Consider the following 107,256-nt stretch of genomic DNA (forward strand, 5'->3'; position numbering starts at 1 on the left):
TTAACTTGGATTTGTGAAAATTTCATTATAAAAAGCTGTTTGGTCAACTTGATTTTTATGAATGCGCAAATGTTTAGTGCTTTTATAGTATAGATGAAATCTCTGGATTTCACCCCATACGCATAAATCTACAAATTCACATTTTTATTGTAAAAAGATGAATCTTTAGATTTCATGAATCCATAGATTTTCACAACCAAACAGATATAAATCTCGCATTTATGAATCCATAGATTTAAAATCTCTAGGTTCATGTAACCAACCAGGCCTAAACGTTCATTGTAATTAATGAAACATTTATTGGAATAAACAATGGGAGGAAATAAATGCTTCTTTTTTTCTTACCATTTTTGTTTTTCAGTAAAAATGCAATAAATATACTATATCCGACAAGTGGAGATGCATTTGCTTACCATTTTAGTTTTGGTATATATAATGGATGTGATTGGCTACTATTTTTTTTTTTTCTATGTGAATAGAATCTAAAGGGTACTTTTGAAAATACAGAAACCTAGGAGGGTATTTAAAAACCCAATTGGATTGAATTATTCCATTCCATTGGATGCCAGTAAGAATTGTAGAAACATTCGGCTATCCAAGTAGCAGCAAGTTCTTTTTTGTTTTGTTCTTTTAATATTTCTTGAGATTTTCCCTACGCTATAAAAGAAAAGTTTTTCGTTCAAAAATTTCATTAATTAAAAGTTTCCATGCAGAAAGATGCAGGTATTAATTATAAAAGAAATTAACGCAGACTTATACCTATAAATCACCACAAGACAGAGACTGCAAAACCATTGAAGTTTCAAATCCTTGTTCATGCATGATGGCATTACGAGTGGTCACAGTCATAGCTCTGTTAGTCTGTTCTTGTATCATTCTGAGTTATAATGGAGTCTACGGAGGAAGAACCGCCGAAGAAGAAGAAGATCTTGAATTGGAGAGACAACTCAAACAACTAAACAAGCCTGCCGTCAAGACTATCAAGGTAAAAACCACTCACCGATGGATTCAACATGTTAAATTATTCAAACCCCACTATATATACTTCACCATGGAATGATAAACTTGGTAGAATTTTGATTGTTGATTTGTATGACTTTTAATTTGCAGACTAAACATGGAGAAATCTATGACTGTGTTGATTTCTACAAACAACCAGCATTTGACAACCCATTACTCAAGAACCATATACCCAAGGTTGGTATATCATATATGAAATATGAACTGCTAGCTATATATCGTCACCTTCTCTTGTTGACATGATGGTTTTTGAATCAAAATTGCAGATGAGTTCTTCGATTCTTAGAGAAACTCCTAAAGAAGCTTCATCATTAGGTTTAAAACATCTTGGACTCCCTGGTGGGGGTTGTCCCTTAGGAACAGTTCCTATCAGGAGGACTACAAAGGAAGATCTAAAAAGGTGGAAGCTCTACTCAAACTCTTCTGGAGATTTTCATCAGTTCTCTACTAAGGTTCCCCCTACACATGTGAGTCTTTTTGTCTTCCCTAATCTCTTCCCAGATCGATCATCTAAAATATTAAAGATCCATGCATGGTGTTCGATTGGTATTCATTAAAATGCCATATTCAGGTTGCAGGCTTTGCATTGAAAGATGAAAATTTGAAGTACCATGGAGGTTCAACTTTGATTTCCCTACACAATCCATCACTCTACTCCCCTAATCAATACAGTGGAGCCCTGCTGTGGGCTCAAGGAGGACAAGAGCAGATACAAGTCGGATGGCATGTCAGTTTTATATTTCCTGATTGCTTATCTTTCTATGATGTCTAATATTGATTTATCTCACCAGAAGAAGAAAAAAAATGTTGATTTATGAACTTATGCATTCTTATCGATAATCTAAGCTTCTTCAGAAATAATTGATATGAGATATACATCTGTAACTTGAGTTGCAGTTGTTTGGCAAATCCAGCATCTAAACTGTGAAAATTTATTAATTTTCATCTACAGGTGAATCCCAAGTTATATGGTGACAACAAGACCCATTTTTTTGGGTATTGGACTGTAAGTCAAGCCAGTTTGCCTTAGTTATGATTCTGATTTTTTTTTCCTTTCCCTTTTTTTATTTATTTATTTTTTTTTTATCAAATATACTTACCTAAATACAAATGTATGTTTTTCAATGATATATACAGAAAGATAACTCTAAGGCAACTGGCTGCTTCAATGCCTTGTGCAGCGGTTTTGTCCAGGTTGACCGTACTTTAGCCCTTGGTCAAGTTATAGATCCGACTTCTGTCTATGGTGGTGACATATATGTAGTGAATACCCTTTTATTCCAGGTGAATGGAAATTTGCTTTCTCTAATTTGGTCAAGAGTTTGAATCCTTTCGAGGTCAAGGGTAAAGTCTTGCTTTATATTTAAATTATATTTAAAGTTACCGATGATGATGCATTCAAAACGGTCGTAACCTGGCCTAAGCATACCTCAGTTCCTCCCTTCCTACCCAAAAAAATAGAAAACATTTTTATCTTTTGTTGCCAAGTGACTAATTCTTTGTTGCATGTCTTCTTTACTTCTACTATAGCAACGTAACGATGGTAGGTGGTGGGTAGCTGCTGGAACGGAAACAGCTGATATTGGGTATTGGCCAAAAGAATTGTTCAGCAGCATAAGAGAATCTGCCCCCGTAGTTGGCTGGAGAGGAGAGGTTTATGCTCCCCAAGGTGAACGAACTCCTCCAATGGGGACTGGAGATTACAAGATCTGTTGTGGGCGTACTGAACCTGATCCCCAAAAAACTGCATATTTCCGAGCTATCCGAGTTTATGGAGATGATTATATAGGCAGAGGTCCCAACGATGCTAGTCTTCAATATGTAACAGATGGTGACAAGCACTATTTTGCACGCGATTTTCCTTACATTGATGACTGGTATAGGCATAGTATCTTCTATGCGGGTTCATAATCAGTACTATAGTATTCTATATTATTATTATTATTGTGAGTTTTACATGCATATCCTTGTCAATCATATCAGTCGACTTCTAATAAAGTAAAATTATTAAACAAAATGTTCTATCTTATGGTTTCTCTTAAATATCCCCATTAATACAAAAAAATCAACATCTAAGTGGTGGTGGTAGTAGATGCACTTGCAGTCCCATGCATGTTTTATAAGAACTGTAGCTAGTGCAATATGATGGTATACGTACCAAAAATGCTAAGAAATCTTAACATCGAATTACGGCCTTAATATTGTACAAGATGGTATAGAGATAAGTGCCGCTCTAGCTAGGAGAGCAATGGAACTATATCAGCTATGCATATGCAACTACTCGACAATTAATATCGTCATCTGCAATTGCACAAACTTTGGTGCTTCTTTTCTCTCCTTACTCAAGGTACATGCGGAGACCATCCCCAGTAGTTAAGCCCTCAAATATGACTTGCATTTATTCCAATTATCTTCAAACCCTAGAAACAAAGATGAATGAAAGATTGGGAAAGATGAAAATATTAATTTGATTTCCTTTTTCCTTATTTATTATCATAAATGTTGGAAAATGTCATGTCAGCATTTGCCACATCAGCCTCAATTGATTTTTATGACAACAAACATGAATTACTAATGGCTATATTGAGTTGTGTTGTTTTAATTCAAGATGAGAATAAGTGGACCAACTCCAAGTCAAAGCCATATGCTTATGCTAAAGTCAAGCCCAAGTCAAGATCATTCCAAGATAGACATGAAGTCTAAGTTAAGATGACCATGCCAAGATGGACATGAAGATGATCATGAAGAATGGAGTACGAGAAGACTCAAGAACTTCAATGATCAAGACTTAGATAAAGTTAGGACTTAGGACACCTCCATATGCACTCTCATGTAATTGTATGTACATGTGCATATCATGTCACTAAACTGACCTAGGACATAGTAGGAAGGTGTATGAGGCTTAGGATTGACCAAAAAGACAAAAAACCCAAGCCAAACCCAAGTCCCATACTTGACTTGCTATAGACGGACGATCGTCTGAACCAGACGGACGTCCGTATAGTTTCCGTCAGGTCACAGAAAGTCAGCCGAAATTCCGTCTGGCTTGCTGAAGCGAGACGGACGTCCGTATGGTTTAACTAAGCCTCCAATAGCTAGTTTTTAACGGATACTTCTCAAATGGACGACCGTCTGAATTGAAAAGTGGACTTAAAATGTGTCCGTTTTCTATCCGTTGGCGATTGGGTTTAAGCACTCAAAGGTGCTCTATTTAAGCCCAATTCACCCCTTTTGAAAGGATTGAACCTCACTCTTGATCAATTACTCCCCAAGTGATTTTAAGCTCTCAAATCATAAGCAAGCTATATTGTGTTTTGCCTCTCACCCTTTCCCAACCTTGAAGAAACATACCAAGGTGTTTACTAAGCTTGTGGAAGCCAAGCTTGAGGTGATTGAGGCATTGGTAGTGCATGCATTTCATATATTGAGCATACAACTCTCATTGCATCACATTTACACAAGAGGTAAAGTGTCACACCTCTTGTAAGGTAACATCTTTCCTTTGAAATTGTTTCAATTCTAGTCTAGGTAGATTAGAATTGGTTGTGGGTGCTCTTCCCCGTTAACAAAGATTAATTGGGCGTTTTTTCCCATTAACAAAGATTGATTGGGTGCTCTTGCCCTACTTGGTAAACAAATATTGTAAAGGGTAATCTTGCCCCGTAACAAATATTATTGTAAGGGTTTGATCTCTACCATTGTATTGAAAGATAATCATTAGTGGAATACTCTCTTGAGACCAAGAGAGGAGTGGATGTAGGCTTGTATAGTCGAACCACTATAAATCATGTGTTGTGGCTGTTTGTTATTGTTTAATTCATTTGAATTTTCAATTTACATTGTATTTCCGCACAAATTGCAAAATTTTGACAATCCACTAGTTGCAACCGATTCACCCCCTCTAGATTGCACCAACAATAAATAACATAAAGGTAGAGTATTTGCAATGAAGGCATTGAGAAATGTGGCATCAAAATTATAAACAAATAAAAATTATTTAATTGTGAAGCTACGTCCTCATTTGGTCAAAACTAGATATCATTGGGTACATATGCAAAAGTGCAAATTTCTTTTGGGACAAATCTCCATAAAGTTTTTGCTCAGGGCACAGTTAAGAGAAACCCTAAAAGAAAAGCTTGAAAGTTTCACGACTCAAGATTATACCCAAACGGGGTAATGAACAAGTGGGTAACCCGTGGTGATTGCGTGGTGGGAGTCGTGTAGATGACACTCATCTTTTTGTGTGTGGGTTTCCAAAGTAATAGCTGAATTCTTGAGGGCCACATAACAACAAGGTACCATTAGTAGGTCATTGTTGGTGTTTCCAAAGTGACGACCAAAATTGAGGGGCATACATTAGTTCATTAGGGTTAAAGCGAGGCGCTAGCTAGCCAAAGCGATTGGCCAAATCCATTAGGGGTGGTTAATTTCCTAATAGAGTATATGTGATAAATCGGTAAGGTTGAAGGAGTAGCTTTTTTTCCCTAAATTAATGCAGGTTGGTTGTGGTTGTAAGTTTAGGATGAAAAGATGGGAGAAAGGTGAAGTCCGTGACTCATATCTATTAGTTAAGGGCATTTCAGGGTTTAAAAAAATATATTTAAGATCAAAGTAATGCTTAATTGAATTAATGGAAAAGAGGGATTTGTCACCTTTGCCAGGTAATTAGGAGGGGTTGTAATTGTCATTATTCAACTAAGAAGGGATCTAAGTATCATATGGTCAACTAAAAGGGAAGGTAAATTATATTTATCCTCAAGAAAATAATAAAAATCTTCTTGGAATGGGTTCCAAATTAAAAGTTGAAAAAATAGAGAGTGAATTTTTGGGCCATTTTTTAAAGAAACTTTTCAAGTAATTAACATTGAAAGGACGCCTTCAAACAATTTTTTTGGAGATTTTGCTCTCTTGCACTTGTCTTCTCTAGACCAAGCTTACCTTCTTTGGTTTTTTTGATTATGGGCGTTTGGTGTAATGAGCAACAAGTTTAAGTTTTTTTTTTTTTTTTATCAAAGAAAAGAAATAGCATTACTAATTAAGTAAAAAAACATAAATCCTCAATTTTTACGAGGCTTAGGTCAGTTCTGAAGTTTGAACTATAACTTCTAATAAGTCTACTAGCCAATATGTTCGGGGAATTAAGAAGATTTGGGGACTTATAATTACAAAATTCTGCATGACCTAATTTAAATTTTATTTCTATCATATCAGATAGTAGGTAGATGGGCCAGTGATGTTTAGGAGGGTCATGGAAAAGATGGGTTGCCTTTTCCTCATTTAGCCACACTTCTTGGATATGATCTGAGTCTTGCATTCCTTCCTTCATCGCCCTCACTGGTTCTTCAAGAGAGTTGCTCCCTCTTCAGGTACCGTGTCTTTGTCATCATAATTTTGCCTTGTTCCATAATCCCTACGCTCCATCCCGCTGTATCTAGTGATTTGTTATATACCCTAGGAAATCATTGCCCAATTGTATTAAGGATCTTTGGGCTAGGTGTTCCGTTCGCAATCCAAGCAAATTCTTTTGGTTCATTCACATGAGATGAAAATGTGCCCAGTAGTCTCTGCCTTATCGCTGCACAATTCACAAATATCCTGCATTTCCATCCATTGAGAAATTGTAGCTCTAACTGGTAGCCTTGCATTCAGTAAACGCCAAAAGAATGTTTTGAGTTTAGGGTGTAATTGCAACTTCCAGAACATTTTCCACCAATTGGTGAACTCGTTTGGCATTGTTTCATGCTTTTGTTTTGTCAACGCCTTTCCAACCAATTCAGCAAAGAATTCACCACTGGTGGAGATTAAAGATATCCAAGAGTCCTCTGACAAATTGAGATTAAAATACAAAAGTGGGAAAAACGGAAGGATGAAGTTTGAGAGATACTCCCTGTTTGTTGAGATGTATTGTGACATTCGGGCAACTATAGTGTCGTGCAACCAAATGTTAGAGTGGGGATACATTTCACTTACACTCTTTGCCTCAAGGAGCCAGGGGTCGTACCAGAAGGAGGTATGGATACCATCTCCTACTTGTCAGCTAATCATTTTCTTAAGGTCAGGAGTGATACTATGGATACTCTGCCATGGCCAAAAGCCACTTTTGACTTTCACCTTGGGATTGAACATACTTAACTTGGGAAAGTATTTGGCTTTCATGGTGGTAGCCCAGAGGGATGTCGGTTCGTTCAGAAGTTTCCAACCTTGCTTTAGGAGTAAAGCTTTGTTGATATCCTCCATTTTTTTGAAACCCAGTCTCCCTAGATGTTTTGGCGTAGAACACTTATCCCAAGAGATTAGGGTCAGGAGCTTATTCTTTGTCGGGTTGCCTAACCAAAATATTTGACATAGGGAGTCAATTTGTTTGCATATTGCTTTTGGGAACTGAAAGCATTGCACGTGGTAGAGGGAGAGGGGTTATAGGATTGATTTTATGAGGACTTCCCTTACACCAAAGGAGAAGGTGGAAGCTTTCCATGATGCAAAACGCTAGCAAATTTTGGTTAGGATGAACTTGAGGTTCTTTGTTTTGGATCTTCCAACGAATAAGTTTGTTCCTAGGTAAAGGGCCTCTTTTTTCATTTCTGATATTCTGTCGATGTTGGGATTTTTGTTCATAAGCAACAAGTTGCTGATCAGAAATAACTTGTTGTTTCTACCTACCCCCAACACCCACACACCCCCCCCCCTCACAAACCCCAAAAAAAAACAGGTTCTTGATCTCTTACCAGAACCATGCACCCCAGCTTGACTTTATCCTTAGTAGACTTTTGGTGGTCAATTATCCAGGGAATCTAGTTTTAAGTCCTTCAAGGATGATTTGTTGTTATATAATTTAATAATTTAACAATGTAGGTGTTACATAGCTCTAAGATCGTAAGATGAAAAAATGTGTCTGTTGTTGACTTATGTACATATGGTTAATCTATAAATTCTCTTTTTATGAAAAAAATATATAATAATAGTGAAGCATTTGTTGTAACTAATGAAGCATTTATTGGAATAAATAAAGGGAGGCAATAAAAAAATTTCCATTTTCAAATTTTCAATATAAATGCAATCAATTTTGGAATTAATGAAGCACTTATTGGAACTAATGAAGCAATAATTTTTTAAATTAATAAGGGCCTATTTAGTTACATGAGTCTAGAGATTTCAAATATCTAGAAATTTTAAATCTATAGATTTCAAATCTATGATCATAATTCATAAAATTAACTGTTTGGTTAACTTGAATTTGTGGAAATTTCATTATGAAAAGCTATTTGGTCAACCTGATTTTTATGAATGCGCAAATGTTTAGTGCTTTTATAGTATAGATGAAATCTCTGGATTTCACCCCATACGCATAAATTTACAGATTCACATTTTTATTGTAAAAAGATAAATCTCTATATTTCATGAATCCATAGATTTTCACAACCAAACAGATATAAATCTCACATTCATGAATACATAGATTTTTCATAGATTTAAAGTCTCTAGATTCATATAACATAGCACGCCTAAACGTTGATTGTAACTAATGAAGCATTTATTGGAATAAACAATGGGAGGAAATAAATGCTTCTTTTTTTCCATTTTTGTTTTTCAGTAAAAATGCAATAAATATTCCACTCCATTGGATGCCAGTACGTAAGAATTGTAGAAACATTCGGTTATCCAAGTAGCAGCAAGTTCTTTTTTGTTTTGTTCTTTTAATATTCCTTGAGATTTTCCCTACGCTATAAAAGAAAAGTTTTTCGTTCAAAAACTTCATTAATTAAAAGTTTCCATGCAGAAAGATGCAGGTATTAATTATAAAAGAAATTAACGCAGACTTATAACTATAAATCACCACAAGACAGAGACTGCAAAACCATTGAAGTTTCAAATCCTTGTTCATGCATGATGGCATTACGAGTGGTCACAGTCATAGCTCTGTTAGTCTGTTCTTGTATCATTCTGAGTTATAATGGAGTCTACGGAGGAAGAACCGCCGAAGAAGAAGAAGATCTTGAATTGGAGAGACAACTCAAACAACTAAACAAGCCTGCCGTCAAGACTATCAAGGTAAAAACCACTCACCGATGGATTCAACATGTTAAATTATTCAAACCCCACTATATATACTTCACCATGGAATGATAAACTTGGTAGAATTTTGATTGTTGATTTGTATGACTTTTAATTTGCAGACTAAACATGGAGAAATCTATGACTGTGTTGATTTCTACAAACAACCAGCATTTGACAACCCATTACTCAAGAACCATATACCCAAGGTTGGTATATCATATATGAAATATGAACTGCTAGCTATATATCGTCACCGTCTCTTGTTGACATGATGGTTTTTGAATCAAAATTGCAGATGAGTTCTTCGATTCTTAGAGAAACTCCTAAAGAAGCTTCATCATTAGGTTTAAAACATCTTGGACTCCCTGGTGGGGGTTGTCCCTTAGGAACAGTTCCTATCAGGAGGACTACAAAGGAAGATCTAAAAAGGTGGAAGCTCTACTCAAACTCTTCTGGAGATTTTCATCAGTTCTCTACTAAGGTTCCCCCTACACATGTGAGTCTTTTTGTCTTCCCTAATCTCTTCCCAGATCGATCATCTAAAATATTAAAGATCCATGCATGGTGTTCGATTGGTATTCATTAAAATGCCATATTCAGATTGCAGGCTTTGCATTGAAAGATGAAAATTTGAAGTACCATGGAGGTTCAACTTTTATTTCCCTACACAATCCATCACTCTACTCCCCTAATCAATACAGTGGAGCCCTGCTGTGGGCTCAAGGAGGACAAGAGCAGATACAAGTCGGATGGCATGTCAGTATTATATTTCCTGATTGCGTATCTTTCTATGATGTCTAATATTGATTTATCTCACCAGAAGAAGAAAAAAAAATGTTGATTTATGAACTTATGCATTCTTATCGATAATCTAAGCTTCTTCAGAAATAATTGATATGAGATATACATCTGTAACTTGAGTTGCAGTTGTTTGGCAAATCCAGCATCTAAACTGTGAAAATTTATTAATTTTCATCTACAGGTGAATCCCAAGTTATATGGTGACAACAAGACCCATTTTTTTGGGTATTGGACTGTAAGTCAAGCCAGTTTGCCTTAATTATGATTCTGATTTTTTTCGCCCTTTCCCTTTTTTTATTTATTTATTTTTTTTTTTTTATCAAATATACTTACCTAAATACAAATGTATGTTTTTCAATGATATATACAGAAAGATAACTCTAAGGCAACTGGCTGCTTCAATGCCTTGTGCAGCGGTTTTGTCCAGGTTGACCGTACTTTAGCCCTTGGTCAAGTTATAGATCCGACTTCTGTCTATGGTGGTGACGTATATGTAGTGAATACCCTTTTATTCCAGGTGAATGGAAATTTGCTTTCTCTAATTTGGTCAAGAGTTTGAATCCTTTCGAGGTCAAGGGAAAAGTCTTGCTTTATATTTAAATTATATTTAAAGTTACCGATGATGATGCATTCAAAACGGTCGTAACCTGGCCTAAGCATACCTCAGTTCCTCCCTTCCTACCCAAAAGAAAATAGAAAACATTTTTATCTTTTGTTTCCAAGTGACTAATTCTTTGTTGCATGTCTTCTTTACTTCTACTATAGCAACGTAACGATGGTAGGTGGTGGATAGCTGCTGGAACGGAAACAACTGATATTGGGTATTGGCCAAAAGAATTGTTCAGCAGCATAAGAGAATCTGCCCCCGTAGTTGGCTGGAGAGGAGAGGTTTATGCTCCCCAAGGTGAACGAACTCCTCCAATGGGGACTGGAGATTACAAGATCTGTTGTGGGCGTACTGAACCTGATCTCCAAAAAACTGCATATTTCCGAGCTATCCGAGTTTATGGAGATGATTATATAGGCAGAGGTCCCAACGATGCTAGTCTTCAATATGTAACAGATGGTGACAAGCACTATTTTGCACGCGATTTTCCTTACATTAATGACTGGTATAGGCATAGTATCTTCTATGCGGGTTTGAGTCCATGATCAATACTATAGGATACTATAGTATTATTATTGTGAGTTTTACATGCATATCCTTGTCAATCATATCAGTCGACTTCTAATAAAGTAAAATTATTAAACAAAATGTTCTATCTTATGGTTTCTCTTAAATATCCCCATTAATGCAAAAAAATCAACATCTAAGTGGTGGTGGTAGTAGATGCACTTGCAGTCCCATGCATGTTTTATAAGAACTGTAGCTAGTGCAATATGATGGTATACGTACCAAAAATGCTAAGAAATCTTAACATCGAATTACGGCCTTAATATTGTACAAGATGGTATAGAGATAAGTGCCGCTCTAGCTAGGAGAGCAATGGAACTATATCAGCTATGCATATGCAACTACTCGACAATTAATATCGTCATCTGCAATTGCACAAACTTTGGTGCTTCTTTTCTCTCTTTACTCAAGGTACATGCGGAGACCATCCCCAGTAGTTAAGCCCTCAAATATGACTTGCATTTATTCCAATTATCTTCAAACCCTAGAAACAAAGATGAATGAAAGATTGGGAAAGATGAAAATATTAATTTGATTTCCTTTTTCCTTACTTATTATTATAAATGTAGGAAAATGTCATGTCAGCATTTGCCACATCAGCCTCAATTGGTTTTTATGACAACAAACATGAATTACTAATGGCTATATTGAGTTGTGTTGTTTTAATTCAAGATGAGAATAAGTGGACCAACTCCAAGTCAAAGCCATATGCTTATGCTAAAGTCAAGCCCAAGTCAAGATCATTCCAAGATAGACATGAAGATGATCATGAAGAATGGAGTACGAGAAGACTCAAGAACTTCAATGATCAAGACTTAGATAAAGTTAGGACTTAGGACACCTCCATATGCACTCTCATGTAATTGTATGTACATGTGCATATCATGTCACTAAACTGACCTAGGACATAGTAGGAAGGTGTATGAGGCTTAGGATTGACCAAAAAGACAAAAAAAACCCAAGCCAAACCCAAGTCCCATACTTGACTTGCTATAGACGGACGATCGTTTGAACCAGACGGACGTCCGTATGGTTTAACTAAGCCTCCAATAGCTAGTTTTTAACGGATACTTCTCAAATGGACGGCCGTCTGAATTGAAAAGTGGACTTAAAGGTGTCCGTTTTCCATCCGTTGGCGATTGGGTTTAAGCACTCAAAGGTGCTCTATTTAAGCCCAATTCACCCCTTTTGAAAGGATTGAACCTCACGCTTGATCAATTACTCCCCAAGTGATTTTAAGCTCTCAAATCATAAGCAAGCTATATTGTGTTTTGCCTCTCACCCTCTCCCAACCTTGAAGAAACATACCAAGGTGTTTACTAAGCTTGTGGAAGCCAAGCTTGAGGTGATTGAGGCGTTGGTGGTGCATGCATTTCATATATTGAGCATACAACTCTCATTGCATCACATTTACACAAGAGGTAAAGTGTCACACCTCTTGTAAGGTAACATCTTTCCTTTGAAATTGTTTCAATTCTAGTCTAGGTAGATTAGAATTGGTTGTGGGTGCTCTTCCCCGTTAACAAAGATTAATTGGGCGTTTTTGCCAGTTAACAAAGATTTATTGGGTGCTCTTGCCCTACTTGGTAAACAAATATTGTAAAGGGTAATCTTGCCCCGTAACAAATATTATTGTAAGGGTTTGATCTCTACCATTGTATTGAAAGATAATCATTAGTGGAATACTCTCTTGAGACCAAGAGAGGAGTGGATGTAGGCTTGTATAGTCGAACCACTATAAATCATGTGTTGTGGCTGTTTGTTATTATTTAATTCATTTGAATTTTCAATTTACATTGTATTTCCGCACAAATTGCAAAATTTTGACAATCCACTAGTTGCAACCGATTCACCCCCTCTAGATTGCACCAACAATAAATAACATAAAGGTAGAGTATTTGCAATGAAGGCATTGAGAAATGTGGCATCAAAATTATAAACAAATAAAAATTATTTAATTGTGAAACTACGTCCTCATTTGGTCAAAACTAGATATCATTGGGTACATATGCAAAAGTGCAAATTTCTTTTGGGACAAATCTCCATAAAGTTTTTGCTCAGGGCACACTTAAGAGAAACCCTAAAAGAAAAGCTTGAAAGTTTCACGACTCAAGATTATACCCAAACGGGGTAATGAACAAGTGGGTAACCCGTGGTGATTGCGTGGTGGGAGTCGTGTAGATGACACTCATCTTTTTGTGTGTGGGTTTCCAAAGTAATAGCTGAATTCTTGAGGGCCACATAACAACAAGGTACCATTAGTAGGTCGTTGTTGGTGTTTCCAAAGTGACGACCAAAACTAAGGGGCATACATTAGTTCATTAGGGTTAAAGCGAGGCGCTAGCTAGCCAAAGCGATTGGCCAAATCCATTAGGGGTGGTTAATTTCCTAATAGAGTATATGTGATAAATCGGTAAGGTTGAAGGAGTAGCTTTTTTTTCCCTAAATTAATGCAGGTTGGTTGTGGTTGTAAGTTTAGGATGAAAAGATGGGAGAAAGGTGAAGTCCGTGACTCATATCTATTAGTTAAGGGCATTTCAGGGTTTAAAAAAATATATTTAAGATCAAAGTAATGCTTAATTGAATTAATGGAAAAGAGGGATTTGTCACCTTTGCCAAGTAATTAAGAGGGGTTGTAATTGTCATTATTCAACTAAGAAGGGATCTAAGTATCATATGGTCAACTAAAAGGGAAGGTAAATTATATTTATCCTCAAGAAAATAATAAAAATCTTCTTGGAATGGGTTCCAAATTAAAAGTTGAAAAAATAGAGAGTGAATTTTTGGGCCATTTTTTAAAGAAACTTTTCAAGTAATTAACATTGAAAGGATGCCTTCAAACAATTTTTTTTGGAGATTTTGCTCTCTTGCACTTGTTTTGTCTAGACCAAGCTTACCTTCTTTGGTTTTTTTGATTATGGGCGTTTGGTGTAATGAGCAACAAGTTTAAGTTTTTTTTTTTTTTTTTTTTATTTTTTATTTTTTTTTTTATCAAAGAAAAGAAATAGCATTACTAATTAAGTAAAAAAACATAAATCCTCAATTTGTACGAGGCTTAGGTCAGTTCTGAAGTTTGAACTATAACTGCTAATAAGTCTACTAGCCAATATGTTCGGGGAATTAAGAAGAGTTGGGGACTTATAATTACAAAATTCTGCATGACCTAATTTAAATTTTATTTCTATCATATCAGTTAGTAGGTAGATGGGCCAGTGATGTTTAGGAGGGTCATGGAAAAGATGGGTTGCCTTTTCCTCATTTAGCCACACTTCTTGGATATGATCTGAGTCTTGCATTCCTTCCTTCATCGCCCTCACTGGTGCTTCAAGAGAGTTGCTCCTCTTCAAGTACCCTGTCTTTGTCATCATAATTTTGCCTTGTTCCATAATCCCTACGCTCCATCCCGCTGTATCTAGTGATTTGTTATATACCCTAGGAAATCATTGCACAATTGTATTAAGGATCTTTGGGCTAGGTGTTCCATTCGCAATCCAAGCAAATTCTTTTGGTTCATTCACATGAGATGAAAATGTGCCCAGTAGTCTCTGCCTTATCGCTGCACAATTCACAAATATCCTGCATTTCCATCCATTGAGAAATTGTAGCTCTAACTGGTAGCCTTGCATTCAGTAAACGCCAAAAGAATGTTTTGAGTTTAGGGTGTAATTGCAACTTCCAGAACATTTTCCACCAATTGGTGAACTCGTTTGGCATTGTTTCATGCTTTTGTTTTGTCAACGCCTTTCCAACCAATTCAGCAAAGAATTCACCACTGGTGGAGATTCAAGATATCCAAGAGTCCTCTGACAAATTGAGATTAAAATACAAAAGTGGAAAAAACGGAAGGATGAAGTTTGAGAGATACTCCCTGTTTGTTGAGATGTATTGTGACATCGGGCAACTATAGTGTCATGCAACCAAATGTTAGAGTGGGGATACATTTCACTTACACTCTTTGCCTCAAGGAGCCAGGGGTCGTACCAGAAGGAGGTATGGATACCATCTCCTACTTGTCAGCTAATCATTTTCTTAAGGTCAGGAGTGATACTATGGATACTCTGCCATGGCCAAAAGCCACTTTTGACTTTCACCTTGGGATTGAACATACTTAACTTGGGAAAGTATTTGGCTTTCATGGTGGTAGCCCAGAGGGATGTCGGTTCGTTCAGAAGTTTCCAACCTTGCTTTAGGATTAAAGCTTTGTTGATATCCTCCATTTTTTTGAAACCCAGTCCCCCTAGATGTTTTGGCGTAGAACACTTATCCCAAGAGATTAGGGTCAGGAGCTTATTCTTTGTCGGATTGCCTAACCAAAGTATTTGACATAGGGAGTCAATTTGTTTGCATATTGCTTTTGGGAATTGAAAGCATTGCACGTGGTAGAGGGAGAGGGGTTATAGGATTGATTTTATGAGGACTTCCCTTACACCAAAGGAGAAGGTGGAAGCTTTCCATGATGCAAAACGCTAGCAAATTTTGGTTAGGATGAACTTGAGGTTCTTTGTTTTGGTTCTTCCAACGAATAAGTTTGTTCCTAGGTAAAGGGCCTCTTTTTTCATTTATGATATTCTGTCGATGTTGGGATTTTTGTTCATAAGCAACAAGTTGCTGATCAGAAATAACTTGTTGTTTCTACCTACCCCCAACACCCCACACCCCCCTCAGTAACTCCCCACAAAAACTAATCCAACCAACAAAAACAAGCTTCTTGATCTCTTCGAGAACCATGCACCCCACTTCGACTTTATCCTTAGTAGACTTTTGGTGGTCAATTATCCAGGGAATCTAGTTTTAAGCCCTTCAAGGATGATTTGTTGTTATATAATTTAATAATTTAATAATGTAGGTGTTACATAGCTCTAAGATCGTAAGATGAAAAAATGTGTTTGTTGTTGACTTATGTACATATGGTTAATCTATAAATTCTCTTTTTATGAAAAGAAATATATAATAATAGTGAAGCATTTGTTGTAACTAATGAAGCATTTATTGGAATAAATAAAGGGAGGCAATAAAAAAATTTCCATTTTCAAATTTTCAATATAAATGCAATCAATTTTGGAATTAATGAAGCACTTATTGGAACTAATGAAGCAATAATTTTTTAAATTAATAAGGGCCTATTTAGTTACATGAGTCTAGAGATTTCAAATATCTAGAAATTTTAAATCTATAGATTTCAAATCTATGATCATAATTCATAAAATTAACTGTTTGGTTAACTTGAATTTGTGGAAATTTCATTATGAAAAGCTATTTGGTCAACTTGATTTTTATGAATGCGCAAATGTTTAGTGCTTTTATAGTATAGATGAAATCTCTGGATTTCACCCCATACGCATAAATTTACAGATTCACATTTTTATTGTAAAAAGATGAATCTCTATATTTCATGAATCCAGAGATTTTCACAACCAAACAGATATAAATCTCACATTCATGAATACATAGATTTTTCATAGATTTAAAATGTCTAGATTCATATAACATAGCACGCCTAAACGTTGATTGTAACTAATGAAGCATTTATTGGAATAAACAATGGGAGGAAATAAATGCTTCTTTTTTTCCATTTTTGTTTTTCGGTAAAAATGCAATAAATATTCCACTCCATTGGATGCCGGTACGTAAGAATTGTAGAAACATTCAGCTATCCAAGTAGCAGCAAGTTCTTTTTTGTTTTGTTCTTTTAATATTTCTTGAGATTTTCCCTACGCTATAAAAGAAAAGTTTTTCGTTCAAAAACTTCATTTATTAAAAGTTTCCATGCAGAAAGATGCAGGTATTAATTATAAAAGAAATTAACGCAGACTTATAACTATAAATCACCACAAGACAGAGACTGCAAAACCATTGAAGTTTCAAATCCTTGTTCATGCATGATGGCATTACGAGTGGTCACAATCATAGCCTTGTTAGTCTGTTCTTGTATCATTCTGAGTTATAATGGAGTCTACGGAGGAAGAACCGCCGAAGAAGAAGAAGATCTTGAATTGGAGAGACAACTCAAACAACTAAACAAGCCTGCCGTCAAGACTATCAAGGTAAAAACCACTCACCGATGGATTCAACATGTTAAATTATTCAAACCCCACTATATATACTTCACCATGGAATGATCAACTTGGTAGAATTTTGATTGTTGATTTGTATGACTTTTAATTTGCAGACTAAACATGGAGAAATCTATGACTGTGTTGATTTCTACAAACAACCAGCATTTGACAACCCATTACTCAAGAACCATATACCCAAGGTTGGTATATCATATATGAAATATGAACTGCTAGCTATATATCGTCACCTTCTCTTGTTGACATGATGGTTTTTGAATCAAAATTGCAGATGAGTTCTTCGATTCTTAGAGAAACTCCTAAAGAAGCTTCATCATTAGGTTTAAAACATCTTGGACTCCCTGGTGGGGGTTGTCCCTTAGGAACAGTTCCTATCAGGAGGACTACAAAGGAAGATCTAAAAAGGTGGAAGCTCTACTCAAACTCTTCTGGAGATTTTCATCAGTTCTCTACTAAGGTTCCCCCTACACATGTGAGTCTTTTTGTCTTCCCTAATCTCTTCCCAGATCGATCATCTAAAATATTAAAGATCCATGCATGGTGTTCGATTGGTATTCATTAAAATGCCATATTCAGATTGCAGGCTTTGCATTGAAAGATGAAAATTTGAAGTACCATGGAGGTTCAACTTTGATTTCCCTACACAATCCATCACTCTACTCCCCTAATCAATACAGTGGAGCCCTGCTGTGGGCTCAAGGAGGACAAGAGCAGATACAAGTCGGATGGCATGTCAGTTTTATATTTCCTGATTGCTTATCTTTCTATGATGTCTAATATTGATTTATCTCACCAGAAGAAGAAAAAAAATGTTGATTTATGAACTTATGCATTCTTATCGATAATCTAAGCTTCTTCAGAAATAATTGATATGAGATATACATCTGTAACTTGAGTTGCAGTTGTTTGGCAAATCCAGCATCTAAACTGTGAAAATTTATTAATTTTCATCTACAGGTGAATCCCAAGTTATATGGTGACAACAAGACCCATTTTTTTGGGTATTGGACTGTAAGTCAAGCCAGTTTGCCTTAGTTATGATTCTGATTTTTTTTTCCTTTCCCTTTTTTTTCTGTCTTTCTTTTTTCTTTCCAAATACTATTACCTAAATACAAATGTATGTTTTGCAATGATATATACAGAAAGATAACTCTAAGGCAACTGGCTGCTTCAATGCCTTATGCAGCGGTTTTGTCCAGGTTGACCGTATTTTAGCCCTTGGTCAAGTTATAGATCCGACTTCTGTCTATGGTGGTGACGTATATTCAGTGCCTACCCTTTTATTCCAGGTGAATGGAAAATCTGCTTTTTCTAATTTGGTCAAGAGTTTGAATCCTTTCGGTGGGCAAAGTCTTGCTTTATATTTAAATTATATTTAAAGTTACCGATGATGATGCATTCAAAACGGTCATAACCTGGCCTGAGCATACCTCAGTTCCTCCCTTCCCACCCAAAAAAAATAGAAAAAAATATTTATCTATTGTTGCCAAGTGACTAATTCTTTGTTGCATGTCTTCTTTACTTCTACTATAGCAACGTAACGATGGTAGGTGGTGGGTAGCTGCTGGAACGGAAACAACTGATATTGGGTATTGGCCAAAAGAATTGTTCAGCAGCATAAGAGAATCTGCCCCCGTAGTTGGCTGGAGAGGAGAGGTTTATGCTCCCCAAGGTGAACGAACTCCTCCAATGGGGACTGGAGATTACAAGATCTGTTGTGGGCGTACTGAACCTGATCTCCAAAAAACTGCATATTTCCGAGCTATCCGAGTTTATGGAGATGATTATATAGGCAGAGGTCCCAACGATGCTAGTCTTCAATATGTAACAGATGGTGACAAGCACTATTTTGCACGCGATTTTCCTTACATTGATGACTGGTATAGGCATAGTATCTTCTATGCGGGTTTGAGTCCATGATCAATACTATAGGATACTATAGTATTATTATTGTGAGTTTTACATGCATATCCTTGTCAATCATATCAGTCGACTTCTAATAAAGTAAAATTAATAAACAAAATGTTCTATCTTATGGTTTCTCTTAAATATCCCCATTAATACAAAAAAATCAACATCTAAGTGGTGGTGGTAGTAGATGCACTTGCAGTCCCATGCATGTTTTATAAGAACTGTAGCTAGTGCAATATGATGGTATACGTACCAAAAATGCTAAGAAATCTTAACATCGAATTACGGCATTAATATTGTACAAGAGTGCTATAGAAATAAGTGCCGATCTAGCTAGGAGAGCAATGGAACTTGCTAAAAACAAGCACTAGGATATCAGCTATGCATATGCAACTACTCAATTAATATCTTCATCCTTTGGTGCTTCTGTTCTCTCTTTACTTAAGGTACATGCAGAGACCATCCCAGTATTTAAGCCCTCAAATATGACTTTATTCCAATTGTCTTCAAACCCTAGAAATGGAGATCAATCAAAGGGAATATTCATTTGATTCTCATTTTTCTTATTTATTATTTTAAATAATATAAAGGTTGAGTGTTTGAAATGAAGGCATTGAGGATTGTGGTCACGCAAAATTGTAAACAAATAAAAGTGATTTAATTTTGAAGGTACATCCTCACTTAGTCAAACTCATATAGCATGCTACAAATGTAAAAGGTGCAAAAAAAAAAAAAATCTGGGCGAATTTTATGAGGTTCTTGCTTAAGTTCCAGGTTAAGAAAAAGCTTGAAAGTTTCACAATGTCACAATCCTACTCAAACGGGATTATGAACAAGTGGGTAACCCGTAGTGATTGTGAGGTAGTGATTATGTATAAGACACTTGTCTTGTTTGTTCATGGGTTTTTAAAGTGATAGCCAAATTCGTGAGGGCCATATGACAACAAGAAGGCACCGTTAACCGAATTTTGTCAATGTTTCCAAAGCATGACTAATTGTGGCGGCGTCGGGGGTTAAAGAAAATCCGCCATGGCCAAATCCATGGGAGTTGGTTCCCTGATTTGTAGTTTGATAGGGTTGCATCACTCTCTTTCCCCCGTTCCGATTGGGGTGTGGTTGTAAGTTTAAGATGAAAAGATGTGTTAAATGGAAATTTCCTCACCCACATCTATGCAGTGGCTTTGTCCAGGTTTACCTTAATATAGCCTTTGATCGATCTAGCTTTTAATGCTCGTAACTTGGGCAAACTTTAGTTCCAAATAATAACAAAATGTATTTTTACAGTGACTAATTCTTTGTTGCATGTCTTCTTTATTACCACTATGTCAAATCTGCAAGAGAAAATACAATTGATATTGGATATTAGTTTAACTCAAAAAAAATATTGGATATTACCCAAATGAATTATTTAGCAGCACAAAAAAAATTGCCCGTGTGGTTGACTGGTTGGTTGGAGAGAAAAGGTTTATGATCCGCAAGGTGAGCGAGCTCCTCCAATAGGAATGGAGTCTATAAGGAATGTTGTGGGGGTACTAAACCAAATAACCAAAGAACTGCATTTTTCAAGCTGTCTGAGTTTATAGAGAATGTTATGTGGTTAAAGGTCCAAATGATGCTAGTCTTCAATATGACAAGCATTATTTGTTATGCAATTTTCTGTTAAAACAAACCCCACAAAATAGTGAATCGAAAAAGGAACAAAAAACGAAAGCAAACGGAGATTTAACATGATTCACATACCGATGTGGTATGTTTCGTCCACGAGTGAAGAAGAGGAATTTTTCCACTATGTAGAAGAAGAATAGAAAGAAATCTCACAACCAATCATCAAGAACTGTGTTATAAGAACTCTCACTCAAAACCCTAATTGAAAATCTCAAATCTCTCAATAATGTGGTAGGCGAACATAAGATACATACCTATCGGCTCCAATCAAGTAAACGGGTTGACCAATCGGGCCGGATCGGGCCGGATCGTACCGAACCATTAGGGCTCCGCCCCCGCACCCCATCCTCAAATTGAGATTAGTGGTGGACTTTGAGCTAGGGCCAATCTGCTTCCACCACAAATCTCTACAAATTGGTCCACCAAAATATGTCTATGTGGGCCCATCTTCCAAATAAGGCACAAGAATTCAAATCAAAACATAACACTTTCCTTAAATTGATGAACCTTTTAAGCATAGTTTCTTTTATGAGGGTTAATAAAGTAAAGTTTTTTTTTTTTTTTTTTTTTTTGGTACAAAGGGACTTTATTAAACCGATGGATGGGAATATTAATTTGCAGAGTCAAACCCACAACCTCTTCACTAAGAGGTGTTGGTTTCAACCACTAGAACAGCTATGCATTAGTTAATAAAATAAACTTATAAAGTAAATGTTCTACCTCGTGATCTCAAATAAAATATCTCCAATAAAGAAAATCCACATTTTCTAACCATGGTACAATCTTCCCTTTTCTTATTGAAGTATTTCTTACGGGTGCGCTTGTAATTGAATTTTTTTAAGGGTAATGAATGTAATTGACTTCAAGCTTATCCCAATTCCTTGGCCAGTCCCAAGCCCAGCTTAATCTTAGGCATGGGCCTCGGATATCTTACCCCTGGATAAGCCCATGGGCCAAAATCCATGTTCAAGGCTTAGGGAGCCAAGGTTTGGATCTGCGCCGGCTTGAGCTTGAATGGCACCCGTGAGTGGGGTACCCGAATTCAAACGGAACACGACCGTATTATCGAGAAATGCTTAAGAAGTAAGGCAGGTAAGATGCTTGTAGAAATGCCTAGCTATCCACAACTATGGAGAAAGGTCGATCGATTGCTTAGAAATAGACAAGCATCTACCCAAAGGTCATTGCTTTTTCTCAACCAAGCGAGTAAGTGGGTATCCTTTTACGACTCTCGCTGTCGCTGTTCATTTCAAAATTGCTTCAATTATGTGCATGTAATGTGCATAACTGTCAAACAAGATTTCAAGTCTATTGAACTCAAAATTTCAGAAATTTAATGACTATTAAATTTTAATGGTAGAGATCGAAATCTCTACCGAAATATTTGAGCGCAAGAGTCAAAACTAAATCAAGTCCTGCCCCCGTTTAATGGTAGAGATTGGTTTCAACTTCTTCACCTTCTTCTGCTGCTGCTGTAGGGATCCAAAGTCATTAATGGTAGAGATTGGTTTCTTCTTCTTCGCCTTCTTCTGCTGCTGTTTCCATTCATTTATTAATATAAAACAAACAAATCCCTATTTATGAGAACATCACATCATAACTTACCGGAGAAAAAGCAGAAGATGACAACGAAGGGAGAAATACCACGAAGTTTCCTCTGACACCGACAACAATTCATCTCACGGCCATCCCTTCACGAATGCCACGTCGTGTGCAATTTCCAAGGCATCGCATTTTTAGAACCCACGTGTCGCGTTGTAGGGGCACAAGAGGTCGGAAATTTTAATCCATAGGGGTAAAAATGTAAAAAGAAATAAATCCCGAATTTCGGGGTGATTAATTTCCACTAATACCCTCTATAAATTTCCAAAAACCATTAGACGAGAAGCTTTAATCTAACTATTACACGTCACCTGCTTGAAGACGTGGCAATGCGCTGGCTGCAGTCAAAAGGTCATCACTAATAATTGGTCACCACTTGGACGGGGAATTATCCGACCGGATATTCTTTGCGGCTGTTGGAATATTGGAATATTCTTTCATCCTTGGTTCAGTTTTTACTAAATACAACGGAATTCTTAAATGGCGTGCAAAAATAGTGGGTTGACGGAAAGCTCCTTGCTAATCACATATATTCACGTAAATGCCACTCGCTTCCTGACTCTTATACCCCTATAACTAAACTCATTTGTTAGAGACTTAAGACTTAAGAGTATTATCGAAACATATCTTACGCCACCACCTTTCTTAATTATTATTTTTGTCGGCAAGTGGAGAGTACGTAGAGATTAACAGGTGGGACCCAACACAACATGTTGGATAGTGGATCCAGAGAAAGTTGGATCCGACTCCTCTCCAATTCCTTCACGTATCACAATATTCTCACGTAAGGTTGAGTCGAAATGTCTATTCTATCCTTATTAGGAATCCTATAAAGAATGGAAGTTTCCTTTTCTAGTGCAAAGGAATGAAGGATAAGGGAGTTGGGACGACGTGGAAGATGTTAACGTAAAGATTCTATATCAATAAGGAGAAGCGATGTAGAAATGTTTATGAATGAGATCATTCCAAATCACTTTTTATCTGGAAAAGCAAAAGTATTTTTTATAGTTTATCATTCTGACAGGGGAATGTTAATATTTATCAACCACATATATATTCTATGTGTTCTCCACTTCAACCTATAAATAATGTTTTAACCATTACATACACAATCAAAACAAATTTAACCCTAGTTCACCTTCATGTGAGGTATGTCCAGCATTAGATTTTTCACTATATTATTCTCAAACAATTATTGTAGATATTATGTTACAAGTGGATATATATACGCTTACAAACTTTGAGTCCCAAAGAAACGTGGGTCCTCCACAGGCTCCGGATGCACTGTAACTGCACCTCTAGGATAGCTTCTGCAAACCCCTACTCATGCCCATTGATAACCGAATGTAAAATATGAGTTATACCCAACAAAAGTTCAATAATGCACTAGAAAAAGAAAAAATAGTTTTATAGTGGATACCCTTTTTCTTCCATTTATAGCCATATTTTCTAATAGCTTTAGTTGATGATGTAATCAGTGATTCATGGTTTATAATCCCTCTTTAAACTTTGTGGACCCTAACCTTTACCCTAAAATTAAAAATAAAATAAAATAAAAGGCCTAACCACCACCGAACGTCACAGGTGGACTCCACATTTGAAAATGCGTTTCCTCTATATTACGTCAATACGTTTAGCCGCGTGTAACGTCCACTTTCCAAGTTGGAAGAAACTAGTATGTCAAAAATTAGTGGAAAGGGGTTACTTTCGTCAAGTTGAGCACTTCCATGGCAATAATGTAAATAATGTTAGGTATATTTAGGAGAGAATTCGCGGAGGGTATTTTAGTAATTTATACTCTTCAAAGTGTGGAAATTGGAATCTGTCATCTGTGTGGATGCTTCTCAACTCTAAGATTTTATATAAAGAATGGACAGTTGGTGTAGGTGCACCGTGCATGGATCGGGTAGAACGCGGAAGCGGAAGAAGAAGAAGAAAGGAATCGTTCGTTCGTTAGTTAGCCAACTCAGTTACTGAACTAGCAGCAGAGCAGAGAGAGCTAGAGGAAGAAAGAGATAATCTAGCGGATTTTCAGGCTTTGACCGAGCAAGGTGTGTAGTTTTATCTGATTTTGATTGTCGCTTTAAAAATGTCTAAATTTTGGAAATGGATTTCTGAAAATTCATGGTTTCCATGTTCAAACTTCCTCAGGGACTTTGTGATTATCCTATACTAAACTTGTTGAATGTGATTTTTAAATAGTGTTTCTCGAAACTAATGGTGGTTCATCGTTGCTTGAACTCTGCTTCAGTTTATTGTCGGTGGATTCTCCCTGTTCATTGAAATGTTTAATCAATGAATACAGAGGATGAAACTCCTTTGTTGGAGTTGTTGTTCTGTTCTTTCTAAAGTTTCCTACGTCTCTTGAGTTGAAGTTACTTTTTTGTTTTATTCTTTCCATCAGTTGGTGTTTGTAAAAGCACCACCACTTTACATTCTGCTCAGACTCTGAAGGGCTATCAGAGTAGCAGATGGAGCCAATTGGTTGAGTGGAACTGTGAGGTTGTTTCTTTCATTGTTCATATCGATCTAGGATACAGAGGAAATTAATAATAAGTCATGGATTAGTCAATTCCATGCTAAGCCATTTAGTTGTTCAGAATCATGTTTCGATCAGTTCTCCGAGTTTAAAGTATACAGTCTGAAACCTTTTGGATTTTCTGACAAGTATCAATACTGAATTGCTCATGCTCTGCTATTTCTGGATTTCAGGTGGAGCAATTGATTCTATAAAGGAAGACAATTACCATCCTCTATACAGTTTCTATAGAAAGATTTCAAAGATGGGTTCTCTAGGGGAAACAATACCTGAACCAACTTGTACTAAACCTCCTGGAATTAGGTTCTTGGAGTACATAAAGAACTCTGCTGTATCATTCAGGACCTATCAGACAATTGTTCTAGTTGTGACATTTTTTGCATACGCTAGCTATCACGCAACGCGAAAGACCACAAGCATCGTTAAGAGTGCTCTTGACCCTAAAACATCCCAACCAAACTTAAACTTCTCACCATGGCCGGTGAACTACTTCCTAAGATCATCTGAGAACAAAGCAGTCTCAAATGTTCTCAATGGTGGTTGGGCACCTTTCAATGGATCAGATGGCCCTGCTATGCTGGGGGAACTGGATGTGGCTTTCCTTGCGGTTTATTCGTTGGGAATGTATTTTGCTGGACACTTGGGGGATCGGTTGGATTTGAGGATTTTCTTGACAGTAGGAATGGTTGGGACTGGGTTGTTTACCTCACTCTTTGGGTTTGGGTATTGGTTTAATATCCATTATTTCTACTACTACTTGGTAGTGCAGATGCTTGCAGGTCTTTTCCAGGCAACTGGATGGCCTTCAGTGGTTGCAGTAGTTGGGAATTGGTTTGGGAAGAAGAAGCGTGGGTTGATTATGGGTATTTGGAATGCCCACACTTCTGTTGGAAACATAACAGGATCTCTGGTTGCTTCAGCTTTATTGAAGTATGGTTGGGGTTGGTGCTTTGCTGTTCCTGGTCTTCTCATCTCTTTTGCTGGGGTGGTGGTGTTTCTGTTGTTGCCGGTTAGTCCAGCTTCTGTGGGAGCTGATAAAGAAGATGATGAAAAGCAATCACTGAAGAAAAATACTGGAGTGACAGAACCTTTATTAGGATCAGATTCAGGGATGGTTAAGGACAAACCTGTTGGGTTCATAGAAGCATGGAAAATTCCTGGTGTTGCTCCTTTTGCACTTTGCCTCTTCTTCTCCAAGCTGGTGGCATATACATTTCTCTATTGGCTCCCATTCTACATTACACACACAGGTACCGGTCTCTTTCATTTTACTCCTTACTTCACAGGAGATGAATTGAGCTGAAAACATTTTATGCATCAACCAATTTAGAACTGCAGCTACTGTGGGTATCTGTTGTTTAGTCTCGTATAAGAGGAGAAAACTGGGTTTTCTTACTGATTTTGATATGTTCTCATCCTGCAGAAATCGACGGTAAGTATTTATCCGATGAAACGGCAGGGAGCCTATCTACAATGTTTGATGTTGGAGGGATAGTTGGTGGTGTTCTTGCTGGATACATTTCAGATCACCTGGATGCTAGAGCCATTACAGCAGCAAGCTTCATGTACTGTGCAATCCCAGCACTTTACTTTTACCGGAGCTATGGATATGTTTCATTGTCTGTGAACGTTGCCCTCATGTTCATCACTGGCATGCTTGTTAATGGCCCCTATGCCCTTATTACAACAGCAGTATCTGCTGACTTGGGTACACACAGCTCATTGAATGGGAACTCACGAGCATTGGCAACAGTTACTGCTATCATAGATGGAACAGGTTCTGTGGGAGCTGCAATTGGACCCTTGCTTACTGGCTACATTGCTGCAAGGAGTTGGACTGCCGTATTCACGATGCTGATGATGGCAGCTCTGGTGGCAGGGCTTCTTCTAACAAGGCTAGTGGTGGCTGAAGTGGCTGCAAAGATCAGGTTTTCAGGGTCACAAGATGACACACAGTCAAGATCTGAAGCTAGAGCGGCTGAAGTGTGATGTCTTAGTAAGGGTAAGGGTTGAAGAGGGTGTTTCTGTTGTTGTTCCTGATACCATCCAGAATTGTAGATATGGTGATTGCCCCTGATGATGACTTGGTTTGAGGGATGGAACAACAATGACATGTTGCAGTACTCAAAAGAGTAGCATAGGTCCTGCGACCTGTGTCTCTCACACACAGCTCCTCGTGCTTGTTCCCCTTCTTGATGAAGATTGACATGGGAGGAGGGTTGGATCCTTGTATGTACAAATTTACATTTCCTCTCTTAAGTTCATCAACCAGTTTGGCATTCAAAGAAGTGGCTCCTTTTGCAAGAATTGGTCTCATCTCCTCTTAGTTGGGCTTGGAAAATCTGCATCTTTGAGGCAGGTAAAAACAAGGGCATTGTTGTGGTCTACATTAGCAGTAATGGGCAGGAATAGCATGAACCAGTGAGTGGAATCACCACCAAAGGTTGGTTCAGTTGGCAATGATCAGCATTTGACAGTGAAAAGGTATAAGTGCTTGGCCTTTCCTGGCAGAATATGTAATAGTTCTTGCTTGAAATATATATATATATAATAATCCGCTAGCTGTAGGAGAAAAAAAATTATTAACCGTCCCAAACCTCTTCTTCCCCAAAAGAGAAAAATCCCATGTTTTTCTTCTGTCTCGATTGTTTTGATGTTCTTGTGCACTCTTGCTGGTCTGTTTTGTTCTAACAGGTGCTATTTGATCCGACTTGGAACCTAAAAATTATTAACTATTTATTTATATCATTAATATTTATCTATTCATTTTATATTATCAGTACTTCATATGTTTACGATATTAACAACATTTGATTATTCATCTAAAATAGAAAGACTGTATGATTGTTAAATTTCACTCTGATATTTTTATTTTTTTTGGGTAATAAATAAAGAGTTTTATTGATGACGTACTTCAGGGGTGGATGTGCAGTGCTCTAATAACCATTACTACTCCGTCCGGCATGATATCGAGAGCGTTCCGAGTTAGAAAATCAGCTACATGATTAGACTTCTTAGGAATGTAAATGGGCTTGAAGCCTATTAGCTTTGTGGATAAGAATTTGTAAAATAAACAGTTTCGATTTGGTGCGAATTGGATTTCTGTTGGCTAACATTTTGGATTGGGGTTGGGACGGTTTTGAAACTAATATTGTTATTCACTTTTAATAATAATTTTTGAGCAGAAGAAAATAAAAATCATTTGAAGTGAAAGATATTTTGATGGAAATTGGTGTAAGGTAAACTTGAAATTTATTAGAGAATTGAAGCTCAAAATTGATAACTAAGATTTCTGAAGAAATAAAAAAATCTTAACAGGCTCAAATTTCTAAAACCTCTTCAAAACTATATTTTACTAGAATTAACGGGCTAACAGGTCACACACGGGCTAGCTTGAACTAGCCCAAATACAGCCCATTAAGATTTTGTTTGGGCTAGTTCGAGCTATAACAAGCCAGTTTGGTTAAATTTTAGTCTGAGTTGCAAATTGACACCCATAGCTATAGCTCTTCCTTTCTTTTCATTATGAGTAGTCTTGGGATCTAGAAAGTGTGATTCCACATAGTTTGATATGGTAGGGCCACAGATTTGAGTAGTACCTCTCTTCCAGCTCTTCCAGCATGAGTTAGTAACTTCTTGGACTATCCCTGGTACTTCTTATTAACTTAGTCATTAAGGGAATGGAATAAGTCCACCTTTGACACCCCAAATTCTATTGGCAAGTTAAGAGATTTTGTATGTCTTCTGATTTTCAGCTTGCGCAATTCCGCTGACCTGTGTTTAGCAGCTAGAAGACTTGAAATCCCTTTTAAGCATATAAGAAATAGAGGTGGAGATAGAGAATCCCCTTGCCATAGACCTCTCTGAAGAATGAATGAGAACCTTTCAGCTCCATTTATAAGAACTGGAGTGTCTAATAGTGGATAGTGTATTGAGGTTCAGATCCACAAATCGCATCCCAAAACCCAATTTTGTGAGAATGGCTGCAACAAACCTCCACTCAACCTATCATAAACTCTTTTCATGTCTAACTTGAGAGCTAATAGAACTTTCTTCCCTTTCTTCTTCCTCCTTGTGTAGTTGAAAGCTTCATGTGCTTTGTAGTATGCTTCTTCCTCCTCCACTCCACTCTAACTCAAATCCATTACATTTGAAAATAGAATGTATCACTGTTTTAATAGAGAAACGTTTACCATGGAGTGCAATGGTCATGTCATTTTGGAAACCAGAAGGAACCATTGGGGGTTCCAAAAATGAAAGTGCAGAGGTGTTTTAGTGTACTCTGGGAAACCCAGAGATGTTTTAGCATACCTTGAGAAACCCTAAGAACCGAGTATAGCCTACATTAATAATGGGTTGGCAATTGGAAGGTCTCACTCGATTTGAGGCACACCCTGCGTTATTTGTACCAGATGTTGGAAATATTCTTCATGTAACAGTAAATTGTAGTCTTGGGTGACACAGTTTATCCTGTCAAGTGCCCCATGGAAGCATTCCAACAACTATAACGTCAAATAACTAAAGCCTTCAGCAAGAAGATCCAGGTGACAAACCCGGCAGGCTTCTGAGCAGAAACAGCTAAAAGGTCGGAGGAGGCTAACAAGAAACAGAGACAACCATGTCCAACAAAACCGAGGCAAGTATACCTGTATTCCTAGCTGAAAAATCTGATGCAGAAAAGAAGTTGATACTAAAGAGGAATTTACCGCAAAAGATTGATCACAGTGATCCACAACAAATTCTGCGGAGGATGGGGTTTCCTTCCTGCAGCAGTAAGGTTGCAACTACAACCTTGACGTGTGTCTTGACCTTTAAAGAGATTGATTATGCAATGGACAAGTTAAGCAATAAGCATAAAAAAATGCAAAATTTCTACAGCATCAGTATAATGAGGATGATGGATGACAAATTCATGAAGTTCACTGCTCCCATAACCCCATTAGTACATTGAGTTGGAAAGCCTAGCATACCTGTTCCCAGTGTGTGCCTCAGGGTAATTCAGGCCTTGTTTATGTCTACATTCAATACACTGTGGCCTCTTATCCATCCCAACAATGGCACATCTGTGACCATTCAAAATTTCTGACGGCAGAAAAGACAGCAGATAGGAACTTATAACACAGGCTTGATGCTGCGAATGGAGCCCCAGATCCAAGTCCATGACTTCATTAGAAAATAAAGTCACTTAGCTGAACACACTTGTCCCCCTGTGGATGCTTCCTAATAATATATGCACTATCTTCTACATTTGCACTCAGACAATTCATCCTGTGCCTGAACCCATTGACATCAGAACAACTGGAGTAGTTAGTTTATATTTCAGAAAAGAAAATAAATACAGGTGGCCTGCAATTTAAAAAGACAAAGAAATACATCCGGCTTACCAAGTGAAGTGATCCTCACAGCAGATGGAACCCCAAATGATTGACAGTCCAGAAACCTTCCTGCAATCAACACAAAAGTTTGAAAGTTATAAGGTGATAGGAACCTGCTAATCCAATACTAAGAAATAAGAATTACAGCAAGAAACTACAAGAAAACACTGGTTCAGTGGCACCATCACCCCCCACAGACTGCCCAAACCTTACACAAAGTATCTGATAACCTTTCCTAACACCTTTCCCCCTTTTATAACCACCACACAATAGTTGGTCATGATATCTCCTCCATGTGTACCCTCCCAGGGTCTTAACAGAAGGACAGAGGATATTGCCCAACTCATAGAAAGCCACATAATATGTTTACAAAGCTCAGTGTTAGGAAAGATAAGGATAAAGTACGCAAGTAAAAAGATAACATGTGACCTCTCCATGTTTACTCCAATTTTCGTCTCAAGTTCCCAATAACCATCTCCTATGGTATTTTATCAAAGCCCCGGAAGTTCATGCATAGGTTTCAGAAAAAAAATTGACTTCTGTATTAGGATACAATTTGGGGTTCTTTTTCAGTTAGATAAGCAACTTAGTTGGATGGCACAAACAGTGAATTTGAATGGAATATTTTCTCCCACAGATGAAACAGCAGACCCTGTGGATCTTTGGCCAACTACTGATTTCTCCTCTTCAGTTCTTTCTTTCATCTCCCTTCTTCAGGAGTGACCCACCCCATCCCCCTCTTTTCTCTATTATTGATATTCAGAATATCATCACCATGGTCTGTTCTAGTGGTAGTTGCAGCCATTGGAATCAATCTCCCTCTGTTTCTTTCACCTTGATATTTGATGTCTTGGCACTTATACCAGGGGGAGAGAGACTGAAGTTTGGTGTCAAATGCTAGTATGCATTGAGAAATCCAAATGAGACTCAGACCAGGTTCCCTATCTTCTGCCAGGTATGGTTTAGATAGATAATTATATTTCATCACTTGTTCTGGGCATCTTCAGCTTTACTCCAACAGGACTGGGAATTAGTGATCATGTAAAGAGTTCTCTCAGTTGACAGAGTCCTGTTTATCACATAACCAATTTATTCAATCAGGAGACCAACTTTTGATTTTCTTTCGGGTGAATTGATATTCCACATAGGATAGCTGTTCCTTTATAAACTAAAAAGCCCCACACAAAAAAAAAAGAAAAAAGAAAAAAGAGTACTACTGTTTTGGACTTAAATCCTTGAGAGTTGTCCTCTGTACTCTCCTACCCTAGGTTCTGTCTTCTTATCCAAAGGGTGTTCTGAACTTTCCAGAAGATCAAAGAATTGTTATAAACTCAATGAGTTTTTCTTTTTTTTTCATCTGTAATGGAGCCAAAAGAGAACCTAAATTAAGGTTTTATAACCAGGGTTGCATTAGAATTGGTATTTTTGGACATTTCTTCACTAATAAAACCTACAGAGAGAGAGAGAGAGAGAGAGAGAGAGAGAGAGAGAGAGTACAAACATCCCCTCCGGCTGATGCCTTGAATAAAGCATGAAAGCAGGTACATGGGTGGGGTCTTCAAAACATGCAACATGTTCCATGAGCCCAGTAGGAGAAGTATTTCAACATTTCCAAGTGACCTTTTCCTAGAAATAGTTTTCACAAACACCATTTACTGACATTCAAGAGTTCTATTAATTGGAGGTAATTAGGAACAAATATCTTCACATACATGTTTACTAGTGTCCAGGCAAATGAAAGAAGATATGAAAATTTTGCCGAAGCTTCAGAAAACAAGAATAATTGATGTCCCTGAGGCTCAAATAAGGCACTTTCTGTTTTTTTCAAGGAAATGGTTATAAGTGATTATCCTTTCTTTTCTTCAATGCAGACTCGTTTATCAGAGTTATCGTTTTCCCGTCTGTGTATGCTTTTGGGGGGCAGTGGGGGTAGTGAAGGCAGCAGATCTGAGCATGTCTGTGTAATGGCCTCTACAGGCTGAGCCCAATGAGATCACAGAAGCAGCACCCCATAGTTTGCTCATGGGTATTCCACATGTTAGGAAGGACAAAATGTGTCAAAAGGAGAAAAAGTGAGAGGGCAATGCATCCAGGCTATGTGTACAACCTTTTCCCCTCCTGAGAGAAGAAAAGAGAAGTAGAGAATTATATATTGCCAGCTCAAATAATCAGTGTCTTTTCTTTCAAGGGAACAGTTATTCGTGATCTTCCATAATCAAGTAGTTTTTTCCCTTTGTTTTAAATAAGCAGAGAGAGAGGCAAACAAATAAGAAGAAAGACAACTTATTGCAGTATCTGAAGTTCTCCAATGAGGAGCCTTCCAAACAACAAAATATAATAATACATACCAATAAAATCAGAAAGAAACAGAGATTACATACCATGTGGCAGTATACATGTCATAGAACTTGTCAAATGCTTTATCAAAGCAGTAGTGACAAACTAAAAGATCTTTGATGTCAATTACATTGCATGTTGATTTACAGCATTTTACCTGCATAAGATTGATGTTGTTAAATGTGCAAGCAGAAACGAGTAAATGCCATATTATTAATAGTAAAACACAATCTAAATGTCAAAAGCAAAACTCCAAGTCCTCTGTAGTTACTTTATTATTGTCAGGAAGGCAGCATGACAAGATCAGGAAATGGGCCATCATGTCCTGATAAGAAACCAAAACTACCCTGTACAAGGGCCACCCAGGGTATCCAAAATTACATGCTGATTTATCATAACCAAGTAACGATGAACATGGATCATCATATCCTCATGAAAAGAAAAAGCTACTGTACAAGGAGCACCCAGGAAACCCAAAAATTACATGTAGATTTATCATAAAAAAAAGTCATGAACAAAAGGGGGGGGGAACAGATTGAAAACGCAAAAGCAATAAAAAAAGACACAGAAATTTAGGATGATACTCTAGGCTTCCAGAATATTCAAAGCCTGTTTGTTTGTAATAGTAATTCTTGAGTACTGTCAACCAGCATGCTTGAGGATATTAAACAGAAATTTAGGGCAGTACTCTAGATCAGGTTGAAACTCCGCCAGCATTTTGCTACCAGTCCCAAGCCCGGGTAAAGGAGGAGGGTTGGTGCATCATTTCAGCAGCCAACACCATAAAAAAATCTAGCCAAATCCTTTTTCATTCTAGATCAGATTGGAGACTGATCAGCAGTCTGATGGGGTGAAGATTAATTGTTTGAAAAAGGTTTCTTTCCAAAGCAAGATGTATAATCAAGGTTTCTTGTGCATGGGTTTTGCTAGCTTGATAATTTCTATTTTTAAGTGGATATAATTATGACATTTTCCTTCATATAGATATAACGTTTAAAATGGATTGTTTCTGGAAGAACCTAGGTTGTAACCGATAGAAATTATGAATAAAGAACAAAATTAGATCTACATCAAAGTTGATTTAGACAAAACTCAAAGTCTGGTTCAGTGTGCAACCACTGATGCAGTAAGGTGAGAAGCCTAGGAAAGGGTGAGAAGTCCTAAGGAGAGAGGCTCAATCCAAAACTAACTATCTTCTTTATCTTTAATTTATTTCTGGTTTTCTAATTGATTTCTGAATGCAGGCAATGGGAGTTGCTAATTGAATACATTAAACAGACATGAGGATTTGCTATCTTGACAAATTTCTATTGCCAAACCTGCAACCATTATAAACTTCCCTGTGTTTAATCAGTTGCAGGCCTGAGATAACAGCAGTCCTATAGAATTGGTTCCTAGTTGACTGGCATCTACATTATTCACACTCATTAAAGTTAAATATTAAATAAATAAATAAAAACTTTTTTTTAATAGGCCGCAAGAAAATTTGGATTTATGACCTCTTGATTATGAGGAGTTGGTCACCGCCAATTGAGCCACCCCCTTGGGGTCAAGACATGAATCTATTTAGCTATCTTCTAATTCAAACAGTTTACTACTAATCCCATGCATTAGTTTTATCACCATTTTAGGGGCTTATAAATTAAGCTCATTACAAAGAAAACTGTTGGTTCGTTCAATTCAATTAGGAGTTTTGGTTCATGTAATTTTCTATGTCTTGTTGCCCAAGGGTATTTATGTAATAATGCTCTTTTACCTTCATTATAAATAAAGGACCTGGGATCACACTGATCAACTCAAGCCATTCTACCACAGTTGATTTTCTCAACATGGTGTTAGAGCAAAAAATCAATTAGGGAACAAGAGGAAAGGTAAAAAATACAGAAAAAAGAAGTTTGATTCTCAGAAACAAAGGAACAAGAACCAGAAACGAAGGGAACAAGAAGCTCGCCTCTCGCTGACACTGCATCCAGAAACCCCTCTGCAACTCCATTGAACCTGCAACCATACCTGAAACCTTCGCTTGCAACCATCGCCACCATAAAATCATTGCAAGAAGCCCATCGCCTGCTACCTTTTTTTATCTATTACCTGCAACCTAAACCTAAAACACCAGAATATAACCCATCGCCCCACCTGCACTTTTCATTCCTTTTTTTACCCGTCGAAGGAAGAAGAAAGGGAATACAACCCTCTGAACCGAACCAGAAAAAGACCCAAATGAACCAGACCCAACCTGGATCAATATCAATCAAACCCACTAGAAAACTTAAACCCGACCCAAAAAATTAAAAACCAGAACCTGCATCTTCTGTCCTAAAAAAAATAAAAATTGATGTTGTTCCTTATACTATGAATCTTATGAATCCCTAAGGTCAAGCTATTCAATTCTGCGACGTTTCACTTGTTTCGAAAGGGTGAAGACTGAAGAACAACATAAAGTTTTTTTGAAAACATGGCAAACACCAATGGTACTACTACTCCCACTGGCTCCGAACATTATCCGACTTTTCCTCTTCTTTATATAAAATTTAATGGAACAAATTATTTAATTTGATCTCAATCTGCATGCCTGACTATTGCCGGAGGAGGATTTGTTGGACATTACGGCCACCACTATCAAGCCTACCACCACAGGTGTTTCTCAAGATAAATGGATCTCGAATGACTCTTTTACTTTGTCGTTCCCCTTGAATTCCATGAATCCAAAGATTGTCCGTGGATACCTATTACTTGATACTGCAGCCCAGATCTGGAAGGCTACTACATAACATATAGATAGTTGGGGAATGATACACATGTTTATGAGCTACAAAAAAAGTTTCATGAAACTACCCAAAAGGAACTGACTGTGCCTCAATATTTGCGATCTCTTTGATAGGAGTTGGATCGTTATGGAGATTATTAACCCACTAATCCGGATGATGTGGCTACTTATAGGAAGCACGTTGATAAGATTCGGGTATATAACTTCTAGGCTAGTTTGAATGTGGAATATGATCAGATCAGGGTACAAGTATTGAGTCATTCTCCATTTCCTACACTAAAACAATCTTATGCCCTTGTTCAGTGTAAGAAAAGCCATCAATTAGCCACGCTTCATGAACCTATTGTGGAGAAATGAGCCCTATAGTTTGTTAGCACCAAATATGGTTCGACTAAGGAGATTGTCAAGTGTGAGCACTATCACAAGCCATATCATACCAAGGCTAACTATTAGAAGTTCCATGGAAAGCCTACTAATTTTAAGCAGAAAATGGCACAAAGAAGTGGAAAATCGAAGACTAATCTTTCTGAAACTGTTCCCACAACACCCTCAGCAGACATTGGTTTTTCATAAGAAGAATTAGCTACTCTGGAACATATTCTACAATCTTCTACAATTGGTGCAGCCTCTACTACTACTTCCCCCACTACCCATATCAACTTTTACCTTGCTACTTTAGGTAAAACCCATCTTTGTCTTTGCTCTTTGGATCATTGATACAGGAGCCACATATCATATGATAGGTTCATCCTCTTTTTCTAACATTATTCTTCAACTTTCAAGAAAGATAAAGTTCAAATTGTTGATGGCTCTTATTCTTCCATTGCTGGAAAAAAGACCCTTCAACATACTCCATCACTTTCTTTGTCCAAAGTTTTGTATGTTCCTTCTCTTCTAACTTACTTTTTATCAGTAGTCTTACACATGACTTGAATAGTAAAGTGACATTTTTTCCATCCTGCTGTGTCTTTTAGGATTTGGTAACGGCAGAGGAGATTGGACGTGGTAAACTGGACAACGGACTTTATGTGCTAGAGCTTGTATAACATACATAGGTTTTACCCGAAGTAGCAAGGTAAAAGTTGGTATGGGTAGTGGGAGAAGTAGTAGTAAAGGTTGCACCAATTGTAGAAGACTATAGAATATGTTGCAAAATAGCTAATTCCTCCTATGAAAAACTAATGTCTCAAAGGGTATTGTGGGGAACAGTCTCAGAAAAATTAGCCTTCGGTTTTCCCCTTCTTTGTGCCCTTTTCTGCTTCAAATTAGCAGGCTTCCCATGGAGCTTCCAACAGTTGGCCTTGGTATGATATGGCCTATGGCAATGCTCACACTTGACAATCTCCTTAGTCGAATCAAATTTGGCGTTAATAGATTGTAGGGCTGATTTCTCCACAATAGGTTCATGAAGCATGGCTAATTGACGGCTTTCCTCACACTGAACAAGGGCATAAGATTGTTTTAGCGTAGGAAAGGGAGAACGACTCAATACTTGTATCCTGATCTAATCATACTCCACATTCAAACTAGCCAAGAAGTCATATACTCAAATCTTATCAACGTGCTCATATAAGCAACCACATCATCCAAATTAGTGTGGTGATAATCCCCATAATGATCCAACTCTTGCCAAAGAGATCATAACTCAGCATAATATTGGGCCACAGTTAGTTCGTTTTGAGTAGTCTCATCAAGCTTCTTCCGTAGCTCATAAACATGTGCATCATTTCCCAACTAGCCATATGGTCTCTGTTGTTGCCTTCCAAATTTGGGCTATTGTAGCAAACAATAAATATCCTCGGGCAATATTTGGATTTATGAAATTTAGAAGAAATGATATGATGAGAAAGTCATTCGAAATCCACTTATCCTAAGAAGTGCTGACAGTTGTAGGTTTGACTATAGTGCCTGAAATGTGGCCAATAAGTACTCTTCCAGCAATAGCCAAGTATGCAGATTGAGACCAAATCAAATAATTGTTCCCATCGAATCTTACCGAAAGAGGAGGAAGAGTAGGATAATGCTCGGAGCCACTGGGAGCAGTAGTACCATCGGTGGTTGCCATGTTCTTAAAAAACTATCTGTTGTTCTTCAATCTTCACCCTTTTGAAACAACTGAAATGTCGCAAAATTGAAAAGCCTGACTACCCAAATAAGTCTAAGGACTCATAGGTTCCTTATAAATAAATTTAGGAATTCATAAGATAAGGAACAGGATTTTTTTTTTCTTTTGGTGGGGAGGTGGTCTAAGGCAAAAAACATAAACTGGTGAGCTAATATACTATTACACTTCATCCAAAAAAATATGTTATTACAAGTTAGAAGAAGGGCTTATAAGGCAAAAAACCAAAAGGCTTCATAGAACATAATTGGTTCAGGTTTGGTTCGGTTCAATAGGTTTGTTTTTGGGTTTTGGTTTAATGGTTTTCTGGTTTTGATTTAACTTTGGTACAGGTTCAAGTTTGTTTTGCTTTCTTCTTCCTTCGGCAGGTGGTGGTGGTCCTGGCGATAAGGAGAAGATGGAGGAGGCAATGGTGGTTTTTGGTTGCAAGCGAAGGGTTTTCAAGCTAATAAGGTGGAATGGTTAATCGATGGCTAAAAAAAGGTTGCAGGTTCTGTGAATGAGGTAGTAGATGGTGGTTAGGGCAGGCGTTTCAAGTCTGTGAATGAGTGTTGTGAATGAGATCTAAGTCAATGGTGCAGGAGTTGGCGATAGGTATTTCAGATCTAAGCGATGGGGTTTTAGGTCTGAGAGGAGTTGCTAGGTAGCGATGGGGTTTGTGGTGGCGTAGTTGTAGCGGCGGCAATGGTGGATGCAGAATCGAGAGAGAATGAGAACCTTTTTTCTTCCCCTTTTTTCTTTTTCTTCCGTAATTAATCTTTGGCTTTGATGCCATGTAGAGACAATAGATTATGGTAGAATGGCTTGAATAGATCAATGTGATCCCAAGCCCTTTATTTATAATGAAGTGAAAAGAGCACTACTACATAAATACCCTTACTTCGACAACAAGCAATAGCAAATTACATAAACCAAACTCCTAATAGAACTTAACTAACCAACAGTGGAAATGTTGGGGTGTAAAGTAGTTGATACCCCTACTGAAGCTAAAGCTAAACTTAAGGAGAAGGAGGGAGAACTAGTGGACAAAGGAAGATATCAAAGGCTGGTAAGGAAGTTTATTTACTCGTCCCACACCAAGCCAGACATTGCTTATGCCGTGGAGATTGTGAGCCAATTTATGCATAATCCATATTCAGGTCATATGAAAGTTGTTACCAGAATACAGTAATATTTGAAGAGAACTCCTGGAAAAGGAATACTTTTGTCACCCACTAATATTCTAAGGGTAAAAGCATACACTAATGCAGATTGGGTTGGGTCTCCTGACAGGAAGTCAATTTAGGTTATTATACCTTTGTTGGAGGTAATTTAGTTACTTGGAGGAGTAAGAAATAGAATGCGGTAACTTTATCTAGTACAGAAGCTAAATATAAAGCTATAATTCGTGGAGTTTGTGAGCAACTATGGTTGAAAGGTCTACTAAAAGATATTGGAGTTCAAGTTTCAAACCCTATGATGTTGTATTGTGACAATATGGATGTCAATAGTAATGCCAATAATCATGTGCAACATTATCAAACTAAGCACATTGAAATTGATCAATTTTTTGTCAAAGGAAAGCTGGAGCAAGGGCTGATCTGCATGCCTTTTGCGAGGTCTGGAGACCAAGTGGCTAATAATTTCACTAAGGGTTTGAAAGAAGGAGATTTTCCAATTGTAGGCAAGTTGGGCATGACTAACATCTATGCCTCAACTTAAGGGGGAGTGTTTGTCAATTCAGTTCTATTAGCAATCAATTTTATTAGGAGTTTGGTTCATGTAATTTTATATTTCTTGTTACTCAAGGGTATTTATGTAATAGTGCTCTTTTTCCTTCATTATAAATAAAGGGTTGGGATCACACTAATCAATTCAAGCCATCCTACCACAATCAATTTTCTCAACAAAAACCAATAGAATAAAGGCCTACCACAAGCACCTTGTGGGTCCCCAAAGCTTGTGCATAAGCCTACATACAATATTAATGTCCAATATTAATGCATCACCTGATTTGCTGCAATAGTAAGTATTGACATAGAAGATGAGCCCCACCTCATCCCCACTTTAAGTGGCAAGTAGCAAACCAATTGGCCTCACAATAGGAAACATGTCTGATTTTCCTGCAGTGGTAACTATTGACATAGAAGATGAGCTCCACCTCACCCCCACTCCAGGTGGTAGGTTTCAAACCAATGGCCCTCAAACGTACGTGTGTGTGTGTGTGCACATGAAGTTCTACAGAAATTATCAACAGCATAGACTGCCAGTGCATTTACAGAGGAAAAAAAAGTAAATTTGGTTCTCACCAAACGGTTAAGCTTGTAAGAGTAATATTGTTGATGAGAAGGCTGTAATGAGATATGCCTATTCAGATGACCTGCACTGGAAAGAACAACATATTCAGCACATTGTCCCACCAATTTACTGGAAATAAGTAATTAGATCAGAGATAATAAAACTCAATTGTAGAGAGTCAGTGAAATATATTATCTTGCTATTAATTCCAACCCCTTCCAAAACACACTCAGACTCTGATATACTCTCCTAAATTTTTCTCTCTTCAGCAAGCACTCAGGAAAAAAAACACTTCTTTGTCAATTGGTTACACTGGAAATTCTCTGCAATAAACATGATCAGAAAACATTAATGGTTTCTCCTCTGCCCTCCGAAAAATCTATTCAGAAAACAATCTCTCAATGCTTTCTAAGAACTGGCATGGCAAATCTCAACCTTGATACCCAAAGTTGTATTATGTGATTTTCTTGAATCTTACTTTTGTCTAATGAGCATGTGCAATAAGTAACAAACAAGGTGCATTTATAATAACAGATAAACAACTAATTACATCATCTGGAGCAAAGCACAAGAACTCAATGCACCCAACGTGCTCCCTAAATATAATTCACCATTCTAGTCTGACAAATTGCTTCCAACTTTACTCGATCATCTCCCATGAACAATGCACATCCACTCTTGGTTGAAATTAAAATGATACCCCAAAATTCATCTAAATACTGGAAACTTTTTGAAAAATCTAGCAAAAATTCACCAAAACCTAAATAACACAAAATATCAAGAAGTAACAAAATTCTTGAATTTTACAATTTATAAATCTCGTCTAGATGAATTAAAACTGAGTAACTCCACTAAAAGGACCCCAAGATCATGCCATGTGGTGGAGAGACAGAGTGCTAGGGTTAGTTATGGGGTATTAAGCAGGGGGAATTAAGAGGAGAGGTGATCGAATGTTATGTGAGTGATTTTTGGGCAGCCGTAGGCTGAGGGGAACAGTGAGGTGTTGGGGGTGACTGGCACCATTAAAACCAGCATTATCTTATTATTTCTTCTATTTTGTCATTGAATTTCATAGAGGATTTGAAGGTTCTTATCAAATTGGTATCAAAGCAATGACGATCTCAGGGAGGAGTTATGGCACTGTCTTGGTTTTCTAGTGGAGGAAGACCGCAGGAATGGTTGATTTAAGTCAATTTTTTTCTGCTGGAAACACCAGATTGAGCAAGAACATTGGCTCACAGTAGCTCTCAAACATTTGGAAGCTGATGCGCTAGATTGGGTCTACGGGAGATGCTAGCCAAAGCTAGATTGGGCGAGCTTCACACAGGCCTTAAATTTTGATTTTGGAGATGGGAGTGACAAAAAATCCATCTCAGCTTCGGACAACCGTAGTGTTGTGGTTGAGACAAGCGTAGGTGAAGTCGATTCGAAGGTGCACGTTGAAAAATGGCATGTATTAGCTGTAAACAAGGCCGCAAGAAAGCATTGATAGGAGGGTGGAGTGCTGCCGGCAACAGAAGTTGCGCTTCACCGAATGTGGAGGAGAAAGAAGACGAGAGGTTCGAGTGAGGGTACCTAACGGACTAGAGCGGAAGTGCAGTATCCTGCAGTTAAATCGAGATGCGGTGAAGAGAAGAGGCATAGAAGGAGGTCAGGAGCAATCGTCAGAAAGCTTCAACGGCGGTGAGGGTTGCAGCTCGTCGAACAAGGAGAAGAGAGTTTGAAGGGGGTTTTTTGTTCGAACCGCCTCTCAATTGGTTCGCTGGTTTGATTCGAGCTCTAAATACCAAAGACCACTTAAGCCCAGGCGAACCAAATGCAAAGACTGGACCGCCAAATTCCCTAAGAAACCCCCTTGGGCCCACCCCATTCCATTAGCCCCAAGCCCATCCGATTTCATTAACCCAAATCTCCAATTCATTTTTCTTAGCCCATAGTTTTAAGTGGTTAGGCTTCACCGATTTAAAAGCAACACTACGGGCCTGGTCCACTCTATTAACCATAAGTCCAACCCATTTCTTTTACCCCATATCAAGCCAATAACTTTCAACCCATGGGTTTAAGTATTTGGACCTCACCCCTTCAAAACATCTATCATGGGCCTAGCCCATTTCGTTACCCCAAAAGCCACTTCTTCTCATTATTACTTTGGGCCCAAATAACTCAAACAAACCAGGGCTCAACCCAAGGACTAGTTCGAACCAAAGACTCACCAACCAGCGGTCCGACGGAGCCAAAAAAAGGGAAGTTGTCATCTTCAACCTCACACAATCTAGACAATGGAGGAGGAGGCTGCAGTTGAGCTGAGTGTTGTTCTCGTTGCCAGCGCCAAAAGCAAAGCAATCGAGTGCAATGCTCCTGGATGTGATGCGATTTCCCGCAGATATTTAACAGAACTATTTCCGTCTCAAGTGCGAAAGATTGCATGCAAGTTTTGTGCCGTAATAGCAAAGGGATTGCTTATGGGCCAGGCAAGGAAGAATTAGATGCCTCTCACTCAATCGATTCTTTTCCCAGAGTACCAAAATGTTGTGATAGTTGTGCTTGCAGGACCATCGACATTCCTCGAGCAGCTGCTTTGAGGCTCACAGAGCTGACGGAAGGGCCAACAAGGATTGTGAACCCAATGCTTGATGAAATCATCAACCCTACTTTTGCTCTTGGGTTAACTGCTTCTCATCCTGCACCTAGGAATCTGTTGAACGATGAAGACCAGAAGTTTTTTAATTGCCTCAGCTCATTAGCGGTAGGCAGCGTTGCAGCGGTGAAATCGGGGCTCACAATTCTCTTTATTTTCAATCCAAAACCCAATTTGACGATAAGTGCCTCCTTCCAAGTGTACTAGACCCTTGTGCAACTTTAGAACTTGGGAGTGAATTGTTCTCTAATTCTCTGGTTGCACAGTACGCAGGGGAGTGCGTAGCATGGCCTGCATTTGATCACTTCCTCTGCACATCTAAAGAAAATGGCAGCTATCTGTTGAAAGCCCTTCATACATATATTGATGCACAACTCATTACAGTAGGTGTTGTGATCTGTAAGGGGCCTGTCGTTCTTGGTTGAACCTAGCTCCTATGGCTATTCATGGCGTGTTCTTTCCATCAGCTGAAGCTTCCAAGCTTTTTCTCTATATGGACTATTTCGAATTATTTGGACTTGGGATCTTTGGGCTGCCAAGGAGGGCTCGTCAAGATGTTGAACTAGCATGGTTATGTGGCAAGCATGTGAAGATCAGGTTTCAAATTTTCCTTCACCTTGAGGACAAGGTGAATTTCAAGGGGTAGGTAGCGATAGGACCCCAAGATCATGCCATATGGCGGAGAGAGGGAGCGCTGGGGTTAGTTGTGGGGTAATAAATAGGAAGAATTGAGAGGAGAGGTGATCGAATGTTATGTGAGTGATGTTTGGGCAGCCGTAGGCTGAGGGGCACTGTGAAGCATTGGGGGTGATGGGCACCATTAAAGCCAGCATTATCTTGTTAATTCTTCTGTTTGGTCATTGAATTTCATAGAGGATTTGAAGGTTCTTATCACCCACTGGCCACTGAGACAAAATGCATATCATTACAACTGTAAATAAAAACAGAAAAACCGTCAAACAGAAAAAATGAATCCTGAATTGGATCAGTGCTTGTACCTGTCACAAAGTACTGTACTACAATCAAGGCACATTGCCAGACTTGATGTGATACAGCAGTCATTGCATTTTACATTTGTTGATTTCCTCCCTATTTGTTGACATCTGCATATAAAGAGAGAGTACATGCATCATAACACCTCTATATTCAGTGAAAGAAGGAAAGTAAGATAATTGCAGTTACATTGGTCTCAAGAGTCTTAAGTCCCGGATCCTTTTCAAGATTATAGAGCAAATTTTGAAGATCAAGATGGGGAGAAGCAATGAAGATGAGTTTTCATTTTAAGCAAGGAGAATTGGAAAGAGTAAGCGTCATCTGATTCAGTATGCATCTGGAAGAGGCAGCAAGATCTACTTGCCAAATAAATAACTTCAGGTGATTAATTTATCATCATATGAATTTCAATTTTTTGCATTATTTGAAATCTGTGGCACAATGTCCAAGGAGGGGGAAATTTTGGATTTGAAACCCCCTTTTATTTACACTTTAAGCAAGTATGCTGCTTAATAAAAAAAATTGGGGTGAATAGAATGCTTAACAATTATTAAATTTGGGGTAAGGCTGCGCAGGAAAACTGCCCCTTCCCACGGACTCTACATGTGCAGAAACCTTTGGCCCCAGGTTTGCCCTTCTATTAAATTTGGTACACTTCTTGTTTAATATTTTTGAATTGTTCATGACTTTCTATTTTAGGTTGATTACCATACTATGATTGTTGCTTTGTCATAAAGGATGCTTACTAATTACTATAGAAAGTTTCCTATTATTCAGTTGTGATGACCAGAGCTTCGCAATAAAGTAGAAGGGCATGGTAACACACAAATTTTGACGTTAGATAAAAACCTATACCTATATGAGCATGTGGTTTGTGTTGAACGAGCCATAAGTCATGATGAAGCAAGTGGCAACCAAGGTAGTGAAGCCCAACTGCAGGCCACAGGTAGTGAAACCTCTTCCTTTTCTCTGTCATAACAGTTCCAGCAAAATTTCAGTAGCTAGAGTTCTTACAATGTGCATCTTCCTGTTATTAAGCTATATATTCTGTGTGTTTCCTTACTTCCTAACACTGTTATTGACCGATATATTCTATTAGCTTTCTAAGCTTTGTTCTGTGTCTGTTGATTACCACCGGATAGCAACATAGTCTAGACTACACTCACCAGATTCTGAAATTCTGAACATTAACTTTGGCTGAATTTAAACTATGTTGGCTCCTCACATCTAATTGTATTCTACCAGAAAAGAATACTCATCAAATGGTAGAATTATCAGTTTGATCATTCTGCAATCAAAATCATCACAGTTATATCAGTTCTTGACTTGACAATTTGCTGATTTCTATACGTTCTAATTTCTATCCCCACAGGTTATTTGCTGATTTCTATACATTCTGATTTGCATCCACACAAGTTTTCTGCCGACTATTAACTCTCTTTTATATTTCTATTCTGCCACATAACCACACCCACAGGTCCTCTGGAATATATTACTTTCATCCCAATCAAGTTTCTGGTTTGCAAGTTCTGTTCATTCTTAAAGTGTCAATTGTGTATTAGATTCACTGAGATTCTCGTTTATACTCTCTAGTAGGTCTCTAGAGTTGGTTCTTTCCCCAGCCTAGCTTCCCTCATCAAATCCTTTTTGTGATCCACATAGACATATCTATCCATGAATGGGAGCATATCCTATTCTGATGCTATGGCCTGGTAATAACCTGAACAGTGATTGCTGCAAATAGATCTCCATCTGCCAGTAGTAGGCAGCTAGAAGCCCAAGCCACATCTTTTAATGGAATTAACAAACTACTAAGGAACCGAAATAAGATAGGCAACACTAATAAGTATTAACAGATATGATGAGTATTTTAATCAACGGAAAAAATACATGAGAACACTACACAATTTCAGAAGAAATACTTTCAAAGAAAAAACTCTTGACATATACAATTTACTCTAAGATATGGAACTAGATAATTTTTGCAAAGACAAGAATATAAGATAAAAATTTCAGTTGAAAAATGCAACATGTATTAAGATTCTACATACCTTCTGTAGAGAGCGAGAAGATCTCTGGGTATAGAAATTGATTTGTGGCCCCCATCCGGCAACTATGTTGAATGAGGAAAAGTGAACAATCAATACTAAGATATGATGGGGAAAAAACGAAAACATAAAAAAGGCAATTGTTCTAACAGTTAGGCGCTATCTAAATAATGTGAAACAAGACGTAACAACCTGTCTGCTTGTTGGAGTTAATAGTGATTCAGGAGAACATGTTTTCACCAAACAATCTTCTGGAAGGTGGCCGGGTTTCTGACATTTCCAACTAATGGCAAATAAAAACCAAGATAAAAATGAGTGTTGCCCCATACTGTCATTCATAAGCATATAAAAATTATGCCTCTATATTTTGACATACATGTATATATACCTACATGTTTAGACTTTGTATTTAAGCCCGTTGAGCACATCTACTCATGAAGGCATGATTGAACGTGAAAAAAGCATGCGCTTCTAGTGTTTCGCTAAACCCGATGGTCAGAATCCCCCCAAAGTGTGAAAGTAACATAAAATCAGAAGGGGGGAGAAAGGATAGTATACTGATATAATAACACCATCTAGCCAGTCAACGAATTGGGGAGTGCAAAGTATGGTAGGGAAAATGATCCACAAACATGATTTGAGAAAGATACTAATATTACACATTCAAATCAAACAGCAAGTCACCCACAATAACAGATCAAATCACAATTAAGAAACATCAGTGACAAATAAAAAATAAATGAAAATGGTTTGAGAATGCAATATAGTACCATTCATATGCACACAAAATGGATCTCTTTTTGGTCCATCGATTTTGTTCATAATCCCAAGCATCCTCAAACTCAAGCATCGGAAATGCACCTTCTGGTCTAGGTGAACAGACAAGAGCACCCTGGTTGTTATTGACTTCCTGCAGTATAATGCAAAAGTAGCATTTAATCATGAGGTGCAAGGACTAGCAGGTTCAATCAAGTGAAAGTGAAGCGGGGGAACATTGAGTCGAAGATATAACAAGAAAAGCACCTGACGGAGGTCAAGATTTTGAGATTTTAGTAGTTCAGCTTTGCAATCAATACTACAGATATCATCACCACTCTGTATCAGAGAGAAAAGAACAATTCAACCGTGAAGCAAGATTTCAACATCAAACGGAAAAGAAGAAAACAAAGACAGACATAAAAGTCCACATATCATACCTCATCACATATATACTCTCCATATTTTCCACATATAACACAAACAGGTTCACCCGGGACTGGAAACCGTTGCTCATCTCTCCCCTTAACTCGATCATTTAAATTATCTGAAGGAGTAGTGATGTTAAAAAGATGATTCAGGAATGAATTGATCCAATATTAAATGAAACTACCCAGCCTACGAATAAAAACAATGAAGTTACATATTTAAATACATATATCAAAATAATCTCCCCCCCCCCCCTTAACATTTTGATATTTCACATTCATTATGTGTGGTCCCAGTTCGCAAGTGACATATTCCTAGTTCACTGCTGGCTGAATCTAGGTGGTTCCAATTTACTGATTCGTTCCATTCTTCTATTTGGAGACTTCGGTTTCCAGAGAACTAGTTATCAAGACTTCAAGCCTTCAAGGTACTAAGGCAAAGGGTACTTTCAGACGATAATTTGGACAATTCAGATAGGTTAAAACTTGAGCTATAACGGGGGGGGGGGGGGGGACCAATCCAGCACTCAAAACTTTGTATTGTAAGGATTGGAAACTAAATCTTCTACTAATCCTCCTAATGGGATCTTAAGAGATAATGACTGTGTATCAAAACCTTCTACCAAACTTTAATTCTATGACTTATAATATTGGCAGCCACCATGATGCTAAAATCAGCAGCCTGTATAAACCTATCTTCTTAAAGATTCTCCAGTACTCATCAAAAAACCTCCAAAAGATTATCACATTACAAATAATTCTCTAGTACTAATTTACATACAGATCCTCACCAAATTCTAGCTACCTACTATGATCAAGGAATTCCATGCATATTCTGGGTTAGTGACAGTCCTAGATGAAAACTTGAAGCTTTCAAGAGCATTAGGTCTCTTAATAGTCATTTCCCAAGTGTCGCAGATAGAGCCCTAGCAACATCTAGAAGTTAATCTATATCCATGGTTCAAGGAAAAGAAAGTGGATTGCTCAAACAGGCCAATTTGAATTCAAATAGGCTGAAACCATCCACATTCTTCGCCTTCTTTTAGGATTCAGGCGATTCTGGTTGATTCCAGGCCAATAATGGCTTGATCAGAATTGGCTGAGAAGGTGGATCCCATAGCTGATTCTGCTTACTCAAGCCATGTTTGCATTCATAACGAACTAAAAACTCCATTTGTAAAATCACTGGCACTCAAAACTGCGACCATATCATTGCTCAACTAGCAGTCAGTTATCAATCATTGCCACCTATATATCCAACATTCTGGGGCCACTTACTACAGAAACTACATTTTGTTTGCACCAATAGCACTCAATTCCCAATTAATAAATGTCAGACTTCCCATCTCAGATCATAATTACAGTTTCTAAATCACCTAAAGCTGGCCCCAAGTTCTCAAATTGAGATAACTACCACATCAATTTATCTAATAAACCCTAAAGCCTATCTTGGAATTATTTCATTGCCCAATGGAGCCATACACCATAGCTTCTGCACCAGTTGATATCAGTCTATCAGAATTCCTGTTTCTTCATCATCACTTGTGTTTCAAGTGAAAGTACCACTACCCACACACTCATGCAACAAAATTGTCCTTTCAACCAAAGTTAGTAACATATTAAAGAGACAATGCTTAGACCATGATATGCAAATAAATAAAAGCATGAATACATTCCATAATTTCAAAGGTAGCAAAAGACAGAGTGATCCAAATCCAGTTGAAAGAAGAACAAGCCAAGAGACAATAAGAGGATGGATCCCTGAAACATACTCGAATTTAATGTGTCCTGTTTCTCTTCATGTTCTACCGAAGACGTACTGTTGTCACCTGATTTTCATGTAAGGTAAAAAAAATCAGTATGCTGCTCAAATTGTACAACTGAGGAAACTCACAGACCAATGTGAAAACTTTAAAGAGTCTGCATTATTTTAAATTTTTACCTAAAAGGATGTCACTGCAGACTGTCAAAACAACTAGGCAGGCTGAGAAGCAAATTCTAGATGGTAATCCACAGTGTTTTGTCACAAGCATTCACAAACAAATATACAAAGTTTATGACAATGTTTTCCTTCATAAGATTAGAATAAAGAAGCAAAGCTCGGATGTTAAGAAATATCAAACCAAGTTGCCCCTTGGTTAGGATTTGCAAGGTATGCTTTATCAACCAAGCAAGGCAAATTAATTCAAAGCATGTTCAAGAGGTTTACCCTTTACATCAAAACTCTTTTCAGATTTGTTAGAAAAGAAGGCTACCAAACACAAGGGAGTCAAACCTATTAGCTCAGTCTGACTTACCAATCAAACAATTTAAGATCTTCATAAAACTATATTTGTTTCCTAGGTTTTAGATATTATCATTCATTACGACTTTGTAAGACTTCCAAACCGTGTAATCTGGTAATATGAACCACAACTAATATTCTGATCATTTCAAAACTTTACTTTGATCTAAACAAATTCCCAGTAGTTCACCAAATGTTAATATATTGTAGGTGCAATGACAGTAGCGAATGACAAATAGAGAAAGAGATCATTTGAACAACAGCCATTAACTAGATCTAAACAGAAATTGGCTGAAAAGATGAACGACTACATGGGTTTGAATTACCCACTTTCGTACTGCACCAGAGGCACGTAACTGGAACTCGAACTTCCCTGCCAATGGATGAAAACAAGAAGTCGATAAATTAAAGCTTGCAGAAACCCACCACACAAAAAATCAACGCATAAAAACAAAACATCGAAAGACAAATAAATAAAAAGGGGTGTTTATGGTAACTACAAGAACATCTGCAGTCAATTCCTGGTAACCTTGTGACGACCTAGCTTCTTTCCTACATGTGGCCAAAAAAAAAAATTCTGTTAACAGGGAAAATCACTTCTGCTTTCCGGCCGCCGCCGTTTAGTTGAATGAGTTACGAAACTGCAAAAGATTAACTTGCCTTCTTTGCTCTATATAAGCCTGGTGGGAAAGAGTTCCTTCGTTCTCTTCTTGTTGCCTTTCCTCACTGAGATTCGGCTTTCGTCTTCGATCCGGACCCCGTTTACGACTCAACTTTTTCTCATGGTCGGGGATTTGTTCTTCGACAAGAGGAGCGTTTCCAGTCGCGGCGTTGTATGCTGAAAAATAATTAAATCACAGATTTCAAGCAAAAATAGAAAGCAGGAGTAAGATTGAGAAATCGAATGGAAATTCGGATTAATACCTCTGAGATTCTGAAGAACAGAAGAGAGTTCAAAATCTTTGTTGTAAGTGTAGGAAGGATTCTTATAGAAATTCGTCCTCGTAGTCATTCTCCTCGCTCTCCCTTCTGGTCTTCCTCCCTTTAACGATCGGTGGCGGGAAGCAGTCGATATAGGTGGAGCCCCAACACACTACTTTGATTTCAATTGCTTTGAGAATTCAATTCAATTTTCTGGACGGTAAAAAATCGCGGTTTCAGTTATCTGCCTAGACGTAATTACCACGAGTAAACATATTAATGACGATGAGCGTACTTTTCCTAAGCTATTAATACTTCTACTGGCTTTGCTATTCTGCCCAGCCCGGCTACGGAAGCCTATGAGGAGTAAAACATTAAAAAGATGCTGATTCGGGCATGGTATAATATATTTAATGATTCAAAAACAAAAATAATAATCAGTGGTGAGTTAGGCTCTTTTTGGTATCAATTATCATTCTCTATTATGCCTATTTAAAATAAATAAGTACAAGAATTCATTATTGGTCAAGAATGCAAATGGTTTGGTGAATTTAGAAAAAATAAAATGAAAATAAGTTTGGGCAAAATAAAAATTGTTAAAAATGATAGAAACAAGTGATAAGAAGGAAAACCAAAAAGTATGGTTGTTATAAAGAAGTGATTGACTATTTTACCCATCTCTTATAGCTTAGTAAACTTATCAAATGAGATATGAATTCTCATAATCCATAATGGCAGTTCATTTGGGTTTTGGATTAGGGGCGGTGCCCAATTCGGACATTTCATTTTCAATATTAAAAAAGCATCAGTACCAAAAACAAAAATAATAGATGATAAAACTAATAAAACTAGGCCACGGACCGGATTCGACTCGGATACACCAATCTCCAAATCCGGCAAAAATTTAGAGAAGCGATTATTATTGATTGATAATTGTCACTTTTTTACATTTTTTATTATAAATTTATAAAATATATGATTATCATCTATTTTTTTAAAAAAAAATGTTAAATACTTTACTCTATACGGATAAAGCAATTATCTGAATCCGGATTTAGTTGTTTAACGGATGGATACGGATATTTTCCGGTAAGAAAATTTTCAAATATAGATATCCTTAAACGAATGCGAATTCGAAAGTGGATTTCGGCTATCCATTTACAAGTCTAGATAAAACCATTCCATTTCGACAAAAGACCCACACCCGAATTCCATAGCTTTGGGTCCGCTATTTCGATCACGATTTTCCTACCCCCATAGGTGGGTCCGCTATCTTGATCACGATTTTCCTACCACCATAGGGAAATAAAAGGTCCTTCCCCATCCCTTTTGAGCCGGTTGTGGGTGAGGAGGGATTTGAACCCCCGATACCGTGGTTCGTAGCCACATGCTTTAATCCTTTGAATTACAAGCCCCACCTCATCTCCATTGGATTTGTTCCCGGGAGTACCTCAAAAAGGAACCTCTCCTGAGCCATTTCAGGTTAAGAAGATGTGAACATACCTTTCTTATAGAGAGAAAAGCACAGTATGAGGTGTGTAAGTGGGAGAGATCCAGAATTCTCCAAAGGTTTTTGAATAGGACGACCTTTTCGTTTTTCATTTTTTTCTTAGATCAAACTATAGAGTTAGATTTCGATATCAACCATCCATTTTGCTTTTTACTCACTTGCGAAACGGATGGTCAATATTTTGATCTCAACCATAAGCAATAGGTGATGTGTAGCATTTAAGTTCAACACTAAAAATCGCCAGTTTTGAAAACATTAACTTTCTTTTCTTCTTTTTCAGCTGAATGGAAATACATGCTTGAGCAACCCGGGGGGTCAGCTCCATCTATGTAAATTTCCTGGGTCACATGCTGAGGTTGCAACTTCAATTTTAATCGCCTCAGTAACCCACCACCCTCTACAACCTAAGTTGCCGGCGGCCTTATAATCTCCCAAGGCATTAACTAAGCTTCATTTTGGCTTGCTTACGCATACCTGGACTACATCCTCAAAAAGGTAGTTGCATGTTATTTAAACATAAAGTGAAGATTTGCTCCTGACCTAGGGGATTTGAACCCTTGACATTATATTATGAGGCAATGGTTTTATCAACTGAGCAACCCCAAATGCCACCCCCAAATATTAATGCCAATAGCGAGTACAGATCAGGCCAACAAAATGTCTCCTCATTGAGTCATTGGAGCAAAACCTGCCTTACCACATAGCTCCATGAAGGAAATTGATTTGAAACAGAAATATAGAAGTAATCAGGTACTAAAATCAAATCACAGGGAGGGGTAGACAACGATATGATAGTTCTTAAAAATATGGATAATAACAATCAAGGTGGTTCTCTTTTCAATCTTCGGCTTAGTGCCATAGAATATGAACATCACGACATCCCTAGTTTTCAACCAGGAGGTGTCGCTTTAATCATGCCTGATGCAAATCAAGGCAACTTGCATGTTGAAGGCCCATGAGTATCACACTCCAATTCATGAAATCTCACATTAACAAGTGTTTTTCTGCAAATTTCCACATGTTTGGCATGGAGACAAACATTTCCTCATCACATTGAAGAGTTTCGGATTCAATAACTCATTTTTGTAATACAATTGTCTTTTCCAGGTAAACGGGATCATCAGTGCTCTTTGACAGAGAAAGGAGAAGTTGATAAGCACAATTTAAAACTTCCGATCCTACATCAGTACCTTAGCATCAGTTGCTCAGTGAATTTGCATTACAAACTAAACAATTGACAAGTACAAAGAAAGCATGTCTAATCTTCTAGATTGAAATGACATCTAAAACCACAGCATACATACTCTTAATCTTGTTCAGCATCTTCAATATCTTCATCCTCCGGTACACCACGAAGATAGAGAACATTGTTGCATCTGCAAGCACAAGACAGGAAAGAAAATAACTCATCTACGTGCCTGAAGCAGTGAAGCTAAGATCTAATCAACAATAACATCAAAGATAATGGCACGGTCCTGCAGGGATCACCGTAAATTAGGTGATACCACATCTCGCATCATTCATAGACCTTAAATAGGTATTAGCCGTGACTGTTAACTGATGGGTCCATGATTGGGAATTGTTTGAAGGGGGGAGAAAAAGAACTAGGAACCAACTTAGACCAGTCAAGAGCAAATTGTTGAGATAATCCTTTCCAGTCAGAAATTTCCTATCTAGAAGACACTAACTATTCTAAAATGCTCAGCGCCACCATGTAATGAAAAAGGCTTCTTCTTGTTGTTATTACCTGATCAGAATCTCTCCCAGATTTCCTGTGAACTGCCCATCAATAAATTCTTCAGTGTTTGCCAGCTGCAGAAAACAATCCATTTAATGATAGTGACAATCAATATGTTCAAACGACCATCATCTATTTGTCATGAAATGAAGAAGAAATTGGAAAAATATCAGTAAGAAGACAGTAGAACACTCTCCAGATGCTGTATTCAACAAACTAGGCATACTCTCCAAGAGCAACCCAGAAGGAATTGCTTGTGTCAGATTTAAGAAAAGGGCAGGATGTAAATCAGCTTTTTTATTTAGCTTGCATGGTTCTAGTGTCAGAACTACCACTGGATTTAACAAAGGAAAGGGAAGGAAGGGGGGGGGGGGGATGTTGTAAATCGGCTTTTTTGTTTTGTTTGCATGGTTTGATACCAATAAATATGATGGATTAACTACCAATGGTCAAACAAAATTGACTAAATATGAGTGTATTATGAATCTGGAAGCCACCAGTATGATGGGTAAGTGGAGCTAACCAATAAGGCTTATGATAAGATGCAAAGAAAGGAATCTCATAAGGTTCATGCATGAATGTGTTGAACTAAATCTTGGAACTTAAATTGATACCTGTAAGTTCATATATGAATCCACTGAGACAAGATATCCTGAAATAATTTTTTTTACAAAAAATAGAAACAAAATTAGGGAACACAAGAAACAGTGAAATAATCAACATGCTAGATACAGGTAAAAATAGGGACGATAATTCAGTATCAGGTACTACTCTCAAATTATAGAAACCCAGGACACGATATACAGAACAAGTATCTCACTCAATATGCAAACAACACTTACTGTACCTATTTTTTACGTCAAGTATCCTATTTCCAAAATTACTCTGACAGATTATGTGAACAGTCTGATAGACTAAACTTAGTTGAATATTTCATTTGCATTGGAAACTAACTGTATAGACATATATAGGCTAGCACTCCCAAGGTATCAAGCATAATAGATATGACAAAGAAAAAGTTGAAATTGTATGCCACTCAGTTTGACACTTCGATACAATACTCTTGAAGCATATCTAAAAATAGTTTGGGTTATCCAGTTGCAGAAGAAACTACAGATCCATGGTTTATGAATCAGTACATGTTCTCCTGGATTGACCAAATCTATATCAAGTCAGCAGTGCCATTCTGATTCCCACTGGCATTGGGACAATCGCAACCTGGCTAATATTTTCTTCATTTCCAACAAGATCAGCCATATGTCAAATTGGGAGACCCAGATCAGATTTGGCTCCAGATTGGCTGATAGGTGTTTCGTCTCAGAGTCTCAACCCTTAGAAGCTTGCATGCAGCACCAGCGAGCATCACGTGCAAAGATGGAAAATATATTCAGCATAGTTCATCTATTGGCCATATGTCAGATTGGGAGACCCGGATCAGATTTGACTCCAGATTGGCTGACAGGTGTTTCGTCTCAGTCTCAACCCTTAGAAGCTTGCATGCAGCACCAGCAAGCATCACGTGCAAAGATGGAAAATATATTCAGCATAGCTCATCTACAGGGTCATTCAAGATAACCCCAACATGGAGAAAAGAATCTTCTTGACAGAGAGAGAAAAGCTCCCACATAAGGCCCTCATTTTTACCCAAATAATTCATGCTCACAGCAAAGTCTACACATCAGCACATGCTTCAGTAAATTTTGCTCCAAGTTTGACAGTACTGTTTAAAAGGGAAACAGATTCCTCTTCAATCTAGGTCTTGCACGATATTTTTAATCTTTTCAGACAAAAACCAATACAACCATGGGTGATTATCTCTTTAGGAATAATAGAGAAGTAATTCATAACACAACTAAGAACAAAGTACCTTTATATTCCATTCCCCACTTAAGCTTCACAATGACAGGCTTTCCAGTCAGATTGTTCAGGAAAGGTTTTGGGTTAACTGGTACAGTCTGCAAACCAGATAACACACAAAATTAAAAAAAGAATGAATTACCAATAAATAGCAAGTCATTGCCCAAGAGAAACAAATAATCCAGCTATACTTTTTCTGAACCTATATATTTATACCAAAAGCATACTTTGACCCCAGATGTAGAGATATATTTACATGGTTCAAGAGATGTATGACAATTGCATCTTGCTATATGGCTTCCCTGAGCTCCCTCTCAACTTGCATTACTATGAGTTAATTTCACCTTACACATTTTACTTCATACTTCCATCTACTTTTCTCAGGGAATCACAATTGCCCCCATTAACATAACAACTGAATGCACGAATATCTCAACATGAAATCTTATATATATTGTTCAAGGCAACAATGTGGAGCTTATAAGACAGACAATTACAGAAATCAAATCCAGAAAATCTTTTGTTCCAACAGGAATAATGATGAACCTTAACAAACAAGGTCGCTTTTCTTGCTTCTTCGTTTGCTTAGATCTTCAAAGTTCAAACGAGTCAGGATACTGGATGATCCACACCAATGGAAAGGTTATAGACCAAATGACAGGTCTATTGCCTGACCAGCGACACAACATCAAACAAATAGTCTATAGAAGTACAATATTCAGACGCAATAAACCTAACTTCATAAACTCTTAGATTAAGAACTCCACAAACTAATTGCTTAAATGGGTCGGGACGTAAGGGGAAGAAGTCTGTAATTTCGCAGTACCGTGAAGTTCGAGTTTAGAAGACGCCAATAATTGAAATTACAAGGCAATAAACCTTCATAAGCGAAACTGGAAGCAAACTGAATAGTATTGTTAGAAGGACTTCGGAAGTACTCACCGCCATTTAGGTTGAAGCGGCTGGTTCGGATGACGGACACCAGGGAAATGGATCGACAGAGCAAGCAAAGTTCTGCCAAAGAGTGCAGAGAAGAAGGCGAGCTTCAACTTCAGTATTGTGGGTGGAGGCGTAGCCGCGTAGGGCATTCATTTTCGTTAAGCGCGAAAACATACGGAACACTGTACAATGGCAGAAACACCCCTTACTTTTCGAGTTGAATGACGAAATTAGCCTCATACAAGTTCAAAGGTAAGATGAGCACCACCTGCTCGTGTACTTCACCATACATCTACGCTCAGATACACTTTGACCGAAATGACCAGAGTAGCTTCAGTGCTGCGCTATTAAGGAGTAGTTTTGGGCGAACACGAGTGGTCGACGAGGTCAAAACCTCAACCACTTGTTTTGTATATATATATATATTTTGTTAAAAAAAATGTGACAACAAGTGGTCGGGATTTTGACTTCGACCGCTCATTTCAATCCTCACCATTGGCTGCAGCCGTGAACTGAATCAATTCACCTATATTTCACGTGTTTGGATGCAAATCAAGCCACAAGGATCTTGGTGCTTTTAAACAAGACAATTATTGCGAGGACGAAAGAGATAAAATGGGGTTGTTGGGTGTCATATTTGGCTTCTCTCCTACAAAAGAATTCCCCCAATGAATTATAAGATTCAACCACATATAACATTCTGATTCAATGGTTAGGTAAATCAATCGAGTGACCATAGATTTGAATATTATATGCGGCCAAACCCTATAACATATTGGACACTCATTAAGAGAGCGCTTACAAGGAGAGGATCCAAACTCGGCCAACCTGAGCAAAGAATACCTGGATTTATGCCAAAAAAGGAAAATGGGGGGGGGGGGGGGGGGGGGAAGACATTCGCTGCATCATATTTGGGAAGGAGACAGTAGGCTGCACCCTTATATAGAGAACTACTTCTCAAAAGCAAAGTATTGTGTCTGCAAAACCTAGAGGATTCTTTTGAAGTTATTCATTTCTTGTGTGCAACTTACAGGAAAAGTTCCTCACCAAGTACAGTATAAGTCATTGTCATGTTCACTGTTATCTTCTCTCCTCTTATGAAATATCTTTATCCTCCCTACTAAAAAGCAGGAAATAATTTTTTCATCTCCCAAATTCCACTTGCTCAAGGAGTCAATCAACCAATTTACTAACAGATAAAAAAGACATGTTCACAAAATTGAAACCCAAGACACTTTATCATATTCCAAAAATAATCATAGTGCTGCAAACACAATGCTGGCCATTTAGATATTTCTTGTAACAATTTGGTTTTTTTGTTTATATGTTCCAACCATCAACAAATACACAAACAGTTACACTAATAAGGTCACAGTGAAGGCCTGAAATAATGTATTGGAGAGGTACGCAAACATTGGATGGTGGAGCATTTAGTTGCTGGTACTGTTTCAGGAGCCTTCTGTCTTGTTCATTTTTGCTGCCTTTAGTGGAAGCCATGCTTTGATCCTACATCTTTGGTCAGTCCCTTTAAAACTTTGCAGTGGTCAGTATGATTTACAACCAATCATCATACTGGTTATCATCATTCAGAATATTGTTTTTACCATTTCCCCTGCTCGCAGACAGTTCAACATCAGTAGCTCCAAGATGCATAGTGAAGAAGATAACTGCAAAGATGATGTTTATGTAGAGACATTTTGCATCCGAGAGGCTGCTGTCAGTGTATGGAGAGTCCCCTAGCTTTACTGTAACAGGCAACATAGGAAGTCTACCCATGCCACCAAAAATCTATTCTCAGACTTCTGTACGAGTACATATGCAAATTGTCACCTCATGATGACCAAATCATTTCAGCTTGATGCCATACCTTCAGTGGAACAGGTTAACTTCATATCTTGTTCTCCTGCAACCAAATATACCAAGGCCCAAATGCAACAGAAACATCCCAAATATTGAATGTGAATCCGACTGGCAGGTGAAGTTATACCTGAGCAGTTGTATTCACATATTGAAGAAGGAAAGAAATTGATGAAATACAAGTAGAAGAATGGCTGCAGAGTAATAGAATCATTATAGTGGGGGGAAGAAGGAAGCAGACAACTTATCTCTTACAGGTTCTCAACGAACCTACAGTCACAAGGTTTCAGTACAGCAGAAGCTTTTGAGAGTGGTTTAGTTGCTTCACTATATTCCAAACCCCCCCCCCCCTCTAAAATGGCTAACCTTTGTGATTCTCATAAGCATCGTGGTTGCACTTCCTAAGGTCAACCTTACCGCAATAAGATACTTATTGCATAACAGAGGTGAAGACTGACAGAAAGAGAAGTTTGGTGTCAAAGGAAACTTGACAAACAACTGAATGGCAGCAGATGTGGCTAGGGGTTGATCTTTTTGATCAATGGCTAGATAAGGGCCTTCAGAAAATGCATTTTAAAGGAAATCATCCATATGAGATGATAGCAGGAATGGCTGATGTTGGAAAAGTTGTGTAATGGAATCTGGGATTAGCAGCAATAGTGGTTGAGGAAAGAGAGTTCACACAATCAACTGGCCCATCAAGCTATTAGCCGCAACCACCATAGGATCATAAAAACGATTTTACAGTAATATGATAGCAACACCAATGAAAAATAACAGATTGATCAACAGGTTCTCTATAACGTGATAATTAAAGGTGCTTGTGCTACTAAGTACTAACCTACCATGTGTTTATCCATGAAATGCTTCTGTAAAGCTGTTAAAGAAAGTGGAGTTATTAGGAAGGCAGCCAATCTCATTGAGAAGATTCTCTTCCAGGTCAAGTTCCTGATCAAATTGCAAATGTTAATTGATGTCCGCTGACAAAGAAGAAGAATACTCAATTTCTCGTCCCCCTCATGTCCAATAATGTCTAATCCTGTTCAGCTGATCTGTGTCTATCAATTTAGCGGAAATGAGTCCAGGACTTTGAAAACAGAAGGTTAATGTTCAGGGGAACAACATGCCAATATTTGTAGTAGTGTCACTTTTATGCAAATAATTTATAATTTTATACTTTTCATATTCTTCAGCTTTAAGGGCTGCTCCATCAAGATCCTCAATAATGTCAAAGGTTCCAAATGTCCAATACACTCATGACTAGGGGTCTGTGCTGAGTAAGAAAACATAATTGGGAGACCCAACCATCGAATTAAGTTTTGTGCAAATCAAAATTTAACAAATCTGTTATGAGAGATTAGAAGGACTACCCAATAGGACAAAATCACAATGACCCCAATTCAGAGAACAATAATGCACAAATAGGGAAGATCTATAGCTAAAGAACAAACAAGCAGATGACATTACAAACTGATAGAAGGCTGGTCTGTACCTGCCATACTTGTGGCTAAAATATAATAAAATTAAAAATTAAAAAAAATTAAAAAAAACAACAACAACAGTTAGATTGAGAGTAAAGAAGGTGGAGAAAGAAAGGCAGAGACTTTAGATCATTTGTTTTTTAATTGTAGCTTTTTTGCCTCAGTGTGTTACTATCTCACGTCAAAATAGTTTCGGACGAGGTTTGATGAGGCTTGTTGTTGAACTAGAGGGAGGAGGTAAATTGGTTGGTGGACCACTATCGGGTTGACAACTTGGCTGCTTCCATTCGGTGGTTTAGTTAACTGTGTGGCATACAAGGTTTGGATGGAGCACAATACTCATATGTTCAACTGAAGTGCTGCTCCTCAATTAGTGTGGTTTGCCAAGAGCTTATGATGTTTAGGGTTGGTTTTCAAATAAGGTGCTGGAGGTTGATGACACCGATTCGAACCAGTATAACATTTCCAAACAAAATGCTGAAGTTTAGGAGCAATGGGCAACTTACCAAAAATAGGCTTGATTCATTGTTGGATTGGCAGGAATATCTTATGAACACAGAGGGTAAAAACTGCTTTTAAATTGAATGAAACTGGAGAAATTAAAACTTGCAGAATATGGAGTAACTGAATTAAACTAATGAAAATGGATATTATAACAGCAGAATAGATGCACAACATTTGAGCTTTGGATTACCTTGGATTATAACCCACACACGTAATATGTAAGATGTTGAAACCAAGGCAAAGATGGAGAAAATAAAGTGGGAAGCAGGGAAGTGATTAGGGGTAGGCTTCACCAAACCCAACCAAGGCCCAATCACCAAGGGTTTGCTGCTGAATCACCACAACATAATGCATCTCACAAAGACAACAGTAGAGGAATAGCCAAAACCATGGCAATTGTATTTATGATACATTAATATTTGTATCAATTGAAATTAATAATATATCCATGCTCACTACTACCCATGCCATGGTATCTTGTATTTATAATATAAAGTCAATCCTGATACAGCAGCTACTCATTCTGTTATTGGGATTAAGAATCTACACCTTTCACAAATAAGTTATCCTTAATGACCTTCTACAACCATTCAAATGGATCTCGTATTATATTCTTGCAGAATAAGAAATAATTTTAATCTCCAAGTACCTAATTTTTCAATAGCTTAACTGCAAAGCTAGGAGTTATAAGTACTCCTATTAAAGGTGCTTTTCATTCTGTTGTTCAATCAAGAACCTGGAGCTAGTTCACAAATAAACTGACCTTCTACAATCATTCCATTGGACCTCCTGTCATTTTATTTTCTTCTTGCAGAATGACACCAGCAAAACTGACCATCATCCAGTTTTTCAGAAGGGCTGTGCATCTAAGATTAGCTACTTATCTTGTTTTGGTTGCTCATAATCATCATGCTGGAAAAGTGAATTATAGAGTTTACTGTTAGCAGTCTTTTGACTCTTTTCTGGATTGACATACTCACATACCACAAGAATCAGTAGAGCAAAGTGGAGTGCTCAACTAATCTGAAAGCAGTATAAATGAGGCTATTCATTAGCAAAGTGGAGTGCTTAACTAATCTGAAAGCAGTATAAATGAGGCTATTCATTTTTTCTAAAGGTCACAATGTTGAAACTTTAAAGGTCCATATTTTATCTTTGTGGGAGCAGTGTAAATGCAGCTATCCATATTTTTTTTTCTATTATTGTTTTTTTTTGTTTCCGGTGGTAATGTTAAGTCAAAGCCCTGTTCCAACTTGATTGATGTTGCAGGATCCTTAGTTTATGGAAGCAATGTAGGTGAGGCTATTCATATTTTTCCAGATCAGAATCAGAATTCTATGTTCTCAGGTTTGAGTCATTTTCAATTTTATTTGAACGGGGTGATTTTAGATCAATCCCAGGTTCCCTTTTGACACATCGACTGCAACAAGATGAATCTTCAGAAGCTTTGCTTTTCAAGTCACCAGAAGAAGTAACGCGTGCAAATTGAAGCCATAATTTTTATTAGGATTTAGGAGACGCAAAGATGATATTAAAAAAATACTTTTCCCTTTGCATAAAGTTCATCACAACAAACATTGGATTAACACAACATAAAGCGCAAGAAGGACGAAACAGTAAGGACTAGTTTTATTTCCTGTAACAATCTGACCACAAATCCCACGAAGCAGCTCTTATCATCGCCTGTATCGCAACGTCAACATATATTCACTAGTTTTCCCCTTTCTGGAGTACCCAGAGATAAAAAAAAATAGAGATTAAATCCCCAAATCGAAAGTGAATGAAGAAGAAGTCGAGGAAACCTGATAAATCTATTGCAGCTAAACATCATCGTCGTCTCTCTTCTTGGGTTTCCGATAGTTTTCTTCGATGTGCTTCATGAACAAGAGCCCGGTGTCAGCGAGTTTCTTAATGTTGGGAACGTTGTAGTTCTGGGCAACATAGACTCCGAACACAGTCCCCGTCATGAAAGAGAATGTACTCTTTATTATTCCCATCTCCAAACTGCCTTTCTGTAACTGATCGATTAAAGGAAAGTCTATACGACAAAATATATATTTGGGCTAAGAACTGCGGACGAACGATTGTTGAATCTCGCTTTATATCCTTCGAAGATCAAAGCCAATTCAAAATCAAGGAGAGCGGGTTTCAGATAAAAAACAAAAGGGAAGGTTACATTCATACAGGTCAATCTCGTGTTCTCCACGCTTGCTTGGAGGGAAGGGAAGTTTAACACTAACCCCTTCTCCAAGCCTCATTTGCTTGGAACTTTGCCTGTAATTAGTTTTGACGATTGGTTGTTGTCCAAGGCTCCAAGCATGAATATTGGAAACTTTTGGCGTGGTTTTTCGGATCCATAAGAACCCATGCCTGCCCGTGTTTAGTATCCATTAGGTTGGAGTGGCCCTATTTTTTTTTTTTATATATCTTTTTTGGTAATCAAGCTTTCATAGACAGGGGGAGGATTGGAAACTAAATAAATACTCATAATCCAATCAGAGGAACATGGCCAATAATTCAGGCCATGAAACCGAGTAGGCCTTCTGTGCTAGATGATCTGCAGCACAGTTAGATATCCTAGGAACGTAATTGAACCTAAAGCCCAAGAACTTAGTACTTATGAATTTGATGTCTTTTCTAGAAACATAATTGAACCTAAAGCGCAAGAACTTACTACTTATGAATTTGATGTCTTCTATCACAGTTAAAATAAAGGTGGGGTAGCACAACTCAGGATAAATAGCTCACTTGTAATTGGAAATTTGTTTCTACCTCCACGTACTCAAAGCCATTCACTATAGCTTCTAACATCCTTGCACGCATAGCCCTGGCTTCCCCTTCAATCACATATGAAAATGATTTGGGAATGGATGTTGCCACTAATGATTTTCTTTCCCAATCTCTAATGATGATCCCTATACCACCTTTTCTTGTTTTCTGTTGCGAGGATGCATCAGTGTTCACCTTAATAAAAGGGTGATCTGGTTTATTCCATTCCATCTCATTACTAACTGCAGGCATAATACTTTGATTTTCCTTTTTGGTTGGTAGCCAAAATTCAGAGTGAGCATTTAATGCCATGTGCATAACCTTAGTTGGTGTCTTCAAATTTTCACCAACTACTCTTGAGTTCCAAGCTTTCCACAAGGACCATAGGATAAAGGATATCATATTCTTTACTTTTTTCGCCTTTCTTCTTCTCTAGGGTTTGTATGTCTGCCCAAGCCTTCATCCAATCAGCTATAGTAGATAATTTTTTATGAGAGCTTTCCCATGTCATTGGACTCCCAAGGCACACCACTTTAGGGCCTGTTTGGTTAAGCGAATCCAGAGATTTCAAATCTCGGATTCACAAATGAGAGATTTTTAGTTTGGTTGTGTGAACCCTAGATTCATGAAATCTAATCTAGAGATCACTTTTTACACTAAAAACGTGAATCGGTTTAGGGTAGGGTGAAACCGGAGATTTCACCCATACTATCAAAGCGTAAAGTTTGAACCGTAATTCAATAAATATTTTTTAGGATAAATCTAGAAATTTCATTCCAAAATTCAAACTAACCAACGTTATTTTTGAACCTGACTCTGGTTTGGTCCGGGATTTGAAATCTCTATTTTGCCTCCTCGTCCCGGGCCCTTAGCAAATTTACAATGAAAGAGAGCGTGAGTGATGGTTTCTTCCTCCATTTCACAAGCCTCGCAAAGCTAATCCACTTTCACGCCCCTCTTGTTTAGCTCCATTGAGGTGGCCAAACTGTCATTACATGCTCTCCACAATAAATTTTTCACTTTGGGAAGTGTTTTGCATTGCCATATATCCATCCAATTTGATGAGATCGTTCCGTCCCAGTTGTGCCCTTTAGATGTCGAAGGAGTTCTTTTTTCCTCTTTTTCTTAGCTTCTTTCAAGTAACTTGTAGACCAATTTAACTGAGAATCTACCATCAGTACTTGCACCCCAAACTTGGATGTCTTGGGTATGAAAGAGAGCTAGTGGTATTCTTAGTATTGCTTCAGCCTCGTGTGTAAGAAATACATCTTTATCTTTTCTTCTAACCATGTTCGGCTATGGGGATGAATGATGTCCGCTACCACATCAATGTCACATTCCTCTAGTTTAGGAGAAGTAACTCTAAAATTTTCTAATCCCGGAACTCATTGTGCATTTCATATGTTCACTTGTAAGCTGGTGCCCACCTTTCATATTAGTCCTTGTTCTAAAACCTCCATTCCTTCCAAAATACTTTTCCATGCCCATGAGGGGTTGTTTCTTGAGTTTGCTTCAAGAAATGAACAATGAGGAAAATAAATATATTTAAAAAACTTGGGAGTGGCCCTCTATTAAGGCTATATTGGTTAAAATGGGTTTTCCATCCTATTGGGTAGAACTTGTTACAAAGTGTACTAACTCAATTTCTTATACCCTTTCCATGAATGGGGCTAAGAGGAAATCTTTTACTTTAAATATGGGTATCGGGAAGTAGGGTCCATTATCCCCGTTTATATTCATTGTATGTGCACGAGCTCTCACTTCTATCATATCAAAGGTCGAGAGGGATCATTAACAGAATAGCGTTTGAGCTAAATCCAAGACCCCCCCCCCCTATAACTCATCTATTATTTGCAGATGCCTGTCTCATTTTTTTTCAAAGGTTAACTTGAACCAGGTGAACAAGTTGAAGGATTGTGTAAAGGTGTACTACAAAGTGACTGGACAGCCTATCAACTTTCAAAAACATCAATCACTTTTAGCCCTAACACTCTTAGAAGATTCCGGGCTCTAATTTCAAGGGTGTTGAAGATTCCCCTAGGACAAGGTTCCTCCAAATATCTTGGTCTACCATGTGAAATTGGTGTGTCTAAAGCTCAGGTATTCAAAGAGATAATTGAAAGAACTTGCAATAAAACAAAAGGATGGAAGAATAGTTTACTTTCTATGGAAGGTAAAATTGTGTTAGTGAAATCAGCGGTGATTGCAATGTCTTCATATGCGGCAACCAAATTTTGTTTTAGCTCAATCACACCATGAAGAAATAAGGAAAGTTATGGATAAATGCATTTGGGGTCAAAAAGAGAAGGATAAGAAGATTCATTGGATTTCGTGGTCAAGATTATACAAATCCAAAGAGAAAGGGGGCATTGGAGTTAAGGACCCAACCCTACATAATTAGGTCTTATTAAATAAGGTGGCATGGAGATTATAGAGTGAGCCCAATTCTTTATGGACATGATTTCTCAAGGCTATCTACCTCCCAAATTGTGATTATTTGGAGGCAAAATGTGGTAATTTTTCATCATGGGCATGGAAAAAGCGTATTAATTGGTAAAAATGTGTTAAAACTTAAAAGCAAGGGGTAGAAGTGTAGAACATCGGCAAAATTTTTCGTTTTGTCCTCTGGCGATACCATTGAAATGGCAAATTAAGTAAAGTGCGGAACATCAGCAAAATTCACCGTTTTGCCCTCTGGCGATGCCATCAGAATGGCAAATTTTGTTCACCAACTCACCAATTTAATGTAATGACACTTTTACCCAAAAACCCTCTCTACCACTTTATCTATCAATCATGTCCAATCTGTCTGCTCAGCTTCCAATAAATAGAGTTTTATTTGTTTTTGTCTTTCTAGTTTCTACCATGTTATCTATCAACCACGTCCAATCTGTCTACTCAAATTTCAACAAATAGATTTTTTTTTCTTTCTTTTTCTTTGAATAATAAGAATAAGTTAATAACCATGCTCAAGCTCAACTTTGAAATAAACAAAGTATTTCAAATTTGGTAAAGCTGAAGGATTACCATCACTCTATTTGACAGCAAACCCGCAAGACTCGAACTTGAGGAGATGGAGGAAAATTGCTAAAAACTCCCCAAAAGATCAATAAATGACTACTGATGCAGGACAAAAGAACATAAGCGATTGGACCTAAGTATGATCGGAAGTAGATTGTGGATTTGAATCATCTTGGAGCATCTAGATTAAAGGTGCAACTGTGCAAGCAGTGGATATGTGTTTTTTTTTTTTTTTTTTTATAAATGCTGATGAAGTGATGCAACTAAAGATTCACGATTCCAATAAGAGAAAGAACCAGTGTGATCACTGGAGAGAGAAGTTCCAGAGAAGAGAGTGAAAATAACCTGAGATTCTGCAAAGTTTAGGTGACTTTCGCCATTACTTCGCCGATTTGCCAGAAAATCGATTTTCCGGCGACCTTGAGCAGATATCATTTTCACCCCTTTTTTATTTCACTACTCACCAAACCTATAGAAATATGGCAAATTTCGATGATATGTTTTACCATGGTTAGAAGAGGACTTGATTTGGAAGGTTAAAATAGGAAATGAAGTTGACATTAGGGATCATAAATAGATCCCCTCTCTCCAGAGTTTTAAGATTGCAAGCGCTAAGCCACTTAGTTGCAACTTTCGGGTGGTGGAGGACTTAATTGACACCATTTCAAGGAAGTGGAAGTGGAAGACTGAAGTGCTTGAGGCCTTGTTTGAAAGAAGGGAAGTGTATGCTATTATGAGGATACCAATTTCTTTGAACCCAAGAGAGGAGGATAAGGTAGTGTGGGGTGGATAAAAAAATGGCTTATTTAGCAACAAATCAACATATCACTTACAAGCAAATGAAAGGGGTAACTGAATGGCCCAAAATCCATCTACATCTTGGGGGCATAAGTGGGAGGAGGTATTAGAGTTTGTGTGGAAGACTATATGGTTTTGTAAGACCTTACCAAAGATTCACAACTTCCTATGGAGGACTTGTGCCAAAGGGGTGGCAACTGGAGAAGGTCTAATGAAGAGACAAGTGAGGACAGATTATTCATGTAGAAAGTGTGCAATGGAGGTTGAAACAGCATGTCATGTTCTATTTAACTACTCATTTGTGAAAACAACATGGTTTGGGTGCAATTTGGACTTTCTAATTGAGAGAGAACCTAATACTTCATTGCAAGAGATCACTGAAAGCAGGGCGGACCTACTAAGGGGCCAGGGGGGCCATGGTCCCCCGGATTTTAATTTTTTTTTACTATTTCATTAGGTTTTTCATTTTTTACATTAATTTCCTTCATTGTTCCAGCTTTTTTCTCTTCTCACATGTGAAATATCACTATTTGCCCCCCTTCAAAATTTGAAAACAAATTTTAAAGGTAAAATAATGGGTATAAATGTCATCCCTATTTAAAAAAATAAATCATCAATCCTTATTTATTCTCCCCTATCTTCTCTCTCACATCTTTTCTTCCTATTTATTCTCCTTCTATAAACGTGGGTTAAGGGAAATTTTTTTAAAAAAAAATTTATTATTAAATATTCAAAATGCCATTTCTAATGAAAATTAACTCCTCAATTCCTATTAATTATCTCATATCTCATATTTTTTTCTTATTTATTCTCTTCGGGTTTTTTCTTTTTATTTATTCTATAAGTGCGGATTAAGTAAAATTTGGAAAAAAATATTCTACACAATTAGGTTCTTTTTCTCTTTTTCAATTTATTTATTTTTTCTCTTTTACTTATTTTTTATGTTATTCTTTATTTGATTTTATATTTTTTTTGTTTTTGTATTTCTTTTGCAATTTTTATTATTTGATTTTATATTGTAAATAAAATGTCTATAATTGTAAGATAACTAACTACCATTCGTTTGCATCTCTTACCTAAATTTGTTTGAAATTTTTTAGGGTTAAAGTCACGTGTATTTTTTTAACTGATACTTTAATTTACCTATATTTTGTTGAAAAAAATACCATTATTAATAGTTTACATATTTTTGTCAAATATATGTGGGCCTCACAAAATATATGTAGGCGTATTTCTTAATATAATAAAATAATTCATAGTTTGGACTATAATGGGTCTTATAAGGGCCCACACAATATGTGTGGCGAAAAAACATTGGTGCTTCCCCAATCTGAACTTTTATTATTTGCCCCCTCCACTATTGAATCCTGGATCCACCCTTGATTGAAAGGTGGGGGAAGATGAAATTCACTTCCAAAGCTATAGGCACAGAGGTGTTGGCAAAATGCGCAATTGTCTACTGGGCATTATGGCTAGCTAGAAGTGATACGATGTTCAATGGCAATGGTCCGTCTGTAGCGGAGGAAGTGATGAAGAGTTCAAAATCTTTTGCGGAATTATGGGAAGCAAAAGGTCATATGGCGGATGAACAAAAAGAGTCTCAGAGATTACAAGCAAAAGTGGGTGAGTTGAGATTAACTAGAGATGAAATTCTGTTGGTTTGTGAGCGTGGTGTTGCCAATGGGGACAAAAAAATGATTGGGTGCTATAGATCGTAATGCTAATGGATCAATGCCTTTTGCTACCTCAATATTGGCGGAGTTCAAAGATGTATTGTGTGGGGAGGCAATGGTTGTCAAAGAGAAGCTGCTATGGGCTAGAGAAAATGGCTATAGGAAGATACTAGTACAAATAGATTCAATGGGACTAGTTCATGTAGTGGAAGGAGAAGACTCTGTTCCCTTTTTTTTTGAGGTTGAGACTGTTTCTTAAAACATCTATGCTCTTATGGTAGAATTTGTGAACGGTAAAATGAAATACATTTATAGGTAAGGGATTCTATTTCTTATGACATCAAACCTAAGTTTGGCCTGGTCTGTTACTACCAAGACGATTTGGCTGTTTTTTGCCGACTGAATTCGTGAATTATGTTCTCTTGAATCCGGGTGCTTTGCTTGTTTATCTCAATGAATTCAGTTTATGCAAAAAACTTATATAAATATCAAAATAAATTATTATATGAAAGGGGAAAATAATTTAAATAATAATAATAAAGTAAAAGGCTTGTTTTAATCGTGGGCCCCAGCAGCATCTGGAAATAGTTTATTTTCTTGTTTGCCCCCACTGTCGCCGGCGTAGACTACACCATTCCTGCAGGAAATGGTTTAGATGTGTGGGGGTATTTCCGTCTGAAAATAACAAAGTTTGGAACTCCTGGCGGGAATTAACCGTCGGCCCTGAAAAAAAGTGTGCACACAATCTATGGATCGGATCGGCCAGGAATAGAGAGAAACCTCGTTAATAACGATCTTTACCGCATCGTTTCTATTGCCCTCAACATGACGTTTCGTATATTTCTTTCCGTGACAATAGGAATCAGAATCATTTTCTTCGCTGAATTGAAGAAGATGCTGCCAATTGCTTTTCATCCTCAAGCATAAAGCTAGAAGATAAAAGATGATGATCTCTTCTTATGTCGAAATCGATCGGTTCAAACTCAGTTGTCTCTCACTCCCTTCGAGTTCCCCATGCCAGTACGTTCTCTCTTCGAAGACAGTAGCAGTCAGTCGATACAGCTCGAGACTGAAACTGAAACTGTTATTGACATGGGATGAATCCGGATCCCTCGTTCGTGTTCCTCGGAAACGGAGGTTTGCTGTTGCGCGAGCTGCGCCTAATCAGATCGACGAAGAAGCGATAAGATTATCTCCGGTGAGTTTCTTTATGTTGTTTAGTGTTGGACTCAGCTTTCATTGAGTTCTTTAAACTCTCTTGTAATCTGCTCACGAGTGGAAACGCTGAAATGGGTTTTATGGTTTAGGAAGTCGACAAATGCCCTAATTCGGAGAAGATAGAAGTAGAAAACGCTGGGATGGATCGCAATGACGATTTAGCTTCTGAGCGTCAACAGAAAGTGAGCCAGTTGAAGAAAAGGATTGTCTCTGGGATTGGGCTTGGAGTATCTGTCGCTGGGATCGTCTTAGCTGGGGGGTGGGTTTTCACTATTGCTCTTGCTGCTGCTGTCTTTGTGGGTTCACGTGAGTATTTTGAACTGGTCAGAAGTCGCGGAATTGCCCAGGGGATGACACCTCCTCCCCGATATGTATCTCGGGGTTGCTCCTTTTTCTGCGCTCTCATGCCTATATTGACACTGTAAGTTCTCAAGCCTTTAGCTCTATTTGTACATTCTTTGCTGCTTATTGCCACAATGATATAATGAAGAAGTTGTTAAGGGCTTTTGTCTCCATTTCTAGTAATATCTTCCTCGCTGCAACTACAATGACGTAAGAGGAAGTGAGGAACTCACAGTAACGCTCTCTTTTTGTCTGTGTCCCCTATAAACCACCCTCCCTCCTCCTTTTTGGCTGCTTGTCAGACCAATTGATATATGTTAGCAATTGTGTTCTGGAGAGCGGTTATACTTATGGTTGATCTTCAGCAATGCTTAGTAAGCAGGACTGAGGTGTTATAAGTTTAGTGGGTAGAGAAGAACAAGGTGTCAGACTAGAATTTAGTAATTTTCCTGGGGAATAAGGCATGGATCATTCGGGTTTAATACAATATGATTTTCAGTTATATAGCTGGGGTCAGGCTTAGTCGCATTCGGTTGAGTGGACTTGACTTTCAATATTTCTGGACTCTGGAGGCACTAAGTTATGCTTACTATTTAAAAATTATGAAAGCGGGTGGTAATTTCATCAAATACTAATACACTCAAATGACAAAAAATTGTCTGTTGATTACACGTTTTTATTGTTCCATGGAATAAGTTATTGTCCAAGGAAGGAAATTCTAGATTAAAAAAGTCTACATTGAACAAACTACAGCAACTGGTGTTCAAGTTGAGACAAATTGCTGTTGACATCTGATCCTAGCAAGCCGTGCAGTGCTTAGTAACTACAGAGACCGTTACACCAGTGTCCAGTCAACTGTGGATTGACTAGATATTGAAATGCTAACTCAATTTAAGATGCTGAGATTTTTTTCTTCTTTCCTTTAGTGATAAATAAAGAAGACTTTATTGGAGGAAAAAGTAGCTACAAGAGATAGAGAGAAAGTGCCATGTCAAAAAGTAATACTCAATATCTTCCCTTTTTTGTTCCGCTTCTTGTTTCCTATCACTGTTGGATGAAGCAAATTTGAATGGCAAAACTATAGATTTTTTTCTTCTTCTTTTTTAAATTAGAAAAAGATACAAAGATTTCAAAAGTAAATCTCCATATTTATTCTTTTTATTGGGCTAAACAGCTTACCATAAATCTTTCTATTCCTCAAGTATGATTCAGAGATTATTTATATCCATCCTTCATGCCTGAGACATCCATCCTTTGGGGTAAGGTACCTGCATGGCTGCGTGCACACTGTGAAGCATTTCAGATTCACTTATAAATAATGCAGACTGGTCTAACCTTGTAGCAAGTACCAGTCCCAGATAAGAGGATTTCATTACTCAAAAGTAATCAACTTTATAAGAAACTTCATATTTGATTAACTGATGATGCACTACTAGGAGTATCTTCAAGTAACCTTTTAAAGAAATGATAGAATAACCTAACAACTCAAAGCTTACTTGATATTGGATGGCATAATAGAGTTTAAAAAATAATAATAATAAAAAGGAACCTCCATAAGGCTTTTGACTCGGTGAGATGGGATTCCATCAAAATTATCATGTTAAAGATGGGCATTTGATTCTTGATGTTGAAGTATTAAATTTTTTTCTTTATGATTAACTAGGTTGTTTCACACATGCATAAGTTTTGAGTTTCATGGACATCCATTTCTTCCATTACTTTTCCAAGAAGTGAAATGGAATTTTATTTGTTTGTTTTGTATTGATTAGCTTTCCCAATAAATGGTCAGGTACTTTGGTCAAATAGATGTTTCTGTGGCCTCAGCTGCTTTTGTTGTTGCGATGGCATTGCTTTTACAGAGAGGAAACCCTCGTTTTGCTCAGTTGAGTAGTGCCATGTTTGGGTTATTCTATTGTGGTTATCTTCCATGTTTCTGGGTTAAGCTTCGGTGTGCTTTAGCAATTCCATTATCAAATAGCGGTAAGTCCTCTGCATCATCTGTTATTGTCTACAGTTATTATGTAAACTCAAATTGCCATCTGTTGTTTTGTGTGATCTTGGTGAAGTATTGACTGTTGTAGGTTTACAGAGTTTAATATTTTAACTGCAAACTATAATGTCGTTGGAAAGTGAACTTTTCGTATTTACTTCTGTTTCTGCTAATTATTCCATCCCCCTCTTATTGTTTCTTTTGATAAATCACTGAAATTTAATTGGATAAAGAATAGTGAAGTGAACAAAGTCAGGGGGAAAAATTCCTGCCAAGTAATGGAGACAACATCTTATTTACCAAAAAGGGGTCGTACACAGCTCACAAGGTTCCCATGTTTAGCAGGGTCTGGGAATGGTCAAACACATGCAGGCTTACCTGTTTGTAGGACTTAATTCCATGATCAAGCAAGCAAGTGAGCACTTCACCCACGCATTTACCACAATCTTCACAACAACTTAATTTACCACTAAGCTCAAGAAGTACCTTTATTCAGTTTTAATGAACTTAATGAACACAGTTAAGCAGTTTTATCTGTTTTATACAAATATGAGAGTAACCAGACTTGAATGGTGGACCAGGATTCTTGTAAATGGAACCGTATTATTTCTCTTGATGATTTATTCGTTATTGTTAATTAGGAATTAGTGAATTTTTTTACCTTCCTGTAGTCTACTGTCTTCAATACTCAGGAGAGTGATTTCTTGAGTTGCTTCCTTTTTCTTTTCTTATCTGTGTTTGATAACTAGGACCTAATTGTATTTTCAAAAAGTAAATAATATTTAGTATAACGATTTCAGTTTAAGATTTGCAGTGTTAGTCCAAGAAAAAGTCTAATTCGGATTAACAAAGTAGGGGCAAGAATTGGGCTACTTATGGCAAATCCAAGCAGATTTTTCCTGATTATTTATATCCCTGTACCCCCAAGGTTGTCAGTATGTGTTAGGCATCTGCTTTACATGCTTGACACACTTTTTCTATAACCTAATCCAGTTCTGTTTGGGTCAAAGTTTAGATTACCTTGTCTCTGTTTATTTGCTTTATATTCTAGTGGGATTTGCTTGTGCATTTACTAAAGTTTGGTTCTCAACCAGTATATGTTTAGCAGGAATAGGAACTTCATGGCCTACTTTTCTTGGTGGTCGAGCACATTGGACTGTGGGTCTTGTGGCAACCTTGATTTCTATCAGCAGCATAATTGCCGCAGATACCTATGCTTTTTTAGGTGGAAAGGTATAGCATCTTCAACATTGACCAATGCATGAGCCCTATATATTACTTAATTTTCTTGGTAAAAGAATGCAGACATATAGAATATTCTACTGCATTCCCTTTTTCTCTTAAATAACCTGATGCTCTTACATTTCTTGTCTCGGTTTATGTATGACAAGCGCCATACACTTAATCAGTGGCTGATCAGTTTGCAACATTCCATACTGGTTACACATGGATGATTCATATTGATAAATAAAACTCTAAAATCAACAGTCTCTTCCCTTTATTGTCATAAGAAACTTCTTACCCCTTTGTTAAAAAATGTGCTTTGTAGTGGATGAAGTTTTTTATTAATGCTTTTACTTTGACCTCTGCTTATTAGAGGCTCCTAACTCTTGTCTCCGCCAAGCTCTCTTATGATACTTCTTTTCAGCATACTAGCTATGCAAAAAGAAAAATCTTCTTTTGGTAAAGGCACTTCTGAACAGTCACATTAGTTGAGATAAGTCCTATTATTGTTGTTGTTGTGTACTTCTGAACATTCACATGCTTAGGTTCAGAGGATTAGGACCCACTATTGATTAAAGAGCTTCTCACTATTCCCTGGTCATATAGTTGTTAACTGTCTAGTCAGTATCTTAGTTTTATGACTCTTCAGATCCTCAGGAATTAGGATACACTGTTGATTGAAGGGTCCTATGCTGCAGAGTCGTGGTTGAACTGACCTGAACCAAGAAACCCAAACCAAGATGAATCTTGTCTCGACCTTGTTCTGCTTCAGTAGGATATCTAGAACTCACTTTATTTGGGAAAGATATCTTTTTTTCTTTTCTTTCTTTCCCCCCTGGGAGAGCTATTAGACATGTAGGGAAATCTCCAGTCTGAGTTTTATGGAGTTTCTATTTCTGTTAGTTTATGCTTTAGGAAGTGGTTCAGAGTCTTTCTTTTTGGTTTTTATAGATAGGCATGCAATCCAATACGTAGGACAGCTGACTGAGAATGAGATAGTGAGCCATTAGAATATTTGGGAAGATGCTTGCTTGGCTGGTGTGACCGCTTCCCCATCTGTCTTTCCTCTTTCCTCTCTTGCTGTGCAAGATTCTCTATCATTCCTTTCAATATCCCTGGTTGACTTGGATCCTTTTTCCCTAATTTCAGGTCTGATCTCATTGTACTTATTTTTTTTGTCAATAATCATCTTCTACTTCTCTGTTGGATTTCTTTTGCAAACCAAGATTTGACTCTTTTCTAGTGCAATAGTTCTAGCCCAACAGTATTTGGTTGATCTCCTATATTTCTAATATTTCACCTTGAAAGTTGGGCCTCAATACCTATCCTTGGGTGACCTGATCCATGAAGTTTGGTAGCAAAATTTACGTACCTTGTGAGAATTGGCTTGAGTTGCAGAACTGATTCCCTTCTACAAATGCAATTTTTAGGAAGTCTTTCTTGATTTCAGATGTTCTGTTTAATTCTTGACTGGGTATTATAGGTCCTCGGGTTAGCAACTTATCCTTAGAGTTTTGACTTGATTGAAGCCTCCATGCATATGTTCCTTCTCCTAAGCCCCAAGCATGAACGGTTTCACGCTAGTCGGTTTGTTCCATCACAAGGTTGAAGAAGACATGTTCTTCCAATTTCTCATATAAGGAAAAATTTGTTCTAATTTCCAAAAAGCTCCAATCTCTCAGAACTTGTTTCCATTTATTCTGTTCTATTTTACATCGAAAATTGCACTCTCCTGTTGAGGATTGATTCCTGATTTGTCCCCCCGCTATATTATGTTACTCTTTAGGGCTTGACTTGTCCCAGGATAATTGCAATCACTTTCAAATTTCAAATTTTTATTGTTTTTGTGGTCCACAGCTATCCCAAATAATGGTTTCTAAATCTGTCTTTACAAGTTCTGCTAGTTTTTTACCTATCAGTAACATGAGGTCCAACTATTGTACTATTAAACTATTTTGAGTTAACAAAGCACCACTATTGGTTTAGTTGTGTGGTATGAATTGGGTTTGATCTGATTCCTTGATTGGGAGGTTCTTGTGATGTTTACCCGGTGGTTTTGTAAGCCTTCCAATTCTGCATTGGTTTTATGTTGCTGTTAGAGTGGATCCTCTCATTCAGGTACTTTTTGAAATTTTAGGGAATTGTCAAACCATGGGATAAGTTTCTCTTTGGATATGATGATCCTTGTTACTGCTTTTAAAGCATGCATGTGGAAAATTTGGGTATTTTGACTTGTTCTACTTCAAACTTTTTTATAATTCTGATTGGGCTATTGAGGAATTAAAAAGAACATTTGACAATTCTGGAGAAGAGAAGTGTTGAAGAAGCTTTCCCAGTTGACCATAAATTTGAATAAGCTTTGGTGAACCAGAATTTGAACCACTGGGTTATGTTTGGATGAAAATTGAACCAAACTGACAAAACCAAAACTGCAAGGGCTGCTATAATGATACACCAGCAGCATTAAGCTCTATGATATTGACTTTAAGGAATTAGTTCTAAAAGTGTGGCTGCCAGACTTTGATTCTAAGAGAAACTTTACCCTATGCAGACATTTGGTCGGACACCACTTACTGATATTAGTCCTAAGAAGACATGGGAAGGAGCTATTGCAGGCTTAGGTGGTTGTATAGCCACTGTACTCATATTATCAAAAATTTTGCACTGGCCTACATCGTTATTGAGGTACTATTGACTTTTTCCTTGCATGATTGCATTTTGATTCTTGTCTTCTGTAGACTACATGATTAACATCAGAAAGTTTATACTGGATTCACTTTTGGTTTCTTGGAATCGCCATGTGCATGTAGTTTTGAGTTCACTAAGGCTCTTTTTGGTATCAATTCTCATCTTTATTATGCCTATTTAAAAGAAATAAGTACAAGAATTCATTATTGGTCAACAATGAAAAATGGTTTGGTGAATCTTGTCGAAAATAAATTATGAAATGAAAAATAAGTTTGGTGTCAAAATAAAAAATTGTTAGAAAATAATAGTGAACAAGTGAGAAAAGAGGGAAAAAGTATGGTTGTTATAAAAGAATGTGTATTAACTATTTTACCCTCATTTTAACTATAAAACTTTAAGTAAACTTACACATAAATGAAGATAATGAAATTTTCATCATAATTCATAATGGACAAAAAGTTCATTATGGGTTTTGGATTTTTTCTACTATTTTAAATAAAAATAAAACTGAGAATAGATGCCAAACAATTTAAAATAATGAAAAGTTCTCATAATTGAGAATGATAATTGATACCAAAAAGAGCCTAAGTCATAAGTAATATTCCACTGTAACTAGCTTAACTGAATAGTTAGCACACCTGAAGTTGATTGAATTGTCATTGTGTAATTTTAGAAATGATTTCTGTTCTATATCTAGGGTTAGGGAGCACAGCAGTATTACGGACATCTTATTGGTAAAAACGATAATTTTTTTTTTTTGGATGAATAAATAATTATATTAAAGACAACAAGCAATACAAAGCCACAGACAAAGTAGCACAAAGCACTCAAGCAGGGGAGGTAAAAGATGAGCGGAGATCCCAGAAACTAACAATTAACCTATTTTTGGGGGAGTCCGCCACAGGGGGATGGGGGATAGACAACAATCTGGAAGATACATCAAAGCACATGGCGTTCCAAATCAGCTCAAGAGAACGAGATTTGGAGGTCCATCTTCTAATGTTACGCTCCCACCAAAGATGATGGATGGTGGCACCGAAGACTAGCCTGCCGAGTTGATCGCAAATAGAGTGTCCAGCAAAGTTCCTCAAGATCCATGACCAATCCCTAGCAAACCCAAGAGATCGACGAGCGCGAGGCCAAATGGAGGAGAGGGCTCTGTCCCAAATGGAACGGGAAGGGGGCAGGAGAAGAAAATGTGCTCAATGTCCTCAGAGGCAATCCAACAAAGGGAACATGTAGGGTTAGTGGGAATATGGCGGCTAATGAGAAAAGATTGGGTAGGGAGGGCAAGATTGAGAGCCCTCCAAAGGGTGAGTGCATGGCGGGGAATGTGACCTTTAAACCAAACCAACCTGGACCAGGGAACAGGGGTGTGATGGGATCGAAGGAGGTTCCAGGCAGAGGCCGTGGTGAATGATTTGGTGGAGAGAAGGGGACCAAATAGTGAGGTCCGAGGGATGGCTGGAGATAGGTGGAAGGGCACTCCAAACGAGAGAGAGGCAGGGATGAGGGAGCGGGATCCACGAACCGTTGGAGATGAAACTATCCAGGGTGCAAGTCTTGGGGATACGGGTCTCGTAGGCAGCACGGGGACCCAGGAGGGTATAGAGAACGCCCATCGGATGCCAGGGGTCTAGCCAAAAGAGGGTGGAAGATCCACTAGAGATCTGGATAGAAATAGCAGAGAGAGTGCGGGGGCGGAGGAGAAGGATTTTCCTCCAAATCCAGGACGGGTTAGGGGGCAAGAAACCGTCCAAAAAGAGTCCTGTTTGAGGAGGTAGGAGTAGACCCAAGAAACCCAAATCGAGTCATGCTTCGAAACTATCTTCCAAATGAGCTTCAGAAGACAGGCCAAATTGACATCAAGAATTTGACGGATCCCCAGACCACCCTCAGACTTGGGACGACAGACAAAGTCCCAAGAGATGGGGTGGAGGAAACGAGAGGATTCTTGGCCTTTCCAGAGGAAGGCACAGAACAGAGATTCCAAGGAATGGATGACGGATTTGGGGATTGAGAAGATACCACTCCAATACAGATAAGACGATTGGAGGACAGATTGAATGAGCACGACTCGACCTGCAAAGGATAAAAGCTTGCCTTTCCAGAGTTGAAGTCTTTTCCTTATATGGTCGAGCATTGGGGAGCAGTGGTGGCGGGTGAGCCGACCAGGGATGAGGGGAAGACCAAGATAGGTCACAGGGAAAGAGCCAGGGCTAAACCCTGAGAGTTGCAGGAGGGAGCTACGAATGGTATCCGAGACTCCAGAGAGAGAGAGTAGATTTGCTAAGATTGACACGGAGGGCAGAGAGGACTTCAAAGGAGTTGAGGGAAGAGACAATGGTGGAGATAGATTGGTGGTCAGCCTTGGAGAAGATCATGAGATCGTTTGCAAAGGCAAGATGGGAAAGGTTGGAGGATCTGCACTTAGGGATGGGAGAGATAAGGTGCTGGTCCGTGTTGGATTGAAGGATACGGGAGAGAACCTCAAGAGCAAGGCAAGAAAGATAGGGGGAGAGGGGACAACCTTGGCGAATTCCCACTCTCGAAGGGAAGTAACCAGCAGGGGACCCATTTGTGATGATGGAGAAGTGGGGGGTAGATATACAAGTCTCGATCCAATGAACAAATGACAAAGGGAATCTCATAGTGGAAAGAACCTCGCTAATGAAATCCTAGCGGATGGAATCAAAAGCTTTGTGAAGATCAACTTTCATGAGAGCAGCCGCGGAGTGAGACAATCTTTCAAATCCTCGGACAATTTCCGCACAAAGGAGAATGTTGTCCGAAATGCACCGCCCCAAAATGAAAGCGGATTGATTAGTGCTAACAAGAGAGGGGATAATCTTCTTAATCCGGTTAGCAAGAATCTTGGAAATGAATTTGTAAATGACATTACAAAGGGAAATGGGTTGGAAATCAGAGAGGGAGGAGGCACCTGGCTTTTTGGGGATGAGGCAGATGAATGTTTGGTTAATGGAGGAGAGCTGAGAGGGATTGAAGAAAAAACTGCGAATGGCAAGGACAAGATCATCAGGGCTAGGGGCACGGTTGGCTTTATGAGAGCGAATGGCAATGATGATTTCCTCCGAGGAAGGGATGGATCGAAGGAAGTCCTGATCTGAAGGCGAGACAAATTTATTAATCAGAGAGGGAGGGAGGGAAGGACGGGCGGGGAGAGAGGGAGGGGAAAGGAGATTGGAGAAGGAGACAACCTCATTCCTGATGCTGGGGGAGGTCGAGATCCAGGTCCCACTACTAGAGAGGAGATAGGGAATGGAATTGAAATTCATACGACCTTTAAGAGAGCGATGGAAATAGGCTGTGTTGGCATCCCCAAGGTCGAGCCATTTGATTCTCGCTTTCTGCCGGAGGAAGCTTTCCTCTTGGGAGGAGAGGGCAAAAAGGGAAGAGGATAGCTCCCTCTCTTCATCAGCGAGAGAAGAGTCGAAGGGATTCCCCTGGAGGAGACATTGGACCCTAGAAAGATTAGATCAGCAAGCGGAGACTTGAGAGGAGATATTACCAAAAGTGGAGGAGTTCCAGGAACGCAGGGCAAGCTTGGTGTATTTTTAAGCTTACGGGCTAAAGCAATGAGAGGGAGGGAATTGCAATGCACTGGAATGCTATAGGCCTCAGTGACCATGGGAAGAAAAGAAGGGCTGGAGGTCCACATGTCAAAGAATTTGAAGGGCTTGGGGCCAGAGGAGAGAGGGTCAAGGAGATGAAGAATGCAAGGGGAGTGGTCAGAGAGGCCGGGAGAGGAGAAGTTTGCATGGGAAGCCGGAAAGGAGGAGAGCGAGGACTCATTAACCAGAAAGCGGTCAAGCTTGGAAGCAATCCGGGCACCTCCGATCCGCTTGTTCTGCCAAGTTAGGAGATGGCCAAACCATCGCAGATCGAAGAGGCCCGAGTCCTCAAGACAGGAATTGAACTCCTCTAAAGCTACCGGGTCCAGGGCGGAGCCCTCCACCTTCTCATGAGAATAATGGACAATGTTAAAATTGCCACCAATCCCCCAGGGGGCCCCTCCCAAAGAAGAGGCAATGGAACGGATATCCGCCCAAAGAGGAGAACGCTCAAGAGGCATGTTGAAGCCGTAGATGATGGTGAGGAAGAGGGGAGGGGAAGCGGGAGAGGAGAGCTGGAGGTGCATGAATTGAGGGGACGAGGAGATGAGGGAGACTTGGGCAAACAAGGGGGGCGATGGGCTTGGTTTTTAGCGCTGGAAGTAAGGGAATGGTTCGTGGTATTTAAGTGTTTATGGGTTGAGGGATGGGCTGGGCCAGAAGGTATCGGGTGTTTAGAAGTGGTTATATGGTTATGAGGGTGCAATGGGCTTAGTGGAGGCCCAATAGGGAATGGGTTGACAAGAGGGATGGTTGGGTTAAAAGGATTGGAGATTGCAACGTCATCATTAAATAGGGCAAGGGGCAGCTTTAGGGGAGAAGACTTATCTCGGGAAAGCGACGTTGCAACCGAGGAGGAATGGGGGAGGCAGAGGTTCGGCTTTGCAGGGGTTTGCAGCGGTAAACCAGGCTAGCTTTACCAGGATCAGAGTTACTTTGCCATTTCGATGATCCAAGAGCTGAGCAGTCATCGTCAGTACCACAGATGTGATTTGATGAATCTTCGAGCAAAGCGGCGACAATAGGGGCATCGTAGGTCACCTGAGATGCCGGATTTTCAAGAGCCAGAGAGGTCAGAGAAGCAGGCCCCAAGGATGATCGGTTTTTTTCTTTCCCTTTTCTTTCTTTTTTCGATTTCTCCGATAGGTCTTCATCACCGACGGCAACTCCATCGATTCAGAAGAAGGGGCAACAACCACCGATAACTTTTCAAGGCGATCAATCAGAGGGGGCAGAGATCGATTGCAGGGAACATCCATCTTGTCTTCGATATGCAGAGACTTTTGGGTGTTGACTGCAGGAGCGACAGTTTGTTGAAGCGGCATAGGCAGAATTCCTTGAGCCCGTTGAGGATCTGGCAGAATTCCTTGAGTCGATTTTTCCACATTGGCCGAAGAGTTGATATTAGAGAACCCAGAATTGCAAGCTGATTCTACATGACCGAAAGAAGCACAAGCATCACATCTATCGGGGATCCAATCATAAGCAATAATTTTTTATAATTCAGACCGTTGTCATCTTCAATGATAATATGAGGGGGGAGGGGCTTGGAAGCGGAGATTTCAACACAGATTCTAGCGTAAGAGAGGCGCTCCAATCTTGAAGTTTTCAGATCCGAGCGTAAGGGGCGACCAATGGCAGAACCGATTCTGCTGAGGCAGTCTTGATTCCAGAAATCCAAGGGAAGACTAGGGAGGTTAAGCCACAGGGGAATAGTGTTGAAGTCGACCCTGGATAGAGGCTTGGAGGGCTCCCAAGGCTTGATAAAAAAGGGAGACTTGCCTACGAACCATGGCAAACCTTCAACAGCTTTGGATTTGCAAGCAGGAGAGGCAAGCTTAAAAAGGAAAGTGTTGGCGTCGATCAAGTAAGTATCCAGAGATCCCTGAGCATTCCATTGCTTAGACAAAGAGGCTTTGATAATGCCCATGGGAGGGCAGGGGCCTAGTAATTGACCTAGCACAGCAAGATTCCAGAATCGAATACTATCAACAGTGGCGGAGCACGGACAGTGGACCAAGGGTGCGGAGTCAGGAGAGGGAGAGGGAGGAATGAACGATAGGTTGCAGTCAGCGGTGGGAAGAGAAGGAAATGGAGATTGGGAGGAAGGGAACAGGGAATTCCAAGGTTTAGGAGTGGGTTCAGGGATGGATGGGAGAGCATTTTCAAGAAGAGGGGGGGGTTTGCAGTGAGGGGATGCAGAGGCGTGATGGATGAAGGGATGGGGATGACGGTGGTGGAGGCAGGCGAAGTGACAGGGAGGGGTAGGAGGGGTGGGACGGCGGTTGCGGAAGGGGTCAACGGAAGGTCACCGGAAGGGGAGGGGGAGGTCATCGGAAGGGGAAGGGGTCATCGGCCAAAATTTTGGACCATTTCTCGATTTGTGCGTGTCATCCTTGCGCAGGGGCCATGCTAATCTTCTCTGTATCGTTTTTATCGGATGTCTCCGAAGAGACTAAAATTGTAAAAAAGATAATTATTGTAACTAAAATTGTTGGTTTCACACAGATAGCTGAATTCAATTCAAATCTGTCATCACCTCTAGACTTAATCACTAACCAGATTTCCTGTCTTGCGAAAGATGCATTTGAAAGAAATATTCGGAGTGGAGTTGATGAACCCCACTGGCTCGCTGTCTCATGTATAACATCAAGAAATGGACAATTAAATTTGTTGCACCAAGACAAGAAATTATATTTTGACATTGCTTAGAAGGCAGAGAAGTGGACAATTAAATTTGTTGCACCAAGGCAAGAAATAATATTTTGACATTGCTCAGAAGGCAGAATATTGAGCACTTTATATTGTCACTCTGATATTGTCTGAAAATTACTGGGTTTGTAGTACCTTTAAAGAAGGGGGGTGGGCGCTGGGAATACCAGTTACTTAGTGGTGGGGATAAAAAGAAGTATTTGACATGTATTAGCCACTTACAAAAAATTAAAATAATGGTAGGAGAAGAAAGAAAGAACAAACAACAGGATGGTGGTTGCTTGTTGCAGGTGAACATTGACAGGATTCAAAGGTGAGAGTATACAACAACTACTATACAGCCTTATCCCAACTAAATAAGTCGGCTACATGAATCCTTTCAAAGCAAAGTAGGGAAAACCTTATAGATATTTGATCCACACAAAGAGAAATGGGCAAATCAAACAAGAAGAGAGGGAAATGGAAAATGAAAAAATGATAGTTAGAAGAAGAAATTTCAGCTGCTTCATGTTGACGATGTGGATCCTTGCCCTCCAATAGCCCTCTATCTGAAGTCATACTTGGCACAAGACCCAGCTATGCATCTTGACAACTTCATGTATGGTAACTTTGGGCCTGCCTGTAGCATTTTTAGCTCCTTTAATTATAACCAGATAACTTGTATGGGTGTTTCTCTAGTGTTCATTGCAAGGCCCAAACCACCTCAGATGACATTTTCAGAGCTTGTTGTTGATTGGAACAACTCCAATGTCAGCTCTAATATTCATTCCTCACTTTAAACTTACTAGCTTGTTGCGCATCCAGTTAGAGAAGAAGATGGGTGGTCTAGGTCAGGTGAACAATGTTTGTTAGTGGAGAACCAAGAGGAGGAAGGAGAAGAAGAAAATGAGAGGGAGTTTGTGGATGTGTCATTTTCTCTTATTCAAATATTTGATTAATCTTGAGAACTACGAGGACTTCCATAGCTCATAAGATGTATTTAAATAGAAAAAAGAAACCACAACTTCACTTGACTCATATTAGACATGTGATGGAAATACCCCTAATACATAAATTCTGCTACTCCTGACACTTCCATCTTAGCATCATCATCATCTCTGGAACATGTGACTTTGGGACATGGCACTTCTTAACTGCCCATTGTTCTAGTCCTGTCCCATACATCATAGCAGGTCGGACAACAGTTCTATAGAACTTACCTTTAAGCTTTAAAGGAATGTGTGTCTCACACAGCACTTTGCTCACGCATCTCCACTGCATCCATCCTATTTTAATTCCTTGTCACCCATTGTCATCTATATTCCCTTCTTTGTTAATGATAGCCCCTAGATATCTGAAATAGTCAACCATTTATAACTCCCCCTTCAATTTTCACCATGTCATTGTCCATCATCATGTGACTGAAGTTATTATCATAGACTTTGTCATTGATCCACTAATCTTAAAGCCACTTGTTTCTAAGGTCGACCTCCATATCTCTAACTTATTGTTAATCCCTCATTTTGTCTTATCCACCAAAATGATATCATTGGCAAAAAATACACGATGCTCCTTCTTGCCCACTTTTTACCTTGTTTCCTCCTATGGGACATCTTTCTTACATAAGCTTGCAACTTTAGAAACCCCTATGATCCATAACTCCATTGGAAAACTCACCTCACATTGGACTTGAGGGCAACATTTCAGGCTCTCCGCTTCCTCAATGTAGCACGCTTGCCTGCTCAGCAGCGCGTATTTGTCCACCCCTCACCTAGCTTTCTACTTTCCAACAGACCTATTCAGTTGCATCTTGTGGATGCACGTCAACCATCACCAGCTGCCCCCTTATTGGACATATCAACTAGTGGTGGCTCTCCGCTTACACCTTCCCCTAGCACACCCACTCTTATTATCATGTTAGATGTTTTCACCAAAGCCATTAGACATGATGATGCCACTGTGCTTGGTGTTGGATAAATTGCAGTAGATCTGCTGGTGGGCAGGGTGGTGATACTTCTATTGCTGCTATTATAGAGCGATTATACAGAAAGAGGCGACCCCAGGTGGGTTGAATTCTAGCCTTTTAGCACAGAGATTGTTGACCAACAGAGGATCTGGATTCTGAAATGAATAGACTACTCTATCACAAAGCCTTGTCTTTGTATAGAGGGCTAAAAATCCAGTTACCGTGTTGGTTTGTAACTTAAAAGATTACAAATAGATACGCCCTTGTTGTCAGTTGTCACCTAGTGGTGAAGTGAGAACTTCTATCCTTATTGTGATTGTCCCATGTTTTATTCCAGAAGTTATTTTAGCTGGGTAAGAAAAGGATTTTCTAAATGATTTGGAAGTGTATCATCATTACATTGTCTTCAAGAGTTGTCATTGTCAGTGTATAGTGACAGGATTTGCCCTCATTGAATATGGTAGTGTGTTATACTAAACAAGCATAGTAAATGTGAACCAAATTCTAGGGTTTAGAATGTTGAATTTAGAGTTGGAAGAGAGGGGGTATGGTGCTGCCGCAGGGAAGAAGAAGGGGTGAGGCAGCTTGCATGGGCTAGGGAAGGAGAAGGGGACTGGAAAGGGGTGGGGATGTGTTGTACTTACATGGGAATGGAGTTGGACTGCATAGTTGAAGATGATGGCTGTAGTCGAAGGACTGCAGAAAATCACTCCTGAAATTACCCCAGGCCTCCTTTAAGAAACCCATAACTCCTCTATTTGGCCATTACAAACACAGGGAACAGAGGTGCTATTTATAGCCTCTAAAAGAAACAAACTTAAGTCTCAGACTAGGAAACCCACTTGACTTCAAATTAACACTCTAATTCTAAGTGTGATTCTGACTTAATTAAAGACTCTGACATAAACAAGAACTCTGTCATATCTTACTCTAGAAAGATCTGATTTGAAATCTAAGAGTAGATATGGAGTCCTAACTAGAAGTAGACTGAAATTAGGGGATTCCAACTCAACCTAGGAACGACACTTAGACATAATAAATCGCAAAATAGTGACTCAAATAAGAAAATGAAAATAGCTCTAGGGTCCTAATAACTAACTGGACTCAATGGGACCCTGATCCATGGCTCCACGAAATTTGCAAAAATGACCAAAATACCCCTGGATCAATTAGGACCTGCAGGGTTTGGGGAAGTAACCCTAGGCCCTATGCAACCCTTGGAAATAGTTCACATCAAATTTTACGACAACTTCTTCGCCTATCTTGGTTAACACAAGCTTTTCCCATGTACATCATTGTATTGCACTAGAAGTTGCCTATAACAAACACTTACTTTTTTGGTAGAAGCCTATTACAAACACGCAACCCACATATATGGTCATGTATATGTGTTGAGTTTTTATAGATGCCATATTAGGCACTCATTTAGGCACCAACATGTGTTCATGTACTTGAGACATAGCTTTTGACCAAGGCAAAATATTCTAGTATGGCTGATTAATTCAACTTGGTTCAACTTTTGGCTTATCGCCATTTCATGGTGAGGTACAACTATTAGTTTTTTTCATATTATCTACATGTTATATTTTTTTAATCTATCACATATTCTTTTATGGTTGCCTCACTTTTCTATTTAACTTAGTATATAGAATGCTCATAAACTTAGCTTCATCGTTCTTATTTCCTCGGGGCGGGTGTTCCCTTGGGGTACCATCTGGGTGACTACCATTGCTGCAGCTCTTGAATTCTTAGTTTCATGAGATCTCCACTTTGGTGATCTATTTGACTCACATGTGTTAAATGTACTTGTTACATAGGTTTTTGACTAAGGCAGAATTTTCTAATATAGCTGATTGATTCACCTTGCTTCAACTTTTGGTTCATCACCATTTCATTTTGCCAAGTATTACTACTTTCTAGCTTTGCAAATATATATATATATATATATATATATATATATATATTATATATATATATATATATATATATATATATATATATATATATATATATTTTATTTGTTATGGTATGTTCCTGGACTTACCCATCATGCTTTGGGTGTATCATCTGGATGACTGCCAGCGTGGCTGCTTTTGGATTCTTGAATTTCATGGGATCTCTCTTTGGTGATCTTCTTGAGTCAATGATTAAACGTGATGCTGGTGTCAAGGACTCTGGGTCCCTCATTCCCGGACATGGTAAGCATTCAGGCCCAAAGTTGAAATGTCTAAGTAGACATGCTAACCAAAAGCTCTTTTTTTTTTTTTTTTTTTTTTTTTTTATTATAGCTATGTGTTTTGTGTTGGTGTTTCACTTTTCTTTTCATAATTGGTGGCAGTTCGAGTGATAAATTAATAATGCCATTACTTGGATGTGCTTTATAAACAGAGATTAAAGTATCATTCTTATTTAAATATGTTGCAATAGATTATTTTTTCCAATTATATTCTAAGGTCAACTTGTTTTTTAAGCAAAAACACTCAAAATCAATGCTCAGATCTCATTACATAGCACCCCCACCCCTTATGCCTCTAGTCAGCACAAACCTGCCAAAATGTGCATTATTTTGCTGGTAGCTGACAATTGTTGTTGCACATGACCAAAGTTTTTGGTTTAATTTTCTGTTTTATTGTTTTTGACACACTTGGCAATCATACTGGGTCCTCTTTTTATGTCAACATTTTTTCTCAATGGTAGGCATATTCTGTATGCAACCTCGGGGTCAAAAGCCCCAATTTTCAGTGTCCAGCTCCTTATATGTAGGTAACAAGTGACAAGGTATAACTGGAATAGAAACTTAGAAGTGGAGGTCTTTTCTGATGTTATAATTAGGAAGAGATAACATAAAACAATCTGTGAAATTAGCAGGATTTTGAGTAATTTTGGAATAGTCTATGTGCAAAGATAACATACCTCCTGATCAAATCGAATCAAGGACAAGCTCCCTGATTGTGATTGAGAGAGCTCTACAGTGATCCAATTCCTTCAGGTGCAGCTTCCTAACCCCTAGCATTCTTAAATTAAAGTACTGAGAATCCACAATTACAGGAGAAAAAACAGTGTTTTAATACCAAGTCTGTATTTGACGGAAGTATAAGAACCAACTTCTTGTTTTTGTTTGGTTCTCACAACCTTCTTGGGTTTGGATTGTCCCCGTGGTTCTTATACCCAACTCAAGAAGTACAGCAGGTAGCAGGAAGCATGAACATATATCAATAATGGAAAATGCTGAGAGAACTGAAGAAGAGGGAAATGAAAAGGGTAGGGAATAAGGAAGACTCAAGAGTTACCGAGGATGAAGGGAAGGCCATGGCCAGCAATCTCACATCATCGGTGAAGATAATCACGCCCGATCTTTTTCATTTAAATCAATCAATTCTCTGATTTCCTTCAGCAGTACATGTAAATATTATCAATAATTCCTTGTGTATTAAGAAGAACCAAACTCAAAAAGGTACCTTCCCAAGTAGAGAATGATTCGTATTAAGGATGCTCCGTATTAACTCCTACCTAATCAATGCAACATAATAAAGTAAAGCAAAAGATTGTTTTTATATAATCAATCAGGTGCATTTGACCTAAACATTGGGTTGGGCTGGTTGCGTCCCCTCTTGGTTTCCAAAGTGGGTCATTGCAGTCCAGCCATTCTAATGCAGCTGCATTAATTTTGGTCCATAAAGCATAGCAGGTCTTATTTATCTTTTGAAACTTCTGTTCTCTTACTCCAAACTTTGCTGCTGCCTATACAATTGGTATATTTAATTGGGCATTGGGAATGGACAAAGGCTTCTCATCTTATTGTATTTTGGCTGTTTTTCTGTTTAGTTTTTATTTTTCATTTTCCTTTCCTCCTTAAGAAGGAACTTTTTTGAAGAGGAACAGAGGATTTAAAAGACAATGATGTAGCCTTGGATTGAAGTAGTGGCAGATCTAAGTAGAATGGTTCCACAGCCAGATCTAGGAGCTAGGATTTTAATCACCTGGCAGCCAATAGAAGCCCTCCTCTACATTGAACCACCAGGCAAAAATCAAACACAACAGCTCTCCGCTAGAAGAAACCTCTCAAGAAAAATGCTCATAAAAATGAGATAAGCTGGATTAGTTTATTCTTCTCACATTGTGGCATGTAAGTAGATGGCTTAGCAGCCCCTACAACAGGAGTCCTCCAACCAATAGGATAAGCTTAGACTTAAACAGAACTCTGACTGACGACTTGACTAACTGAAATAAAACAAACTAGAGTCTAATTAAACCAGTGAAAAACCTATTTCACCTTCACTTAAAGTGGACCAGCTAATTCTAATAATTCCTTTGATAAGTGGCAACATGACCTCTAAACAGAACTTACTAATTAAATAAATTTAAATCTTGTACCTACTTGGTATACAGGTTTTATGCCCAAAGGGAGGCCCAAGCCAATGTGCATTGTTCTCTGAGTGTAGGACATAAAAATGCAACCTCATGGTTTGCTTGAAGAAATGGGTATAGTCCACCACAATTGACATGTACATTGCATCATCAACATATTGAAAGCAACCTATCATAGGATATGGATCACTAAAATGTGAAGAAACCCACTCATCAACTGTGATACAGGTCATGTGATGCAACTAATAGCATGTATGACTGGTAGGAATGGTAAGAGAAGGTGTTGTCATTCACGAAAGATAATCCACTATGTCCCTTTGAGTAGGAGCCACACTCAATTACCAAAATTTTCCGAGATGTTGAATCAATATAGTAACATCTCTGAAATTTGATGCAAATGTGGTATTTCTGTCGTTTGAATTGTATTTCGTTTCAGCCACTGAAATACTTAACAAATTTTGTTGAGTTTTTGAACTATGCCCATATCTTTGTTTCATTCTAGTGACAATGGCTAAGAGTTTTGCTACATTCATGAATTTTTTTTCTTTTCCCCCCCCCCCCCCACTTTTTTTTTTTGGGGGGGGGTGGGGTGGAGGGTTGCAGGGGCCATTATTTTTAAATTGTGATCTCCATCTTGATTATATTGAAACTAATTTTTGTTAATTGCTCTGTAATCATTCACTCAATCAAAGAGAGTTACAGTGTTTATGTGTAATTTAGAGATGATGCATATATGCAGGTGGAATACTTGACAGGGTGGACAGCTACATTTTCACTGGTGCACTTTCATACTCTTTTGTCAAAACATTCCTCCCACTTTATGGAGTTTGAATCTTAAGATCTCATCAAAGCCACATGAAAGATAAGAAGGGTGGGAGGAGAGATTCTTTATTCTTGCATTTCTGGAAAAGCTGCTTTGGAACAGTAGGCACATATGCAGAGTTGGGGAACATGGGATCAAGGTATGTTCATCATATCAACACAGACATCTGGGTTTAGGGTAGTATATTCACTAGATTAGGCAATTTCTTAGTGAAACCTGTTCAGGACAACTGGAGTCACCTCTTGCACTATTCTTGCATGTGAGATGGTCAATACTTGGATAGAAGGTACCTCTTGCTGTGAATCTGAGCAAAGAAGAAATGGGATTCGTCAACATGGATGAGTCTGTCTAGGGTAAACTTGCTTCTTGGGGCAATATATATTTATGAAAAGATTTTCTATTCAGCTGTCAAAATTTAGTTGTATCCCTCGGTATATATCAGTTGTTCTGCACAAGACATTAAGAGCGTTAATTCTGTAATTGGCCGTTTGGCACAATGTGGCAAAGAATAGATTCATTCTGTCTAGGAGAATGTGGTGTGAATTTGCCCATTTTTCAGACCTCATTCCATGCTAGATTGCTTAATCCGGGTCTTTAACAGTAAATCAGCCTCGGTTTCTCATTTAACAGTACCCCCATGAACCTTCTATATCAGGGTTCCAAAAGCGAAGTGAGTATTCTTATGATACAAACGAGGATTGGGTGCCTGACAAATTTCATGTATCAGATTCAATGCTCTAATCCAGAAGGCGCCAGTAAAAATCATAGCGTTGAAAAGAACACTAGATAAGAATAATGTAATTTGATAAAACAAATGTGTAGAAAAAATAATTGCATAAGAAATCATTATTACTTGACATGCATATGTGAATGTGGTATATACACATCATCATCATCACATTTTGAGCTTTCTAGTTGTTTCACTTAGACAATTTGATACGTCGGTTAGGTTCCTTCCATGCGGCAATTTACTGAGCCTGAAAATTTGTGAAGACGCTGCCCACATCACCAGATTGAATTCAAAAGGAAACTCAATGTTATTGTATACACTCTTGTAGCATTAAAAACAAAAGTTAGGTACTGAAGCAAATAGAAATCCAAGCTAAAGAAGAGCAATGTACAGATTCATGCTTAATCAACCCTATGCAACACCAAAAGCAACAAATACTTGGCCTTTGATAGTTAAGAAGATCTCTAATCCTCCTGCAAAAGATATCCACAAACTAAAATGGTGTAAACAACAGATGATATGTAAGATGAGATATATGCCGACTACAAGATATGACTTTTGCCATTCATACTACGCGCGCAGAATTCCAAAAAGAAGGATGTGTTATTTTGGATTTGGTTAAATTTATTTAGCCCATACGAACCTATGGTTCAAGCAAGGTTTAAGTTAGGTTTAGCTTGATTCCAATGGTTGCATGAACCATGGACTTAGAATCATTGAGTTTTGTTTTGTAATGGTTCAATTCTATAAGCACAAAAATTAGGCATAGTGTAATAGATATAGTTGCCAAGTCATTACCAACTTTGAATCTCTCTTGTCATGACTCCTCATGCGATAGTGTATATCCCATCTCCAGCTCCATATTCCCTTCATGTATGTTAGGAACCCAAAATTCAAGGGATGGAAATGTTACTGCTGAACTTCTAGTTTGATTAAATTGATTAAGACTTGATTGGAAATTAATTGACAATGCTGGAAATTGAAAGATAAAGACACAGAACTCGTAATGATAGGGGCGAGTCTTCCCACCCCAAGAGAAACCTAACTGCCCAACTCTTCACTCAATTCTCCTATAGCCCCCCACACCTACTCTCCTCTTCCCCTTAATTAGAATTGCTCTCCTGCCCCAACCATTTCCCCACTCAGCCAACCAGCTGCCCCCACGTGTCCTCACTTCAAACTCATGCTTTCCAAAAAGCCCATTTTGCCCTTTTTTAATGTGGAAGATCAGACTATGCTGCAACCACAGAGCATACTTTGAAAAAACCCTGCTCTGATACCAATGTTGGCACTTATGCGACCTAGGTGACAAAGTACCTGTCAGCACAGCTACAAAAGTTGAAATTATGCTACACAAGAATGAAATGCTTACAGATACTACATGAAGATAGAGACAACATGCAGCAAATAAAAACCCACTATAGAAATATTGTCCTTGTTAATTTTTAGCAGCCTGGCATGCAATTTCTTTTCCCAATTACCCCTAAGGAATTTTCCTTTTCTGATGTGGAAGATCAGACTATGCTGCAACCACAAAGCATATATCGGAAAAACCCTGCTTTGATACCAATGTCGACACTTATGCGACCTATGTGACGAAGTACCTGTCAGCACAGCTACAAAAGTTGAAATTATGATACACAAGAATGACATGCTTACAGATACTACATGAAGATAGAGACAACATACTGCAAATAAAAACCAGCTATAGAAATATTGTCCTGGTTAATTTTTAGCAGTCTGGCATGCAATTTCTTTTCGCAATTACCCCTAAAGAATTTTCCTTTTCTGATGTGGAAGATCAGACTATGCTGCAACCACAGAGCATACATAGAAAAAATCCTGCTCTGATACTAGTGTCGGATAATTGATACCCACCCAATAGGGCAATTAGCAAATAAAGATAACACAAAATTTACGTGGAAAACCCTTTGGCAGTAGGTTAGACATTTTCTGTTCTCAACTATTATTTATCAAAACAATTCTTTTCTTATAGGTTAAGAAAAGAACTTAGATAGCCTAAAAAAGGAATTTACATAGTGAAGAGGAAATTTCAGTCAAATGCTTTTCAAAATCTCGGACATCCTCTTTGCCAAATTGAGTCAACAACTGATAGAGGTGTTCAGCCTCAAACAACGGTTCATCCTCCTTACTGATCATAAGTCATAACCAGACCTTTTTCCCTTTTGCTACTAAAGAAGTTACTACATGGATAATAAGATGGATATAATGTTTTGTAGTGTAGATGATTGCCCAACCAAACACCTAAATAAGAACATGATAAAAAAGAAAGAAAAGAAAATGACAGAATTGCATGATGACATGCTCTTCTGTGATAAACTTGATATCAATAGCACCATTGGTACCCAAGAAGGAAAAGGCCAGGTCCCTAAAACTTAACAGCAACAAATTATCACAAAAAATTGTGTGAAATAGAAATTTAGGGAATGAGTGGAACTAGTAAAATGAGCTATGCTATTGTTGTTATTTATTATTTATGTAGATGTTCTCATATAATTATTAAGATAAGGTTGGACAGGAAACTCGTCGACAAGAAGCCTTAGGTAGTAGGTTAGACCTTTTATGTTCTCAACTATTATTTATTAAAACAATTCTTTTCTTATAGGTTAAGAAAAGAACTTAGATAGCCTAAAGAAGGAATTTACATAGTGAATAAGAAATTTCAGTCAAATGCTTTTCAAAATCCCGGGCATCTCTTTGCCAAAATGAAGGGCTTATGATGAAGGTAGAGGAATCCAAAATTCCCTTATTTACGTCTTGGTTACATTCACATGTGCCTAAATTGAAAAATATACAGTATCTACAAAAGTTCCTTTGATTTATTATAAAGATTTATGCTTGATGAGACTTCTACTAATTTTGTAGCGATAAATTTTATTATTTGATTTGTTCTTATGAAATTTTTTGATTTGTTAATTAGAAGAAAATCAGGTACTAATTGGGTTGCCTTCTTTTTTGAAAATTAACTCTCTATTCAATATGATAAATTCAATGATTGAATTGCACTCTGCTGCTTACCCCCCACCCACCCCTTTTTAACCTTTTCTTGAAGAAAATTTACATTTTGGTCAGAAATTATTATTGAGTTCATTTTCCTCTTCTTTCCTTCCCCTACTTTTTTTGTCTTTCTTTTTTCTACATTCACCTTCAGCTCCTGTGCTTTTACATCCAGATATATTTTCCAGTCATTTTTAGGTTAGTCAAAAGAAGAACTTCTAATCTCTTCTCAGGAGTTACAGTTGTGGTGGTGGGTTTCTATTTTGACTGTCAGGGCCGTTAGGCGTCAAGATGGACCCGACCTTACATGTTTCACTTTTCTAGAACCTCTTTCCAGTAGGGAATTTTTTTCTTTTCTTTTCTTTTGTCTTATTTTTAAAACCAAATTTGCAAGTTGCAACGCAGAAAGGGAATGCAGCACTGAAGTTGAACCCTTTGTAATAACCGTATGATCAACAGCTCATCTTTCTAGACTCACCAATTATCCACCCAAAAGCTTATTTAGAGAACCTAGTTCAACCTACTGCCAATCTTTCTCCTTGATCTTAGTAAGCTTTATGACTTTTCAGAAGTTTCTTCCTTTCAGTTGATATATTCGTTGCCCATTTTTTAATCTGGAAAATGTTTCCCTTTTCTCTTTTTTCCTGCTTGGATATCCAATGCCGTCTATCTTTTCCATTAATAACCCAAAGTTATATATGCAGATTTGAAGGCTTCAAGTCCCCATGAATAATCACAGAGCTAGCACACATGATCACGTGAGTCCTCATACACAGACACAGAGCTAATCAATACTTTCCCAGATTATTTCAGCCTTGAAGCTTAGATTTGAGTGGAATAATAAACCTTTTGGGTGTAATAAGATTTCAGAGATTCTATCTGCTGTAGTGAATAGGAAAATCTCAGGGATAAGTTTGAGATATGTTCTGATTCTTCATTCTTATTGGATGAATTGTCATTACTCAATAATAATTGCAGGGGCTTTCGTCAGAAGAGATATTCATTACAAAATAATTCAAAAAGCAGCAAAGAAAGTCTTCAATTATATAGTGTGGTTAGAATATCAAACCAATAACTTGTGTGTCATAAAAGAACTAAATATGGTACGTTCAAGGGTTCCTTCTAAACTTCACTGTATGGCGCAAACTTGGCATTACATGGTTAGAACTTGAAATCGTCAAAGTTTACTCCAAATTAACCAGTGATTGCTCAAATTCTTATTCGAAGGGTAGGTAAAATTTCCAAATTGTCATAATATGGAGACGACTGCTTCCATTCAATTTCAGCTTGAGTCATATTCGTAGTATCAATGTGAATGCTTTCCTGGTTCTCTAATACATGGACTAACTCATATTATTGGCAGCAAATAGTGAAATGTTAAAGGTGCATGCTGCATTGTTTGAAGTTTATTCAGAAGCATTGGATGCATTTTTGCTGGTCTTACTGCCTAGCGGGGATGAAAAAAACAGGTTCAATCAGCTAGTATTGACTTGAATATCTCCAAGAAAGACCAGCTTACCAATGCGTTTCTTTTTCTACATGGATGGGTTCAAGATTTATAATCATAAACTGGGAATGGCTAGGTGGGCTTCTGAGCTTATTCCTACTGCGTAGTTGTAGTTAATAATGGGTCACCAAGCTTGAAGTGAAGCATTTCTCAAAGCTTAGTTGCCCAGAAGTAACAAACAATATGGTCGGCAGCATGTCAAAGCAGGCAAACTAAACCATATGCATCGCTAATGTGAGACACAGAAAGAAAGAGAGAGAGAGAGAGAGAGAGGAAAAGTAGAAAAAGGGTTACTCCTTTCTCCTATCTCATCAACTCTTTAAGGTAGCTAGTCATGGCTCATAACATCAACACTTCGCACCACTGGACTAAAGGTCTTCTTTTTTCACTTAGCGATAAACCGAAAGAAAAAGATAAATACAGAAAGGGGACCCCAATGATTTTCACAAGGCAGCAACCATACAAAATATTAAAGCTTCAAACAAACGGATGCAAAACCCTCAAAAACCACTCCTGGATTTGTCTCCTTTCTAATTTCTCGCTCTAGCTTGCTGTCCCTCAATATAAAATAAGTGGTGACATTAGCATCAATGAAAGCTACTTAGACTTGGGAAAGAGAACTATCAAGACAAGAACAAACAGAAGCCAATCCAAGTTTGGAGATTTTTATTGAAAAAAGAAGTGAAAAAACTGATCGAGACATGAGTAATACTGATGGGTTTGAGTTTGACCTGATGTGATTACGTGGTGATAAAACCTTGAAAAGATTAGATAAGAGAGAAATAAAAAGGGCAGAAAATCCTGATTGGAAAGCTACCTAGTCCTCCAAATCAGGTCGCCGTGGAGCCAAACCTCCACTAGGTAACAACTATGGTCCAGAGATGAAAAGGGGTACTACAAGACAAACCAGAAGACCAAATGAGAAAAATGAGATTATAGCAAGGACCACATGAGACATACACAAAAACAAAGACAAGGAGAGAAAAAGAGAGAAACTTGAGCTTGAAGGGAGAAAAGTAAGGGTGGGTGTATTGGGGGCCTACCTTCAACGGCTTTTGACATGCATGAGTGCTTACTTTGTGTTTTGGTATAAAAGATAAAAATGTGTGGGAAGGAAGAATGCGTTGTTTAAACGCCTTATATAAGAAAATAGAGAAATGAGGAAAAACAACCCTAGGAAGGAAACTAGAACAAAAGGATTGGGAGATAAATGGTGGGCAAAGCATCTGTAAAAGAAAAGGAAGCAAAAGTTTATGTGATGACAACCCCTAACTTTTCTTGCACACGCACACCCCTTCTCTGTTATTATTATTATTATTATTATTGTTGTTTTCACTTTAGCCATTGCTGCTTTGCAAGATCACATGGTTTGTCTCTACTTTAGCTTTGGTTTGATCTTCGTTTTATTTTCTCCATTTACCTTTCTGCAACAAAATATATACTGGTGACCGTGGTTATATGGTTCCAACCATGTCACTTGGAAGGTTCAATCTCTGTGTTCTAAGTTCTAACAAGCCTATAATGGATTGACATGTTAATATATATTCCTCCACACATGTCTTTAACTGAATATTTATTCGAGGGAGATCCTGTTGAATCAAGTCTTAACATACTTAAAATTTGGACAAATTTCACATGAGTGAATAAATTTTGTTGAATGGTTAAGCAACTTAAATTTTGGGATGCATGGGAGAATTGCTGTGCAAGTAGGCATGACAGTACAGGGTGACCCACACTATGCCTGACCTTCATGTTGGAATAGGGAGAAAAGTTCTCTGGGTCATGTTTCATGAAGGCATCAAATGTTGTTCTAAACGAATCCCCACTCCTTGGAGGCTTCTTGATGACAAAAGCACAGACCCATTTCCTTAGTGAAAAGGTGTTAATCGTTACACTTTACATACAAGCAGTGTTGGTTTCAGAACTTGAAAAGAAAAGAGGGTGACTATGGGTTTTCTATACCTAGAATATGGTCGATCATTTGGTACTCTAGCTCTTTCTAGTATTGGAATCTCCTTTCACATACTGAGGTGACTAAAGGTAGTAATTGCAGGCTCAACTAAGTATTCCATGTTGTTGCATGGGGTGTGTGTGTGATAAAGGAACCATTAAACATGGTTCTCGGCTAACCAATTGATCTTTACTCTTCAGAGATTTCAAACTCCTGATAAAAACTCGGCTGGAAACTCACAGAATCCACTTTTGACTCAGCACTACTTGATTCCTGAGTCTTGTTAACCAAAATGAAGAGATCATCATATATAATAGTAGCTTTGTATGGTCTCCATATTTCATATATAAAATTTCCAACTGGATGGTTCCTAGCTTCTTTCACTCTCAGCCGATTATATATAATGGTATGGAGATTGGATCATGGCTGGACCAGATTGCATTCAGGTCGGCTCAAAAAGAGTCCAGCTTGGGCACTTGAGGGTGACAAAGTTGACAATTTCAGCTTTTCAAAGCCAAAAATGAATGTTTTGATTTTTTGTGGAGCCAGCTCTAATGAGTCCAAGTTTTATCATGAGAGTCTCTTCTCAGTCAAATCCGTAACCTTGATGCACTAAACCACTTGAGCACAAGTGGAGCTTCATCTACTTGTTGAGAAGATTGCCATGACAAATCCTTCTAGCAGTACTTGAGCCCCATAAATATATAGAAAATGACCTCTCATTTGCCTTTACAAACACATTTATGGATGAGAAAATTCTCTTTGTTCCAACACCAGTTATAGCCTTTGCTCCTTATGAACTGAAAGAAAGCTTCTTTCTCACTCTTTGGTCTTTTACTACATAAAGGGATTCATTTTTTAAAAGAAGACCTGACAAGATATTTTCTTCCAAGAACCTTCATGGTTGATTTTATCTTTTGAGTCCCTTTACAGTACTCCCTATGGATATGCATCTGATTTAGCTGGTGGGATTCTCTCAACCAGAGAAAAAGAAAGATCAAAGCTGATTAGTTCGGCAGTGTTCAAGTGACATTGCTTCTTTTGTTAAAAGTCACTTTTTACATGGATTTAAATGGTTAAGTGGAGAAGGAATTTGGAAGTTGGTTTAAATCCACAAAGGTCCTGTTTGGATGGTCAGGACTGAAACAATTAGCTTCTCAAGTTGGATACTTAAAAGGTAAAAATTAATTTTTTGTTCTCAAGTTAGAAGCAAACCACTTGTGCAAAAAACGGTTCTTGTTCACGATATCGGACCGATACCGATATGGATCAAATAGGCTCATGTAAAATCTTCACAACCCAAATCATTCCCAACCATTGGATGTAATTAAGGATCCATGTAGCCAACCAAGCCTGTGAAAGCGAGAAAGTTTTCTTTTACCAAAACAGGTAAGGCATACATTTACATGGTTCAGCTGAAGACTATATTGTCCATGTTGAGCTATGTGATGGTTTACTATGAAGAAGATGCAGAAACAGTTTATAAAGCTCTCAAACAGATAAGATATTCATTTATAATTCCCATGACCAGCTCTTAACAGTTTACATGTAGATGATAAAACTAGTCTCCAGATTCTGATTTGATCAAATTGCTTTTGATGTCTGCTGAATAAATTCATATATGGTGACCTGAGAAGACCTTGAACGCAATGGAACACTGTAAAGACGTTTGTTTTGTCTAAAATCAGGTTTGGAATCCCACATAGGATGCCATAGAAGGAAAAGAACCTTCTCTAAGCCTTTGTTGGCCACTGGTATGAAAAGATTGAAACCTTCTCATTGAGACAATGACCCTTCTTCTCCCTCAAGTTTTATATTCATGGCTGAGATTCTTTCCACACATTGTTGTTGGTGCAATGGCATTATCACCATCTCTAGTACGGAAATTTATTTCTCCAATAGAGAGGCAGCTATCATAAGGTGAAAGAATTCGGATCTTTTCCGTCCTACATTGCCTTCTATCCTCTGTGTCCGGTCTTTACGATGCGTCGACATATAAAGCTTCAACTATTGGATGGAAAGGCTTAAACAGAATCAATTCGTTTTCAAAAGGTGTGATTCCTCTCCATCCGAAGGTTGAAATTTTACCCAACCATGCATCACTCATCAAACAGGTGGACGCACAGAGCGGAGGGCAACATGGGACACATAGGATCTGGATCCTGATATGAAAATGGAAAGAAGATTCTTATTTTTCACATTGGAAAGCAGTGAATTCCATCCTTCCATCTGTGTTAGAATCGTGGTTGTAACTGTTGTCACCTCACCAGCTAGAACAGTAGAACAAATGGAGAGCGTTCTTCACGATAGCAATGGAAACAACGTTCTAATCCGGAGCAGCCATTCATAATCGAGACACGAGAGCATAAGAGACTCAGACTTTCAGGACATAGCCCTCAAAGATTTCTAAGTTTAGAAATCAGAATCTAAAAATGGAATCGTAAGAAAACAATCAACTATTGCAAAGGAGGTAAGAGAAACTACTGGAAGACAAATATATTACCCAAAACAAACAAAGCTGAAACAACTGAAATGAAAGATGAGAATCAAATAGGGTTGATTTCTGAATAAGAAAGAATCCAACATGTCAGACAGGTGTGATTCTAGTCTTCCATTACAAACCCTTGCTTCAGAGTGTGTCCCTAACATACAGATCTTAGTCATCAAGTGCACTTCTTACATTTACTCTTACAGTCCATCTTTAAGGTTTCAATGTAAACTTGTCTCTTGTATCTTGCGTTCCTTAATTACTTTAGAGACCAAACATCACTATGATCGCCAAAACAAACCTTAAACCTTCGTATAAGAAAAAAAAACAAACCTTAAACAGGAGAAATGTCAGACTGAGCTTGAATTGAGCTTGAATCACCTCCTCCACTGCTCTCTTCAATGCTTTTTCATCACATATATTTAAGTATTAATAAAATAATTTAAAATCAATTTTTGTTTTTTCTAAGAACTCTAAGAGCATATATAGGTGTTCCTCCAAGGAGAAGTGATGGGACACTAGAACCACGGCCCGCAGGGCTGGTCCACCACCACCAGACACCAGTGCTTGCCTGAGACTTGCAGGTATTACATAAGTGTACGTCACATCCTGCAGCCATCGTACAAGTGGTCCAACCTGATCACGAATTAACATTTTTGTGGGTAACCACCACCTTCACCACCCCCACCGGCCACCGACCACCCACTCGGGGGTCACCTATGTATACGGATTAGGTTGAGTCATTTAGACAAGGAGGTTAAGACCTGCCGGGTAGATTTGGGTGGGGGAACGGGGAAGGGTCATCTGTTGTCATTATCTACTCCCACTGCCCCAAAAACGATGACCAGAAGCAGCAGCAGCAGCAGCAGCAGGACCACTGACCACCCTAGACCATCTCACCCAACCCAAGCTCGCTCCCAGATATTCACATTTCACCATGTGTCTCTCAGCCATCTCCTTCCAAATTTGATTTGATGGTTCAATTGTATCAGCCTTACAGAGTTACAGCAACTCTGCAACCATGATGGTGAAGGACCACCAGTCCAGTTATTGTAAGATGATAACCTAGTGACCTACCTCCCTCTTTCCACCCTTTTAAGTTTTAACACATCACACCATAGACTAAACTAGGGTTGAGTACCAACTAGCATCAGACCAGACCAGCTAGGTCTAGCCAATCAGGACCATTAGATAGATGAGGGGACCACTGGACCAGTCACATTGGTCAGATAACTTGATGAGATCATCAGGTGGGTAAAAATTCAAAAAGGCCATCTCATGATGACAAGCTCAAGATGTGGACCAAAAACAAATAGACCCATTTGTTGGATTGGACCACTTAGGCACCCACCCAACCCATTGAGATTGGGCACCCTTTCCATTGGATGTACATCTACTGACTTTTTACCCCAAAAAATCAATCCAGGTCCCCAAATTAGCCAGTCAAGTGGGCCAGCTTATTAGCCATAAAAGAAAACCCTGTCACCATCCAATCTCTATTACAGCATGACTCACCTCATCACCATCACTTTTCTTTCTCTTTTTGGGGCTCAAAATGATTGGAACAAGTTTGTTTATGAATATTAAGAATTATATTACTGAAATAATAAAAAGGTATTAACTTAATCCCACCATTATCAAGGTGGTTGTTTGAAATCTTTGATGAAGAAAAGAACAGACTAAGAAATGATATATAATGAACTTTGTCCATCCCTCTCATGTTCTCATGCAATTTTAATATAGCCCTAAAAAATGTCATTCATGCATCCAAAGGCAATAGACTCCTATTCTCTCCCTTAACTTAGCCTCTAACATGTTCTGAAGGTCTCCTATCTCTTATATCTACTTCTGCTTTCACAATAAAATACCATAACATAGATAAGCTTACCAATAAGAAGATGCAAAAGAAGAGTTTAAACTAATATAAAGGACGACCTATGGAACATGAGCCATGTGGTTTGATTGAGAGAGCTATAAAAACAAATCAACAAAATAACAAATTCAATGTACAATAGTACTCAGTGATTTCATGCAACAAATAATAAATATTCTTGACACATAATGTATATATGTTGGATTACAATATACTCTAATAGTTCCAACCGAACTGATTAATTAACTAAAACCTACACAAGCAACTAAGCATGTTACGCGTTATTCATCGTACTTGTCAGGGAGGAGTGCAACCCAGCTTCCACTTGTTGATAGCCCTACAAAGAACAAACCTCTCCATGTCAAAAATTAAAAAAAGGACATAATCCAGAGTTTAAACCCTTAAACATTAGTTTCAATCACCAAGTTCCTACAACAGCACAAATGTCATCTGGGCATATGCGCATCTGGATCTAAATGATATCATAGCCTAACTTCCTTTTTCCTACATTGTCAATAGGTTTTCTTAATGTCTGTGGTGGCAGAATACAGAATTACAGTCAATAATGAAAGAGACATATCATGAAGATGCTTTGTATGGAAAACAGAGACGACACAAACATCCCTTCTCTAGTTTCAGGGAATATGGGATATATGTTGGAGAAACTTGTTTCTGCAACAACTCAGCGAAGAAAACTCTTCAGAATACAATTTACCGAAGTAAACAGAGAGAATAAATGGATATTTTTCAAGCAAGCAAAAGATCCAAATCAAATGTTTCCATGACACAAGGATCAATCACAGAATATTGTATAGAATATACTTCGCAGAGGGATGCCATCATTCTGGGCAATGTAGAACACACACACACACACACACAGAGCCCTCGAGTGGAAGGGAGTGGTGGGGGGGGGGGGGGGGGGGTTGTGGGGAACCTTGACTCTGCTCCTAAGAGCTACAATTTGAAAGAGCCATGTATATGTTGTGACCAGTAGTACTTTATGGGCATGCAGGTTCTAATACCCACCACTACAAAATTCAGGGGAAATAATGAGATAATAAGAAGAAAATTGGAGAATCCAATCGGCTTAGGGACATGCATCTTGAATTGCTAGAGGAAATAACTAATACAATCAGAACTGAAAAAGCAAATGTAGCATCCATAAGGCCACATGATAGAAGAGTAACCAAGCATGTACAACGATCAACATGTGAAATGAACGAAGGTCAATGATTTCATTACCTTTCTTTCTATAGTTTCACATCGAAAGAACTCTTCAATTCTCACTTGAATTATAACTTTAGCTAACAAGAGGCAAGGAAAGGGGGGGGGGGGTTGATGACTATCTGCTCTTGGAACAGATGAAACCTTGCGTCTTCTGTTGGAGCTTGATTTCCAAGAGAAGATTGATAATGGTATTCCCATTAGGGGAGGATCAAGAGGTGGACAGTATCAGAGTGTCACATAACACCAATAAATGCAACAAAAATATGTTTCTGCATATTAAAATCTTAATGGTATGAAGTAAACTACATGATTCAAACTATAGCAGTCGAAATTCGGGGAAAAAGAAGCCACAACAGCATTCTTAAGAATTATGCACACAGCATCAGCAGGGTTTAAATTCTTCCTCCTCCTGTTTTTGCCTTGTTATCGAGAACAAGGAACCACCACCATCACCTTAACCAAGAAGCAGAGTACTGCTTCCTAACATTAACAGTAATACTCATTCCAATATAATCTTAATTGGCAGGAAAAATGGAAAAATGGAAAAAAGGAACGCTTTACTAGACCTTTCAATTACTCAAATGTTTTGTTTTTCAGAAACAATGTCTAAATCAAATAGATAATTGGCAAGACGATAATGACAGGCAAGATAAATGCACAAAAAAAAAAAAGCCTTCACAGAGTGCCACCACCATGGTTTCAAGGTTTAACAAGATCAAAGAGTAGAGTAAGTTATATGGCACCTTAGTCGGCCGTAATTCGATAAAAGCCAACAACCTTCCTGCCTGTAACATATTTTCCCTCCTTAGCACCTCCAAGCAGATGCTGAGACGAGCTCCCGCCGCTGCCAACAGAGCACGAGCGACGCATGGCGCTTCTCGACTTGGAAACCTCTAACTTGAAGCCTCTTAACGAGGCAGTCAGCCTGGGTCTCAGTGAAATTGCTGAATGTGAACGGGTTGAACCCAGCCTGAGCAAAAAGAGACCTCCAAGGTGGCAATTTGTCATGAGCACGCTGCCTTCCAAGTATGATGCTCTCTATCCTTGGCTGGAATAGAAACTTCTCAATCTTGTGCACAACATCAGAGTTGATGTTTACAGCATCTAATGAATCCAGCAAGACTGAATACGAATTAAGTGCACTGAAGAAGTGCTGAGAGAAAGGAAGGTCGCTTCGATCACACATACGATCCACTGAAACCACAAGTTTGGGAGAAAGCTGTTTAACAAACCGGAGGAGTGATGGCAGAGAAGACGGATAATTCGAAGATGACCCAACAGGGAGGTTAACTGCAACTGCCTCACTATCTGAAACATGGAGAAGGCCAAGCGACCAGGAAGCTGGATCAATAGAATCAAGGTTTACTATGTCAATCTCAAATGCAATGCCAAGGGCGTTAGCAAAGTGGGTCAGGTTCTCTCTTGTGAGACCAAGCTCAAGTGGATCATGAGAAGACGAAGAAGCAAAGGCAGTAATCTTCAAGGAAGGAGCACCTCTGATCCTCACTGCAAGCTCCTGCATGAAAGACGCCCATTGCCCACCAAGTCCAATATCAAAATCTATAATGTGAATTCTATCAAACCCATCAAGTACTTCAAGGAGAACCTGGTTGCAAGTGAAATTGGCGAATTGCAGGAGTGGAGATATCTCCGAGAAGGCCTTGTAGGCACCGATCTTGAGAACAACATCAAAAGGTGTGGAATTCCTCTGGGGAGGAGAGGAGCCTGTGTTAAGGAGAAGCAGTTGCAGGGCCTCCTTAAAGTAGAAAGCAGCCCTTTGGAGGGGCTTCCCTACTGGGGAGAGCTGCTGATTGAGCCGCGCCAATATCCCTCGCGCGAGTACTAAATTCCCGGTCTCAACCAGCTCCGCGGCCTTCAAGAGCTGATCGACCATCGTTTGCTGCTGCTGGTGAGCCGCTTCGTCACCTGTGCCCATCACTTTGGGCTTCGGTGCCATTGTTTCTCTCTGTTGAAGATGATGAGGAAGCAATTGGAGCTGAGGAGCGAAGGCCTGTGGTTGCTGCTGTTGCCTCCTCATGAAATGCTCTGGACCTGATCCAGTGATCTGAACCTTGGGGATCTGAGAGTTCTGATCAACTACGGACGCATGGTGTCGCTTCGAGTGGGGAGAAAGCAGAGGATGCCCCTGCTGCGAGAAAGGTAATGGCACAAAGAAAGAAGGGTTCTGAGGATGATGGACTTGTGACTGGCTTAGTAGTACCTGTGGATTGAAAAGCTGTGGTTTTTCATCAGAAGGCTCGAGGTGTGGTGGTTGCTGCTGCTGATAAAAAACTTCAGGAGGCAAAGAAAGGGGGAGGTTCAGAGGCAGGTTGTTTGGGGAAGAAGAGAAAATGGAGTTGGAAGGGTTGCTATTGCTGTTGGGAACAAAACAAGGCATTTTGTAATTAGCAGGAGAAGCAGCGTTTGGTACCAAGCCAACCCTTCCATTGTGGTGGCTGTTGATGTTTCCGGCCGCAGTGGTGACTGTTGTGGTGGCGTTGCTATTTGCCTGAAACCCCGAACCAGGAAGAGAAAGAGAAGGATTCATGGTACCCATTACATTAACACTGCCACTAGCAGAGGCCCCAGAACCTCCTCCGCTGAGCTCAAAACTGAAACCCTGATCGACGATCCCAAACCCAGCATTGGCGTCGAAATCCGAAGCAGCACCACTTTGCAACAACTGCTTGAAACCCGACGATGGATCTTCGACGTCGCCCATGATCCATCGCAGGAGCGACTGTTCTTGGCCAGGAGAAGCTGCCGATTCTGATATCATGCCCTCCCATTCCTCCATTCCAAGCCCACATTTTTCTGCACCCGCGGCACTACCACTGACAATCTCCAACGCTGTTGGAATTGGTTGAAGCTCCGAAGCCCATTCTTCCTTCCGTACAACCCCACCAACGCCAGGTAGCTCAGCTACGGCAGCGGAGCTGTCTTCCTGCTGCTGTGTAGGTGGCCATTTTTGTGGACGGTTATCGGAAACCGCCGCCACGCCGGCAGTGTCGGTTGAGCCGCCGCCTCCACCCAACGAAGAAGACAGGGTTGAGGTCGATGTTGGTGGGCTAGGACTCCTTGTATCCAGCACAGAAGTTGGTTCTCTAACCTCCTTCCACTTACTCTCTCTCAAAGAAGAAGAAATCGAACAAGAGATGTCTGAAATATCTGCAACTTCTAACACCCCCTTCCCACGCAAACTAAAGGGCATTCCCCACATCTAAAACTGATTAAAGCCAGGACCAAAAGCTCTTCAAAAAAACAAAAACACCAAAGAAAATCCAAATTATTTCACAAAAGAAGGACGACCATGAAAAAACAGCAGAAATAGACAAGTTTGATGAACAGAGTTCTCAGATACAAGAGAACTACAGATTAGAAGTCTCCGCCATGAACCGGAAATCTGAACTCCCTTCCCTTCTTTTTTTTTTTGGTGAAGCCCTTCGCTTCTTCAATAAGCTTCAAACACAAAACCAGTCTTCAGATGCAATGCAGCTCAAGAGACCCATTTCAATAGAGACCGTTAACTGCCAATTTCCCACCATTTTTCCCACTTCTGAAACTCTTTCTATTGAAATCCTCAACCTCGAACCCATTTCCAGTCAGTTCATCTTCTTCTCTTTCTCCCTCTCACTTCCGCTCCAGGTGCTCTGCTCTTCTCTTCCCTTCTCTTCTCTTCTCTTCTTCTATCTTTTCCCTCTTGTGTCGCAGCAGTACTCTGTCGCTTCTCTGTTCTGTCATGGATGCGTGCAACATAAAAAAGGTAATAAAGTACCCCTGACCTCTTTCTCTCCCTCTAGGACATTTTTTTCCCTTTTAAATTTCTCTTTCTTTTAAAATGAAAAATTGTGTGGTTTGTTTTGAGAGGCATTTCTATTTCTCTCTCTTTCTGTTTCCTTTTATTTATATAAATAAGCAAATAAATATAAATATAAATAGGGTCCCTTTCTTACACAATTTCAGAACCCAATAAATGCCGCTGTTACTAATTAAAAACGTCGACGAGAGAAGAGAAAGGTGTACTGCCCGAAATATCGTTGTTGATGTGTAATTCCACATTTAGCCTTACTTATTTTTCGCTTTCTAGTGTTAGACCAATAGGGGTGAATTTGTAAATTTGAGTTCTACGTGCCACTTTTACTGGGCCTAGATTTCGAGACTAAATCTGATGACATGAGATTATCGGGGCGCGTGTTGTGAGACTTGAGAATATCCGATACCGTGTTCCGCGCTACAGTGAGGAATTGATGTGATGGAGATGTGCGGCTGCGATTTTAGACTGGGTGGGGTTTTCTCGACCAATGGATTTCTGTCTTTTGCTTCACCCATTCCTTTTTATAATTCCTGAAATGTGCAGACTGCGCAGATGGGGTGATGGGCAGGGGCTTTTTTGCCATTTCACTCATTTTTAGGTTTTATTTTGATTATTTATTCTTGATGTTTCATTCATTCGAAAAAGTCCGACACATATAATTTTCCTGATGTTTCTTCACCACAAAATTTTCGATGCTATTTTAGAATGTTTCCAATCGACATTGCTGCGAATTTTTCACCCCCCTTTTTTTTTTTCATTCCCAAAATATTTTTTTGGCACTTCGGGCCGGATCCCCTGCGCCCCCTCCCCTGCGTCGCCCCCGATGTTTTATTATCGTTTTAGATGTGGATATACTATTTTAATGACATTTAAAATTGGATGTGTTTATGTGGGATCCACAGGGATTGTCTTATTTTTAAATTTTTTATTATTATATTTTGATATGGGTTCCATATTAATTCTGTGATTAAGAATTTCAGAGACAAAGAGGTGATCCAAGTTCTTGGTAAAATTGTAGACACCCTTAATTATTTACTTTAAGTGTGGATGTGTTTCTGATATAATAGTGGCAGCCTCTCGTGCGTAAATGCAGTAAGACTAAAGAAGTTCTGGATTCAAACCTCTGTGTCTCTATATTTTTCCCCTTTGGGCCCTATGAGTTCCTTTGTCCTTATGACTAATTTGATTGGTGACAAAAAAAAATACATTAATTATAATTATTTTTTTAAAGTTAATTTTGCCAATTAACGCCCCTTGCATTTTTCCTTTTCGCTCTTTTAGTCGTTCATAGCTTTTTAACTTTTTTGGGTGATTATAGCTTTTTACCTTTTAATACTGATGATAAAACTTGGGTTACTTTGTCTCAACCAAAACCAAATCATGAAACTGATTCTACTTTAACATTTAGTTTGTCTGGGCTTTTGACCGAAAACAAACAAAAAATAAAAACAGTTTGTATGGGCCTAGTGACTTAAAAGTCTTTAAGGATTTCAGTTCTAAGTTATTATATACGAAAGTCTAGGCTCTCACAAATCAATTGTATATAATTCACTGATTTTGGAATGAAATCCGCTCTTCTATGGATGTTGTTATATATATTATGGTTATAGCCATTCAACTAGTACGAATCATGCGATTGAGAACACTTGGTTAAAATCCGATTTGAAGGGTTCGTTTAATACTTTTCGACATGGCACTTCTCGGAATAATGCTGGATTTTATTTTTTTTTTTGGTAAACAGAACTTCATTCAGATAACTAAAAAAAATACAA

General features: G+C 38.5%; 9 protein-coding genes and 1 non-coding gene across 12 annotated transcripts; 5 read left to right on the plus strand and 5 right to left on the minus strand.

Moving 5' to 3' along the window:
• Window positions 1–823: 823 nt before the first annotated feature.
• On the plus strand, window positions 824–2,931 carry LOC149013479 (protein neprosin-like). The gene is made up of 7 exons (XM_089157729.1): window positions 824–985; window positions 1,111–1,197; window positions 1,287–1,487; window positions 1,592–1,747; window positions 1,973–2,026; window positions 2,158–2,304; window positions 2,551–2,931. The coding sequence occupies exons 1-7, from the start codon at window positions 824–826 to the stop codon at window positions 2,929–2,931; spliced, it is 1,188 nt and encodes a 395-aa protein (XP_089013855.1).
• A 5,976-nt stretch (window positions 2,932–8,907) lies between these two features.
• LOC149013480 (protein neprosin-like) lies at window positions 8,908–11,028 on the plus strand. The gene is made up of 7 exons (XM_089157730.1): window positions 8,908–9,069; window positions 9,195–9,281; window positions 9,371–9,571; window positions 9,676–9,831; window positions 10,058–10,111; window positions 10,247–10,393; window positions 10,642–11,028. Exons 1-7 carry the CDS (start codon window positions 8,908–8,910, stop codon window positions 11,026–11,028), a joined length of 1,194 nt encoding a protein of 397 aa, XP_089013856.1.
• A 5,904-nt stretch (window positions 11,029–16,932) lies between these two features.
• On the plus strand, window positions 16,933–19,044 carry LOC149013481 (protein neprosin-like). Its single transcript, XM_089157731.1, has 7 exons — window positions 16,933–17,094; window positions 17,220–17,306; window positions 17,396–17,596; window positions 17,701–17,856; window positions 18,082–18,135; window positions 18,267–18,413; window positions 18,658–19,044. Exons 1-7 carry the CDS (start codon window positions 16,933–16,935, stop codon window positions 19,042–19,044), a joined length of 1,194 nt encoding a protein of 397 aa, XP_089013857.1.
• A 5,165-nt stretch (window positions 19,045–24,209) lies between these two features.
• On the plus strand, window positions 24,210–27,606 carry LOC149013482 (putative glycerol-3-phosphate transporter 1). Its single transcript, XM_089159611.1, has 3 exons — window positions 24,210–24,353; window positions 25,015–26,091; window positions 26,265–27,606. The coding sequence occupies exons 2-3, from the start codon at window positions 25,086–25,088 to the stop codon at window positions 26,828–26,830; spliced, it is 1,572 nt and encodes a 523-aa protein (XP_089015737.1). The 5' UTR covers window positions 24,210–24,353; window positions 25,015–25,085; the 3' UTR covers window positions 26,831–27,606.
• Window positions 27,607–28,228: 622 nt separating this feature from the next.
• LOC149013483 (uncharacterized) lies at window positions 28,229–50,043 on the minus strand. Of its 2 annotated transcripts, XM_089158513.1 has the most exons (15): window positions 49,791–50,043; window positions 49,527–49,704; window positions 49,367–49,418; window positions 49,197–49,239; window positions 48,355–48,411; window positions 46,595–46,701; window positions 46,422–46,493; window positions 46,169–46,308; window positions 45,591–45,681; window positions 45,402–45,463; window positions 43,356–43,460; window positions 39,731–39,806; window positions 32,598–32,710; window positions 30,226–30,285; window positions 28,229–30,115 (listed from the first exon to the last, which is right to left on the minus strand). In XM_089158513.1, the coding sequence occupies exons 1-15, from the start codon at window positions 49,876–49,878 to the stop codon at window positions 30,010–30,012; spliced, it is 1,350 nt and encodes a 449-aa protein (XP_089014639.1). In that variant the 5' UTR covers window positions 49,879–50,043; the 3' UTR covers window positions 28,229–30,009. The 2 variants fall into 2 exon arrangements, 1 of the variants encoding a protein (XP_089014639.1); XR_016173935.1 differs by lacking the exons at window positions 28,229–30,115; window positions 30,226–30,285 and having other exon boundaries at window positions 32,631–32,710; window positions 39,355–39,806.
• A 2,253-nt stretch (window positions 50,044–52,296) lies between these two features.
• LOC149013484 (putative small nuclear ribonucleoprotein F) lies at window positions 52,297–55,977 on the minus strand. The gene is made up of 5 exons (XM_089160058.1): window positions 55,835–55,977; window positions 54,903–54,990; window positions 53,650–53,687; window positions 53,045–53,109; window positions 52,297–52,673 (listed from the first exon to the last, which is right to left on the minus strand). Exons 1-5 carry the CDS (start codon window positions 55,838–55,840, stop codon window positions 52,604–52,606), a joined length of 267 nt encoding a protein of 88 aa, XP_089016184.1. The 5' UTR covers window positions 55,841–55,977; the 3' UTR covers window positions 52,297–52,603.
• A 2,053-nt stretch (window positions 55,978–58,030) lies between these two features.
• On the minus strand, window positions 58,031–61,978 carry LOC149013485 (uncharacterized). Its single transcript, XM_089160174.1, has one exon. It carries the CDS (start codon window positions 61,668–61,670, stop codon window positions 61,494–61,496), a length of 177 nt encoding a protein of 58 aa, XP_089016300.1. The 5' UTR covers window positions 61,671–61,978; the 3' UTR covers window positions 58,031–61,493.
• Window positions 61,979–68,694: 6,716 nt separating this feature from the next.
• Window positions 68,695–90,194, plus strand: LOC149013486 (phosphatidate cytidylyltransferase 4, chloroplastic-like). 2 transcript variants are annotated; one of them, XM_089158422.1, is made up of 7 exons: window positions 68,695–69,132; window positions 69,242–69,573; window positions 71,284–71,474; window positions 72,590–72,717; window positions 75,260–75,393; window positions 85,768–85,883; window positions 88,793–90,194. In XM_089158422.1, exons 1-7 carry the CDS (start codon window positions 68,878–68,880, stop codon window positions 88,882–88,884), a joined length of 1,248 nt encoding a protein of 415 aa, XP_089014548.1. In that variant the 5' UTR covers window positions 68,695–68,877; the 3' UTR covers window positions 88,885–90,194. The 2 variants fall into 2 exon arrangements, with proteins under 2 accessions (XP_089014548.1, XP_089014549.1); XM_089158423.1 differs by having other exon boundaries at window positions 72,593–72,717; window positions 88,793–90,192.
• On the minus strand, window positions 81,387–81,484 carry LOC149013487 (U6 spliceosomal RNA). The gene has a single exon (XR_016174247.1). It is a non-coding gene; the product is annotated as a U6 spliceosomal RNA (small nuclear RNA).
• Window positions 90,195–98,466: 8,272 nt separating the features above from the next.
• Window positions 98,467–105,465, minus strand: LOC149013488 (uncharacterized). The gene is made up of 3 exons (XM_089158866.1): window positions 105,043–105,465; window positions 102,414–104,921; window positions 98,467–100,780 (listed from the first exon to the last, which is right to left on the minus strand). The coding sequence occupies exon 2, from the start codon at window positions 104,888–104,890 to the stop codon at window positions 102,476–102,478; it is 2,415 nt and encodes an 804-aa protein (XP_089014992.1). The 5' UTR covers window positions 104,891–104,921; window positions 105,043–105,465; the 3' UTR covers window positions 98,467–100,780; window positions 102,414–102,475.
• Window positions 105,466–107,256: the final 1,791 nt, after the last annotated feature.

The sequence above is a fragment of the Hakea prostrata genome, chromosome 6 (assembly GCF_041222555.1).
Source record: "Hakea prostrata isolate BN-2017 chromosome 6, UWA_Hpros_2, whole genome shotgun sequence".
NCBI classification, from domain to species: Eukaryota; Viridiplantae; Streptophyta; class Magnoliopsida; order Proteales; family Proteaceae; genus Hakea; species Hakea prostrata.

What these genes read in the sequence shown, in the direction of transcription:
- LOC149013479 (XM_089157729.1), top strand. Translation starts at nt 824, where the DNA reads ATGGCATTACGAGTGGTCACAGTCATAGCTCTGTTAGTCTGTTCTTGT. An exon ending in CTGCCGTCAAGACTATCAAG is followed by an intron (nt 986 to 1,110) that starts GTAAAAACCACT and finishes TTTAATTTGCAG; the next exon opens with ACTAAACATGGAGAAATCTA. An exon ending in CTAAGGTTCCCCCTACACAT is followed by an intron (nt 1,488 to 1,591) that starts GTGAGTCTTTTT and finishes TGCCATATTCAG; the next exon opens with GTTGCAGGCTTTGCATTGAA.
- LOC149013480 (XM_089157730.1), top strand. Translation starts at nt 8,908, where the DNA reads ATGGCATTACGAGTGGTCACAGTCATAGCTCTGTTAGTCTGTTCTTGT. An exon ending in AGATACAAGTCGGATGGCAT is followed by an intron (nt 9,832 to 10,057) that starts GTCAGTATTATA and finishes TTTCATCTACAG; the next exon opens with GTGAATCCCAAGTTATATGG. An exon ending in TGAATACCCTTTTATTCCAG is followed by an intron (nt 10,394 to 10,641) that starts GTGAATGGAAAT and finishes CTTCTACTATAG; the next exon opens with CAACGTAACGATGGTAGGTG.
- LOC149013481 (XM_089157731.1), top strand. Translation starts at nt 16,933, where the DNA reads ATGGCATTACGAGTGGTCACAATCATAGCCTTGTTAGTCTGTTCTTGT. An exon ending in CTGCCGTCAAGACTATCAAG is followed by an intron (nt 17,095 to 17,219) that starts GTAAAAACCACT and finishes TTTAATTTGCAG; the next exon opens with ACTAAACATGGAGAAATCTA. An exon ending in CTAAGGTTCCCCCTACACAT is followed by an intron (nt 17,597 to 17,700) that starts GTGAGTCTTTTT and finishes TGCCATATTCAG; the next exon opens with ATTGCAGGCTTTGCATTGAA.
- LOC149013482 (XM_089159611.1), top strand. Translation starts at nt 25,086, where the DNA reads ATGGGTTCTCTAGGGGAAACAATACCTGAACCAACTTGTACTAAACCT. An exon ending in ATTCTACATTACACACACAG is followed by an intron (nt 26,092 to 26,264) that starts GTACCGGTCTCT and finishes CTCATCCTGCAG; the next exon opens with AAATCGACGGTAAGTATTTA.
- LOC149013483 (XM_089158513.1), bottom strand. Translation starts at nt 49,878, where the DNA reads ATGACTACGAGGACGAATTTCTATAAGAATCCTTCCTACACTTACAAC. An exon ending in GCTTATATAGAGCAAAGAAG is followed by an intron (nt 49,419 to 49,526) that starts GCAAGTTAATCT and finishes GGCCACATGTAG; the next exon opens with GAAAGAAGCTAGGTCGTCAC. An exon ending in GAGAGTATATATGTGATGAG is followed by an intron (nt 46,494 to 46,594) that starts GTATGATATGTG and finishes TCTCTGATACAG; the next exon opens with AGTGGTGATGATATCTGTAG.
- LOC149013484 (XM_089160058.1), bottom strand. An exon ending in GTGGGGAATGGAATATAAAG is followed by an intron (nt 53,688 to 54,902) that starts GTACTTTGTTCT and finishes AAATTATTTCAG; the next exon opens with GATATCTTGTCTCAGTGGAT. An exon ending in ATTCATATATGAACTTACAG is followed by an intron (nt 53,110 to 53,649) that starts GTATCAATTTAA and finishes TGTTTTCTGCAG; the next exon opens with CTGGCAAACACTGAAGAATT.
- LOC149013485 (XM_089160174.1), bottom strand. Translation starts at nt 61,670, where the DNA reads ATGGGAATAATAAAGAGTACATTCTCTTTCATGACGGGGACTGTGTTC.
- LOC149013486 (XM_089158422.1), top strand. Translation starts at nt 68,878, where the DNA reads ATGATGATCTCTTCTTATGTCGAAATCGATCGGTTCAAACTCAGTTGT. An exon ending in AAGCGATAAGATTATCTCCG is followed by an intron (nt 69,133 to 69,241) that starts GTGAGTTTCTTT and finishes TTTATGGTTTAG; the next exon opens with GAAGTCGACAAATGCCCTAA. An exon ending in TGGCCTACATCGTTATTGAG is followed by an intron (nt 75,394 to 85,767) that starts GTACTATTGACT and finishes GATGACTGCCAG; the next exon opens with CGTGGCTGCTTTTGGATTCT.
- LOC149013488 (XM_089158866.1), bottom strand. Translation starts at nt 104,890, where the DNA reads ATGTGGGGAATGCCCTTTAGTTTGCGTGGGAAGGGGGTGTTAGAAGTT.